The sequence below is a fragment of the Nelumbo lutea genome, chromosome 2 (genome assembly GCF_056320005.1).
Source record: "Nelumbo lutea isolate HS-2025 chromosome 2, American lotus-T2T, whole genome shotgun sequence".
In the NCBI taxonomy this organism is placed as follows: domain Eukaryota; kingdom Viridiplantae; phylum Streptophyta; class Magnoliopsida; order Proteales; family Nelumbonaceae; genus Nelumbo; species Nelumbo lutea.
The window spans coordinates 107,260,071-107,404,249 of record NC_142685.1 but is presented as its reverse complement, the minus strand read 5'-3'; the positions used below and the strand labels follow the sequence as shown (position 1 = coordinate 107,404,249).

Genomic DNA, 144,179 nt, shown 5'->3' with positions numbered 1-144,179 from the left:
TAATATTTTATTTTTTGTAAATAATAAATATGTTGCTATTTAATGTAAATTAAAATATTAATTAATAATTTATAAAAAACTTAAGATACATGTCATGTTCAAATTTACAATTTTTAAGTAGTCAAATAATTACTCTATTATTAATATTTCTGCTTACATAAATTTATTGACATTAAGAACAACTTTTTTTTATAGAAATTTGGATATGAGAAATCATTTATTCTATTATTTTATAAAATAATAACTTTCAGTAATATTTTTTCATCTTTAGTTGATGCTAAACATAAATATAATTTATTTGTTGGGATAACATTTGGGTTCGAATCATCCCACTACTAGGTTAGTTATTCTCATTGGGAAAGACGAGCACTCTTGTCACGTTGATGATGATTGGCGATAGAGAGTGTTCCTCCCATAACCGGTCAACTGAGCGGGCTTGGTCCTTTAGAGGAAAATAGTATGATAGTTTAAGATAATAGTTAAACAGTAAGGGTAGTGTTAATCAATTTGCTAAACGGTAAGCATAATTTAAGAAATTTACCCTTTGATATATAATAGTTGTAGTGGCTGAACTGAAAAAGCTAATTATGTTGTATTTTGGCAAATATAAGGAGGTTGTGGGTCTCCTTGATGGCTGAATCAATCCCTTTCCAATTTTTATCAAAATGACGCTTCTAGTGACTCCCTTTCATCATTTTGTTGCCAATCCTCCATTCTTAACAACATTGCCAACTTTTTGGGTCAAAACAGTGCTTCTAAAATCAATGCCCCTATATAAAAACTGAGATCATCATTGTGTTAATTTTTGAGAAACGAAATATTATGGAGGTGTTCCATAATATGGTTGATTTTGTTTTTAAAAATCAATTAAAAGCAACTGTTACATCAATAAAATTAGGGAGAATGACGGTTCAGCCCAAGGTCAGAATTTTTAAGCTCAAAGTATAGTTGAGATAAATACCAGCTCCGAATTGATGTCAATTTATGGGTGGGCATTGATGTATAGAATGAGGGTTTCTGGCATTTTGAATGTTTATAGATCTGCAGTGGAATTTAGAAATATGGCATTGGGCCTATCCATATTTTTCCAGTAAATTTATATGGTCTTTGCTGACGTAAAGGTCATTTATATTTTAAAAAACAAAATCAACGATATTGTAGAACACCACCTAACAAGTATGGCCATTTCAAAAAATGGCAATAAATAAACGGGACGGGAGACATGCCAAATACAACCTTAGCTCAGAAAAACGAAAAACAAAATAAAATAACAAATTAATACTAGAACTGGGTTTTGGGTAGTTCAAATTCAAATGTATGATTGGTAGAGCATGTGCATGATACTTCAATAATACGTCTTCTTTAATTACGGCTTAGCAGTTCACATGTTAGGCATATTCATTTGTTAACAAGGTTTTAAAAATTGATCTAGAATCGGAATCATTGGTTTTTAAGTTGATGGTTTAACCGTTCGGTTTGAATAGATTGTTCATTTCAATTAAAAATAATTAAAATAAGAAAGGTAAAAAATCATTGAATAGGTCAACGGTTTGACCACCCGGATCAATAGATTGTTGACCAATTCTATGGTTTTTAGCCAAAGACCAGGTTTGGGGTAAAATAGAACCAGTTGCTTGGATGATTCCTGGGCCAAACAGTCTGACCGTCCAAATTAACGGCAGTTTGAAAACACTGTTTCTTCACTCTCATCTGGCTCGTGGTCAGCCACATGCCATCTATTACTCAGCCTCAGTTTGGAAAGAGTACAAATATGTACAGAACAAATACATACAAAATAATAATATAATACAAGGTTTTGCATTCTATATTTGTATTTGTTCCCCTTCCAACTAAGCTTCAAGTGATATCAGCCATGCATTAAAACAAAACAAAACAAAATACATAATCAGTCTTATTTCTTAAAGCTACCAACGTCTACCCATGGTGGAAATCAAGCAGCAGCAGATCAAATGGCTGAGAGGGAACCCTCCATAACCCTAATCACCCAAATTGTAATAGAGCAACCAACCATTCTGCGAAAACCCACTGTGGGTGAATAATCCAATCCATAATTTTGAGAACTCTTCTTGACAACATTTTAGATTCTCACCCTCACTGATCCCTCTGTGTTCATGTGTTCATGTTCATCCCTAATTTATCCACCAAAATATAATTTTTGAAGCATTCTCCATTTCTTCCACATGTTCGATGATACGCAAATCTTGAAGTGGGACAAAACATAGCTGAATTTGAGCCATACACAAACTCAACCTCTGAATTTGGGTCTGCAGTCTGGGCTAAAGGTTGCCGATGCTATCCCTTTATCTGAATTTGAATATGATCCTGTTAAGGGTGGCCCAAATCTGATCCATTTATAATTGAAAACCTATATTGCATGAACTGCACCGTGAGGCGAAAAAAATTGAAATCAATGATAGGGTGACATGTCACAGTTGAATATTTAACGTTGTTAAAGTCTTTAATGGAAAAACACTGTGAAACATAAAATAATGAAAACCAAACAGACCGTACTACATCTTTAACATAATAATTAGTTGAAATTTTGATTTAACGTGCAATAAATATTTAAAATGTATTATAGCTAAACTCTCAATTCAATTCAATTTAAATGGATATATTTATATATGCTTAAATTTTAAAATCTACAATATTTAATATTTTGACTATTTCTCAGTTTAATTTATTAATGCTGATTGCAACCCCAGTTCCATTGAATCTGATTAACTCCAATGGAAAAAAAATTCGATTCAAATCCAAATATAAACAAATCAAGCTTGGATTTATCTTTATTAAGGCCGTGGTAGCGGTAGAATCTTCTCAGACACAGCAAAAAAGAGATCCGACCCAGTATGGTGGTGCCCGCTATGTTACTCCCCTCAGTCATATTTCATGAAGGTAAAGAGTTACCCACCATGGTTTTTAAAACCAAACCGGTCAGGGGTCTGATTATTGGTTTGAACGGTCCAACCATTTGACCCGAACAGCCAGTCCATTCTGATAAAAATTTAAAAATTAAAAAAAATAAAAATTTTGAAAAATGGTCAAAACTGTTCAAATGGTTTAAAGAGTTAATTGGCCAATTTAGCAGTTTGCTGACCAAAACCAATGATTTGGGGGGAAAAAACGGGTTTGGGGAAAATGGTGATTGGTTCTCGTTTTTCTGATCCAACCATGCAGTCCGGTCCAGCTTTAAAAACCATGTTCCCCACATATCAATGCAATAAAAGGATACAGAAGACCTCATATGGCTACTATCCAACATCAGTATATAATGTAGGACTATTTTGGATCATTTGGGTCCATGACAAATAGGGTATCCCAGTCTGAATGATACAGACACCACACTTTTTGCACCATAACTCTTCTATGCCAGGTCACCTTGTATGGCTTATTGTTTGTTTGAGTAAACTAGAAATCCTTGCACAAATTATCTTTTCTTGTTGAGCCATATCTTGTTTGTCCTTTAGGCCATACGCCCAGGTGTCAATACTATTTGAAAATCTGATTTTGAATTTGAAATTTTACATAATCGAACTAAATACAAATATGACCTAATTCGATTTAATAAATATCTAAATTTGATCAATTATTTATTTTTTATATATAATATATAAAATATTTTATATAATTTATATATGATAATTACATTATATAAATTATAAATAATATATTTATATAAATAAAATATTTATTAATTATCTAAAATAATTAATAGGTGAAATTCAAATATTGCCTTTAGGCCGTTTACGAAGAAAGTCCTTGAAGCAATTCATTCTCATAGAGTCATAGCATGTAAATAGGACGTAAGACTAATTTTGGGAAGAATTGCAAATACAGAATATGTACGGTGTCAAATTCAAAATCTTGGATTGCACTCTTCCCAAACTGAGCCAATGTCTTGACCGAGGTTTAAAATATCGCAACGTATGAGTGAAGCATAAGATAAAGCATTTGTTTTTTAACCCACTGAAACGCCCAAATATTAGGATTCAGAAAGAAAGCATTTTTAAACAATTATTAATACCCTTCCTACACATGGCCTGTTTTAAATCTTGAAACATGAAACAATTTGCAACCATAAGCATTGCCCCTTTGCATTGCACAATATACAATTTTTGTGTATGCACATGTCAATACTTTGAACCAACGTTTTTGAACCGCCGTTGATTTGGATGGTCGGACCGTTCAGCTCAGAAATCGTTCAGGCAGCCGGTTCCAGCCGGTTCCATTTTACCCTAACCCCGAAATCTGGTTAAAAACAGTTAAAAAAATTAACAAACTATTGACCCAAACGACCAAACCGTCAATCCATTCAACGACTTTTGACCATTTTTTATTTTTTTTTTAAATTTTGCTGTCAGAACGGGCCGTTCAATCGAACCAGAGACCCAAAAACTAGTGACTAATACAGTTCTGGATCAGTTTTTAAAACGTTGCTTTGAACCATGGTCTAGCATTGCAAATTCCACTACTTTTTCCAAGGTTTTTTAAAACCAAACCAGGGAACCGTTCCCATTGGTTTGTTCTGACAAAAAAATAAAAATAAAAGATAAAAAACAACAAAAAACCATTGTCTGAGTCGATGGTTCAACCGCCTAAATCAGCGGTTCATTGACCAAATTAACCATTTGTTGCCAAAAAAACGGTTTTGGGGCGAAACAGAACCAGCTAGGTAACCGGTTCCCAGTTTTCCAGTCCAGTCATCCGGCCTGGTCCAGTTTTGAAAACCATGACTTTTCTCTCTACATCCATCTTAGTGATGAAATGTAAAATGCTAAACAATTCTTCTCTACTTGGGGGTACGTTTGGTATCATAGCGTTTCTTTGCTGCTGAGACAATTCAACTAGCCACATCGGCATTTTTCTATGGAAACAAAGTGAACCATATTTGCTTTGGGGGAGGGGGGGTGATATTTGAATCAACATTTTGATGTTTCTTTGAAGAGGGGCATTGCACCAACACGCCTCTTATGCAGCACATTGAGAAACGAAAAAGTAAAAATACTTTTCTGACATGTCAAATTTCAATTGCAGCAAATATTAAACTCCAAAAACCCTTCAACTATGGGGATTTATTTAACACTTTACCGCCTGACCTATGAAAAGTTTCAAATATTCCTCAAACTTTCACATGTTAAGCAGTGTTAATGACAACAGCAAAATGACCATATTACCTTTAATGGGAATCGGAATCGGTATGGGCATTGGACAATACCGAGTCCTGTCTGAACCAAATAAACTATATGAATAGATCACTCCTGTTCTGATTCCGACCGTGCAAACCAGCTTTAGAGCATGTAGTATACTCATACAGACGTGAATATCTAGAAAAAAGACTTATTTGAGTTTTGTATGGGCATACATGCCATTCTAAAGCTGTCGAATTCATACATATGGTCTGCTTGGTTTGCAGTCAGAATCGGAATGAGAATGATCTATTTCAATAGTTTATTTGATTCAGACAGGAATCAGAATGGGAATTGAAATAAGCTGAAATAGTATTTTATTCCCAGAAAAAGTCATTCCTACAAATGAAGGAAATGCCATTCCACCAAGAATGGGAATGGGGTTTTTACTCACAGAAATGGGCATTCCTTCAAATGGAGGCAATGCCATTCCACCAAGAATGGAAATGAGGTTCCAATTCCACCCAACTAAACAGTTCAAATTGAAATGGTTCCAATCCAGATTTTCACACCCCTATTCTTGTAAACCAAACAAACCCTTAGTAAGTGAAAAATCTCATACAGATGTAGAAAAAACCCATTTAAAAGGGTAATTTGGGTATTTTGAATAACTTAAAAAGATCACATGATCCGCACATGACCGTTTTCCTGACAAAAGGCCTACAGAGGAGGTTATTTGATACACATGTAAACGTTTGAGAGGGGTATATGAAACTTTTCATAGTTTAGGTAGTAAAGTGACATACCCCTTAAGTGCCTAGTACCAAACATGGTGAAACGGTGTCATCTTCCTAATTCATAGTGAAATGCATTGATAGATGAACATCATGATATCAAAACACCATCTGGACTCTGGAGCTCATTCATATCAACAACACGCCAGAAACCTCATCAATCAATCAAATGATTTTGGATTTTCTATAAAGCTGAGCACAAAAGTAGGTACAGGATATTGGAGTCATTTCAGAAAAAGTGGCTTGTCTAGTGCCTCAACTTATTATAATGATATCTCTTTACCTTTTCCTGTATGTATATATGCATACATAGAATTCTAAGGAATCTGGGGTAGCACAACTCTTGTGGCCATTTTCATCAATGCATATGTGGAAAGGACAAAATACCTGGGACACTTTGAACGATAAGAATGCTTGGTATTCTGTCCTCCTTAACTGTATGCCCTGATAACTTGGATAGCAGTATGGCACCGCTTGAATTTCCATAGAACTCCCCATATATATAGTAGCTAAACCCTTAATATACTTTTTGAAAGTTTATACACTAAATCATTATTATCCACTATGTGAAGCAAAAGGATTGGAATTTCATAATCTGAAAAGGTAAAAAGAGGAAAATGTCATAATGCTAGAATTCAAAAAAGAAAAATGTTATTTTAACAATTTGTACTTTTTATACTTTTTTTTTTTGCTAAATGTATTGGAGTCCGATTCCCATGTCCAAATGTTCATGCAACATTGACTATACGGATAAACAAAGATAGTATATCATATGCTATTTACTTAAAGGGTAAAGACATTGTGTAGAGTCAAGACTAATAGTATTGAATTGGGTGGGAAAATTTGTTCTTGAGAAATCAGGATATATCTAATTGTAGGGTGCTGCCTTTTTGTGTAAGTTAATTAGATATATTACTTGTTTTTCTTTTTTTGATAAATTAGATATATTACTCTGTTAAACCACAGTAACCATAAGAAGGATAGCATAGAAGAATCATGTATACACAAAATAGAATTGAATGGTCTTATAGGTAACAAGTCAAAGAACAGGCTTGGAGAATACCTGGATGCTATAGCAGATATGAAGAGCAATAATATCAAAACCACATCAAGTCTAAACTAGCTTTGGCCTATGACTAACCTCCAAAAATTTGACCCAAATTTGAGGGTCAATCAGATTGTTAGAAAGCCATATCACTTGGAGGTCCAAAATGCGAGGAATGATGAGATGTTCCCTGCATAAATCTTATGTATGCAATGAATTAGAGGTCACTGATTTCTGAGAGCCTTCTGTTTTCTCAGCGGATGTGAAATTAACTGGAATAGATGGATGGTCTCTCACTGTCAAACTCAGCACGTCAGGCCTTGCGTAGTGTCCAACCACATCAAAGTCAAATTTTGCCCGTGTTATTTCTCCAAGATCTACATAACATTTGAAAAACAAATTGAGATTTCATTGATCAGAGCAATGTGGAACAGCATGGTACTTCAGTAGAAACAATCAATGCATGCCAGTTAGAAGAAAGATGCTCTCTCCACCACCCAATGAAGAGCATACCCAACTACCCAAGATGCATGGTTTCATGGTTATAAGTTACAATTTTCCAATGAAAGGATCATCTTTATCAGATAATCATCTACTATACATATACCTCCTCTACCATTTCACAAAATGTATTCCTAATGCAAAATGTTAAGATAATCTAGCAAAGAAGGGTTCAGCACAAGGAGATCTAATAAAAATTCAGATGTGGAAGCCCTAAAAACAATGAATATACCCATTTCTTGTTTCCTGACTCAAGAACTGCCCTAAATAACATGTTAAGGCTATTCTCATACGACAGTCAGATATGTGGAAGGGCTTCTTCTCCAAAGAACTAAATGCATTCAAAGTGGAGAGTTGGAACTTTAAAGGATGAGCACATGGAAAGTCTTCACAACCCAGTATGTCAAACAGTATGTTTAGGGAAAAATCTAATGTGGTCATTTATCAAAAAAAAATCCTCTGATGTGGACTAGAGGCCTTTTTTTGAAACTGAACTGGTACCATTGGTTTTTGAAAAACTGTGAACTGAAACAGAACCAAAACCAATTGGTTAACTGGTCCATTGGTTCAGTTTTGGTTCAATTTGGTTTTTCGGTACTGCAACAAGATTCTAATTATTTCTACAAATCGAAAGGAGGGTTAACATAACCATACCTAGATCAGCAGAGATGAGGGCCTCTCCATCATAATTTGGTCCTGCCAGAACCGCCCCTGATGGGGAAATAATGACACTGCCTCCAGCACACACAACAGAATCTGGGGATGGTTCTTCATCTATACTTCCAAAAACATATTCTGGTGGAGATGGGTAATCTTTTCTTCGGCAGAACTGGTTTGCAGATAGAACAAAGCATCCACCTTCAAGAGCAATGTGGGTCATGGATGCCTGCCATACATCCCTGGAATCAGCTGTAGGTGCACAATATATCTCGATGCCTAGAAAAATCAAGGACTTTGTAAGATTGATAAGGAGAAAATAGGTCTATGTTCTAGAATGGAATCAAAAAGGAAAAAAAATGAAATGGCCCATGAATACCGAAACACATGGAAAAGTTACAAGTCCCTTAATCTCAGAGCACATCAGGGTAGTTTGCGAATGCTTGACGGTCATCTATGGATGAACATCACAACTAGCACAGAACAGGACTATCTATTTATGTCATGGCATCAAAATGCTCAATTGCGTCTTTCCTGAATTCTACTAAGCACACTGCATATTTGTAGTACCTGTCAGATGGATCCCCAGTTGCATCCCAAATTGGCTAAAATCAAAAATCAAATGTTTTGGCTTTTTTTTTTCTATCTTATTTTGGGATACTTTGCTCCATATGTTCTTAGTATTGAAAAGAAGATGCCATCAGGTAATTTGAATCATCCGTTCAGTTTAAATTTTGGACAAAGAGATCTTCTGTATGAAAGCTATCGATGGTATATCGTAGGTTCCTAACAACCTTGCATGGGTATTCTAATGGAACAAGCAAGTCGACTAGGAGACATGAACAAAACCCTGTACTCCAAAAACATAATAAAGTCAAAAGCTTGGGTCTGGTGCTGCATGCTGGGGATCAAATGGCTGATCATCCTGTGAATATGCATCCTAGACCCAATCCAGTCCCTATAAGAAAGTAATCTAGCATCTTAAGGACAAGAAGATACGATGATCTCATAACAAGAACAAGTTGATGGAAAAACAGGTCTTGCCAAAAAAAAGGGAGTTGTTCAAAAGTAAAAGAAATTCCAACCCTTCGGATTTTTACCTTTACCATACAATGCTGTCCTTAATAGGGGCATTCTATTTTCCCAGCAAATAAGGGCACCGATCTTTCCAATTGGAGTCTCATACACTGGAATTGTGGATCCATCTCCAAAACCCCATATTATACGTTCCAAAGCTGTTGGCATGAGTTTCCGGTGTTTCCCGAGGTAATGTCCCTGTGAATCAAAAAACAGGACTGTGCAGTAGAGTGTGTACCCATCTCTCTCTATCACCCCCATCACTAAATAAACTTTATATTTCCCAGCCATCGCTGCCAATCGCTCAACTTCAGGACCTGCAGAAGAAGTGTACATTCAAGACATGTCCATGAATAATTCGTTAAATAATTCACGTTAGCATGGAATTTCACCAAATTTCTATACTTCATTCAAAGCATTTGTGATGTCCGATGAGTTAAACAACAAGTAATCAAGCACATCGATTGAAGGCTCCTGATGCTTCAGGAACTCATCTCTCCAATCCTGAGAAGAAGTGAAAGAAACATTACCAGGTACATCGATTGCAGCTGCATGATACTTCCGGAACTCCTCTCTGCCCTTGAATGTACGAGCACCAATGGTAACACCAAAGGTGGAGCCACGCGGATAACCGCCTATAAATGCTTCAGGAAACACAACTAATTGCGAACCCAAGCCAGCGGCCTCTACAATCAGCCTTTCTGCCTTGTCTGCTCACACAACAACAATAAGATATACATAAATTTCTTCATTCTTCTTTCCGACTCACGATTTTCTCATACGAATCTGCAACAGTTGTATACTAACACCGTAATCCAAATTCATTTTGGAAAAAGAAAGAAAGCGGAAGGAGTACCCAAGGTGGCGGGAGTGTCATAGAAGACGGTCGAGGCCTGAACGACGGTGGCTCGAACTGTTAGAGCAGAGGAATCCGAACCCATGTCGACTTCAGCGATGGTGGATGCATCGTTGACGGGAGAGGGAACTAAATCCATTGGCTTGTGTTATCCCTCGAGCTGCTTTTGTGGCTGATAAGAGGGGGATTTTTTTCTCTTCTTTGGCTTTTTTTTTTTTTTTTTTTTTTTTGGGGGGGGGGGGGGGGGGGCGTCGGTTGGCTGAGTTGAAGAGATGAGTGGAAGAAGCAAAACGACAAACACTTGTTGGTCCGAGCAACTACTAGTCTTCAAGTACTACTACCACTACTACTGGCCGTGTTTGTTCTTGAGACGGTCTTTGACGAAATCGTTACGAGACTTTATTCGAGCTTGCTGAGGGGCGATGTTGAGGAAGGAGAGACGAACACCGACGGCGAAGAGGGAGGCTGCAGCGGTGAAGCAGGCGATGGTCATTGCCAACTTCGTGGTCGTCGAAGGGAAGCACCAGACCATTGGTCACTCGATGATGCCGTCAAAAAAAATCACGGAGGGAGGATGACAGTGTCACAGTGACAGACCTTAATGGCCCACTTGGAAATTCGGATCCACTACAAACAACTGAAGGAGAAGTACTAAACAGTGAGCACACAATGTCAACGGGTTGTATTTGGTACGGGTTTTGAACGACCCGACCCATGGAATATCGAATGCTCACTCAATCCAACCAGCCCCACGAATAGTACCCGAAAACTGGAGCTATTTTTACACATTTGAAAGCAATTAGTCAATGGATCAGATTTGGACGAATAGTCCCAAGCCAAAACGACGATCCTAAAAGTGAATTAGAATCTGCTACTCACACCATCCTCACAGTCACATTCCCTCATGTATTGGAAATATCTCCACAGTCCCCTGAATAATAATATGCAAGTAAGGAAGATGCCCCTAAGGCTGCGTTAGGTTGCAATGCAAACGTTAATATATATACACTGTATATTTACCCTTTTTTCAGTTCATGAATGCAAATATGATTCATATTTTAAACCCGTTTACACTCATATTGTTTGTTTAAAATTGGTACAAAAGGTGGGTCCATCATTAAATGTTCATTCTCTAATACCTTAACTTTGGTAAAAAAATTAATTATCAAAAGAACACAAATTGTATCAAAAAAATAGGTATAGTAATGCTCTCTTTTGAGAGTACAAAAGTGTGTGAAAATACATTTTTGATCTGATAATCATTACTTTTTTACATATGAAACAAATGCTTACAAACACAAATCAGGGTACATAAATACCCTGATTCGACGTTTGTATTACAACAAACAAAGCCTAGTGTGTAGATGATACATGCCCTGAGGAGCACTCTGTGAGGAATAGATCTAGACACCTAAAATGTCATTGTAAATGGGCAAAATTATTCAAACACATTTTGTCAATTTTCCTCTAAGGTTATGTTTGGTTTGAAGGAAAAAATGGGAAAAGTAAGGAAAATGTAAAGAAACCTAAGGTTTGTAAAGGTTATCCTACATTTTCTTTCCTTTCCCTACTTTTTCCTTCAAACCAAAGACAGTATAAATGTAAAATCTCACGTGCAAGGTTGATTCTTCTCACAACAAAAAATTGTGCCCATGGTTCAATTCCAAGGCACTAGGTTTTTGGAACTAGAACCTACTGGGTCCGGATGTAGTAGGCACGTTAGGTAAGCACAATGAGTGAGCATGTAATAGCTGTGTGATACATGTCACAGTTAATGTATCTTTCATCCAAACGTTTTTGCTCGGTTAGACATAAATTATCCATTATTTTATTATCTTTGTCAAAATATTTAAAAATAAAAACAATGAAAAAGGAAAACCTAAACATGTCGAGAGTTGGTTTTAATTATTTTGACAAAAATAATAAAATAATGGATAATTTCTGTCTAACGGAACAAAAATATTTGATTGAAAGGCATTAACTGCAATATGTGTTACACAACTATTACGTGCCCACTCATTATACTTACCTAAAGTGCCTATTACATCTGGACCCGAACCTACACTCTCAAGATCGGCTTTAGTATCTGCCCATGGAATCTATTTTTTCTTTACCCTCCCCCTCCTCCCAAAAAGAACAAAGAGTGAGGCATTTGGCACTAGTTATTTCTTCTTCTTCTTTCCAATGTTTCTTTGCAACTTAAATGAGGAATACACAAAAATACCAAGACCACTCACTCATTGGGGAAGTTGTTGAAATACCAAGATGTTGATCTAAAAATGATGTTGGCGATGAATTCAAGTTCTCATGCTTTTCTTCGCATTTCATAGATGATAAAAAGGAAAAAACAAAATAATGAGGGGCCATATCCAATGCAAAAACAAATATGAACTAAGGCCGTATTTGTTGCCAATATATCGTTTTGTACTCATTTTTATAATGAGTACAAAAATTGATTCCAAGACTGAAATCTACATTTTTTTTTATATTAACCAATTATGAGTGCAAAGTTTGCATCCAAAAATTGATACAAACTTTGTATCAATTGTGAGTACAAACATGTCTTGAAAATTGTGATAACTAGGGCTGTTCATGAGGAGGGTTAAACCGACCTAACCGGTTTGACTTGAACTGATATGGTTGGTTTTTAAAGTATATCATTCAATTTCAGTTTATAAACATGCATAACCCGATTGGTCGGTTCAGTTTTGGTTTATGTATTTGTAAACCGAAAACAACCCGAACTGAACCGACTATAAGTTAAAAAAGGCAAAATATAATTGTTCAATTTTCAATGTTCAAAATTCTCACTTTTCCAATTTATCCTACTTTCTAGTTACGAAAAAAGGTTAGAATTTATATAAAAGTTGCACTTTCCAAATTTTCCTTCCTAATTTCGAAAAAAGAAGTCAATATTCATCCAAAAGCTATCGTTCATTCTTTTTGAGGGTTCAGCATTAATAACATGATGGAAAAGACCAAGAAACTCTTAAAAGTATAAGAAATAAAACAGTACAGTCTGAAATTTAAAGCTATTCAAATCATATTTGTGAATATTGCTTTCCATTCTTTTATCTCACTCTCAATCTTTCACTTTATCATCTCTGAATTTCTTCCTTAAAATTCATAGTTGCAGAGAAGTTAGTATTTTTAAGATGCAAAGATTTCAGTTACAAAAGTGGTAGCATATACCAGGTGAATGGTCATCTATTGGGAGATATTAGGGTTTTGCAAGTTCATGTGAGTTATTTGGTGTATTTGTTTGAGAAATATTATCATGCAAACATTGGTTGCATAATAAGTATTTTACCCATTTTTCCCTGAAATCCAGTTGTTGCATAATAATAATAAAATCAACTATTTTGTGTCTACGTTCTTGTAGAAGATCTCCCATGAAACTAGGAGAAACCCCAGAAAATAAATTTAGTGATTTGACTGTTTCAAGCATTGGTTGGACATATTTTATGAAAATATGCATTATTCGACCAGGAGAAAAAATGCCAAATGGTCATTGATGGAGCGCAATCCGGCCGGTCTTAGCTGTCAATGAACTCGCCTTTGGGCTGGAATGTCGGGGAGCCTGAAACGGGAAAGATGGGAGAACTCCGAGGGGAACCCGGTGGGATAGCTCCGAAGCTCAAGTCAGTAATCTCTCAAAGGCGAAGTGTAGACCAGATAGCGCAAAGTTCACATACCTTGTTTGTTGGGGGCAGGGGGCTTTTATAATCACTTCGCACACTTGCTCCGAGGCCCTTGTCAGGTCGGGTATGATTACCCTTGCGTTTGTAAATTCGGCTGTCGTCCTTTCTGTTGGGACGGAACCGTCACTGCCTAACTGTCTCTCCAACTAGAGATGGCGGTGTCAGGAGGCGGTGGCAGGTGGCCGTTTAGAGTGCGGCCGTCAGGCGTCAGATCCCAAGTCAGTCAGGTGCGGCGCCCTCGGGTAAAGACTTCCTCAGTGTCAGGCATAGTACAGTTTGTTTGGTTTTGGTGCCCTGAAGGTGATGTGGTGGAGTGGTGAGCGAGGCAAAGTCTTGAGTTCGGAGGTATGTATAGGGCAGGTCAGTTCGGCGAGGTGCATCCCGAATTGTTACAAGGTAGGCCAATTCGGCGAGGTGCATCCCGAATTGTTACAAGGCAGGCCAATTCGGCGAGGTGCATCCCGAGCTGTTACAAGGCAGGCCAGTTCGGTGAGGGGTATCCCGAGCTGTTACAAGGTAGGCCTGTTCGGCGAGGGGTATCCCGAGCTGTTACAAGGCAGGCCAGTTTAGATTACTTTCTGGTTTGGGGCAAAGGTGAGTTCGGGCCTCTAGTAGGGAGTTCGGACCGCTGGTTTCTCCCCTTGGTGCTTGCACCTTAGGCTTGCTTTTGTGCCGAGCTGTTGCCTTTGCCACGTGTCGCATAACTGTGAGGTCGGGCCAAATCTTCCTTCATCAATTGCCCCCCACTCCTCGTGCCAAGGGTCTTGCCCTGGTGCAGGGAGTTTTGCGAGGTGGTAGGTGGATTTGTCCCGTTCTTCGAATATTAACTGCGCGAGTTGCTTTTGCTAGGGTTTTTCGGTTTCAAGAAAGCGGGAAACGTGCCTACTGCTCATAAATGTTGACGGTCGTGATAGTGCGCGTTTAAATTTCAAAAATTTGTGCCGCTGGGACGTGACAACGGGTCATTTAAATTTGAAAAAAGCGCACCACTGTCGTTCTGAAGGGACGTGCGCTGGCGTTTTTTGTCAGTTGCAGAGAGACGTGCGGCGTGGTCAGTTTCAGAAAGACGTGCGCCAGCGCGACGTCGGTTTCAAAAGGCGTGCGCTAACGTTTTGCTCTTTTCGGAAAGACGTGCGCCAATCACGTCTCGACCTCAGGGGACGTGCGGTCAGCGCGAATGTGGGCTGTCGGATCATCTTTGATCTGCACGGTTGGTTCTTGGTTACTGTAACTATAAATAGTGGGGGACCCTAGTCGATTTGTCACTTCTGCGGTTTGCCTATTGAGCTCGCGTCCAACTTTTCAACTCGCGTCCAAGTTTTTCAGCTCGTGTCCAAGTTTTTTCAGCTCGCGTCTAGGCTGGTTACTTAGCCTCCAAGGTTTTTTTTGCTTGTTCCCATCTCCGGAGACTTCAAAACTTTCTTCCGGTGAGTACCTTCCTGAATCCACCTATTTTCCTCGATGTCTAGCTTTGATAGCTCAGACGACTCTTCAAGTAGGACTGATGTAGGTTCTACAAACCGAGTCATATCCCCTGACTGCCTTAGTGATCCCGAGGTGGAAATTTAGGATGACTATGAACCCGTAGGCCGAGCCACTTCGGGCAGTTTGGCGTCTACCTCTCGCCGATGTCGGATGCTAGATAGGTTTGGTCCCTCAACCATGATGCCCGAGGGGCTCCAATCTATACTCATGTCTTACAATCTGCCTGGGGGGTATACATATTTCATTCCCTCGGGTAGTTTTCCTTGGGAACACGGTCCTGACGAGATCGTGATTTTTCGAAAGCAGCTCGCCGTGGGGCTGCGATTGCCTTTCCACCCCCCTTTTAGTCAAAGTCATAAACCACTTTGGCATTACCATTGGCCAGCTTCACCCGAACTCTATTCGGAACCTAGTGGGGATAGTCCTCCTTTTCTGCGAGCAGAATTTCCCTTTAGACTTGGAGATATTCTCCTCCATCTTGATGCTTAAGAGACAAGCGGGTTCTCTTCTTGGGGGAAGGCGGGCGTATTACCTTTCTCCTTCCCCGGGCTTTAAGCTTCTGCACGATCTTCCTAATAAGGTCCCGGCATGGAAGCGGGACTACTTTGGCGTGCGAAGTGCGCAAGGATGGCCCTTTCAGACCGGGTGGGGTGAGGCTGCTCCTGATTCTGGTGTCACTCTCGACAAAGAGACGGTGAAGGGCTTCCGACAATGGGCATGACAAGGTTTAACGTGTCATGAGTACTTGACGGAGGCCAAGCTTATTGCGGTCAGCCTGAGTTCGGGTAGGTTTCTAGTTCTGCGATTTCTTGCTTGCTTTTTTCCTTCATTTTTTCTGATGTTGAACTCATTTCTACAGTTGTGATGGATGCGGAGAGAACTCGTGGGGGGCGTCTATTCCAGGGCATGAAGAGGAGGAAGCGGATCGCCAAGCAAACTCGTACCAAGCTACCCTCGGATGAGGAGCCTCAAGTTCCAAGCCACACGCCAGAGGATCTGTCGAGGGAGCTCGAGGTGACTCCGCCGATGAATGAAACTACCGGGGCGCCTTACGCTGAGACCACTCATACGGGTGCTCCTGCATACTCCAGTGCTCCTGCTCACTCTGGGTCTGCTCATACGCGAGCTGGGCCCTTGGGCTCGAGAGCTCAAGGGGAGTTCAGGAGCGTGTTGACGCCAAACTATGCTCTTCAGAAGAGTAGGAAGGCTACTTTCCCCGAGGAGATCGCACCGTGGACTGATCTTCCTTTGAATCAGGTCGCTTGCTGCGCCGTAACACACGCTATGGTTGTAAGTCAGATTTCTTCTGCCTTCATTTTCTATCGCTTTTGTTGTTGTTGCTCACTTGTTTCTTTTGGTAGGTGAATTCTTCAATTCACGCCTTAGCAGCCTAAGTGGAGAGGAGCTCGTGACAGGCGCAAGCTGCTGAGGCTGCCGCCCATGCTGCTGAAGAGGCTTTCCGTGCCGTCGAGGCGAATACCCGAGCCGCTGAGGCGGCCGCTTATGCTGCCGAAGAAGCTGCTCACGTCGCCATGGCCCGACAGGCGATGTCTCAGCGTGGTGCCGAGGCCATGGGGGTAGTCGTCAAACACATGGCGGATTTGAAGTTGGACTTGCAGCATCAAATCGAAAATCTTCAGGAGGACAACAGGGAGAAAACGCAGATTTTTTCCCAAGGTATTCAAGACGCCAAGAAGAAGGCTGTTGAAGACTATATTGGCTCTCCGCGTTTTGACGATTTGATGGTGGATTCTTACAGAAGGGTGTTCAAGCTGAGCCGGTGGATGATCTGGAACACGTACCCTGACCTCGATGTTAGTGCCATATCCACTTCGCGTATAACTCAGGAGATGGCCAATGCTGTCGATGGCGAGCCGGATTCTAAAGGAGAGCCAGGGCCTTCGGGTGTTGTTGAAGTGCCTTCTGATGGCGAAGAAGTAGCTCCGGGCATGTAAAGAGATTTTTTTTTTTTTGAAGTGCCTTTTGATGGCCAATGTACTCCTGTTTCTTGCAACATAATAGATAATCTTTCTGCCCAAGTATTCATGTTCCCGAACTGATTCTTTGTCGAACTGATAATATGCCATTGTTTCTTGTCCGGATTATTATACTTCCGCGACCTGTTTTGCCGCTAAGGCTTTTGAAGCGAATTGATTTTTTGTCGAGCTGATAATATGCCCGACTTTTTCTTGTCCGGGTTATTATACTTCTGCGACCTGTTTTGCCGCTAAGCCTTTTGAAGCGAACAATTTTTTTGTCGAGCTGATAATATGCCCGACTTTTCTTTGCTTGTTTACGCCGAGGTTCCTCTTGGCTCTGCATCGTGGCCCATAGGACCTTATAGTGATTTCGTCCACTTCGCTTGGTGGTTTATAGGTAGTATCGCCTTAAATTCATGATGTTCCACACTCGAAGTACTTGTTTGCCTTCTAAGGTTTCGAGCTTGTATGCCCCCCCGAGCGCTCTCTTTACTTTGTAGGGCCCTTCCCAGTTTGGTCCAAGTTTGCCTACGCCGGGTTCGGGCACCATAATCTTACAAAGGACCAGGACGCCGACTCGGAAGCTTCGTTGCTTTAATCTGGCATTCTAGTAGCGAGCTACCTGCTGCTGGTAGGCCGCTGTCCGGATGTGCGTGAGGTCCCTTACCTCGTCAAGTAAGTCAAGGTTGGTACGTAACTTCTCTCCGTTTGTTCGATCGTCATATGTTTCTCGTCACAATGTTTCAGTAAGCATAGGATAGTTCTGCTCATTACTTTCGTCTGACCATTTGCCTGCGGGTGCACGACTGATGTGAAGTTTTGCCGAATCCCCATGTCCTGACACCATTTTTGGAACTTGTTATCCTCGAACTGCTTGCCGTTGTCGGAAATTAGTACCCAAGGTAACCCGAAACGACATACTATGTTCTTCCAAAAGAAGTTCTGTATGTTTCGGGCCGTAACAGTTGCCAGATGTTCGGCTTCTATCCACTTCGTGAAGTAATCTACTGCAACAACTAGGAATTTTCTTCCACCTGTTGCTGGCGGGAATGGCCACAAGAGGTCGATGCCCCATTGTGCAAAGGGCCACGGGCTGGCGGGGTATTTGAGGTTGGAAGCAGGCTGATGGTGGATATTGGCGTGCTTCTAACACTTGTCGCATTTTCTGACAAGCTCGACAGCTTCTGCCCTCATCGTTGGCCAGTAATATCCTTGTCGAAGTGCTTTTTGGGCGAGTGCTCTGCCCCCAAGTGTCCGCCGCACAGGCCTTCATGAGTGTCGCGGAGTACAAACTCGGCTTCGGCAGGTTGCAGGCAACGTAAGTAGGGGAGTGTGTAGGACCGTCGGTATAACCGTTCATCTATTATGACGTATTTGGCTGCCTGGCGCTGCACCCTCTTGTCCGCATTGCGTTCTACAGGGAGGTTTCCATCTATCAAGAAGCTCGCGAGTGGGTCGATCCAGCTTGGCTCTGCTTCGAGGATGGGAGCGACCTCCTCTGCCCCCCCCCCCCCCCCCCCGAGCATACTAGGCCGAGATAAATCTTCTATGTACACGGTTCTCATGTTTTTGTGACTTGTGATGGCTAACCGGGATAGAGCATCAACCTCAGTGTTCTTTGACCTCAGGATTTGCCTGATAAAGTGTGACTGGAAGTTGAGCAGGGCCTCTTTTACTTTTGCCAAATATGCGATCATGGAGAGCTCGCGTGCTTCATACTCACCCGTAACTTGGTTGACCACGAGCTGGGAATCGTTGCAGATGACTAAGTGCTTTGCCTTTACCTTTTGCGCTAGGTTCAGCCTGGCTATCAGTGCTTCGTACTCTGCCTCGTTGTTGGATGCCACGAACTCGAAGCGTAGTGCGTATTCTAATTTTGTGCCGCCCGGGCCGCATAAGACTATTCCAGCCCCGCTGCCTTGCTTGTTCGAGGAACCATCCACGTGAAGGATCCAGGGCTCCTCATCCCAGTTCGCATTTCGCCTGACCAGGAGAGATGCTACACTAGCTGCTACTTCACGGGATTTAGACTTTATTGGCTCGGGAGCTCCGGGTTTGCCGAACTGGGGACCTCGGGCTCAACCTGTAGGGCTTCGTGGCTGAAAGTGCACTTGGCAATAAAATCTGCCAAAGCTTGGGCCTTAATTGCGATCCGTGGTTTGTACTAGAGATCGTACTCGCGGAGTTCAATGGCCCACTTCGTCAGCCTACCGGAGACCTCGGGCTTCAGCAAGACTTGTCTTAGGGGTTTGTCGGTTAAGACGACGACGGTGTGAGCTTGGAAGTATGGGCAGAGTTTCCGAGCTGATATCACCAGTGCGTAGGCAATTTTTTCTATCTGCGGGTACCTTGTTTCTGCTCCCTTCAAAATTTTACTAACATAATAGACGGGTCGCTGGACCCGATCTACTTGTTTTACTAATACCGAACTGACCACTTCATCGCTCGCCGAGAGGTACAATTCTAAGACCTCGCCCTCCTCGGGTCTGGCTAAGGTTGGTACGGTGGTGAGGTAAGTTTTTAGATCATCGAACGCGAGCTGGCAATCTCGGGTCCATTCGAACCCTTTGCCTTTGATTGCCTTGAAGAAAGGCAGGCAATGGTCTGTCGACTTGGACATGAAGCGGCTCAGAGCGGCTATGCGGTCGTTTAGGCTTTGAACTTCTTTTACTTTCCGAGGTGGTCTCATATCAAGGATGGCCTTTATTTTGTCTGGGCTGGCCTCAATACCGCGCCGGTTGACAATGTATCCTAGAAACTTACCCGAGGTGACACCGAAGAAACACTTGTTTGGGTTTAGTCTCATGTTATACTGACGCAGGATTTGGAAGATAGAATCCAAGTCTTTTATTAATTCTCACGAAAACTGTGTTTTGACGACCATGTCATCTACATAACATTCGATTTTTGTGCCAATCAAAGGCCAAAAAAGTTTATTTACAAGTCTTTGAAAGGTCGCACCAACATTCTTTAGCCCGAAGGGCATGACCTTGTAACAGTACAGGCCAAACTCGGTAATGAAGCTAGTTTTTTCTTGGTCAGACTGGTCCATCTTGATCTGGTTGTAGCCTGAGTAGGCGTCCAAGAAGCTTAGCAGCTCGTGCCCCGAGGTTGCGTCTACCAGGCGGTCAATTCGGGGCAAGGGAAGCAGTCTTTTGGGCAAGCTCGGTTCAGGTCGGTGTAGTCGACGCACATGCGCCACTTGCCGTTGGCTTTTTTCACCAGCACTGGGTTGGCTACCCAGCTCGGGTAATGAACTTCCCTTATGAAGTCCGCTGCGAGGTGATTTTTGACTTCTTCGTCGACCGCCCTCCAGCGCTCCGGAGCTAAGTTGCGTTTCTTCTGTCTAACGGGTCAGACTACAGGGTCAGTGTTAAGCTTGTGAGTTATAAGGCCAGGGTCAATACCAGGCATATCTGCCGTGGACCATGCAAAAGTATCTAAATTTTGGAGTAAGAAACTCACCAGTTCAGTTCGCAAAGGCTCGTTGATGAAGGCACCGATCTGTAGCCGAGGCTGAGACTGCGACTGTTTCCTCAGTGGGCAAAGCTCGTTCCTCGCCCTGCTCCGCAGGTCGCTCTAGTTCGAGATCGTCAGCTGCCTTGGTTTTCCCCTTTAAGGCGGTAACATAGCACTTGCGGGAATCAAGTTGGTCGCCCCGTGCTACCCCCACACCGAAGTCCGTGGGGAACTTCATTGCCAGGTAATAGGTGGAGACCACCGCACAGAGAATATGTGTAATTGGTCACCCTATTATGGCGTTGTATGGGGAGGGGGTCGCGACCACCAGGAAATCGTGGTTGAGTCTTACTATGCACGACCATGTGCCGACTTCCACAGGTATTGTTATTTTTCCCAAGGGCCTGACTTTCTCTCTGCTGAAGCCTACCAAAGGAGTGTGAGTGGGTTTCAAATCGCTTTTCTGCAACTGCAATTGGTCGAACGCCGATTTGAATAGGATGTCCGCCGAACTGCTTGAGTTCACCAGTACGCGCCGGACTTCGAAGTCGCTGATCCTTAGCTTTATGACGAGCGCGTCGTCGTGGGGGTAGTGGACACCTCGCGCGTCGTCTTCTGTAAAAAAGATCGGTTCTTCCTTCTTCGGCCTCTTGGGAGGGTTTTGCTCCTCTCGGGCTGCTTCGTGAACTGACGTCCTTACTGTCGCCGAAGTGCATCCTGCCACCACCGAACCGCCCACTATCACGTGGATGGTACCCCGGACTGGCCTTTCTTCTAGGGGAGATCGCTGCAAGGCTTCAGCCAGTTTGTTGCTCGGCTTGGGGACATCCTTCCCGTGTTCCCCTTGTCGACCTGCTTTATTACTATTGTCACAATGTACAAAATTTCTTAAGTACCCGCGACGGATGAGTCCTTTTATCTCGTCGCGGAGATTATTACATTGCTCGGTGCTATGACCGTGATCTTTATGAAAACTATAATATAAATTTTTGTTCCTCTCATTGGGGTTGCTCTTTAGGCGAGGTGGCCACTTTACGTAAGGGGCGTCCTTGATCGTCATCAGGATCTCGGTTCGCCTTGCATTCAATGGCGTGTAATCCGTCCAAACTACTAAGGGAGCTTGGGACGGCTAACTTGGCTTCGCCTCTCGGTTCTGGCCTCTTCTGTCGCTGGGGTTGGAGGGCTCGCCTTCTCTTTTTCTTTTTTTAACCCCACCTTCGTTTCTCTGGTTTATCTCTTCCTCTGTTCTCATAAACTTGTCTACGAGCTTGAGGAAGTCGGCCACGGTTGCTGGCTGGCTGGCCACCATGTGCCACTTGAACTCTTTGTGCTTCACCCCTCTTTTGGCGGCGGTGAGCTGTACCATGGGGTCTGACCGAGGGATCTACAAACATGCCTCATTGAACCGTTTGATGTAGCTCCGGATGGGTTCTCCCTCTCTTTGGATTACCCCGAAGATACTTTCCTCGGTTCTGGGACACCTTTTGCTGGTAACAAAGTGCGCAGTGAAGATCTGCATGAACTGGGGCCAGCTTCTTATTAACCCGGAAGCTAGGTTCCGGTACCAGGTGCGGACCACCCCTCTGAAGGTGGTGGTGAAGGCCACGCACATGCACGACTCGCTTGCCCTAGCAATGTGCATTTGCGACTGAAATGCGTCAACGTGGTCGTTGGGGTCAAAGGACCCATCATACTTGTCCTGAGAAGGGAGTTTGAAATCTCTAGGCAAGGGGACTGCCAAAAGTTTTGCTGAAATGGGGGAAGGAACTGAGAGAATGGGGACGGTTTTTACCTCGCTCGAGCTCGATTCTTCCTTGCCTCTGAGCTCGGGTAGCACGCGGGTAGCAGTTCGGTGACTTCGCCGGCGCCTTCTTTGAGTGGGCGTGGTGCTGGCACTGTTTGCCTCCGTGTTGCCGAGCTCGATGGGCCCGGAATGCTGGCCTGCTACTAAAGCGCTGAAGCGGTTCTCCGTGAGTGGGAACTCAGGCTTGGAGGGCCGAGGTGACTTTCGGCCCGAGGATGAGGCCTGACTATTAGGGGGTTTCTGTAGTCGGGAAGCCTCTCCTTGGTGAGGTCGGCCACTTTGAGGGGAGGCCTTGACCGGCTTTGAAACGGGGTGCCGGGGTGGAAGTAGTGGTTGGTTCAAGGGTAGCTGAGGGAACTATTGTTGATAATGGTGTTGGGAGAAGTGGTGCAACACCTGGTGTTGCTGGAGTTGGTGCTGCTGGAATTGCTGCATTTGGGCCTGCATTGCCCGCATGCATTGCATGAGGTCATCTAGCTGGTTTTGGCGGGCTGCTAGTGGGACAACAGTTGGTTCCGCGAAGTTCGCTTCGATGGGGGGTGGAAGGGGACAGTTTAGCGAGGGAGTGTTCAGAGGTGCCACCGCATGTGGCACATTCAGACTTGGGATCCCATCCACTGAAAGGGGGATGGTGAACTGCCCAATGCACACCGTCGGAACATGAAGTTGTTCTCCGGTAGTGGCTGTTTCGGTTCCACGTCCGGCACTGCTGGAGGAGGCCATTTCGGCGAGGTGCATCCCGAACTGTTACAAGGCAGGCCAGTTTGGCAAGGTGCATCCCGAGCTGTTACAAGGCAGGCCAGTTCGGCGAGGGGTATCCCAAGCTATTACAAGGTAGGCCAGTTCGGCGAGGGGTATCCCGAGCTGTTACAAGGCAGGCTAGTTCGGATTGCTTTCTGGTTTGGGGCAAAGGTGAGTTCGGGCCCCTAGTAGGGAGTTCGGACCGCTGGTTTCTCCCCTTGGTGCTTGCGCCTTAGGCTTGCTTTTGTGCCGAGCTGTTGCTTTTGCCACGTGCCGCATAACTGTGAGGTCAGTCCAAATCTTCCTTCATCAGTTACGGTTTCATTTCCCTCTGAATGATGATGGTTCGGTGATCTACCTTTATTTGATTTATAAGTTTATTTTACAATTTTTAAAGGTCAGGTTCCAAGATGGTAACAATCTGTGACTTGGTATTAACATTTATTCAACCCTCTAAGTCTCAAGTTTTTTAAGTTGATTGAATTTAAACCAACCAAACCGACAAACCTGACTGTTCAGATAATAGGTTGGTTTTATACTCCTTCAGTCGATTTTGATTGGCTGAAACTTCAATCCGAGCAGTTCAGTTTGATTGAAAAAATTATATGCAAACCGAACTAAACTGACCCATGTACAGCCTTAGTGATAACTATCATTATCGTCACACAAATGAATGCTTACCGAATGCTTGCAAAACTGAACCACACCGACATTTATACTGCAAACAAACGCAACTCAAGTAGCATATATTAGTTCCAAATTGGTAGAATTAAACATACCACAAACAAATTTTACCATTTATGGTTGTAAGTAGGCAACCTGAGATAAAAAAAAAAAAAAAAGGCTTGTATTTGTGAATCTTCAGGGTGGTCGGATCTTTAGGCTTAGTTTGGAAAGAATACAAATGCAAATGCATACAAAATATTATAAGGTTCTGTACTCTACATTTTTGCATTTGAACTTCTAAAACGTCTCCCGCCCTCCCACCAAGTCTAGTCTCTGGGAACGAATCAGAATGACATATCTCTCTCCGTCCTCATGCTTCGCTGTTGCTGTCTCACTTTCCTCTCTGTTGGAACGTCCAGAGTTTGGACTTAGATTGCTTTTGGAATGATCAACCTCTTTCTCGGTTTTTGGGTGATCGTCTTTTCATTCACCGCCAATACTTGACTCTTAATCCTGACTGTATTTTCATTTTCTCACCGTTTTTCTATGACATATTGCCAGCGACTTCATTGACATTATTCATGTATGCGGGTTAAGAAGATGAATTATCCGGTCTATCTCTGGAAACAAACACACACCACTCACGATGATCTTGCTTTGTTTCTTCTCCCATCGTCCCTCACTTCGCAATGTGATATTTGAGACGGTGTGGATTCAATTAAGTTATTGTTGCTCTGCTTCACGATCTTGCTTTGTATCGTCCCTCACTTCTCATCGTCTTTGTAAATTGCTCTGTATCTTCCCATCGTCCCTTACTTCCCAAGGTGATATTTGAGACATTGTATCGTGGGTTCAACAAAGTTGATGTTTCTGTGGACTGTGGGTGATTATTTGTGTTTAGTACTTTATACCATTGGTTTTTCGATTCCTAATACGATTTATACCGTTGCTGTTAAGATTTGAGCGTGGTGGTGTACCCTATGGTTTAATTAGCATTTCTGTTAGCATTGTTATCTTTATTGTGCTTTAGTGCTTTTAGTATCGTTGTTGTGCTTTTTGGGTACCAGTCTATAAGTTTCTTAGAATTTATTCCTTCCGTTCTACCCTTCTTTTGTTTAATTTGTTCCTTGCTTTACCCTTCGGTTTCTTAAATTAATTAGTTAATTCCAGTAAGGAAGAATTATGAAAAAATTTTACTTTAATTAATTGTTCCTTTTGAATCTTTATTTTCTTGAATTAATGCACATAAAAAATCATTGGTAGGGTAGGGGCATACACATGAACTTATCCTTTTTTTTTTGTTCTCCATTTTCTTTTGCACGAGAATTTTCTTTTATGCGGCAATGTTTAGCATGGTTTTCAAAACCGGACTGGACTGGACGGTTGGACCAAAAAACCAGGAATCGGTTAGGTATTGGTTCCATTTTCCTCCGAAACCGTTGATTTTGGTCAGAAAACCGCTGAACCAGCCAGTTAATCATTCGAACGGTTTTGATCGTTTTTCAATTTTTTAATTTTTTTTGTCAGAACGGGCTAGTCATTCGGGTTGAACGATCGGACCATTCAAACCGATAATTGAACCCCTGACCAGTCACCGATTCATTTTTAAAAACCATGATATTTAGTAACTACATTATATTATACTTTAACAATACTATGGGTGGTTCTCTCTTAAGCTCTGCAAAAACCAACAGCAGATGACTTGGAGATTAGAGAGTTTTGTATGAAGCTGGTTGCATATTTAATCAAATTTCATAGTTGCATCAAGTTGAATAAGGCATTTTGCAAGTTAGTTCTTCCTAGCTATCTTTAGAGCTCTTCTTTTTGCTTTTGAGCAGAACCGGAAGATGTTGGAGATTGGATCATACTCTCTATTACAACCAGTGCAATTGTTCGGAAATTTTATAGTATTCCTTGGAAATGTCTTTAATTATGTTTTGATGATATTTATCATTTTGCTTTATAACAGTCAACAAAGAGAGCTACAAATATTGTTGCTATAATGTGAATGCTCAAATCCACTAATCTCTCTCTCTGTAATCTCCATCTGTTTGTATATTGATATATTTTAAATTTGTTGAATATATTATATTTTCATTTTCATTTGTTTAAATCTCATCTCTTAAATATTGTTTTAAATTTTAAATCATACATGCCTGTGCGTAGGAATTAACAGATTTAACAAGCTTTATTAATAGTAATTAATATTAACAAAACTCGATTATTTAACACCGATATTAATAGTAAATTTAATACAAATAACATGAACTTGGGTACAAAATAGGAATGATTGTAATACCCAAATAGGAAAATATTATAGTGCTCCTTTTATTTTAATTCCTTAAACCCATTTTCCATGACCCATGTCGTGTAAACGGTGAGAAATTAATTATAACTTGGATAATTTAAATTCCTTTTAATGTTCAATCATTCTAATCATTCTATTATTTTAATCCAGCCTATACTATAGTGTTCCTTTGGGTTTTTCAAATCCTCTTATTTTAATACATGTTATTATTATTTCATTTCAGAGAGAGAGGGAGAGAAATAGTAATAATATAAATCAAATAATAGAAATAGGTTGAGGTTAAAAAATCCACTAAGCTTTCACTAAAAATAAATGTTAACAAAACTTAGTAAATATTAAAAATGTGTTTCAATTCCACTTAAAAATTAAACTTAACAAACGCTAATAAAAATAAGATATTTAAATATAAAAATAATAATTGATAGTTTTAAACTTTAACTTTTAATAATATTATTAGATAACTTATTAGTTGAAACCTTTATTGTGCATAATGAAATCATTAAAAATGATAAAAAAAATATGAAAATTTAAAATGAAGAACTCATTTTATTAACAATATTTTATTGCAAAAATTACTAAATAATAATGAAAAATACCAACAATTAATTAAAATAAGAAATTTAAATATAAAAATATTTTATTAGATAACTTTGTATTAATGCATTTTTAATTAATTAATACTTTTTATTAGTTGAGACCTTTATTGTACATAATAAACTCATTAAAAATGATAAAATAAATAAAAATTTTAAATGTAAAAGATGCTTTATTAACAGTATTTTATTGCAAAATTTCTCATATGCAAAAATTTAAAATTCCCCATCTTTGATGAGGAGTGGGGGTGCCTTGCCCCTAAATTCATTCGACAATGGGGAGTGGTTGTCGTGCCCTGTACCTACTTGACATTAGAGAAGGGGTAGGGATGGAGTAGAGTGTCTTGACTATGGGGCAGGAACAGGGATGGGTGCCCCGCCTTAAACCCACCCCGTTGAAATTAATAAAAATGATAATTTTTGTAATTATTTTTATTTATTTAAAGTTAATCAATTTTTTACTTAAAAATAATACAATTATTAAAATTACTACAAATTATTAATAAAACTAAATCTATTAAAAAATATTTATTCATATTAAATTAACAATAATTGTTTTTGTAAATCAACATTAAATGAAAAATACAATTATTAAAAATTTAAATATTAATAATAACTTTGAATACTTTTAAGTAATTAACATAATATTTTGATTATTAATTTAATATTAATTAATAGTAAATAAAATTATTAAATATTTCAGTTTGGGTCGATTTTCTGGTTTGGCCAGTCTGTTCAAAAGATTTAAACATAAAAGTTTAATTTAGTTTAAAAAATTATAGTACAATTATTAAAAATTAGATTTAAAAGTAGATTTATGATACAAAACATTTTAGACTAAGAAATATGGGAAATTTTCCTTTTTCATATTAAAAATTTTATTTAAAATATAAAATATTAATATATATCCATGGTTAGGTTGTTCGATTTTGGCCGGTTTACAAATGGCCAAAGTAAAACTGATCCAACTTGTTCTAATTGGGAAATTTTTTAACCAAAACCAACCTAAAATACTAGAAAACTAACCAATTTGGGTCGAGTTAATCGGGTTGGTTGGTTTTATTAGTTTGATAAATAAACCTAACTAAAATTAATTATTGTTATTTTTGTATTATAAAAATTTTATTAAAAGTAGTATATAAAATATGAACGATTATTAATTATTTAAAAAGTTGAAAATATAAAACAATTGTATACTCCTATGTGTTTCTATTAGGGTCATTTATTAGAGCACACATTTAGGGATGGCAATTTTCCCCATCCTCGACGGGGACCTGACCCTATGGGGCTAGGGGTGGGGATTCTTTAGGCAGGGCGGGGACGAGGATTAATAGGAACCCCTGGTCGAGGTCAGGTTGGGATCGGGGATGGGGATTGAGGTCCTCGCCCTACCCCGACCCCGATTATATATATATATATATATAATTTTATTTATATTAAATATACTATTATATTTTTTATATTATATATCAAAACATATTTAAAACATTATTTATAATTTAAATTTTTTATTATTTTATAAAATACTATTGTATGAAACATTTTGGGGGATTCAGGTCCCCACGGGGAACCCATCCCCATCGAGGATCGAGGATGGGTTAGTTTCAGAATCGGGGTCGAAGATAGGGAATATGATCCCCGCCTCGTTGCCATTCCTACACACCTTATGGTTTTACATATTTACTTAAATCTACCTTATAGTTTTTATTTTACTAAAACATTCCATATATTTTACAACTTGTTTACTTAATCAACATTTCATTAAGGAGTGCTTGTTTTGCCATTAGGCCCATGATTTTTTATTCTAAAAATACCCTTAACACTTTTTGTGTATAAAAAACAAAATTGACCAAATATAGCCAATAGAGTGGTTGCTTGTGTCTTATTAAGGGCAAAAAAGGTATTTTGTTTTTATTTTCTTTTGATTAAATTTATTTAAACGAACATTAGGGTCAACAATGTCATTTTCCACAATCATCTAATGAAAGATTGATTAAATCCATTGCAAATTATAAGTGGTGTTTTAGTAAAATGCTAACTATAGGGTAGATTTTAGTAAATCCATGAAACTATAAGGGGTATTTTATTATATAACCCTTTTTATTATTTAGCTTTCTCTTAATAAATCCTGTGCATCGCACGGGCCCCCACTAGTTTCTTTGTATTTGGCAATCTAGTTATCCAAGTCTTGAAGAGCTGTGAAACGTGTGTCGAACTTTTTTCAACCAGTCATAGATAATGAAATCAATTACAACATAGGAGTGACATCGTGCTATGTGTGTTTAAACCTAAGTGATGAAGGAATATTTGGCCCGACCTCGTAACCACTCAACACGTGGCAAAGGCGACAGCTCGACACAACAGCATGCCCAAGGCGCAAGCTCCGAAAGGAGGAACCAACGGTCTGAATTCCCTACAAGGAGCCCAAACTCTCCGTAAGGGGCCCAAGCTCTCCCTTGGACCTCGAGCCTTACGAACACAAAGGGCAACAACCCAAACTGGCCTGCCCCATGGCAGTTTGGGCCACACCTCTATCCAAACTCAAGACTTTACCTCGCACACCACTCTAGCACTTCGACTCCAGGACGCCAAACTGAACAACCACACCGTACCTGACACTGAAGGAGTCCGTATCTAGGGGCGGCACACTTGACTTGGGATTTGACGCTTGACAGCCACACTTCAACGGCCACCTGCCACCGCCACCTGCCACCGCCATCTCCAGTTACAGAGACGGCTCCAACAAAGAGAACAGTGGCGGTTCTGCCCCAACAGAGGTGATGACACACAAACTGGCAGAAGCACAGAGGTAATCATACCCGACCTAACAGAAGCTTAGGAGTGAGTGCGCGAAGTGGTTATAAAAGGCTCTCTACCCCCCAAGAACAAGGTATGAAAACTTTGTGCCATCTGGTACAACTGTTTGAATCGAACAAACAACCCATTCTAACAAAAAAAATGGCCAAACCATTGAATGGTTCAAACGGTTCAACAGCTTGGGTCAACGGTTTGCTGACCAAATCAATGGTTTTTGGAGAAATAACGGTTCTGGGTAAAACAAAACCGGTCACCTGACTAGTTCCCGATTTTTTTTATCCGACCATTTGGTCCGGTCTGATTTTGAAAACCATGGTTTAAACATAAAATGATGTGAATGCCCTTTTCACACGTGAAACATGAGCACACGTTTTTGTTTTTTTAAGAGCATTTTGTTGTGAGAATTGAAGGCATGAAAAAATCTCATCATTATATATATATATAAAACAAAGCGGTCAAGAAATTTTCTCCTGTTTTTGAATTTTTTGTTTTTTTATTCCATGTCATTTTTGAAACAACCAATGAGATGCACATTCCCAATCACCTAAATAATCTCCTCCTAAAATTTATCCTAAACTACCTCCCCCACTTTCTCGATAGTTATCTCTAATTCCTATTTATCTTTTAAATTATCTCTAACTCCTATTTATCTCCACAATTATCTCTAATTTAGTAGAGAGTTTCTCTCCTAAATTATCTCTAATTCCTATTTATCCACTCCCCTACTTTTTATCTATATCTATCTAAAGAAACTTTCAATTAAAAATTCTAAGAATTATTTAAATATTCTAACAAAATTATATAATAACTTTAAAATATTTATTAAAAACACAAAAAATATAATTTTATATTTTTACAAAATATATCACGAAATTATGTACTAGCAATTTAAATTATGTTTTTTCCAATTTATCAATTTAAATGCTTTTCAAATATTTAATAATATGTGATAGCTTTAAATAAATAAAATTTAAATAACAAAACAATTAAATATTTTTTAAATTATTTAAATAAATAAATATTTATCATAACTATATTTTAAATAGTTAAAATAACGAAATTATCTAATAAATAATTTTATATTTTTTACAAAATATATCACGAAATTATGTACTAACAATTTAAATTATGTTTTTCTAGATCATCAGTTTAAATTTTTTCAAACATTTAATAATATGTAATGGATTTAAATAAATAAAATTCAAATAACAAAAAAAATTAAATATTTTATAGATTATTTAAATATTTACATAACTAGATATTTATCTTAACTATATTTTGAATAGTTAAAATAACGAAATTATGTAATAAATTTAAAAAATTTCTTTAAAGCAGAAAAATAATTATAACATAATATTGAAATTAATAATAATTTAATATAATACAAAATTAATAACGAAATTATGTAATAATAGTATAAATTATGATTTTATGGATAATTAAATTACATAAATAACTAAAATTTTAAAATTTAAATATTTTACATATTATTTAAGTATTTAAATAGATGGGTATGTTAAGTAACTTAATATTTAACATAACTAGATTTTAAATAGTTTAAATAAAGAAATTATGTAATAAATTTAAAAAATTTTGGAAAAGTAGAAAATTTATTATAACATAATATTGAAATTAATAATAATTTAATATTTTTACATAATATTATAAATAACTAATTTCACTTATATCAAGTAATAATCCAAGAAAGTAACTTTAAAAAAACTTAATATTTATTAATAATAATTTTAAACTCTTAATCTGTATTTATTATATAATTATATATACTATAATTAATATTTATTGTATTTCATTAATTATTTATTGTTTTTGTCATAAATATATTTTCAATGATTATGTATAAATTTATTTCGTTTTGTTATTTAATAGAAAACTTTCAATAATCATTAGAGATTAAACTACTATTAGTGAAATTTTTTCATTTAATTTATTGTATTTTTTGTTGTAACTTATTGATTAATATTTATTAGAGATTAAACTATTATTTGAAATTATACTATTTATTGACTAAGTTCATATATTTTTAGTATTTATTGTATTTTTTCCATTATCAATATATTTTCAATAATTGTGTATTTTTGCTATAAATTTTCAGTAATTATTGGAGATTAAACTATTGTTATTCATGAGAGATGACGCTATTAATTTAGCTGAAATTATGAGTGTTCATGAGTTGGTTCGGTTCGGTTGTAGGTTATTTGGCTAACCAAATTGACCTGGTCAGGTTGGGGAGTTGGTCAGCTGAAACCGACAGACCTTTTGTAAAAGCCAATCCACTCATTGTATCGGTTTGGGTCGTTTTTTGGTTTAGTCAATCGATTCAAAAGATTTAAACTTAAAAATTTAATTTAATTTTTATAGTATTCACTCAAACCAGCGAACACAGTAGTGTTTCAGGGGAGATATTCAGCGTCTTTTCACACCCAAGACGGTCCATTGATGGCAAAAAATCCCTAGAATATGGTTTCCCCAAATTAAAATGTCCAAATGAGCATAAAACAGGGAGACTGACCGGTAAATCTCTGCCCATTTTATGCACGGTTTTGCACGTCGTCGGCTTGTTTTCATGTCGGAATAACACTGGCAGACATTATTCATGCCGGAAAACATTAATGGTTTTTCACTCGATTTTGGATTTTGGATGAGCTGTAAAACACTCCCCTGTTTCGGTTTTTGATGCTCCCATATTCTGTGAATGTCCAACCAAGCTCCGAGTCTTTGAAACTCCACTATCTGCTGCGACTCATTGAGTGCTCTAATTTGATACTCGATTAGTTTGGTAGGGGAAGAAAAGCTTTCACATAAACTGTTCTGGGTGCTCTGCCCCTGTTTCGGGCTCTTGGAACCTCTGTCCCATCCGGGTGGCATTCCCACATACGGCCTGGTCATTAGGACCAGTGAACTCCTAGCTATAGTTCTCTGCCCGCATGAAGCAACCGTCCAAGAAGATGCGGTCCCTGTTGTTGGGGAAACACTGGGGAAGGATGGTACGGGCCTCAACGTAGCACAATACACAGTCTAGCAGGGAAAGGTCCCATAGCATTGGGCAAGGCCGAAGTTAGCGTCAGGTCCTGAGCCCACGGCCGAGGTTCCGAAACCAGTAGTGCGCATTTGGTCTTCATCTCCATTTTCTTGAGAAAGAAGATGATGATCAGTGCATATGGGTTCTGTTTCATTTTCTTGAGAAAGAAGAGTGTCTTAAGGGTAATTTTGATATTTTAAAAAATATTAATTCGCACATGAGATCATATGATATAAATAAGTGACGGTCCATTAATGGAAGGCACTAGATTGTTGCAATTTTAAAGTTTGGGTACTAAATTGGCACTCGGCCTAAAGTACTGCGTACCTATCGGGAATTTTCCCTAATAATAATAATAATCATGATGATGATGATTTCAAAACTTATCATTATAATTTAATTTTTTTAAATATTACCCTTTATATTACTTATTATACACATCCAAATATTAAGTTTAAGAAAACTGGTTAAATCACTTAAGTGATTCAATGGTCAAGTGAGGCCATGGTTTTTGACCATGAGTGTTTTGTGATTTATTTCATGCCAAGTTAAGTTCCAAAGTAATTTCTCCAGGCTGTTTGGGTAGGATAAACCCATAAACCCTAAAATCGGCTTGGGTGGGGGTCAATTCCAAGAATTTGGAATCAGACTCTACCCTCAAACAGATTGGGTAGGGTTGGTTCAAGATCACTTTGAGATTGATTCCATTTGATTCTAGTAGAACCTACTCATTTTCTCAACCCTATTACATAATGGTAAATAATGATAAGGACATAGAGGTGACCAGTTCTAACCTAACTCAAAAGATTTGCCGAATAAACCAAGTGCTCAGCCCTAGCTATTCTCGTATTGTATCTTTCCAGCATAATAAATTTATCCATAAAGTCTGCACTTTATATGAATAAATAAGGAGGAAGGTGATGCAAAATTTGCATCAGTTTCAGAGATATTTTCATTTGCTTTGCCAATGAATGCAGATGAGACAAAAAGTGCAAACTTTTGCATCAGGCACGAGTGCAACTGTGCAAATCAAATGGATTCAAATCTGAACAGGGTGCAAATTTCTATCCGGTTCAGATTTGCATGACAAACAAACAGAACCTTGAGAAATAGAATAATAATTATCGAATATCACCTTTATTAGTGTATTAATTAATTGATTCTCACAAATTTGTCACAGTTTTACCTCAAAATAAATCACATTAAGGTTATAATTATTATGACATTTTATCTTTTTTCCTGGCAATTATATATTCAAATAATTTTTTAGTTTTTCCTGGCAATCATGGTGTTCAAATACTATGAAAACAAAATGAATGATTTAAATATCATGCAGCTTCCAGATGCCCCTTAAAGAAATTGTCATTTTCTTGTCATGTTTCTACTTTCTAGTAGCAAAAGGCATGCCCTTTTGTGTGTTAGAGATGGTTCCAAGGGTGGGTGAGAAAACTGAGAACAATCTCCAATTCCTTCACTTTTCTAGTCCCAAAATTGGGCACTGGAAACATGTGAGCAACCAACAAAATATTGAAAATAGAGAAGATAAGGAATATATAGGAAAGCTGTTGGTTAGTTATAGTTGAATCACCTTATTATAGACTTAAATATACCACTCCTATAGAGTAGATTTTGAGTCTCTACCTTTGATTTCTTTGTTTCTGCCATGGAAATTGGGAGAGAAGAAGAAGGTGAAGCCATGGCGTTGTCTCCCCCAACTGTGGGAATCATGCAGATAACTGGGAGCAGTGGCTTTAGTCATAACATGGAGTTCATGTCCCCATCACATTCAACAAACATTAACTCTGAGATAGAGATACAAGTTGAGTATTTGAGCACCACCAAGGATCGCCCACTTCCAATATATCTCAAGGTATTATTCCATTTTTATGTTCCAATTGCCTTGTTTTTCTTTTGGGTGGCTGATTAAGGCTCTGTTTGGATAAGGTTTTACTTTTGAGCTTTGGGCTGTAGAAAACAAAATTTTGGTAAGGATTACTTTTAAAAGCATTATAATGTAAAGCCAATATACTTCTATGTCCCAAACCACAAAGCTTGTTGGGGCTCTGAAAGCACAAATCCTAAAGCTTATGCAAATGCAACCTTAAGTCTGCAATTAACACAAAGTGCACCATGGAAAAAAAATGACACTTCAACCCATTTAACCACAAACTTCACTTCACCCTATCAAAGATGATACTATAAAACCTTCTCTTTTCCTGTTAATTCATTCTTACATGGCATCAAGGGCTGCATTTTGTGCCTAGCATGCAACGAAACCAATATGTGTTTAAACACTGTTTCAAGCATTATTTAGTTCATGTGTGGACGCATGCAACTACCCTTACCAAAAGATTAATAAACATGGGAATAACTGAGATTAGACCACAGTTCCCAGAAGCAAGCTTCAAGTGTGTGTGTACAAATACAATATAAATTTTATAGTACATAAGTATATTGTCACAGTACCAGTACTGCAAAAGAACCATAGGCTGTAAATGTTGCAAATGGAGAATGGAAATACTGCATTTTGTCTATGCAAGATTGACAGGTTCCGTCTACAGTAGTCATGTATTGCAACATGTAAAGCCCAAGTGTATAAGATACAGCCCTATGGTATTTTGGCCATACTGGTTTCAGGAAACATGTTTCTACATAGAATTGCTCTTATTTAAAATATGGTTTATATGAAGATATGTTTGTCTAATAAGGAATTTTCTTTTCCTTTTTTATTATTATGCAGTTTGAAGATGTGGAATATAAGGTAAAAGACAGGCACACTTCCTCCAGAAACCCAGTGAAGGCTATGATGTCTCAGTTGAACTTGGATCAAGAGAACTACAAGCACATTTTGAAGGGTGTAACAGGAAGCATAGGCCCTGGAGAAGTCCTTGCTTTGATGGGACCTTCAGGTAGCGGAAAGACAACATTACTCCAGATAATAGGAGGAAGATTGCATGAAAATGTTAAAGGGAGCATCACTTACAATGACATTCCATATAACCCGGCTCTTAAGAGGAGGTTAGCCAAATAAGAAATCTTCTCTCAGCTCAGGTCAATGATTTAATGTATTTTTCATGTGTATTAGTTTAATTCCAACCTTTGGGGTCTGTCCCAAATGAACTGATCCAGCTCAACTCTATCAGTTTAACTTAACCAATCACTGTACTATATATATATTCACCATAATCTTTTATATGAAGACTGTTTTTTTATATAATACTGGAGAACACTTGAATTTACAGGATCGGATTTGTAACCCAAGATGATGTTCTCTTCCCTCAATTAACAGTGGAAGAAACCTTGGTTTTTGCTGCATTTCTCAGACTTCCTAGCAACATGAGCCAACAACAGAAGTTTGCAAGAGTAGATATGATTGTGAAGGAACTAGGCCTTGAGAGGTTTGTATGAGGTTTCTAGTGCAATTAGATCTAAATTTCTCCATTGAAAATTTGTGATGAACACTCATGTTATAAGGTCTAAGATTAATTAGATGAAAATGAGGCTTGAATGTGTATGATGTGATTTACATGATTACAAGTTATAATGAGTAACTGTGATTGCCCTCTCTTTTTCATCATAGATGTCGCCATACAAGGATAGGAGGAGCATTTGTGAAAGGAATATCTGGAGGCGAAAGGAAAAGGACTAGCATTGGTTATGAAATTCTTGTGGATCCCTCATTGTTGTTGCTTGATGAACCCACTTCAGGCCTTGATTCCACCTCTGCAAATAAGCTTCTTCATATTCTTCAAGGAATTGCTAAGGTAACATTTTCTCTTTTATACTTCCTAGCACTGAAGCTTGCTAGAGAGGAGGATGACTATTCTAATGGTTGCACTCAATGGGTCCATAGGCAGGAAGGACAATTATCATTACAATTCATCAACCTTCAAGTAGAATGTTCCACATGTTCAACAAGATTTTGCTCATATCAGAGGGATGTCCTGTGTATTATGGGAAGGCTAGAGAATCCATGGAGTACTTCTCATCATTGAGGTTTGTACCTCAGATAGCCATGAACCCTGCAGAGTTCTTGTTAGACTTGGCAACTGGGCAAGTTAATGACATAAGTGTCCCAGAAGACTTGGTGATGCTTCAAGGAACTCCTGAATTTGAGAGAGACGTGGTTAAAGTAAGTTCAGTTTCTATAATATTTGGTTTTTCATTTCCATTTTATGAGTTACAACAGCAGTGACTAAAGGACATTAATGTTGCTTATCTTGTGATGAAATATCAATTTATCAGTATGTGCAATTGAAGTACAAAGTCTGGGTGGAACCTAAAGAAAAAGCAGAGAACCATGGCATGGTGAAGATACCACAACACCTTCAGTTATCTGTTCAAGTTAAGAAGGATTGGACCATGAGTTGGTGGGAGCAGTTCATGATATTATCAAGGAGAACATTTAGAGAGAGATACAGAGATTACTTTGACAAGCTAAGGTTTGTGCAGTCCCTTGGAGTTGCAGTCTTATTAGGCCTTCTGTGGTGGAAATCCAAAACTGGAACTGAAGCACAACTAAGAGATCAGGTATTGTTGTTCCAGGACTTCTTAGTCATCTGGTTTTGATGCTTTGGGGCAAGCCTACTGGCTGAAATTTGGACTTGTTTCTAACCACTACCATTTTAGTTTAACTGTACTTATCTGAGAAGTTTATGCCTTCATCTCAGGTTGGTCTGATGTTTTACATCTGCATTTTCTGGACATCATCGTCAATATTTGGAGCAGTGTATGTCTTCCCATTTGAGAAGCTATACTTGGTAAAAGAAAGGAAAGCAGACATGTATAGACTAAGTGTGTACTATGCATGTAGCACGCTGTGTGACATGGTGGTTCATATTTTGTATCCTACATTCTTCATGCTCATTTTATATTTCATGGCTGACTTCAAGAGAACGGTCCCTTGCTTCTTCATGACATTATTCTCAGTACTATTAATTGTAATAACAAGCCAAGTAAGTAGAGAACCTACAAATAATTTAACTGGGTCATCATCTGTCAAGTCAACAACTAATCTGATCTAATTCTGTAATTAGGGAGCAGGGGAACTCTTTGGTGCTGCTGTTTTAAGCATCAAAAGAGCTGGGATGATTGCCTCTTTGGTCCTAATGTTGTTTCTCCTCACTGGAGGTTACTATGTCCAGGTATTCAATCATACTTGTTTAAATATACCATTCTGCTTCTTATTAGGTCAGTTAAAAAATTCCATTATTACTGTTGTTTTCCATTTATTTCATCCATGGCCTTACAAAAACTTTGGACCTAACAATGAAAATTCATTTCTATCTTGGCCTACTGAAACCTTAAAGGTTAAAAAAAATCATCCCCCATTCTTAAATGCCTAAGGGCCAATTCCTTCCATGCTTTCTATTTTATTTGTTATTCTTTTTTGCAGCACATACCAGCATTTATGCAGTGGTTGAAGTATATATCCTTCATGTACTATGGTTTTCGTCTTCTATTAAAAGTGCAATACTCTGGAGACCAATTATATGAATGTGGAAACAAAGGTGGATGCCGAAGCTTACAGAGTTCACCCACATTTGATACAGTAAACTTGAATGGTGGCTTGAAAGAAGTCTGGGTTCTACTAGCAATGGCACTGGCTTATCGTTTATGTGCTTATGTTTGCCTTCGCAGAAGAATAAACATGTGTTATCTTTGACAGATTATTACATGAAACAGACTGATGTTTGAACTATTTGTGTGCCTTATTTGTATCAGCAACAGTAAATGAAAATTTCCTTAACAGAGAAATATAGAAAAACAATGTTCCAAATAAGGGAACAAATACAACAGCACCAGGCCCCCAAAACCAGAATTCCCTTGTTATCTTTCTTATTGTTTAACTGTTCAGATTTATTAAGAAATATATAAAGAATAGGTTTGATTACAAAGGAAAGTTTGCCTAGAACCTGTAAAGATACAGACCAGCACTGATGGCTAACCCAAAGTTCCAATTTTTACATTCCTGCAACTCCAACCCTTCTGCTCACTTCCTGCCTAGCTAATGCATGTCATGCTATTCATTGTTCTCAAAGTCCATGCGAAAAATACTCTTAATTCCCTAGCTAAACTTTCTACTTCCCACAATATATGTCTAACTGCCATGTCCCAATGTTGTCGTTTTTGAGCCAGCCAATTATCCCTTGCTAACCCTTCTGCACTGCTATTGGCCGCTTTTGGAGTCTATCAGAAGGAGTAGTTCAGGTTTACAGTCAAGGGGATAAGGTGCAAAAAAGGTCAGTTCTGTAAGGAGTTTCAGAAAAGACTACTATTTGTTTGCTTACAGGCTACCATATCTAGTATCTAGACTTGGCTTACTCATTGAAATGTCCAATGAAAGAAGCATGAGCTTAAAATGACACATCTTCTATGTGCTCCACAAATACGGTAAATCTTCCATCTCATAAGGTCTTTGTTTTCCTGTCATGCACTTCTTTATTGGAAGGTGGAACTTCCATTCGGGTTAAGGTGTCAGAAAACTATAGTTGAGAAGACCTTAAATTAATCAGCTTTTGTTTGAGGAAGACTTTAAGAGTTTTCCATGATGCACTTAGATATTTGTCTCCTAACCTGAACTGCACGTAATCACATAAGACTAAAACCTATAACCATAAACTAATTACATATTCAAATGTTGCAAAAATCTAAAGCCCATCTATACATTACCAGATCATCTATTCTTTAGAATCCAAACTAAATACAAGTCCTTTATCATAATTCCATTGGATCCATGTTGTCAATGGGTCAAAGAAGACCGGAATCATCCTCTTTCAAGGACTCCCACAGTCTCTAATCAGCATAATCTCTCTCTATTTCCTTCCTCTTCATCAGATCGTCTTCTCCTTCATCTTGGTGGTTTTCTTGGGTTCAAAACTCCTGCCAGTACCAAAAGTTACTTATTTCTTTTCTTTCTTTAATTTTGTGTTTGGTTTGATAAAAAATAAGAGAGAAACATAAAGTTGAAGGAAAGTTATTAAAGAATTTCACAAAAATTGTTAAGAACTTTCCCTCAACTTTCTGTTTCTGTCTAATTTTCTGTCAAACCAAGCATAGCCTAAGGGTGAATATTTCAGGAATTTCTTTGGGTTATTCTCTGAGCTGAAAGAACTGCTCTAATTAAAAGCATATAGAAGATCTTTGCATGAGTTCTGTGTTTAATTCAGATTATCTGAACGTGATGGCTGTGGAACCAATGATAACACCCCACAGCAGTCAAAAATTGCTTGGGGCCCACAGTGACAAGTTGAGTCGTTGTGGGCTCCATATGACTGATGTGGGGCATTATCATTGGTTCCACAGCCTGTTGAACAGCGATTGCGTTCAGCTAATGCTATCTCTTCTGTGTTATCATGATGGTAAAAATGTTCCATCGACAACCTATCCCGACTTTTCATGTTGACCATGATCAAGGACAGTGTTACTTTTCCTTTTTCTTAGAGTTATAAGTTATAAGCAATAATTGTTAACAAAATCACGCCTGCCTCAACTTTATCAAACTAAATTTTGATGGGTAATTCAGGGAACCAGGTAATTCAGGTATAGAGGGAGATCTAGAAAATGTGAGCAGAGATATGCTGGACCCATGGATCCATTGGCATTGGTGACTTGACTTGGGCAGGTAGAACTATTGACAATTCTACAAGGACTGAAACTAGTTAAAGCTCTAAATTTCAGGCACTTAAAAGTGGAAGGAGATTAAACCAGATTAAGAACTGAGTACAAGTTAAACTTTGGGTCCCAAGATCTGCTAACAGTTTGGCAGATGGGTTAGATAAGCAAAATAAGGAGAAACTAGAGCTCAGTTATATTGGGGTTTGATTTCCCAGGGTAGGAACTTGAGAGGGGTGGCTAGAAGGAGCTAGGGTAACCTAAGGGGTGCTAGGCAGAATGTATAGCATTCTTTTCATATATAATTGACAAAGTTTCAATTGTTATTGATCAAAAACATAACTGTTAATAATGGTTTTAAAGAGTAGAGAGCCCTGTAAGTTTGTTACACCACCTGTAAGTTTGGTAGTGGTAGCGAATTCTATTCTGGAAGCTTTCCCAATAATACAAAGTACAAACATGATCCAAGGACAACATACCATTACCAACAAATGGTAAAAATTTCAGTCTTACAGAGAATACAACTGACATTACCATGATCTGTGTTGCAATACCCAAGACTATTACTCTTCAAGATATCCTTGAACACTAAAACTCAATTTTAGCATACATAGCATCCCAGGATATTCCAAAACCCATGCCCTGAAATCCATTTATAACAGCATCCAATCATAATCCTTCTCCTGAAGTAGCTGATACTGTTTTTGTTACTGAATCTCATTCAAAAACCCATAACCATAATCTAAGTTACATATTCAAATGCTGAAGAGAAAAAAAAAGAACAAACTCAAAGCCAGCCAATATATTACCGAATACCAGTTTAAATATTATTTAAAAGCCAAACTAAACACTAGTCTTTATCATAACCCCATTGAATTCATATGCTAGAAACACAATAAGTATGGATTACAGGTAATTAAATACAACAAATTGAAGCATACGAGCTTTGGGAAAATTCTACGAAAACCTTTGTTGGGATTGCAGAGTTCGAGGCTGGAGGTTTGAATTTGATATGGGTGGACTGATTTCTGACAATACCATTAAGAACATGTTTCAAGAGAAAGAGCAGATAACTTCAAGAATGACCAATCAATAATAACCCGATTAATGCATCCAAACAGAAGGAAAAAGGAGATTCTTTTAAACAGAAATCCCCAACATCTTTACCAGCTTACATCCAGTAGAATCAATCTCAGTAATTAGTGTGGATGAGAGCCAGAGAGAGATGTGTGGCTGCAATTCACGGCGGGTAGAGTGTGGATGAGAGCCAGAGAGAGAAGTGTGACTGCAATTCACGGCAGGTAGAGTGTGGATAGAAAAAGTGAATAGGAAATCCGATTTGTTCAGAGCGGGGCGGAGTTCCATAAACGTGTGTGGATCCACAGTTAACGGTTCAAGCCGATTTACGCGGGTTAGGTTAAGGTGCTCTTTCTAAATCCTACGTCAAGGATGATTAGGAATGGATGGGTTCAATCAAATCCAACCCGTAAAACCTTACTCGTACTACAACCGGTTTACCCCCTCACAGAGGAGGGAAAGGGCAGGACGGGGAGGGGCAAGAATTTTTTTTAGTTTTTCCTTTGTTTTAGGGGTGCAAACGGATTGGATCATGATGATCCGGCCCTATCCAATTTTACCAAATTCGGATACCCCTTACTAGACTTTGACCGGTTAGAGTTCACAAAATAGGATCCATTTTGAAATATTGGATCGGATTGGGATCACCTTATCGAATCTGAAAAGATCTGATCCGGCATTTGTATATAATCAAATTTGATTCTTATCGAATATGAAAGATCATATTGGATTTATATCTGATTGGATTCAGATATGCCTCGATTCAAATTCGATCAGATCGATTTGCATCCTTACTCTGTTTTAGGGGTTACTTGGGACCATTTGGTTTAGTAATGTTGAGTTAGAACAAAAAAGCAGGAACACCTCCCACTTGCTTATGCATTGTGTTCTTTTTTGGGCTTTTTACATAAAAAAAAAAAAAATGATGAAGTATGGTTATTTGGCTATGTTTGATTTGAAGAAAAAAGTAGGGAAAGGAAAAAGTATGGTTACATTACGCTTGCCAGTTCGAAATACCGACTCGGAATTGATTGAGGCTGCAGGGGAGGTTTCAGACGCTTTTGATTTCTGGGTAGCAACAGCTTCCGTGGAATACTAGTAGGAGATTGGGAGAAATGAAACGACCTCAAATGGATCTCACCGTTCAGCAGAGGATGTAAACTCCGATGAACGCTGCAACGAACTCTAATGCATTTTTGGCCTAAGAACGATTAATAAGCAGGGGTTTCAGATGAGCTTTTATCACGGGTTGTCTATCTTCGAACTAAATGATGATCAAACGCTACTGGGTTGGCGACGTGAAAACTAGGAGTAGGGAGGCCAAAGTAGAGAATCTTCTTCGCCATTTCACTGCTGTGACGTGGAGGTTGAAGGCGATACAGTCATCCTCAGCCGGTTTCAGATCTGGACTTCTATTATAGTGATTCCCCTTCGCTTATTCTTCAGAGAGAGAGAGACTGAGAGAACGGTTTGGAAGAAGACTGTCGCTGCCAGAAGTTGCAGTGGCAACGGTTAGTTAACCAAAGTGGTCGTGAAAAATAGGGGAAGGGAGTAAGGAAGAGAGAGGGAATGAGAGGAATCGATGGGAAAGATGGGAGAGAGAGAGAGAGAGAGAGATTGGATGTGAAGGGGGTTGCCATCGTTGTTTAGTGTGAGAGGTAGAAGATGAATAGTGTTGAGAGAGATCAAATGGAGGGAGATGATGAACAGTGGCATGAAGGAGGTGAAGTTAATAAACGACAAGTTGATTTTTTTTCATGTTCACTGTTTTTGCAATATTTTTTAAAACATATATGATTTTGCTAATTCATCAAACTTTATTATTTTTTTTTTTTTGTAAAAGTCTTTTTTTTTTTCAAATTTGAAATGCATGCATAGTAGGTTAGGAAACTTATAGCAGATGAGCAAACCATTACTCCATAGGCATAAGGTGAATCGGGCCTAAAGCTCATAGAGGATTCAAACCATACCAATCTAGAAGATTGGTAGTGCAGAATAAATGATCCAATGTCATTGTAGCCGATTCACATATTATGTAGTTACAGAAATGAAGAATTTTATGGAGTTTACTTCTAGTGGGTAAAGCCTTTTGGAGCAACCTCCAAGTGAAGAGGAGCAATTTAGCACCGACATTCTTGAGGCTTCAGAATGGATTTTTCTTGATTTGAGTAGCGGTCAATCTTCTGGTTTGATCTGTGGTCGGTATTTCAATATCCTTTGGCACATTTGGCTTACCTGGAATGCCCTCATTTTTAATCATCAACACCAATACCCTGAAATCATTGTAGAAAATGCTTGTGTGGATTCGCAGTTGCATTTTGATGTTATTCATCACTCTCTAGTGGTATCTAATGAGATTCAATTCTTTGGCCCCAACTACAATGATCCATTGGATTCCAGCAACGAGAGGTAGTGTGAAAATCAATTTTGATGGTGCCACTGCTACTGATAAATCTGGCGTTAATATCATTATTCGGGATAATAATAGCTCATTTCTTTTTGCACGCGCTATTCCGATAGCACCTCAGCCTGCACTCTTCAGTGAAGCCTTAGCTATTTTGGAAAGCCTTCAATTTGCCTCTTCTCTTGGTATTTCTAATGCTATAATTGAAGGTGATGCACAACTTTTGATTAATCTCTTGTTGGAGGATACCCTTTCCCCTCCATGGAGTATCTACACTTTTCTTATGGATTGCAAGAGATTCCTATCCCACCTTCAAGACTACTCAATTACTCTTGCTCCCTGGATTTGTAATCGGGTTGCCCATAGACTCGCTAAACATGCTTTGTCTTGTTATTCAATGCACACTTAGTTTGTAGCACCTACTTTTTTTTATTCGTTCTTTGGAATTTGATGTAACTGAGTAATTGTTGAATGGATTAGCCTTCGGGCATTTTCAAAAAAAATAATAAAAATAAAACACATAAGGTGTGGGTCCCATGTGGGCCATGCATTCAGGATAATGATACATCCATTCGTGATAAATTGCATATCTGGCTATCCCTATGTGCATTATTTTGTTTCCAACCAATCTGGCACATCATAGAGTCTGGGTTAGTTGAACGCATATCGATGTTGAGCAAGTTGTGACTAATCAATCACACAAATTGGAATCAGCTCCTCACACCAACCTCACAAGCACATCTCACCATGCATTGGGAACATCTCCTGTGAATAATAACGTATAAGTACAGGAGATGTTCCCAATGCATGGTGGGATGTGCCTATGAGGTCGGTGTGAGGTGCCCTATGTGAGGAGCAGATCTGGTCTCCAATCACACAACTCCACATCGATATTACACGCTTCCCAGCATTCTCATGTGCATCCCCTTTAATAGTCACTCATGTGAGTCCAAATCTATTCCTTAAAGTGTGCTCCTCACACCGACCTCATTGCATGTCCTGGCCACACATTGGGAACATCTCTTGTAGTGATATTTATTATTTATGGGGAGATGTTCCCAATACATGGTGGGATGTGAGTTGTGTCTATGAGGCCAGTGTGAGGAGCTCTTTGAGGAGCATATCACAATTTCACTCATGGGACTACAAGTTTTATTTTCTTTTTTTCTTTTATGAAAATTTTATTTTCATCTGTTTTTTTAAGTCATAACCCTAGTCCCTCTCCTTTTCCCCTTTTCTCGATCCCTCCTAGTCGTTGTTCCTATTGGTTTGGTTAATTTTGTTGTTGTAGAAGAATGAACCATGGTGTTCAAATAGCTCAAAGCGATGTAAAAGCATCAAACATTTCATACTATGATTTAGGAAATTCCAAATCCAAACCTTAGTAGCGGATTCTCCTAGTTACACTGACCCTCACTACTAGGCTTGTAAACAAATCGAATTTAGGAAAATCCAAATCTGATCCAATTATTGAAAACTTGCATCCGAATCCGGTCATATTTGAAGACCTTGGATTTGAATTCAAATCCTAATAGATTCATATGAGGTTTGAATTTAATTTGACTCTTCTTTATTTTTTAAATACAAAAAATTAAAAAGTTAATTATTTTTCAACTTTTATATGTAATAAATTAATATAAACATAACATACTAAATTTATTATGTATTTAAATTCATATAATATAATATTTAAAAATATTTATTTATAATTTTATAAAATTTATATATTAAAATCAATAAATATTTATAATATAATTGAATTTGGATTTTAATAATATTGGATTAAGTCAAATCCAAATCTAATCTAATTATTAATCGATTGTAGATCTCAAAATCCAAATTCGATCTGATTACATAAATTCATCGTATCTCATACTTCCGAATATCATTGATAGGTCTACTCACTACCTAAGGGCAAGAATTGTTCAAAGAAGAATGATGTTTATAGCTTTTGTGTGATTGTTCTAAAACTAATCGTGGCAATTGAAGCCTTTTGCTCCAAGAAAGAGCAGCTCTTGACAATAATAGGCAAGCCACTATTGGATGACTTGAAAGGCTTATGGAAATGGTGGGTGGATCATAGCTTGTAGGCCATTTCAAAATAGAGAGGAGCCACGGTTTCCATGTTACAACTTCACTTTGCCTTTGCCAACTAATGATGGGTGTTTTGGCAACTCCCAATTCACTGGTAACTTGGATGCTGATCTGGAGGATTTCCTGCTAGAAGGCGGCTTGGATGTCGAACTGACTGATCTGAATTAGGAGGTTGTTTGGGTGTCGAGCTAGATTAATTGCCAAGCTATGTAGTTCCTTAGAGAGACCTATAAGGAAACAAAGCCAGAGTGCCCAAGTTACTTTTACCCGGCGTGGGCGTGGGCACTCCAATGCTTAAGTTAGTACTAAGTTGTGCGAGCTGAATGCTAATATGATATTAAGCTTGTGAGCAATAAATCGTACCTCCCCCTTGAGGTTGAAGGTGAGGCCTATATATAGGCATTGTTTGGCATAGGCTTCATGCATCGCATCCGAGATCTCTGGGAGGTTGTGCCTAACCAGTCCGATGTCCTTAGAGGTAGCCGTGCACGTAGACCAGTCTTCGCACCTTGTTCGGTTTCCTCTGGAATATTTGGTGCAGGGGCCAACTTCCGAAAAACCCAAGAGTGACGGGATATGGATGCAGAATTGGTCGGCGAGCATGTCTCGTAGGTTGCCACCTGGACCTCAACCAAGCCAACAAGCCTTCGAAGGAGGTCGCCCTTCACATCGAGGTCACTTTGGTTGGTGACAAGGTGCCATAGGTCGTCTCCTAAACGAGGTGTTGCTAGCCGCCCTGAGTTGTGGATGAGGTCACCAACTATGTTTCCACCAGGTCACAAGTCACCAGGTCAGCGGAAAAGGCAGGTTGCTAGGACGGCAGAAGAGGTAAGTCGCTAGGTTGGCAGAGGCAGGTCGTTAGCTGTGACTTCATTAGCTAAGGCAAGTCATCACATAGATGGTGTCTAAATGTCATCCATCTATTCCAAGATGCCATGTTCCATGACGTCACTAGAGGGCTAAATCCACCATCATCAATTGCCCCCACTCCCGCGCTGAGGTCAACTCGACGAAGGGAGTAGCTTGTTCCTCTGGCCTGGAGTGACTAGTTTGATGAGCTTATAGCCATAGATGTCAGTCCAATTTGCTCCTCAGGTCTAAGTATTGAATGCAGCCTAGCGCAGACCTCACCGTCTTGATTATAGGTGCACAAGAGTGAATTCATCTGCTCAAGGAGAGGCGAAACATGCACTTTGAGGACATATACCTTATTAGGGATGCAACCATCAAGGAGTTTTGCAATTCGCCCCAATACCTCAAGAGCGAAGTTCGCGATGCTATTCAAGAGGGGCTTCTAACTACATGACTGTCTTGTCAAGTAGCTCCACTCATGTAGGCTACAACACAATTTCTCTTGAGTTGGTTCTCGAAAGAGTAGCAAGTGAGGTCGATGCGGAGCCTAAAACCGAGGTGGTCGGTTGTGAAGAGATCGACCAAGTTTGCATGTCTGCCACGATACTGAAAGTGAACTAGTCTTCCCTTCCTTTGTTTCTTTTTCTCTTCTCCTTTTTTAGGGTTGGCAGTGAAATGCCAACGTCCTTTGAGATTGACTTAAGCATGTTGCCAAGCTAGATAAACGTGGGCCAGCCTTCTAAGATCGGTCTTCCTACTACCGTTGTATTTTTGGAGTAGACTAAGGGTGCCTTCGCTAAAAAGCAATATGGCTTTCCCTTAGAACTCAATTTGACCAAGTCGCCAAAGCGGATGATCATTCTGTAGTAGCTTTAGTAGCTTCAAATGTGGTTGCTTCTATGCCCTCAAATGGAATTGGCTTCCCCAGGTGGGTGCTTGTGAGACTAAGGCATACATGTATTGCACCTGCTCCTGGAACTACTGGCCGCCCACTCCTACTAGAGCTATGGGGGCTCATCTTGAGGGGGTGGCTCTGTTGTCTGCAGGTTGCCTACTTTCACGGGAACCACAAAGGGTTTGACCTATGAGGCCGGTTCCACATTCAGTTTGCTTCCAACTCTCACGAGAGCCATATCAAGCTCAATTAGTAGTGAGGCTTCACAGTTTGGGCTGGGAGACAATTTGGTCAAGATCGCTAAAGTTCGCCCAGGCTAGTCACTCATATTCTATCCTGCTTGTGGGTTTTGTTGATATGTATGTTGTTGTTGGCATTGGGCGGTAGGTTGATGCCACAACTACACTGGATCAGCCCTTGGGGACGCTGGTCATCTACTCCTACGAGAAGCCATAAGGAGCTCGACCTGTAGGGGTAGCTCTACTAATTGTAGGTTGCCGACTCGCACGGGAGCCTTGGAAGGCTCGACTTACAAAGGTGACCGCACAATTCGTTGGGCGCCGACTACTACTGGAGCCACGAAAGGCTCAACCTATAGGGGTGACCTCGCGAAATAGAGATGATGAGGCTTCATTCAAGCTAACTATTGTTGAGAATGAATATAGAATGAGATGAGGTCGAGAGGGCTGCTCCACAATCTGTTGGCCGTCAACTCCCGCGGGAACCACGAAGGGCTCGACCTGCAAGGACGGCCTCACTTCGAGGTGTCTACCGTCAGACTGTTGGTTGTTGAGGTCGCTTTGTTGTTGAATATCACAGAGGGGTTCTCGGGGTTCATCATGGATGCTCTTGATCCCCAGTAACTGATACTTCATTGTCGATGTTGGTGCTGCTCAAAAATGCCATTGAGTTGATAAAGGCAAAAATTAGAAGGTGAGAACTTAGTTTTTTGTTTCATTTCCCATAGACGACACCAATTGATTATGAGCTTTTTGGCAACTCCCAATTCGCTGGTAACTCGGATGCCAACCTAGAGGATTTCATGTTGGAAGATGGCTTGGATGCTAAATTGACTGGGCTGAATTAGGAGGTTGTTCAGGTGCCAAGCTAGATTGATTGTTGAGTTGTGTAGTTCTTTAGAGAGACCTGTAAGGAAACAACGCCAAAGTTCCCGGGTTGATTTTACTCGACGTGGGCACTCCGATGCTTAAGTTAGTATTGAGTTGTGTGAACTGAATGCTAATATGCTATTAAGCTTGTGAGCAATAAATCGTACCTCCCCCTTGAGGTTGAAGGTGAGGCCTATATATAGGCATTGTTTGGTGTGGGTTTCACGCGTCACATCCGAGATCTCCGAGAGGTCATGCCTAACTGGTTTGAAGTCCTCGGAGATAGCCATGCGTGTAGACCAGTCTTTACGCCTTGTTTGGTTTCCTCTGGAACATTTAGTGCGGGGGCCAACTTCCGAAAAACCCGAGAGTGATGGGATATGGATGCAGAATTGGTCGACAAACACATTTTGTAGGTCGCCACCTGGACTTCAACCAAGCCAACAATCCCTTGAAGGAGGTTGCTTCGTCACATCGAGGTCACTTCGGTTGGTGACAAGGTGCCGCATGTCGGCCCTAAATGAGGTGTTGCTAGTCGCCCTAAGTTGTGGACGAGGTCACCAACTATTTTCCACCAGGTCGGAGGTCGCCAGTTCAGCGGAAAAGGCAGGTCGCTAGGTTGGTAGAAGAGGCAGGTTGCTAGGTCGACGGAGGCAGGTCGCTAGCTGGGACTTCATTAGCTAAGGCAAGTCATCACATAGGTGGTGTTTGAATGTCATCCAGCTGTTTTGAGATGCCATGTGTCATGACGTCATTGGAGGGACAAATCTGCCCTCATCACCAACAACCAAACCTTAGGCCTTCTATAGTTAAGATATTGCATACAATGAGAGACAAGATGTCATCCTTCTCCTTTGTTGCCCTAGCCCTAGTTGCAAGGCTCAAGTAGACCACAACCTAATATCAAAGATGAACATTGTATATTCTTACATTTGCCACGCAAAGATGGTCTTCCCATTTTCAGATCCAACTCAAGTTGATCCATTGGTTTCAACTAATCCTCAGGAGAAAACCATTACTATACTAAGGAAGCAACTCATTTAGTTTAGTCTAGCACCATTGGTCAGGAATTTGATTTCTCCTAACGATAATGTGGCTTTGGTGACAGGCTGAAATGTTCCATCACCTTAGAAATGATTTTCAACCCGTCATTGGTTTTCATTTCAAAAACCCTATGTAACAAGGATAAGTCCATGAAGATCTTGTCAAGTTTAGTCATTGAGTTTTGTTAATGAGCCTCATGGTTTGTTTGGAGGTCTTTGGTTCTTGTGGTTAAACTCTTAAAAGTGTTGTTGTTCAAATTCATTTTGCTATTGCTAATGTAATTCTTGCTTCTATCTTATCTCTTCCACTTTACATTAATTACTTGGCACTTTCTGTATTATAGAGATTCCCGTAAAAAAGCAATAATAGGAAGTGTAGAATCAAATTTTTGCTATTAGCCAAGGTATCTCTACACCTTAGTGTTTGCATGTTAAACATATATTGTCTATAAGAAGTGATCACTATCTCATAGTGCTTTATCCTAATTTGTGTTGACATGGTATGCATTTGGTATAGCTTCCATTTATTAAATAAACATTTATACTTGATTTGTCTTCAAAATCAAGAAAAAGTGATTGATAAACATTTTCTGGTATTTGTTGACAACTAAACGCCACTAGGCACCATTAAACACTACATAAGCTAAACAATAAATAAACACTTTTGCGTTGGTTGAAACATTAAAATAAAGCTTCCCCCAACAGTTGGCTTGCACGTAAATCAAGACTTCCATTTATAAGACTGCAAAGTGTACAAAATAGCATGATGGGATAAGTGCCTACATGGTGATGACATTTTATCAAATAAACAAAAGCCATACCAAACACTGCCGTAATTGTAAAAGCCCACATTGATTTTGAGCCAATATGGCTACATATATGAATCAAAATACCCAAAGTTCATGGCTTCCCTTTGTCATAATTCTACTAGAAGCTTTATGTCAAAATGTAGTGATTGCCAAAACAATATTGCTGATTAGGGTACTAGTTGCCTCAGAAATTTTAGAACCAAAATTAGGGACTTAGAGTTTAAGCTCAATAAAGTGCCACTTGGTCATGACCAAAATGGCCAACTTAAAAAAAAAAATCCTTGTGGCATGAGTTTGAACATTTATGTGAGGCTTAATAAGTATTTTCTCATCAAGGTTTCAAGAGCTGATGAAATTCTCACAATTTATAGCAAAAGAATTGGGATAAAATTTTAAAAACCTACTTGGAACTAGAACCGCTTTGGCCTTTCCATATCATCGGTTTGATAATCTAGTTTGAATGAATGATCCGTTCCAAATTAAAAAATAAATAAAATGAAAAATTAGCCAAAATCATTGTTTGGGTCAATGGTTCGACTGCCTAGGTCAATGGATCGCTGACCAAGTCAACAGTTTTTTGCCAAATAACAAGTTAAGGGTGAAATGAAACCGGTTGCTTGGATGGTTTCTAAAACAAATAGTTTGACCATTCGAGTCAACGATGGTTCAAAAACATTGAGTTGGGATGCCATTGATCCAAAATTTGTTGATTTCATTAAGTGCATTTTTCAACACCTAGAGGAGATAAAAGATGTAAATGGCACAACTTTGGTTCTCATACCAAAGAAAGAGAATGTGGAGATAGTAAGCGATCTAAGGCCCATTGGTCTTATTAATATGCCATACAAAACTCTGATATAGGTAGATTCAATCTCTAGGCTTACCAAAGAAGTATGGGATGGATTAAAGGTTCAAAGCTCAAGATGAATGGGGATCAATGGCTTTGATACCAAATGGATAGATGTAGGTCAAATGAACGGATGTAGGATGGGATATAGCAATGTGGACAAGAATATGCATATTCATAAAATAGTAAAACAATATTTATATAAAAGAACAATAAAATAGTAAATTAAAGAATAACACTTCGATATAAAAACTTATAGAGCTTTAATAAGAAATATCACTGAAAGGATTACAAGGTTTACACTAAACACTCAAAAATTCTTATAACAAACATTACAAAGAAGAGAAGAAAACACTAACACTCAAAGAATCACTGGACTGTTGAACACTCAAGCAACTTCAACACACCTTCTTGCTGAGATTTGAGCCATATTTATATATAGATAGGCTGGTCTTCAGATAAGATCTAGCTTCTATAATTTAGATTCCTTCTTATCTTTAACTTTGTCTTATTAGATGAGTTGGCTTCTTGAAGATGCTTCTTTATCCTCAACAAATCTTCACTGTAGAGCATTATTGATGAATCTTTGTTGTTGAGGCTAGTGGCGAGTCATTTTATGAGAGAAAATGTTCTTTAATAGTAAGATTTTCAAATTATTGATACTTTAATGCGGATTGACAAACCACATGCTTTCGGTCTCGATGTCCTTAATGATTCCCATGCTTTTCTCTTTCATCTTTTCTGTGAATTGAAGGGACATTTCTTCGAGCTCAACGGAATCCATGTCGGGGAATTTATTATTGAGCTTTTCTTGATAAGACTCAAATAAGTCTTGAAAAACCTCATCTTCTTCTATTGGCTTTAGGGCTAATGTGAGATCAAATTTATCCCACCACTTTGATTTCAATGGTTCTGTCAATGAATGGAGGCATCCAAGACACATCCAAATGATAATTCCATTTCAGGATCCACGAGAGGCAATACGTTTTGAAGAATTCAAACTGTTTTACATGTTTGAATTCTAAGTAACTTCTTCTTCGCCCAAAATTTGAATATTTATCTAATAATTCTTTTTGAGGGAAGATGTCGTCTGATGCCCCTAGCGTGAGGATGCTCTTCTTTCCCGTTCCAGAGAGAAAAAATAACTAGAGAAACATTTTAGGTTTTGGGGTTAACAAGGGCAAAATCATGCCATTTTCAATTTTTTTTGGGGTATTTTCGACTTTGGACTCATTCTCTAAGCGTTATAAGAGCCGGCTCGCAAGCTTACAATTTCAAATATGAAAACAAGATTCATACCCATTTTCAAAAGCAACACCAAACGTGTCCGATGTTTGAAAAGCACGTTTTTCAGACATCGAACCTCTGAAAAGCATTATCAATTGCCCCCTAAGGCTTGAAGCAATTTCATGAAAGATAAAATTTCAGACATGGTAGTCATTTACAGATTTTGGATTTTTCTTGTTTGGGATTAGGGTGATAAATGTTTGATTTAATTTACAGATTTTGGATTCTTCTGTTTGGGATGAGGGTGATAAAGGTTTGATTTAAAATGTCACATAGCTTTCCATAGTGAAAAAAAAATATTTAACTCCATTACAAACAAAATCCCCTATAATATGCTAGATTTTTTTTTTTTTAATTCAAAGATTTTGGCATACTTCAATATTTATGCCTTAAACTACCTTAAGGCTTATGCCTCTCTGCCTTTGGCTATGTTTGGTTTGAAGGAAAAAGTAGGGTAAAAGGAAAGGAAAGGAAGGAAAACCTTCACAAATCTTGTATAGGTTTTCTTGCATTTCCCTTCATTTCCCTACTATTCCCTTCAAACCAAGCATAGCGTGATCAGTGTACTTTGGAACCAAATTAGCTTTCACGCAAAAAATCGAAAGCATGCTTATGTGAGTGGAAGCCATCGTAGGCAGAGCGTCTCAACTCTCAAAAGCGGCTCCATCAAGACAGGTCAATCACTTGGGCCTTCTAGATATTTTGGGAAAGTCATCATGTAAGCCTATTTATAGGGGTGTCAATTGGAGTGGATTTGGTCAGATGTGAATTGATTACAAATGGACTAAGTCCAATCTAATCCAATGAATATTTTGGACTGGTCCAACTCAATGTTTGAACGTCCAATTTTTTCAAATTTAATTTAATTTAGATTGATTTTAACTTAAACTGGTCCATTGATACCTATATTCTTATCTTCAATCCAGATATTGTCTCAATCCAACCCAATCCAATATAAATTCATTACGAATGGACCAGATCCAATCCAATCCAATTAAAATTCATTAAGTTTGGATGGGTCCAATTCAACATGTATTGTTGGTCAGTCCAATCCGTACAAATTGATTTTGGTTTGGATGGAGTCCAATCCAAAATCCAAAATGGGTCCAACTCAATGTAAATTCATTGAGTTGGATTGGATTGGATTGGACCAGATCCAATCTAATCCAATAAAAATTCATTAAGTCTGGACATGTCCAATTCAACATGTATTGTTGGTCAGTCCAATCCGTACAAATTGATTTTGGTTTGGATGGAGTCCAATCTAATCCAATGAATATTTTGGACTGGTCCAACTTAATGTTTGAACGTCCAATTTTTTCAAATTTATTTTAATTTAGATTGATTTTAACTTAAACTGGTCCATTGACACCTATATTCTTATCTTCAATCCAGATATTGTCTCAATCCAATCCAATCCAATAAAAATTCATTAAGTCTGGATGGGTCCAATTCAACATGTATTGTTGGTCAGTTCAATCCGTACAATTTGATTTTGGTTTGGATGGAGTCTAATCCAAAATCGGTCCATTGACACCCTACCTATTTCCAAATTTCCGGATTTTTACCCAACAGAGCTTCGTTGCTTCACAACCCACTGGACCCACTGGGGGGATTGTATCAGATCAAGATGCGCGTGATGGACCACTGACTTTCCCTGTTCCCCCTGCCCCGCCTCGTTGGTCTTTAACGGACTGGAGCCGGTTTTGGTTGGATTCGGACCAAAAGCATTAAAACGACCAGCTACCCACGGTCCACTTATAAAAGCTCTCGGCCACTGGATTTTCACCATTTGATTGTAGTCCTGTTCTTTTGATGTGGAGTAATCCAACGGTATCGGATAAATAATACGTAGTCTTCACTAGGACACCAAACACAGGAAAATTCTAAATTCAATGTAGCTCTCACTCTCTCTCAGTCGCTTCTGCTCCAGTGCTCCAAGCCCTCAAAAGACTACATCAGACCATCACTCCACCACATCGATGCGCCATTAGTACGGATTCGAAGTTCTTACTTGTTATTAATGTTGTTTGATTGAAGATACTTTGATCGTAGTTTCATAAGTGGAATTCATGGAATGAAGTTTCGAACTTCTCGAATTGTTGACAGTCTAAAGGGTGTATCTGCGGTTTGATCGGACAACATGGCGTGGGAGCTGCTACTCTGGTTAATCTCTTTCTTTGTCTCTATAGCCCTCCTCGCACTGGTCATTTACCAGGTATCTCCGACTCCTATAATCTAGTTGTCTTCTTCTATTTCTTCTTCTTCTGGTTAATTTACAGCTGCTTCTTCTCTAAGACTAATATTTCGCTTGTTCTGTATCTTCTGCAATTCGTCTTTTCATAAATTCACATAGAGACGCCCTTTTTTTATAAATTTAAAATTTAAAGCAATTTTTACACATGTTTTGCTCTGGTTGGATGATTGTTGTTGATTTTGCCTAGGATAGATGAAATGAAATATGCTATCGTAGTGAAAAAAAGGAAATGGAATATGTTAGGTATAAGTACTGATTGCTTCTCTTTTTAGCACTCTCTGATGAAAAGTTCGTGTATAACTTTGCTCTTGATTTTTAGTCTTCAGAGTAAATGTGGATTTTAGAGCCGAAGTAATTTGATTTCATAAAAATTATTGGGCCCAAATTCAATAAATCCTGACTGCGTGCTTTCTCTATATTGTTTATCATAAAAAACGAAGTATGGAGCCACCATCTGTGCTGAGATCCCCGGTCAGTTAGTTGTTGCAGTTGTACTGTTTAGATATCACCGAAGCTGGTGGCTATCTTCATATTTGCTCTGGTTATGATTATTCTGATTGCGCATGTGCTTCACGTTAAAAGTTGCAGACTAGGCTTTATGGTCGGAGAACTTCAGTTATTTATGTATTTGTGGTTATTGAGCTTTATCTATTTGATGTTTCATCATTCCATGCTGTTGCATTTTTATATATAACATAAAATAATTTGTTAACAAGCTGTCAACTAGCAATTCGGAACATCTGAAATGTTCTTCATACACATCTCATGAAAAAATGGAAAATATTTCATTTTCTACTAAACATTGAGTTGAGTGCATGTTTCTTCTGCTGATTTGCATTTTCTGATCCCAAATGCAGTTTTGTTACTACTGTAGTTAGTTAGGTTCTTTGAGAATCTTGTCAGCTGGCTATGTCTTTGATTTTGCTTTGACATTAATTGTTCAAGGTGAGCAAGAGATATCTCAATCTTATCTATTTTGTTACTTTGGTTCAATGATCCAAAATAAGAGAGATAATGTGGAAGGTGTCACCCATAGAAGTAGAGTAGGATTGGCAAAATGGAGGGTGCATCTTAAGCTTTATGTAGTAGAATGCCACTCAGGCTAGAAGGAAAATTTTATAAAATGGTTATTAGGTTTGTGATGTTATATGGAGGATAGTGTTGGGCGGTATGGTGAAAATGCAAACGTTGAGATGAAGAGTGGGAAAACTAGAAAAATATAGGATAAAAAATCAACTTATCCATAGGATCCCAGAAGATCATCTACAACACCAATAAGAAGTGGTTTGTTACAAGTTCAAGGGTCTAGAAGAGTTGAGGGAAGACCAAAAAAGACATGGGCGACGTAATTATAAATGATTTGAAGGTCCATAGTTTAACTTTGGATATGACACTGAACAGAGTGTAATGGTGGAACAAGATTCATGTAGTTAACCCCATATAGTTTGGACAGGGCTCAGCTGAGTTGATTTGATTAACTGTTCAAGGAGAAATATTTTTCATTTATCTATTACTTAATATTAATTATGCACCGTCTTGTTTTCCTTTGTTAAGGTACTTTCCCTTCTTTTAAAAGCTTGCTATTAAGTAGTAATGCTGCATTTGCATTGCATTCAGTAGTTGTTGACAATAAAACCATACTTAATCATTTGTAATAATTATTTATTTTGATTTTATGGTTTTGACCTCAATATATTTGAAAAGCATACTTATGGTTGGATTTCAGAATAAACTCATAAACAGTGTTGTCAAAGTCTTATGATTTATGATACAATTCACGTTTCGAATTATGAATCCCAAGGGTTTCAATTTGAATATCATGTGTGAATCCTAGTCTGCAAAAATCTTGCGGTTTTTGCTTGAATCCTACGATTTGATTCATAAATCTTATGATTTATACGATTGATGTAATTTAAATCAATTCAGCTAATAATTTTTTCGATCAAAAGGAAATATATTTTATTTTATTATGTTTGAATGACAGAGATTAGTACAATTTGGTGATGGGAGTGTCAGTCCCAACTTTCATCCCCAAAATAGTACAATTTTCAGTCCCAAGATACATAGAAGCCCGGAATAGTTGCTGCCTCAAAGCCCCTTGTTTGGCAAGGGAATTAATTAACCCATCTGCACTCCTTTTGACCCAATTGAATTCAGTCTCTATATCCTATGCAATCTTTTCAACATCCCTTATCACATGTTTGAAAGTCCAAGGAGTACGTCTGTTGTAACTTGACCGTGAAATGACTACTTTTGAGTCTCTTTCCACCTCAATTTGCCTAAATCTCAACTGCTTTTCCATCTGGAGACAATGTAGTAATGCCAGCAGTTCAGCCTTCAAGGAATTTCCCATCCCAATTGGCCCTGAAAACAATGCCAAAATCTTCCTTGCAGAATTTCTGATTACTCCTATTACTGACAAACCCAGATTGCCAAGGGATATCCCATCAAAGTTCAATTTGATTTTGTTGCCTTTTGGAGGTTTCCACTCCACTCTTATTTTTTTTACTCTCACAGATTATGCTACTTCAGTCCAAGCTCTTAGGATGTCAGTGACTGAGAAATCTTGGAAGCTGTCCAAAGTTTTTACCCAATGAGCTACCTTGAACTAATAATTAGTTCTCTGCTTTGTCATTTTGTTTTATTTATATTTAGTTTTGTCAAGGGCGACTTGTTTTAAGAACCTTATTAGAAGTTGATTTAGTTTTGTTATTTAAGACCATACATTGAGTTTGTTTTCCATCATATGTAGGATATAGAGCCATTGTATGTGGATTATTTGACTTTCAAGTCAAAGTTGATTTTGTCATCTTAGACTAATATTGCACAAGTAGTAAATTCTATTGTTTTAGGTACATATGTGGTAGGTATGAATTAAAAGAAGTAGAATCACTTCTCTATTTATGTTTTCCATTTAAGCACATCTATATTAATTTTTTTGGCAAGTTTTTAAAAATTAGAAATGATCTTATGATTTACGATACAATTACGATTTTCAAAACATTGCTCATAAAGTATGATCTTTCACACTATGGTTGTGTTATCAAGATCAATCGACTCTTATTGGTTTGTCCAAAAAATATTCAGAATATCTAAGAATGTAATATATGTATTGAAGGTTTTCAGCCCTAGGTTAAAGTGAGTGGTGGCTACTCTTTTCAGTCCTAACTTTGTATTTAAATGAGAGATTTCAAAATACAGGAAGGTACAAAGCTGCCCCCCATTAGTAGGTAGTACATAGCATAAGCCCAGGGTCATTAAACAGTATATAAGGAAGATATACCAAGAAAGAACATTATAGCCTAGCCCATATAACAGTAACTTATGGCCCACAACACTCCCCCTCAAATTGAGCATAGATATCTATCATGCTCAGCTTGCACAAACTTGAAAGAAGAAGAAGAAGAACTGTTTACTATATTACGGGTTTGAAGAGAAGAAAAGAGAGAGAGAGAGAGAGAAGAAGGAAGGGGTTCGGTAGTGAATGATTTGCCGCTCCATACACTCCTTTATTTATAGCTTTTAGGATCCTTACAAGAATAGGAAATAAACAAAAATTAGAAACAATAAGGCCAGCCTGCCCAACTTAACAGAAATTAGAAACTACTAAAAAGAAATTAGAAACTACTAATAAAAGAAATTAGAAACTACTAATAAAAGAAATTAGAAACAACTAGGTGTGGGTGTGAAACCACACACACTAGAGCCTGAGTGTGGGTATGGAACCCCACACTCGTGGCTAACCAATTATTTCTTCACTCCCCCTCAAGTTGGGAGTAGATATTTGTCATGCCCAACTTGCGTAGATCTGTCTCCAATTTGCCTTTTGTGACTGCTTTGGTTAAGAGATCAGCTAACTGCATGTCTGAGGCAATGTGAAGAAGGCATACTTCTTGAGATGCGACTTGCTCTCGGGTAAATTGTCTATCAACCTCGATATGCTTAGTCTTGTCATGCTGTATTGGGTTGTGGCAATATTAATTGCAGCTTGCAACTTGATTATCACAATACAACATCAGAGGCTTCTCATAATCAACCTCCAACTCATTAAGCAAGGATCTCAGCCATAACACTTCTGCAACACCATTGGCCATGGATCTGTATTCCGCTTCTGCACTGGAGTGAGCAACAACATTTTGTTTCTTGCTTCTCTACGAAACAAGATTTCCCCTCACAAATGCACAATATCCAGAGGTAGACCTCCTATCATCAACACATTCAGCCCAATCCGCATCTGTATACAATTCTATTTTCATATTACCATTATTATTGAAGAATATAATTCTCTCCGGACATCTCTTTAAGCCGGCAAGGATCCTTTCTACTGCAAGGAGATGGGTGGTCCTGAGAGAATGTATGTATTGACTGACAACACTGATGGCATAAGAAATATTTGGTTGGGTTAGATAGAGATAAAGAAGTTTCACAACCAGCCTTTGGTACATAGCCTTGTCCTCAAGGAGTTCTCCACTTTTTGCACTTATCTTATGGTTAAGCTCAATGGGAGTATCGGTAGGTTTCACTCTTAACTTACCAGTTTCTTCCAATAAGTCCAGAACATACTTCACTTGGTAGATGAAAATGCCATGCTTAGATTGAGCTACCTCAATTCCTAGGAAATAGTGTAACTTTCCTAGGTCTTTCACTTCAAATTCCTTGTAAAGGTGCTGTTTAAGGGTTTCAATTTCACTAATGTCACTTCCTGTTATCACAATGTCATCTACATAGACTACAAGTAGAGTCAGGGAATGACTTGTCTTCTTAAAGAAGAGAGTGTGATCTGATTGAGCCTATATGTATCTGAATTTGTCCAAAGCTAGTCTAAACCTATTAAATCAAGCTCTCGGGGATTGTTTCAGCCCGTACAAGGCCTTCTTCAAAAAGGCAAACTTTTTTTCCTGCTTCTATACTATAAAAACCAGGGGGTAATTCCATGTATATTTCCTCTTGCAAGTCTCAGTCGAGCAAGGCATTCTTAACATCCAGCTGAAATAGTGGCCATGTGAAGTTTGCAGCAATGGATAGAAAAATTTTGATAGTGTTCATTTTTGCAACAGGTGTAAAGGTTTTTTTATAGTCTATGCCATAAGTTTGTGTAAATCCCTTTGCAACCAATCTGGCCTTATACCTCTCTACAGTACCATCAACAGTATATTTCACAGTAAACACCCATCTACATCCAACAGGTTTCTTCCCTTCAGGCTGTTTAGCTAGTTCCCATGTGTTGTTCTTGACAACAGCATCCATCTCTACTTGCATCGTTTCCTTCCATTCAGGTATCAAAAGAGCTTCTTGCACTTTTCTGGGTATAGGAATAGCAGAAATAGATGCTAAGTAAGATCTGTAGGATTCTGAGAGATAATTATAGGAAAGGAACTTGGAGATGCAATGGGCAGTGGATGAGGTGCAACGACGCTTCCCTTTACGAATAGCAATTGGAAGATTAAGGTCATCTCTTGGTGAAGGCTGAACCTCTGTAACAGTGGGATCAATAGTGGGAGCAATAGTAGTGTTTGGGTTTGGAGTTGTAGAAGCTGTTGGAACTGGTTTGGATTGCTGTTGAGTATGAGAATCAACCTGCCTCCACCACTTTCTGTGATACATTCTCAACTCCCTGCATTTTTGACAACCTTCTTCGCAACTCCCCCCCTCAGTAACTGGGACAGGCAAAGGAACTCTTGGAGTTGAAACTGAAATCCCTTCTTTACTATTCTCCCCCTGAGGAGAAGCCTTATGATAGTAGGGCATATCCTCAAAGAAGGTGACATCCATGGACACAAAGCACTTCCTTGAAACTGGCTCATAACAGCAATATCCCTTTTGATTTTGTGTATACCCAAGGAAAATACACTTAGTGGCCTTGGGATCAAACTTGGAGCGATGAGGTCCAAGGATTTGAACAAAACAAGTACACCCAAAAGTTTTGAGGGGAATAGTGAATAAGTCCTTATCTGGATATAGAAGATTGAACAATGTTTGCATATTTAGGACCCGTAAAGGAACCCTATTAATGAGGTATATGGTTGTACGGATTGCATCTCCCTAGAAGCGTATGGGAACATTGGAGTTGAGCATAATGCTTCTAGCTACCTCTAAAATATGTTTGTTTTTTTCTCTCAGCAACCCCGTTTTGTTGAGGTGTGTGAGGATAGGTGCTCTGATGAATGATCCCATGATCAAGGAAATAGGAAGCCAAGGGTTTTGCAAAGCATTCCTTTGCATTATTAGATCTAAGAATCTTGATCTTGGTTTCAAATTGAGTTAGGATCATCTAATGGAAAGCTTGGGTCAAAGAGGGGACCTCATCTCGAGAGTACATAAGATAGACCTATGAAAAACGAGTATAGTCATAAACAAATAATAAGAAATAGCTATACCCCCCATGGTGGGAGTATGGTAGGGCCCCCAAACAACAGTATGCACAATCTCAAAAGGAAGGTTGCGTCTTTTATCACTTAAAGGATAAGATGATCTACTATGTTCTGCATGTTCACAACTTTCACATTTATCCCAGACACTTCTACTGACTCAAACAAGTTTGGAAAAAGACTTTTTAAAGATCCAAAAGATAAATGACCTAAGCGGTCGTGCCAAAGCATAATCTTACTACAAGACTGAGAAACAAACATTTTCCCTGCTTCACTCTACTCCTCCTATGAATGTTCCAACAGGTAGACTCCATTCATCTCACAGCCAATTCCAACCACTTTCTTCGTTTCCAGATCCTGAAAAATACATCAGTCAGGGAAAAAAGTTACCGAACAGTTTTGATTTTTAGTAATACTACTAACTGAAAGTAAGTTAGCACTAATCTTGGGAACATGCAAAGCTGAGGATAGGGTGATGGTATATGATAATTTGATGTCTCCCTTGCTAGAAATTAGTACAAGAGAGCCATCAACAATAGAAACTTTGTCTCTTCCAGAGGATAAACAATAGGTGTTAAATAAGATATGCTGGTCATATGATCTGAAGCATTTGAATATATTACCCAGGAAGGTCTAGTATTACCTGGGATAGAAGCATGACAAGTAGTAGCTCTTTTGCCTATATGAGCAAGGGTTGAAGTAGGCTGTTGAGCTGATGTAGGCTGAGCTGAATTACTAAATTCATTTTCTAGCTGAGTTAGAGCAGCTCAGATTACAGCTAGGGTATCTAGAGGAGCATCTCTTGTGCCTGATGAAGTTGTACTATTTAGTGTTAACCATACTAGCATTCCCTTTCTTATTTCTGAGCTTTGCTGAAACTAGATGAGGGTGCAACTTCCAACAGGTGTCCTTAGTATGTTTAGGTTTCTTGCAATGTTCACATTACTAAGTCCTTCTTAGCTTCATTCTTCTCCTTATCCCCCCCAGATTTAGGTCTAACTGCTATCAAGGCTAATTCAGAGGGTTGTTGCTGCAACATAACCTTTCTCCTAGTTTCTTCACTATGCACTAGGGAATAGGCTTGTGATGAAGTCACACTATCGCTTGTCAACAACTGTTGTCTCACAATGTCATATTTAGAGTTCAGACCAGCAAGGAACTCAAAAGCTCTGTTAGTTTCAACCTGCTTTCTATATGTTTGTGCATATTTTTGACTCTCCCACTCAATTGTTTCAAGATGATCAATTTCATGCCACAGAGATTTTAGGGTTGAAAAGTAAACAGAGACCTGTTTCTCTCCTTGCCTTAAATTTTTAACCTCACATTTTAGCTCATAAGCCCTAGCAACATTAAGAGGCTGAGAGTAGGTTTCCTTCATAACATCTCATATTTCCTTAGCTATTTTGGCCCACAAGTAGTTTTGGCTAATGTGTGGCTGCATAGAGTTGCACAGCCTTGTCATCGCCAAAAAATTCTCTTGGACCCACCTAGCATAAGTAGGGTCCTCCTTGGAGGGTTCCTTCACATCCCCTAGCAAGAAGTTCAACTTTCCTCTACCCCCAATAGTCATCATGGCTGATTGGGTCCATTCCAAGTAGTTTGATCCATCAAACTTAACAGTTGTAATCTGAAAGGTGTTTTCAGTCATGTTACCTGAACCACCAGTACCAAAAGCACCTTCCCCTTGGTTCTTGTACTCCATTCTAAGTTAAGAAGAGGCTTTAAACTACTGTGACAAGAAAAAGCTGAACTTCAAGGCTGATAACAGCCAACCTAGGACAATGATTTTGCAGTTAGATAACAGTCAACTACTGTCCTGGGATTGATATCAGTCCTGAGATTTTCTATCCGCACCTCTCTGAATGAATAACAAAGTCCTTTTGAGTATCAATCTCAAGAAAAGGTACGTACTTTATGAAGAAAAAAGCCTAGAAAACTGATTGCTACCTTCAGTCTTCAAACTTGATCAATCAATTACTGTCAGCACCTTGAATCTTGATCAAAGAACCAAGAAAAAGCTGATCGACACTTTTAATCTTGATCAAGAATCGATCTTGATCACTCAATTCCTGCCTGATTCTTCCTGATTACAAGAAGCTCTCTCCAATCTTAGGACAGCTGCTAAAGCCTTCTTGCAACCTCCAAGAATCAGCCGAAACAAGGATCTTTTTGAACTTTCAGCCCTAAACAATTCTCATGTGGTCGGCTGAATTAAATCCACATGTGAAACCCTAGATCTAAGGCTCTGATACCAACTTGAAAGAAGAAGAAGATCTGTTTACTATATTATAGGTTTGAAGAAAAAAAAGAAGGGGTTCGGTAATGAATGATCTGCCGCCCCATACACTCCTTTATTTATAGCTTTTAGGATCCTTACAAGAATAGGAAATAAACAAAAATTAGAAACAATAAGGTCAGCCTGCCTATAGAAATTAGAAACTAAAGAAATTAGAAATTACTAAAAGGAAATTAGAAACTACTAATAAAAGAAATTAGAAACAACTAGGTGTGGGTATGAAACCACACACACTAGAGCCTGAGTGTGGGTATGGAACCCCACACCCATGGCTAACCAACTATATCTTCACACAACAACTCCTTAAATCTGGCAACAGATAACCCTTTGGTGAAGATATTGGCTAACTGTTTCCCTGAAGGCATGTAAGGAATACATAGGTCTCCAGATGCACTATAGCCCTTTTGAGGTTTCTTTTCCTTCTCTAGGACTGCTGGCTGAAATTGAATGTGGGCATCAATCTTCATTTCTTTCCTTCTTATTTCTCCCTTTCTAACCAGATAATAAAACACATGCTGCAAAGTGGGCAACTCAACCCTTCTTAAGATTTGGTATCAGATGCCTTCATATAGTGGCAGATCGGCTAGAAACTTGAAGACTCTCTTCTTCAATCTGTTTATCACATCTCTCTTTATCCTTGTTACAGCCATCACCGATTAGATGATGGTCAAGTTCCTCCTAAAGGCCTTCCATAATAGCAAAGTACGCTGCCATAGACATGTCTGCTTGGTTTAGGGCTGAAATGTCTTTGGTTGACCTATTCACTCTTTTTCCCATAACTGTTAGAAAGTTTCTACCATATTTTAAAGGCAATAGAGTAATGCTGAACAGTTTCTAGCTATCTTAAGTAGTTAGGTGTCATGAAGGATAATAGCCATGACATAACAGTGGCATTCTCATGACACATGTGCAGTCTCCTTTTCTTTCAATTACTTGATTTTTCCATTTATATTTTCTAGCAGTCCACAACTAGTGATAAACAGCTTGGCTCCAATAGCCCATTCTTTGTAGTTATACTCATGGTTCAAAGTATCGATACGCCTCTGCGATACTTTGCACCATGCGGAAACATGTTTTCTTTTTATTTATTTTTTTTCAAAATTTGGTTTTTGGGTAGTTTAATACCCATATTTTTCATTAAAAAATAGTGGGATCCCGGAACACCTGTAAATAGGTGTATCGGGACCCAAAAGATACGATACGGGGCGCATCGTATCAATTTTTTGAACCTTGGTTGTACTCATCCAACTTGATACTTGTTATTTGCAGGCTGGAAGGACTAGGGTTCTCAACATTAGAGATAATCTCTGTAGGTCTAGGTCCTTTAGAAGTCATTTCGCTTGTGCTTGAAGACATTCTGAAGTTCTGTTCACTTAAAGATCTCTCAATGTGAAGAGAAAAAAGCTGTACTTTTCAGTCCAAATGTTGACAGAACACTCCAGCTCACAGTTAGTAAACAGTCTAAGAAATTCTTGAACGATGACTTCCCTCAGTCCAACCTGATTAAAGACTCTTGGACAGCAGCCCCTTCACTGTCCAACCTCAGGGAACTTACTTGAACTGTTTCACAGTTGAGCTTCTACTTTTAGACCCCGCAGTCCCCAGTAGTCATTTTGACTATTCACTTTAGTTCATGTACTAACAGTCCATAGCCAAACAGCTTAGGGTCTCCTTGGTTTATAACTCCAAGACAGAACCCTAGAGAGAAAAGAGAAACTCTAGTGAACTATGACCAGAGCTAGGGTTTCAGAGAAAGAAGAAAAAATGAGCAGAGAAGAGAGAAAAAAAGGAGAATAGGAAACAATGAAGACCTAGGGCAGATTTAATAGCTCTGATACCATGAAAGTTTTCAGCCCTACTATGTCCAGCCCTAATTGGTAAGACACAAATAAGTGGAGCAGAGGGACAAATGTACAAGAAAAGGCCACATCAGCCTTTAAGTAATGTAACCGAAAGCCAACCACTCAAACAAACTGGACAAGTGGAGAGGCTGATATAACAGAATTGTAACTGAGTGTTATAAATAAGGAAAGGAAGTCCAGAAGAGTTAGCATTGATTCTAGGAATTCAGTCTCTCTCTCTCTCTCTCTCTCTCTCTCTCTCTCTCTCTCTTTCCTACTGTCTTTTCTCTCTCGTTTCAGGAGGCAGGCTTCCTTGAGTTAGGCGGTTACCTAACAAGTTGGTATCAGAGCTGAGATGCTGAGCACAAGGTCGTCCTCGATGGAGAACAGAGTCGACAACATGGAAGGAGAAATGCAAAGATTATCGGCGGACATTAAAGAAATAAAAGAGAGCTTCGCGTCCTTGCTTGGGCGATTGGAACAGACACCCCCGGTTCCAAATCGGGGAAGGGCAAGAAGAACACAGTGACACCAGTCATCGAAGCAGATCAGGAACCACCAGAACGACAAGAATCAAGTTTCTCGTCTTCGCAGGGGGGGATCCCACGTCTTGGCTTCTGCGAACCGAAAGGTACTTCGATCACCACAATATGCCTGGACTTGATCGTGTTCCACTAGCTTCTACGCACTTGGAAGGAGAGGCGATTGTTTAGTACCAGTGGTATCGGCGACAACAGCCAAGAGCCACGTGGGCGGACTTCACCGATGCCTTAACTGTGAGATTTGGTGTCTCGGATTTTGAAAACTATGATTAAAGCCTCGCCAAGCTACGACAGACGGACTCCATCCAAGATTATCAGATGGCATTCGAGAGGTTAGCTGTGTGCGTGCAAGGGTGGCCAGAAAACTCACTGGTCGATAGTTTTGTCGGTGGACTAAAGGAAGAACTGCAGCTGGAGGTTAAAGCCATGCAACCCACCACCGTTCTTGATGCAGCAGCCTTAGCTCGACTCCATGAAGACAAACTCGATTTAGAAGGATTAATCGACCCCTGGGAGCTGCGGTCATACCAGGTATACCAAATCCGGAACCTGCTATCTTGGGTAAACCGGAGTCTAGACTAGGAGTGGCAATCACAAGTAAGGAAGCCAACTTCGGTTCAGGCCCACTCGGCCCAGCCAAGAGGTTAACCTGGGCCGAGATGCAAGCCCGACGAGAAAAGGGCCTTTGTTATGCGTGTGGAGACAAATTTGGGTCGGGCCATCGTTGCAAGATCCAACAAGTATTCTTCCTTCGGCTTGAAACCGAAAACGTAGAGGAGTCAATAGACATCGACGAGCCAGTGGACAAACAAGAATGGGAGCAATGGACAAAAGAATATCCAGAAGTATCCCTGCAAGCCTTGACCGGTCTTACCTCCTCTCAAACTATGAGAGTAACCGGACTGATACACGGGCGTCATGTATCAGTTCTTATAGACAGTGGCAACACCCTCAATTTCATTACTCAAACATTGGTCAGACAACTAGGGATTCCGGTCCAACCATATACAGCATTCCGGGTGCACATAGCTAATGGGAGCAATTTGGTGTGTGATAGTACATGCACAAGATTCAAACTGAAGATACAAGGACACAAATTCGAGGTAGATCTACATCCCTTGGAAATCAGTGGAGCAGATGTAGTTCTCGGAGTCCAATGGTTAAGGCAACTAAGGCCGGTGATATGTGACTGGGCCCGTCTCACAATGGACTTTCAAATGGGAAAATCACAGGTGCATATTCAAGGGCAGATGTCCAAGGATCCAGGGTCCATTAGCCTTGCCACCCTAAGAAAACAGGCAGCAGACCCAACCCACATCATTTTAATGTAGATAGACTCCCACGGGAACGGCCCAATTCTAACCCAAGGAAGTAACTCCAGCAGATCTGAAGAAGCCCACATACAACTACAACAGTTACTTCAGAAGTTTTTAGTGATTTTCCGAGAGCCTAAGGAACTACCACCGGAACGTGCCCATGATCATTACATTCCCTTGCTGCCCGGAATGGCACCCACGAATGTAAGGCCCTATCATTACCCCTATTTTCAGAAACTAGAGATTGAGAGACAGGTGCAAGATATGCTTGATAGAAAAATTATACAACCCAACCATAGCTCATTCTCCTCCCTGGTATTACTTGTGAAAAAGAGGGATGGGACATGGCGGTTTTGTATAGACATTAGGGCCTTGAACAACATTACTGTGAGAGATTGATTTCCCATACCGGTAATCGATGAACTATTAGATGAACTCAACTGGGCCACAATATTCTCCAAACTAGACCTGAGATCGGGATATCATCAAATTCAGGTCCATGAGGGTGACATCCACAAGACCGACTTTCGTACACATGATGGGCATTATGAGTTTTTGGTCATGCCGTTTGGGTTGACCAATGCGCCAGCTACGTTCCAAGCACTTATGAATGATATATTTTGACCCCATTTGCGCAAATTTATACCATTTTTTATTTTTATTTTTTATGATATACTTGTTTATAGCGCTACATGGGACGAACACCTAGTGCATCTACAAATCACTTTGGAACTACTAAGGACTCATAAACTCTTTGCAAAGGAGTCAAAGTGTGCATTTGGATAGACTCAAGTACACTACTTGGGGCATGTAGTAAAAAACGGCACTGTAGCGGCAGACCCAGAAAAGATCTCAAGCATGATAAATTGGCCGCAACCTCAAAATGTTAAGGAGTTATGGGCCTTCTTGGGTCTAACAGGGTACTATCGGCGATTCATCAGAGGGTATGGGCTGATTGCTGCCCCCTTGACAAGTTTACTCAGGAAGAATGGATTCTGCTGGACTAGGGAGGCCCAACAAGCCTTCGAGATGCTCAAAACAATTGTCCTGTCCCCACTGATGCTCGCACTTCCAGATTTCTCAAAGGACTTCATCATTGAATGTGATGCGTCAAGCCAGGGAATGGGTGTGGTTCTCATGCAAGAAGGAAGGTCACTAGCGTTTTTCAGCAAAGCATTGACAACACAAAAATGGGCTAAGTCAGTATATGAACGAGAACTGATAGCAATTGTTCTCACAGTCCAGTGCTGGCGACCCTACTTTCTAGGGAGGAGGTTCATCATATGAACTGACCACCATAGCCTGAAATTTCTGTTGGAGCAGTCAGTATTATCCCTGGAACAACAACGATGGATAGCCAAATTACTCGGCTATGATTATGTCATTGAATACAAGGCAGGGCACACTAACGAAGTGGCAGATGCACTGTCACGCCAACCACAACTATTTCCATTACTTCTCAAGGGCTCAACGTGTTCCTTCATGAATCAGTTAAGGGAGGAAGCCGAAAGACACCTACAACTGAGCAAGCTGCGTTCACAGGTCCAAGAGGACCCTACCAGCCACCCAGGGTACACAGTGGAGGATAACTTGCTGTTATATAAACGTCGTTTGGTTATACCACAGGATTCAGCCCATATTCAACAACTTCTTGAATTGTTCCACTCATCACTAGCAGGAGGACACTCGGGAATTTTGCGCACTTACAAGAGACTAGCCACCCAATTCCATTGGAAAGGCATGCGGAATTTGGTCCAAAAATTCATAGCCGAATGCATCATTTGCTAGAAAAATAAGGCTGATACCAGTGTCCAGCAGGTCTGCTACAACCACTTCCAATTCCTACACAAGTGTGGGCTGATATATTCATGGACTTCATAACGGGGCTCCCCCTTTCCTATGGCAAATCCGCCATTCTCGTAGTTGTTGATAGATTCACCAAATACTGCCACTTTCTCCCTCTCTCCCACCCCTTTACAGCTCCAATGGTGGCTGAGATTTTTACTAAGGAGGTGGCACGACTGCATGGTACCCCTAACTCCATTGTCTCAGACCGTGACCCAATTTTAATGAGTCATTTCTGGGCAAAACTTTTCGGGTTACAGGGAGTGAAACTCTTCAAGTCTACCAGCTACCATCCTCAAACAGATGGGCAAACTGAGGTGGTCAACCGGAGTTTGGAAACCTATCTAAGGTGCTATTGTAGGGGATAGGCCACGTCAGTGGCTCAAGTGTCTCCATTGGGCGGAATAGTGGTACAATACCACGTATCGCAATGCAGCAGGAATGACTCCATTCAGGCTCTATATGGACGGGACCCACCTACCCTACTTCCACATGAGAAAGGGTCTACAGCAGTAGCAGCAGTGGAAGACCAACTCCTCCAGCGGGATATGGTGTTACAAGAGCTCAAATTCCACCTCCGTCGAGCCCAACAATGGATGACAGACTCTTACAACAGAAAACATAGGCCCGTCCAGTACCAAGTTGGGGATCAAGTCTTCCTTAAACTACAACCATACAAGCAAGTTTCAGTAGCAGGCTGCGGGTGGAACAAACTGAGCCCAAGGTACTTCGGCCCATTTTGGATTGTGGAACGCATTGGGTCCGTGGCATACAAACTTGACCTTCCAGTGACGTCAAAATTGCACCCCGTATTTCATGTATCTCTATTAAAGAAATGGCCAAAAACGGGAGCAATAACAACAACCCTCCCATCATTCTCGGAAGATGGCCAAGTTCAAACTGAGCCTACTTAGATAACAGATTTCAGGTGGATACGCAAAGGGCATCACATCGAACCAGAGGCATTGGTGGTATGGTCAGGTCTCCCACTTGAAGATGCAACTTGGGAAGCTTACTTGGACTTACAGAATAGATTCCCACATCTTGACCTTGAGGGCAAGGTCTCTTTCAAGGGAGGAGGGACTGTTAAGACACAAATAAGTGGAACAGAGGGACAAGTGTACAAGAAAAGGCCACGTCAGCCTTTAAGTAATGTAACTGAAAGCCAACCACTCGAACAAACTACATGACAAACTTGACAAGTGGAGAGGCTGATATAATAAAGTTGTAACTGAGTGTTATAAATAAGGAAAGGAAGTCCAGAAGAGTCAGCATTGATTCTGGGAATTCAGTCTCTCCCTCTCTCTCTCACTCTCTTTTCTCTCTCGTTTCAGGAGGCAGGCTTCCTCAAAAAGCCCCGAGTTAGGCAGTTACCTAACACTAATTCCCCCAGTCCCATTAAGCATTATATACCAAGAAAGAACATTTTACTTATGGCCCACATTCCGCAGCATGTATGACGTTCTTTGATGGGTTTGTGTTATGACTTATGAATATGAGATGTTCCTTTCTTCCCAGCTTATGGTGTCTCTGGTGTGTGTAATCATGATTTGAAACACTGAAGTGGTGGAAAACATGAGAAATTGTAATACTTCCATTGGGTCTTACCAACATTTTTTATCCTATCCTAGTGAAAAGAGTTATAGGAGGAGATCCAAGGTACTTGGGGGAGGCCATGGTGTGTGGGAGGCAGTTCTAGACATCTAGTATCATCAAATTTTCTCATCAAAAGATAAGGGGAAGAGGGCAATTACCAGCATGGGAAATTCAACATTTGTTAAGGCATTCTTGTTAGTTTCTTATCAACAATTTCAAACGGTTCTAGTTTTGCTTGTTTTAAGCTAGACCATTTCTTGGTCTCTGATGACTGGGAAGGGCATTTTTGGTGGATCAGAATGGCCTGATTTTATTAAAGACAGACAGGACAACAGAGTGCAATGTTAGAGAGTCAAAAGAAAAAAAAAGCTAGCACATACAGTTGCTAGGACCATTTTGACATCCTATCAGATCTTGTATTGGTCCTTTTTGGACTATAGTGCTCTGACTTTGTCTTTTATTATATTTTCTCTTTCCATTTTGGGCTTGTCATTGTTTCACGTGAGGATCTTGGATATTCTGCCCCCATTTTTGTGTTGTAGTTAAATTTCCCATTATCAGTGAAAGGAACAAAGTTTCTTTTTCCTCTTAGTAGAAGCAAGCAGAATTTTTATTGGTTTAGTGCTTCACATCTTCCATTAAATACACTGTAACTTCATCATTCAATTATTTGGTGGTATATAAGTAAATAACTACTACCTATAAAAATATAAGTAAATAAAAACTGGAAAGTTTCTAAAGTAGATTGTTAATGCCTTGTTATAACGTTATTTATAAGAAGATTTATTTGTTATAATACTTTTAAATTTAAATCAGTAATATATAACGTGAAGACTTTATTTATCAAAGCTATTTGCTATTTATTAAATAATTTTATCTAAATTTAGTTAACTATGCTATTATGTGTATGAAAGAGTCTATATGGATGGGAAAGGCATAATTGAGAGGATAGAAGTTAAGAGTTCCAGTGCATGAGAGTGGCAGCAAGAGAATGTGGAATACGGTTCCTACAGTGGGTATTATATGTACATTTCTACCTTTATTCTTAATATCATTTGTAATTAGATCTCTTTCCTAACATCTATTGCAGGTGTTGATTAAAAATATCTACAGTAAGGTGAAGGTTTTAATTTTAATTACAAGGTTAATTTTAGAACAATGATATTTGAAAGTAAATATTTGTCTCATTTATGTGTAACTACAGTGGGCATTATATTGTAGTTAGGTTCCTTAGTTTGATAGTTTCTATTGTACATTTAGTCTTTTTAACTTTTATACTTAATACTTTCATAAGCAGTATGGTTTAGTTGCTATCAGCATTTAACCTTGCTTACTCTTCTCTGGAGTTCATATGCTGAGAAACTTGATCTCTTTTTGCTTCCTATATGTTGCATAATCTTTAATTCTTAAACTAACCATCTGAGAATGGAACCAAATTGTGATCATACTTGTTAGGGGTTTCTTGGAAGAAAAAGATCTTGTCATTTGATTTTTCTGTTCCCTAGTTCAATTTTGAACTTTCTGAACATTGTTAAAGAAAGTTCTTTAACTATATTTAATTTTTGCAAATGGGCAAGTTCACATTGTTGCTCCTCCAATTGACTGGTTTTAGAAATTGTGCAAATTTTTCTGCAGCTTATTTGCTTGTCAGATTTGGAATTTGATGCCTTGAACCCTTATGATACATCATCTCGGATTAATTTTGTGGTTATCCCAGAATTTGTGATGCAAGGAGCGCTATGTACCATTTTCCTCCTGACGTGGCACTGGTTCTTGTTCCTGATAACAGTGCCTGTGACTTTCTATCATGTAAGATTGTACGTATCATCTGTTGACCTATCTACTAACACATAGATTGCATTACAGGGCTGCTTTGAAAAAGATTTTAGCTCCCATTATTGAGAATATGCGTTGCAAATCTGTTTCTGACTCCTAGCTGCATGTCTTCAAAACTGCAGTCCCACTTAGGTGGTATTTGATAGGGGTAGCAATTAGGTAGGTTGGGTTTGGGTTGAGCTTCAACCCAACCCATATAACCCGCAAACCCATTAATGACCAGTCTAGTGCAAATTAAATGGGTTGGTTTCATCCCAAACCCAACCCACCCCAACCTATTAATTTGTTTTTTAATTCATTAAAACACAAAAAATACAGAAATTATATAATAATACAAAGAAAACAAAAAAGAGAAATTATAAAAAACACAGAATGCAAAAAGCTAACACAAATTATAGAAAAACATAACATAAATATTAACAAAAAATAATAAAATATAGGAAAAAAGTGCAGGAAAATATAACAGAAATTATAAAAACACAGAAAATGAAGATAAATAGCAGAAATTACAGAAAGAAAACACAGAAATTGTAGAAAAAGCTAACAAAAAAAACATGGAAGATGGAAAACGTAATAGAAATTGCAGAAAAAAATATAGAAATTATAAAAAAGCACAGTAAAGGAAAAAAAACTAACATAAGTTACAGAAAAGAAATGCATAGACTGCCCACCCACTCAACAAGCTTTGGAAAGAGAGAGGTTTTGATCTGAGACTTCCCATGGAGAGCGTGATTTTTGCTTTATTCAGATCTAAGAAAATCTTTCTTTCTCCACTGTCAAAAATTTCATTTATCTTGACCTTGGCTACTAGATCGATGGCTTTCTTTAAGCAATCACAGCAAGATTGTATTTATTGAAATCGTGCCTGATCAAGCCTGTTTTGTATAAGAAAGTGGTTGATTTGAATAAGTTGAGATCTGATGGAAATAGCAAATCAGTTGAGATCTGGCAGAGCTTCACCAGGTCTTTGCTGACCTTCACTTGGGTTGCTGAAGATCGTATTCCAACAGCATTTGAGAGGTCCAACCAGGCATTCCATAGATAGTAGCTTAGCTTCCATATTTGAAGCTTACTGGAATTTGACAAAAGAGTGACAGTGCTTAATTGAGAGACTTTTCTGCAGCTTCAAGCAGACCTTCTCTGGTAACGGATATTCAGGGGAGAGACCTTGGGCTTCTTTGATCAAAACTTTGATTTCTTTGGGTAGTTGAGATTGAGATTCATGGCTACTTAGCCTAAGCTCCAGCAAAAGTTTGAAGATCTTCCTTATCAGTGCTGAACTAAAACAAGAGGCTAATGGGTCACCCATTGGATAACCATGACCAAAACTACCCAAACCATTAAATTTTCCTTTATTGGGTAACCCAATCCTCTAATGACCCAGGATTAAATGGGTACAACCCAACCCGTCAATTAATGGTTGGTTTGGGCGGGTTAGTGGGTTGCGTTGAAAATTGCCACCCTAGTATTTGATAACATCTCTACTGGGCTCTGAGTGAAGTGTTCCGGTTCAAAAAGGGGTTTACATCATTTAGTAACTTTCTCCTCTTTAATGCTTAATGCTGAAAAGATTCCAATACTAGGGTAACTATTTTAGCCCTAAAATTTTTATTATGTACCACATACCCTGAATATGAGGGGATTTTTGAATTGAAACCTTTTCAGCATTTATCATTCAGTCCCTAGTTCAGTTTCTCCCTAGGGGAATGCACTACACAATGGGGGTAGCCCTCCCCTAAACTCTCAATCTCCCCAATCCTGATGAAAGTGGAATTTGATCCCAGGTCTCTGCTAAAACCAGCCAGAGACTTTCACTTTACCAGAAAGTCTCCTGCTATCTTCAAGTTCTTAGTTCAGCTGTTGTCAGATGCCACCTTAATGCTTTTCCTTTTAATTCCTTTTGTGCTTATTTATGCAACCTTGACTATTTTTTTTGATAGATAAAAATTCAATTGGTTTCATTAAAAAACAAATGATAAATAGTCCATTACAAGCATCCCAATATGAGGTGCGAGGAGCAGCCTCACTCATTAATACAGAAACATCATAAAGTTACAAGTGGGCCCAGTACAGTTGATCCTAGTTACTCCTTGTTTAGTTAGAGAATCAGCAAAAGCATTTGCCTCCCTCCCCACCCATTGTAACATCCATCTGCTGAGTTATCCATTTGAATTTCTTCATTTCATTTCTGTAAGCCCAAATCACTGAATCTGGGTTTTTTTAACCAACCCACCACCACCTTGGAGTTCCCTTCTATCACCAAATTTTCCAATCTTAACTCTCTTGCAATCTGTACGCCTTGTAGGGCTGCATACAATTCTGCCTTTAAGGAGTCTCCATTCCCCACTGGTCCTTAGAAGAGTGCTCTTAAATTTCCTTCCTTTGTCTCTGATGACCCCTCCAATTCCAGCTGGGCCTGGGTTGCCTTGGCTACTCCCATCGAAGTTTAGTTTCAGAAATCCTTCAATGGGAGGTGTTGAAGCCAACCTTGCCTTAACCTTCTGCACTGAGCTAGAAGCCACTAAAGGCCAATTCCTCCAAATATCATAAAATGTGAAATTTTTGAATAGTTCCAACGTTCATAGCCAGTGTATAACCCTAGTCATTACACACTCCATAATTTGTCGTTTGCTCCTTTCTTTCTCTTGGAAGATTCTGTCATTTCTCTCTTCCCACAAGGTCCACACAACTGCTGCTCTAGTGGGCGGCCGACTCATCAACATACTTAAAAAACATAAAAAAATATTAATAGGCCCATAAAGAGAAGGTCCATTATCAAATAAAACAACTAAGAAGCACTAATAACAAGACATTAATGGACTAGGGCCATTCAGCCCAGTCTCTCTACAGACTTTAGTCCAAAACCCATTAGGTAGAACTTCGACTGATTGAAGTACTTCATCAGGCTTCATGCCTGTGATTTTAACCTTTGCAGCTTGAAGATTATTAATAATATCAGAAGATTTTTTCAGATCTTGGGGAATAATTGCTAACACTGTTTCTAGAAAATCTAAAACAAATGAGGTCTGGTCCCCTCCTGCGGCTGGATGGAGGAAATTAAACTTTGATGGTAGCTGTATGGGAAATCCTGGCCCATCGGGTATTGGTGGGGTGATAAGGGAAGAGAATAGGAATATTTTAGCCATGCATTCCGGTCCTATTCAGCATGGTGATGTGGTGAGATCAGAACTGATGGCAGAAGTGTATGGTGTTGAAAAATTCAAAGAAATGGGATTAACAGGCTGATTATTGAAGGGGACTCAAAGATTGTTGTAAACTGGCTGAAAATGGGGGAAGGAGTAATATGGAAACTAAGAAATGAACTCAGGCACTTCAAACAGATATCCAAAGACATTTCGATACTAATTAGATGGGTTAGGAGATCAGCTAACAGTATAGCTGATGGACTAGCTAAACAAGGGATTCAAAGACAATCAATATTCTGGGCTGGTTTTTAATTAGTGTTTTTTTCTTTCGGGCATCTCCTTCTGCCCACTACTCCTTGTTGTATAAGCTTTTTTAATTTAATCAATTACTAAATTTTGAGTTGCTGATAAAAAAAAAAATCAGTCACTATAAGAATGCCACCTGACACTCTTGCGATCATTTGGGAAGAATATTTCTTCCAAACATTAAAACGGGGTCCAAGTCACTATAGCTAGAGAGGCTCTTTTTTCTGTGCTTCTTTTTTCAAAGTCTTATGTCAGTCCACAAGTCCTGCAACCTCCCCTTTTCCGGTTAATGAGGTTTGGCGCAGACCAATTCCTCCTAGGGTTGGTAGTTTTTGTTGGGAAGCCTATCTGGAAAGATTCAATACTAGTGATTTGCTTCAAAAGAAGAGGACCCAATACATGCTTATCCCCTCATTGATGTGTTCTATGCAAAGCAGATGGGGAGATTGGTTTTCACTTACTGGTGTCGTGCCAATTTGCAAAGCCAATTTGGGAATTGGCTTTTTCTCTCTTTGGGCGCAGGTGGAACCCTCCTTCAGATCTGTAGAGCCTTTTTTCTCCTTCTTTGTTCAGGTGGTGCGTGAAACGGGGAAGGACCATGTGGAGAGGACTGAGGTCTGCAGTATGCTGGTCGTTATGGGAGGAAAGAAATCTTAGAATCTTCTTGGATGAAGAGAGAGGGGCTGAAGAATTGAGGGCTGTACAATGGATGAAATCTCTAGAGCTATTCACAGACTACACAGTGGATGATATGTTGAGGAAGGGTGAAATTGCAAGCTGTGTGAAGTTCAAATCAGTTGTGAAGGTGTCTTGGACACCCCCACCTGCTGGGTTCCTAAAATTGAACTTCGATGGGAGTTGTACGGGGAATCCTGGACATTTAGGGATTAGGGGTGTTTTTAGGGATGAGAACGGGGTTATTTCAGCCATGTTCTCAGGTCCAATTGGAGTGGGGGATTCTCTTAGAGTTGAGATCTTGGCAGTTATTGAAGGAGTTCAGAAAGCTAAGGAGATGGACGTCAGAAAACTCATAATTGAAGGGGACTTGGAGGTGGTGATAGGGTGGCTGAGGAAAGACAACTGTGGATTATGGAAGTACGACAATGAGAGAAGGAAGTTCAAGTGGCTGGTGCTGGAAATGGAAATCAGGGTGAGTTGGGTTAAAAGATCAGCTAACTATATAGCTGATGGGCTAGCTAAACAGGGGATAGAAAGGGATGTAATGTTTTGGGCTAATCTGTAATTAAATTGTTTCTTTTTCCTTTTCTTTCTTTGTGGACTTAAGTTGCTTTTAGAAGATAAGAGTGTTTGTCTTCCTTGTTGTAACTATTCTTGTGATATTTTAATAAATTTGCTGAAGTTGTTATTGATAAAAAAAAAAGATTGTTAAAGAAAAGCCAAGATAAAGAGAGAAGAAAAGAGAAACTCCCAAGGGAAGATAGGGAAGAAAAAGAAATCTCACTAATACAGACATCCAGATTTTGTAAAAAAGATTGAGGAATGGTGGAATCAAGATATGAGGGGGGTGAAGTGGAAAGGGGTAAGGTTTCATAAGAATTTGAAAAGCTTGAGGGTGAACTTAAGAGAGTGGAATAGGGACCTTTTTGGGAGGATAGAGGAACAAAAATCCAATTTGATGACCCAAATAGAGGACCTGGATGAGAAGGAATCTCGATGAACCATGAATACTCAGGAAAGAGCATTAAGGTGGAGGTTGAAAAAGGAATTAGAGGAGGTTCTTTTGCGAGAAGAGATCTCTTGAAGGCAGAGATCTAGACATAAATGGATAAAGGAAGGTGATGGGAATACCAAATTTTTTTATGAGATGGCCAATGGAAGAAGAAGGAAAAACTTGGTGATTAAAATACTCATAAAAAAAAAACTTGGTGACTAAACTTGAAGTGGATGGTGTGGAGTTGGACTCTCAAGAGGAAATAGCCAATTGTTTTGTAGCACATTTCAAATCTATCTTAAGGAAACCTCTAGATAGTTAAGTGGAGTTGGCTAGTTTGGATTGGCCTACATTGTCTGAAGAGATTAAGTTGTGGTTGGAAAGGAGTTTTGAGGAGGAAATCTGACAAGTGGTTTTTTCAATGGATAGATCTAAGGCACCAGGGCCAGATGGCTTTATCATGGCTTTCTTTCAAGACTGTTGGAACATGATTAAAGGAGACTTGTTGGAAGTTTTCAAAGAATTTGAGGAACACCCTATCATTATCCATGGAGTAAATGCTACTTTCCTAGCCCTGGTCCCTAAGAAGAAAGAGGCCAAACATCCCAAAGATTTTAGGCCAATCAGCTTGGTGATAACCATCAATAAAACACTGGCAAATGTCTTATCTTTGAGGATAAAAAATGCTCTTCTCTGCATCATAAGTCAAGCTCAAGGTGCTTCTGTTCATGGTAGACAAATAGTTGACCAAATTTTAATAGAAAATGAAAGTTTGGAAGAGATGAGAAGATTGTGTGGGCAAGGTTTTGTTTGCAAATTGGATATTGAAAAAGCCAATGATTTAGTGGATTGGAGTTTTCTGCTAGAGGTGCTCAAAAAGTGTGGTTTTGGGTTGTTTGATGACTTGACATTACTTAGTTTTAGTAAATGGAGTAGTAAAGGACTTTTTTCAGCATGTAGGGGCTTGAGACAAGGTGATCCATTGTCCTCTTTCCTTTTCACATTGGTTGTTGATGTTTTTAGTAGACTTTTGTCAAAAGCAGTCAAGGTTGGATTGATAAGAGATGGAGATTAGGAATAAATAAAGTTTTGGTTACCCACCTTCAGTTTGCAGATGATATCATAATCTTTTGCGAGGGATGTGATTTGTTGAGGGGAAGGAATATGAGAAATCTAATAAGCCTCTTTGAGAATGTCAAACCTAAAAATAAATCTTGAGAAGAGTTGTGTGGTGGGTCTAAATGTAGAGGGAAGGGAGTTGGAGTCTTTTGCTGCCTGCTTAGAATGCCCTATTTCTGCTTGGCCCTTGACCTATCTAGGACTTCTCCTAGGTGCAAATCCAAAGGAAAGTAGGTTTTGGAACCTAGTGGTAGAGAAGTTTGAAAAAAGGCTAGTGACATGGAAAAAGAACTATATCTTTCTAGGGGGTAGAATAACTTTGATTAGGGCCACACTTGCAAACTTACCCATTTACTTTTTGTTTGTTTTTAGGATAGTTGTAGGGGAGCCAAGAAGATAGAAAAGTTGAGGGATTTTTTGTGGGACGAGGTGGTGCTAGTATCCATGGCTGTTGTGAAATCTGGTTGGGATGTCGGGGTATCCTGACGAGCCTCACTCACTACACTTTGGAAGGCTATTTTTAGTATCCTCCAAAATTTCTCAAGTTTATAAGGTATGATGTCTACAATGGTAATTCTGTGCTTTTTCGGGAAGATGTTTGGGTGGGCAACCAGCCCTTAAAAGACATCTATCCCTCCCTTTTTTTCTATTTCCCTATATAAAAAGGAGCCCGTTTAGAGGTTTCTTTCTCTCTCATTCTCCCATTGTCTCTTAACTGGGATTTTCGGTTTCGTAGAGAGTTGAGGGATGTGGAATCATTTTCTGCCTCTAAGCTCTTACTTTTACTTGATTCTATTTGTTTGGACCCTCCTAAACCAGATAGAAGAATTTGGTCTTTGACCTCGAGTGGCTCCTTCTCTTGTTCTTCCTTCTTTAGGTCCCTATGCTCTACTCCTTCCCCTTTGTTTTTCCAAATTAAAGAAGTCTGGTCAAGGCCAATTCCACCTAAAATTGCTGATTTTTGTTGCGGTGTATTGTGGTAAAATTAATACTATGGATAATGTACAAAAAAAGAGACCTTTTTCATGCTTGTCCCCCAATTGGTGCATTTTATGTAAAGTGCAGAATGAGGACTGTTGTCACTACTGATTTCTTGCTCTTTATAGTAAATATTTGGAATTGGGTTTTTATGCTTTTTGGGTACAGGTGGAACCTGTCTCCTAAAGTAAATCTGCTTTTTGATCCGTCTTTTTTTGGTTGGCCAACAAAGAGAGGGAAAGTAATGTTGAAATGTATTAGGGAAGTCCTCTTATGGACCATTTGGGAGGAAAGAAATGCTAGAATTTTCCAGGGGGAGAGAAGCATTGCTGAAATAAAGGATTGTATACTGACAAGGGTAATTCTTTGGCTAAAAATTACCGATCTCTTTGCAGATTACTCTAGTGATGACCTTCGAAGGAGTTGGGTAGCAGTGGCCTCCACCTCATCCAAGAAAAATAAAACACAAGAAAGTTGTTTACCCCCTCTAGAGGGAGTTGTAAAGTTGAACTTTGATGGGATCAGTCAAGGCAATTCAGGACCTTTGGGTATAGGAGGGATTTTGAGGAATAAGGATGGCAACATTCTGTCCTTATTCTTAGGTCAAGTGGGTTGTGGAGACTCTACAAGGGTTGAGATATTAGCTGTGGTACACACTCCTGATGTAGACCTCCTGTCATCTAAACATCCTTCACAGTCTGCATCTGTATAGGATTCTAGATTCAGATTGTCATGATTTGAGAAAAGAATGCCTCTGCCAGGGTGCTTTTTCAGATATACAAGTATTCTCTCAATAGTTTCCTAATGCTGAATCCGAGGTGCATGCATGTACTGACTCACAACATTGACAACATAAGAAATATTTGGTCGTGTCATACACAAATACAACAGTCGGCCCTCCATTCTTTGATATCTCCCCACATCCTTTACCAACTCACCATCCACACCATTAATTCTGTGATTTGGATCAATAGGAGTGTTTGCTGGTTTGGTCCCCAACTTCCCAGTCTCCCGTAGTAGATCAAGTACATACTTTCTTTGTGAAATGAAGATCCCATGCTTGGATCTTACAATTTCAATCCCCAAGAAGTATTTGAGCTCACCAAGATCTTTGATCTCAAAATCTTGTTGCAATGATTTTTTGAGATCATCAATCTCCTCCAGATCATTTCCTGTCACCACTATATCATCCGCATACACAATCAGAGTTGACACCAGAGCATCTCTCCTCTTCACAAGGAGGGTGTGATCAGACTTTGTTTGTGTGTATCCAAAACGGATGAGTGCCTCTTTAAACCTCTCAAACCAAGCCCTGGGTGACTGTTTCATTCCATACAGAGATTTTCTGAGTCTACACACCTTTCCTTTACCAACATTTTCATAAAAGCATGTTGGAATATCCATATATACTTCCTCCTATAAATCACCATTGAGGAAGGCATTTTTGACATCAAACTGGAACAAGGGCCATGAATAGGTGGCTGCAAGAGATAAAGGGATACAAACTGAACTCATCTTAGCTACTGGTGCAAAGGTTTCCAGATAATCAACAACATAGGTCTGAGTTTACCCTTTTGCTACCAACCTTGCCTTGTACCTCTCTATCTTGCCATCGGCCCTATACTGTGAATACCCATCTACATCCGACTGTCTCCTTGTCTGGGGGGAGATCAACTATTTCCCAAGTTTGGTTTTTAACCAAAGCATCCATATAATCTTGCATGGTCGTTTTCCACTCAGGTTTGGAGAGAGCCTCAGTAACATTCCTGGGTATAGACACAAAATCCAGGGAAGAAAAGAAAAGCACAATATGAGGGTGATAAGGCACTGTAGGAAAGATGGTGTGAAATGCAATGGGCTGTACACTTTCTCTTCCCCTTACGAAGTGCAATGGGAAGATCAAGGTCAGTGGGATCAACTGCAACAATGGTGTTAGGGACAGGAACTTTATCATCAGAAAACATAACAGGCTCAGGCTCAAAAGGAATACTTGGAACTGTATATGCCGAATCTGGAGTTTTAGAAGGATTGATAGAGAGTGGTGTGGGTTGGGGATGTGTGGAGTCAACTATCATCTATCGGTGCTGATATTTCTGTGAGGCTGCTATAGTGGCTCAGGTAATGAAATTGGAGGTGCAGGTGCTGGCTGAACTGATGGAGGCACCTAAGAAACAAGAAGAGGAACAGATTGTGAGTTCTCCTCCCCAAAACTCTCCCCTTGAGGAGAACCACACGAGAAGAAGGTGGATTCAAAGAAGGTAACATCCATAGTGACAAATTTGCTCTTCGACATTGGGTCATAACAACAAAACCTCTTTTGGTTCTGAGCATACCCAAGAAAAACACATTTCTTGGCCTTAGGATCCAATTTCTTGCGATGAGGGCCAAGAATGTGAACAAAGGAAACACAACCAAAAACCCTCAGAGGTATATGAAATATCTCCCCATCTGGAAAAAGAAGACTAAATGGCACCTTAAACACCAAAGTCCGTGAAGGAACATGTTTAATCAAATGCATGGTTGTAAGACTCCTTGCCACCTCCACATTGTGTTTGTTTTTCCTCTTATCCAATCTAAAAGCCTTAGTTCTCACTCCAAATTGTGTAATAACCATCTGGTGGAACTGTCGTACCAAGTTAGAAACCTCATCATGTGATCTCATCAAATATATCAAAGAATATCGTGTATAATCATCCACAAACAAGAGAAAGTAACAGAACCCTCCTATGGAAGGGAGATGATATGACCCCCATATATTAGTGTGAACAATATTAAAAGCAAAAGTATTTCTTTTATTACTTGGTTTAAAAGACTGTCTACAATGCTATCCTAACTGACAACTTTCACACTCCAAAGTAGATAACTGAACAGACTCAAACAACTTTAGGAAAAGACATTTCAAAGAACTAAAAGAAAGATGTCCCAAGTGATTGTGCCAAAGCATAATCTGGTTCACTGACTCTGATCCACTACTATTGTTGTTGTTAACATGATGGTCCTGATGTCTCGGAATCTCATCCATAAGGTAGACTCCATTCTCCTCACGACCACTCTCAATCATCTTCTTTGACTCCAGATCTTGCAAAACACAATTACCAAGAAGAAAGGTCACGAAATAATTCAATTTTTTTGTCAAAGAACTAATAGACAGTAGGTTGTATGAAGTCTAGGGACATGTAAAACAGAAGACAAAGTTATATCATTGGTCACTCCAATTGTCCCCTTCCCAGCAATGGGAATATGTGAACCATCTGTTAGCACACCTGATAGGAACTGAAAAGGGTAGGGGCATTAGTCATGTGCTCAGATGCTCCTGAGTCTATAATCCAGGGAGGTCCCTCCTTACCGGAAGTGGATGCAAGATTTGCAATTGCATATGAACTACCTATATGTAGACCGGTTCATGGGCCGGGCCGGACCGGGCTCGGCTCGGGCCGGGCTTTGACTCTTTATTAACAGAAAAATGTTAGGCCCGAGCCCGAGCCCGAGCTCGAGCCCGAAGCCCGACCTAATAAAAGAAATTTGAATTTTTCCCTATTCAAATAGACATTATCTATTTTAATTCAGAAGTTTTTTCCCCCTATTTAAATGAACAATGGGCCTACAAGTGAATCAACAACCTTCTCAAATCAAAAAATTTATTCAAATGGACATCACATTGGGTTTTTACTTAGGTTTAACTATAGGTCGGGTTGGGTTTACTTAGGTTTAACTATAGGTCGGGCCGGACCGGGCTATTTTGGCAAAGCCCGAGCCCGGCTCGAATTTTATGCGGGCCGGGCTTTTTGGCCCGAGGTTAAGCCCGCGGGCCAAAAAGCCTGTTCAAGCCCGTCCGGGGGTCGGGCCGGGCCGAACCGGGCCAGGCCGGCCCGTCGGGCCAACCGACCCATGAATAAGTCTACCTATATGTGCAAAGGAAGTGGTGTAGTTGGCTCTTGCATTTAGCTGTCCATTGGGAAGGTAGAGCTAGGTGAATCTTTCTTACTCATAAGCTGTCCAAACCTCTCTTATTCTGTTCTCACTGCTTCTACTGCAATGGATTTCCAATCAGTTTGGGAAAGAGGGGCCGAAGAGTCTTCTGTAGTGGCTACATTTGCATTTCCCTTCATGTCCCTTATCCGGGCAGGCGTAAGATTTGGATGAAGCTTCCAACAAGTGTCCCTGGTATGCTTAGGCTTCTTGCAATAATCACACACCAAGTCCTTATTTTCCCTTCTAGTCTCACTACTCCCCCTGTCTCCATTCGGCTTAGGTTTTGTTGTACCAACCATAGCCGACTGGTCAATCCCAGGTTGTCTTAGCATTACATTCTTCCTACCTTCCTCTCCGGAGACAAAGGCATAGGCTTGAGAGAGTGTCACACCCTCCCTAGAAAGAATATGCTGCCTAGCAATGTCAAATTTAGGGTTCAGCCCTGCCAAGAACTTAAAAACCCTAGTCTTCTCTACCAGTCTTTGATAGGTTGCTGCATCATTTACACTTTCCCATACCATAGTTTCTAAGTGATCTATTTCTTGCCATAGGGTTTTTAGCATGGAGAAATACACAACTAGAGGTTTTTCTCCCTGTTTCATACTTATCACCTGATTCCTTAACTGATAGGCTCTGGCATCATTTTGCTTCTAAGAGTAGGTTTCAGTCACTCCATCCCAAATCTCCTTAGCAGTATTAGCCCATAGGAAATTTTTTGCAATATGAGGTAACATAGAATTACACAGCCAGGGCATTACCATGTAATTCTCCTGCACCCATCGGGAAGAGTCTGTATCAGGTTTCTTCTCCTCCCTAGTGAGATACCCTAATTTTCCACGGGCACCAATAGCCATCTTAGCTGATTGTGCCCACTCTAAATAATTTGTACCATCAAGTTTTATTGTAGTAATGATCCCAGACCCAAAAATATCACTACTACCTCCAATATCCAGTCCCACAGTACAGGTAGATTTCATCTCGGTATTCCAACTTTCCATCTTACTTGAAACAGTTCAACACTAAGAAAAAAAAGATTGGAGACCTTCCAAAAACAATTTAATATTACACACAAAGAAACCAACCCTTATGAAAGAAGAAAACCCTATCTGGAGAGAAATCTCTCTCCTCCCCACGCCTCCCTATAGAGAGAAGAGTGAATCGATCACTCCAGGAGGCTTAGAAAATTCCAGAAACCAAACCACCCTCTTCAGAAAATCAAAAGAAAACTAACAATTTTTGGGTGCCCAAGATCAGATCAAAAACAAAGAGTCCAATTTTGGGACTCTTCTCCGTACTCTACTTCTGCCTGATTTTGTTGCCGAACAATAGATCACCTTCCTGATGACTAGATCCCACTAAAAAATCCAAGAACTGGGCAATCTATAGTAGATCGAATAGCCCTAGCTTGGCTCTGATACCAAGTAGAAATCTGCTGAAAAAAAAAAATGAAAGAAAAGTAGTTTCTTGAAGAGAGAAGGAAGAGAGGAGAAGAAGAGAAGAAGAGAAGAAGAGAAGTTGAAAAGGAAAGAGAGCAATAATCTGGTTGCCCCCTTCACTTATTATTTATACTAAAAATAATGGAGCAGTACAAAGACAACTATGCCCTTATAGGGTGGCAAAACATAAAACAGCATATATAAGACTCAAAAACATAATAAAATTTGGACTCACATAACTATTGTGGTCCCCACCTCCTATCTAACAACTGACATAAAACATATACTCAGGAAAACATCATAAAACTGATTAATCTTCAACACACATCAATATAGGAAGACCTAAATACTTCAAAACCAGTTGACAATTGAGCATCCCAGAACTTCCAGCACATAGATCTAACTCCCTCTCACTCATGTTGATGTCATTCGAGCAACTCTTTTCAAAATTGATTTGGTTATGCTTCAAGTTGACTTGGGAAAGAGTATATTCATATGTGTCACCCAATCTAGAGTTTTAGGTATTGAACAAAGCAAGGAGAAGCATACACAAAGGTGTGTATTCCAAATGAATGCCCCCACCTTCAAAGAACTCTATTTAATTAAGATGGGCGCAATATATGTACAATTACATAGATGCCCTTTATTATGAGGGCTAGGGCTGTTCATAAGACTGATCAAATTGACCAACTTGACCTGAGTTGGTTGGTTTTCTACTATTTTTGGTTGGCTTTGGTTCATGCATTATGCTAACCCAAGAGGTCGGTTCAGTTTCAGTTTGGCCATGTGCAAACAGACCAAAACTGACCTGACCCGACTATATATATATATATATATATTAATATTTATATTTTGTACTTTGTTGTTTTCTTTGAAATAAAATAATTTTATATTTTAAGTTTAATACTACCGCTGCAATTATTAATTAAATTTGTTGTTTTAAATTTTTATCCAATCAAACCATGCTTCCTAGTTTAACAAATTAGTTTCTAGGCTGTCTTTTGAACTGACCGACCAAACTGATAAACTGCCCCAAACTGATATATCCTGAGTTGGCTGGTTTTCACTAATGGTCAGTCGGTTTCGGGTTGCCAATTCCTCAATCCGACCAGGTTCAGTTAGCCAAACAGCCTGTAAATGAACGAAACTGACCCGTGAACACTTCTAATGAGGGCAGACCAAAGAGAAACACACACTGATTGCCTATATACAAGTAAGGATATTACAGTAGAACCCAAAAAATAAAAATATAACTATATGCAAGATTGGGACTGTCTACAATATTTTATTTTTGAGAAACTTGAAAATTAACATTTAAGCAGAAATCCTCCAAAGGAAGCATACATTTATGTGAAACTTCAGTTTTTCAAAATGTGAACACCATTAGTTTCTTAAATTGAATGCTTGAAACATCGTCTTACTATCCTACATATTATTCTTAATGCTTCAGGTATTTGAGACGGAAGCATCTTTTGGATGTCACTGAAATCTTCCGTTTAGTTAATGAAGAGAAGAAGTATCGAATGGTCAAGCTTGGTTTTTATCTGGTTCTATTCTTCATAGTCATATACAGGTCTGTCTTCCACATTGCTAGAATTGTTTTAATCCTCTTTCTGAGCATTAAATTCTGTTGGCTGAGCACTTGCATTGGTTCTTAATAGTTAATCTAAGTTAATTGCATGATTTTATTGTGGACTGATGGACCACATGCTTGTTCCATAATTAGTTTTCAATTCTCTCCTTTTATCTATGCTTGACACCCTTTGGCTATATATATATATAGATCAGGAATTAGCACCTTACATTTTGACAAGCTGAAAGATATCGTGACTTGGTTAACTTCTTAGATGGTGGGAAACTCTTATGTATCTGTTTGGCATGCTTAAAGTACTGAACTGGTCTTCAAAATATCTTATTGCAATAAAATATTTTCATGCAATCTTGCTACTAGTAGATATGGAAAAGTAGAGTTATTATTACACTGCCGGAGAAGATCCTACATCCTCCAGAAGGAAAAGTGGAACTTGTCTTTAAGATTTTTTTTGCTAGAAAACTTGTCTTTAGGATTTTCCTTATTAATAAATTCTCCTTAGGGTCTTATCTTTTGTGGGTTTCAGCATACACCCTTTAATTAGTGATTAACAGGATATTAGCAATGGGCTTGTAGCTGTCAGGAACAAAGTGATTAGGTATATGCTTGTATCAATTCTATTCATTCCTTAAACCAATCCCATTTGTTAATTGTGAAGACCATTTGCCTTTTGATCTCCCAGATGCTACTCGCAAAGTGTGCTTGGCATGCACTGAATGACCCCGACTGATATATTATATTTCATGCAAAGTTGGCATCTTGCATTTTGGAGACATTGCCTCATTTCACATTTTGTAGCATTTAGATGCTACTTGCAAAGTATGCTTGGCATGCACTGGTTGACCCCAACTGATATTATTATATTTCATGCAAAGTTGGCATCTTGCATTTTGGAGTTATTACCTTATTTCACATTTTGTAGCATTTAGGATAAAAAAATTCCAGGATCTCTAGATCACTATCATTCCAAGATTTTATGGTCATGCGATGAGGATTTCTTGTTGGACATTTGATTTTGACTTGTTGAGAGATATTATGTTTGAATTATGGTGAGAGATTAGTGTTTATTGCTCTGACCAGCTCTTGCTTTGGTGATTCAGTTATGTTGGCATATACAGTGGGTTCCAAGGTTTGTTAAGGGTTGATAGGGAAATAATGTTAAGTGGTCCTACTACATTGAGGCAGTAGGTAAGTCTTGATTTAACATTGATGCCTTGATGGGTGTAATGGGGTCCTAGTCTATTGAATGGCTAAGGGTGTATGTTTGTCTGTGTGTCTTCTAATGCTAATTGTATGTATTTGCTGTTGAACTTGTTATTGATGAAAGAAAGGTTCAGTCTGTTGGGGTTTTATGGATCTTAGTGTCATGAGGTGAGCGTGATAAAAGTTAGAATAGGGCAAGTATCTTGACAAGACACTCAAAAGAGATTCTTCTCCCTGCCAAGTCCATTATATATTTTTTGAAGATAAATAAAAATTCATTTTTTCTAGTGTGTAATCCAGAAAACTCCATACATGATCATAGACCTTTTCCAAACAACTTTGCAGTGAATCCCTTCCTTCCCAGTCTTCAACCTTGATTCAATGAGTTCATTAGCTAATAAAACTTCATCAAGTAGTTGCCTATTTGGAACAAAGGCCCCTTGGAAGGGAGAGATTATATGAACAAGAGCCTTCCTCATTCGATTGGCCAATAACCTTGCTAAAATTTTGTAGAAGTTGCCGATCAGGCTTATTGTCCGGTAATCTTTTAGTTATGAAGCATTCCTGACCTTTGGAATTAAAGAAATAAATGTAGAATTTATTCTGCATTCCAATGAGGCCTTCTTGTGAAACTCTTCTAGTGCCTTCATCACATCTTCCTTCATAAATCTCCAAGCCTTTTTGTAGAAAAGGATTGTGAAGCCATCATGGCTGGGGCCTTATCTCCTAAGCTCAGGACACCACAACACACATCTTCAAGAGTGAAAGGTTTCTCAAGTACTTTCTACTCCTTTGAAATAGTTGCAAAGTGACAGGTTTAAGAGTGAACCTAAGCAAAAGTGTGGTTGCAAGGGTTAATTTGGGTCAAGATGAGATAGACATATGGGTTGGGGAATTGGGATGTGTTGCATATGATTGGCCATTGAAATATTTTGGACTTCCTTTAGGTGTAAATCCTAGGGTGTTGAACTTTTGGGATCCAATAGTGGAAAAATTTGAGAAGAAATTGGCTACATGGAAGAGGAATTACATCTCATTGGAAGAAATTGGCTACATGGAAGAGCAAATCTCCCGATTTATTTCCTCTTGCTTTTTAGCATGCCTCAACCCATTATTAAAAGGTTAGAGAAGATTATGAGGGATTTTTTGTGGGAACCGGGGGAGGAGAAGGATCATCTAATTAGATGGGATATTGTGTACAGAGGGAAGAAGGGGTTTGGTGGATTGGGCTTGGGAAGGTTAAAAAGAATGTGGCTTTGCTAAGGAAATGGCTTTGGAGATTTCCATGGGAAATAAATAAATTATGGTTCAAAGTGGTGGTTAGTGTGATAGAACAAGAATTGGAAGAAATTGATATCTTTCAACTGAGAAAATAGTACATATATATACAGCCTTGTAGATACTAAAAAAGGAAGAAAATCATACAGCCTTGCAGATACTAAAAAGGAAGAAAATCATACAGCCTTGCAGATACTAAAAAGGAAGAAAATCATACAGCCTTGCAGATACTAAAAAGGAAGAAAATCAAAGAAAGAATAATTCCTATAATCAAGCTATTCCTAATTGGGCTAATACTACATATTTACAGCCTATAATTCCTATAATCAAGCTATTCAATCATGCCCAGCTTGTTACAAATATAAGAAACCCGAGCTCCATTAAGAGCTTTTGTAAAGATATCTCCTAACTGCTCTCCAATCTTCACATATGCTGTAGAGATCAAGTTTTGTTGAATTTTCTCACGAACGAAATGACAGTCTATCTCAATATGTTTAGTTCGTTCATGAAAAACTAGATTCGAAGCAATATGAATCGCAGCTTGATTATCGCACCATAGCTTCGCTGGAACTGAGACTTTAAGACCGACCTCAGTTAAGAGTTGAGAAACCCACATAACCTCACACGAAGCTTGTGCCATTGCTCTATACTTAGATTCTACACTAGATCGCGACACCACATTTTGCTTCTTACTCTTCCACCAAACCAGATTACCACCAACAAAAACACAATAGCCAGTAGTGGACCTTCGATCAATCTTGGAATTTGCCCAGTCCGCATCAGAAAAACACTCAATATTACTGTGACCATGATTCTGTACAGTATCCCCCGTCCAAGATTTCCTTTCAAGTAACACAAGATTTGTTCTAAGACTGCCCAATGATGCACTGTAGGAGAGGACCTAAATTGACTTACAATACTAACTGAGTAAGCAATGTTAGGACGAGTCTTGGAGTACTGCATGGTTTGACTCCTAGTTTCCCGGTTTTTGTTAACAGGTCCAAAACATACTTCCTCTGAGATAGGAAAATGCCTCTTTTACTCCTTGCCACCTCAATCCCCAAGAAGTATTTTAGGTGCCCCAAATCTTTAGTATTGAACTGGCTCTGCAAGAAGGATTTCAAGGATGAGATTCCCTTCGTGTCACTCCCAGTGATAACAATATCATCTACATATACAACAAGTAGAATGATGCCAAATGTGGACTGCTTATAAAAATCAACATGGTCAGATTTGCTCTTCCTTATCCCAAACCTCTCTACTGCCTGACTGAATTTTCCAAACCAAGCTCAAGGACTCTGTTTTAGTCCATACAACGATTTTCGAAGACGACAAACTTTCCCAGACTCCCCCTGAGCAATAAACCCAGGTGGTTGCTCCATACAAACCTCCTTCTGAAGAACTCCATGCAGGAAAGCATTTTTAATTACAAGCTGATAAAGTGGCCGATCATATGTAGCTGCCAGAGAAATAAATAATCGAACTGAAGTCAATTTTGTTACAGGGGAGAAAGTATCAGAATAGTCCACGCCATATGTCTGTGCATCGCCTTTGGCCACCAGGCAAGCCTTTAGGCGAGCCACTGATCCATCAGAATGAAATTTGACTGCAAAGACCCACTTGCATCCAATCGCGTTCCTACCAACAGGTAAATCGACCAGATCCCAAGTACCATTCTCAGTCAAGGCATTCATTTCCTCAAGCATGGCATCATGCCACCCAGGATGGGATAAGGCCTGGTGAACAGATTTGGGAATCCCTACAGAATTAAGAGAGGCAACAAACGAACAAGAAGTAGAGGACTAACGATCATAGGTAACATAAGAGGAAATTGGATAAGTACACTGACGTTTATCTTTTCGAAGAGCAATATGTAGATCAATATCACTGGGCATTGGATCCGATGACGAAGAAGAGACCGGTGTCGGACTTGTCACAGGAGGATTAGGTCGTCGAGAATAGACTTGAGTAATAGGTGGTTTTGGTTGAGAAGTGGTGGGGGTATTGGAGCAACACTAGCGTCTGGACTGGTGACATGATACACTAGTATATCATCATCCTCTTGTGGACACACAGGTGTAGATGGAGCGGTAAAGAAAGGAAGATGTTCATGGAATGTAACATCAGTTGACACAAGGTACCTATTTAAGAGGAGAAAAACACCTATACCCTTTTTGGAGACGAGAGTATCCCAGGAAGACACATTTTAATGACTTGGGGTCCAATTTGGAAACCTGCAGACAAACATCACGAACAAAACAAGAATATCCAAAGATACGAGGTTCAACAGGAAACACAGATTTATTAGGAAACAGAATCTTAAAAGGAATTTGATCATTTAGAACAGTGGAGGGCATGCGATTAATAAAAAAACACGCTGTAGAAACAACATCAGCCCAAAACTGTTTAGGAACGTGTGTTTGAAATAAAAGAGCCCTGGCAGTTTCAAGAAGATGTCTATTTTTTCTCTCAGCCACTCCATTTTGAGATGGAGTATCAACACAAGATGATTGATGGAGAATTCCATTATGAGCCATGTAAGTCTGAAAGGAATTAGAGAAATATTCTTTGGCATTATCACTTCGCAATGTTTGTACAGACACATCAAACTGGGTTTTTATTTCAGCACAAAAGGTTTTAAAATGTGAAAGCAACTCAGAACGAAATTTCATTAAATAAAGCCAAGTCATACGAGAAAAATCATCCACAAAGGTAACAAAATATCGAAATCCAGTCTTAGACATAATGGGACAAGGTCCCCAGACATCTGAATGTACTAACTCAAAAGCATGACTAGCCCTTTTATTAACTCGAGAAACAGACGATAGACGATGATGTTTTGCAAACTGACAAGACTCACAATCTAAAGAAGATACATCATGAAATTGAGGACATAACTTCTTTAACAAAGGTAAAGATGGATGCCCCAACCGACAATGAGCTTCAAAAGGAGATAAAGTACTGAAACAGACAATGATCAGGAAAGAATGAGATACAACAGTTAAGAGTACGAGTGAGTTTGCTAACAGATACCAAATTAAAAGAAAATTTTGGTAAACTCAATACGGATGACAATGAAATTGTTGGTCTAGGATTGATAGTGCCAGAACCAAGGGTAGAAGAAATAGAACCATCTGCTAAGGTGACTGAAGAAGGAAAAGTGTGTGATTGGAAAGTAGAAAGAGACTAGGATTATCTGTCATATGATCTGTTGCACCAGAATCAATGACCCACTGAGAGGAAGAAGAAAGAAGACATGTATTGGTTTTACTTGACTTAGCAAGGGCAGTGATGGACTGAGATGAGTTCTTTAATGCCTCTTGATATTGGGTAAATTTCGCATACTCATCTGCAGAAATTGTAATGGTCTGATCTGACGATGGATGAGGAGCATCACTCGTACTTACAACATGAGCTGACTGAGACCCAGAAGACTTCTGGTTTTTCTTTAGCAACTTTTGGCAAGTCCTTTTAGTGTGACCTGGTTCATGACAATAGTAGCAAACTACTCCCCCTGTGGCCTGAGTTCCAGCATTTCGACCACTATTACTGCCACCTCTGCTACTATTATGAGAATGAGACCGGACAGTTGATCCACTATTCTGACTGATAAATGCACTAGGTTGTTGTACAGGTGAGGTATGAGAACTAGTATCTGTACGAAGGACCCTAGTAAAGACCTATTTTAAAGAGGTAATCTCAGGATTAGACAGAATCTGTGACTTAGCACTATCAAATTGAGGATTAAGGCCAACCAGAAAACTCATAATAGCCATCTGTTCACGTTGAGTCTGCTGAACTTTGATATCAGTACTGAAAGGTAACAAGGTGTTCAAATTCCTCATAAGTGCATTTGAAATTCATGAAATAGGTCTAGAGAGACTGATCCTATTGTTCAGCTCGAGAGAATGTCTTGCAAACATAAAAAATACAGGAAATATTTTCTTTACCAGAGAATAGAAAATCCAAATATTCCATTAGTTCTTTTACAAACTCACAGTGAGAGACATGACCGACGTACTCATTCTCAATAGAATTACGTATTTGCAAAAACAATTGAGCGTCAACCCTTAGCCATTCAGTGCGAGTCTCATCAGTAGGAGGGTCCTTAGTCAGATGGTTGTCCTTAGAGATACTCCGTAAATACAAACGAACAGTCTTACTCCAGTCTAAATAATTAGTTCCGTTTAGTTTTTGTTCAGTGATTTTAGACGGAGTGGGGATAACACTAGGCATAGCCAAGTTCTTTTGTTCAACCACCATCATAAACACAAGAAAATAAGCTTTTAACAACCAGCAAAGCCAATAAAACACACTTAAATAGAATCGGCAGCAGATGCAACACCCAAACAACAAGAAATCACAACTGGCAGCACCGAAATATCAACTGTATAAGAAGAATAGAGAAGAAAGACTTTTCTGATGCGCAAACAAACACAACAGGAGTAACACCGAGGCTGAGGCGATCGTCAAAAAAGAGACCGGTGAAGGTGGGTAGGCCGATCTGGGGATTCCGCTTCCACTGGTAGGGGCGATGAGATGCAGATGTCACTTGGAGTGGGTGACCTAGAGATCACAGCTGCTGCTCACTTGGGCAACATATAGAATTCAAAGCTGCTCACTTGGGCAGCAAAGGGAAGAAAACCAGAAATTAATTTCAGACTGGAATTGGTGTCTCCAGCTTTGATACCATGTATAGAACAAGAATTGGAAGAAATTGATATATTTCAATTGAGAAAATAGTACATGTATATACAGCCTTGTAGATACTAAAAAAGGAAGAAAATCATACAGCCTTGCAGATACTAAAAAGGAAGAAAATCATACAGCCTTGTAGATACTAAAATAGGAAGAAAATCAAAGAAAGAATAATTCCTATAATCAAGCTATTCCTAATTGGGCTAATACTACATATTTACAACCTATAATTACAACCTATAATCTCGTAACAGTTAGTATTCATGGGCTCTCTGAGATTGGTTGGGATGCAAGTGTCTCAAGCAGTGCTTTTCCTTGGAAAGCAATTCATAAGGTTCTTCCGCTCTTAACCACATCAGGTATGATAACAAAGTTAAGTTTTGGGAAAACCTTTGGGTGGGTGAGAATCCTTTGAAGAATTCATACCCCTCACTATTTTCTCTTTCTTCTTTCAAAGGTAAACCAATTTGTGAATTCTTAATTCCATCTCTCTCGCTTTCGGGGTGTGGTTGGAATTTGGGTTTTCATAGATATGTGAGAGACTCAGAATTGGGCCGGGTTTCAAACCTCCTACAAATTCTGGACGGGGTTTTTCTTGACTCTAGTAAAGGAGACAGTTGGGTTTGGACTGGCCAGTCCTCTGGGCTTTGCAGTTCTTTTTTCATTGCTTTGTCTTCTTCAGCTCTCCCTTCAGTATCTGTCCGAGTTAAAGAAGTCTAGAGCCGTCCTATCCCCCCCAAAGTGAGTGCTTTTTTTTTGTAGGTTTTCTTCGTGCAATCAATACTTGTGACATATTACAAAGGAAGACCTAGCTGGTGCCTTTCTCCCAACTGGTGTATCTTGTGTAATTCTAATGGTGGAACTGCTTATCATCTTCTCATTTCTTGCCCTTTTGTCTGCTGTATTTGGGATAGATTTTTTCTGCTCTTAGGTTGCAAGCGGACTATTCCAAGCAGTCTGGACAAGCTCTTTGATTCATCTACTTTCAGGTGGCCAAAAAGGAGGAGGTTGCTTTGGAGGTGCACAAGGGCTGCAGTGATTTGGACGATTTGGGAGGATGGAAATCTAAGAATTTTCAAGGAAAAGAAAAGAAGAGTAGAAGCTGTGTTTGAAAGCATAATGATCAAAGTGGTGCACTGGGTAAAGACTATGAATGTGTTTTCTGAATTCACCTTTGATAATATTTTCAGAAATTGGGGGCTGGTTGCTGCTTCTTCTAGAGAATGGAGCCCACCTGAAGCTAATTTTCTCAAGTTGAACTTCGGTGGCAATAGTTTTGGCAATCCAGGCTCCTCTGGGATAGGGGGGTTGATAAGAAATGATGGGATAAATTCTGGGGATGTTCTAAGGACCAATAGGGGAAGGGGGTTCCACAAGAGCTGAGCTAAAGGCAGTAATGTTTGTGTTGCAAAAAGCCGTGGAGCTAGGAGTTCAGAAGCTGATACTTGAAGATGACTCCAATGTAATATTAAGCTGGTTGAAAAAAGAGGAAAAGAGTCCATGGTGTTTCAGAAAGAGATCAAAAAGTTTAGAAGACTGTCAGAAAATATGCAGATAATACTTCTCTGGAGTCTCAAGATCGGCTAACAGTCTTGCAGATCAATTAGCAAAACAAGGGGTTAAAAGAGAACAGTTGTTTTGGGCACAGTTGTAATCTTAAAAAGGCAAAGCCAATGTTTTTGTTTCTTTGTTTCAATTGTAGGTGGTATCTGAGGCTGAGGCTACTCGTATTCTGTAATCTCACACTTCTTTAATTAATAAAATCTCTTTCTGTTTTACTGATAAAAAAGGCTTTCAGTAGAAATTCTTGATGTGTTCTTTAGTGGTTTCTTTGTCTTCCACTTTTTGCCCATCCATCAGTAAGCTTCCAATCAAGTTCACCCTCTTCCTCGCATTTGCCATTTGGTGAAAAAATGCCGTGTTTTTGTCTCTAGCTTTCAGCCAGTTTATTGGTGCCCTTTGCCTACATTTTATTTCTTGGTATGCTTTCCTGTCATAGCCTTTTTGCTTCACCCTTATTTTGTCCTCCTGGATTTCAGAAATTTCCTCTTTTTTATCAATTTCTTCAGTCACCTTCAATGCCTTAGATTTTATTTTTTCTGCCCCTTTCAGTGCTTCTTCCATCCACTTCATCATTTCTTTTTTCAAAGCTCATAGCTTCTTTGCTAGAATATGAGGAGCTTGGTTCTTGCAACCACTGGTGCTCGAACCTGAAAGGCCATCGTGAGTGTCTCATCCTCTGTCCATGCAAAATGTTTGGCTTGTGATTAGATAAAGGTCTGTGCACTGCTTCTTGAAACAAACCCGTAAAATGCTCCAATCAGTCAAGTAAAACCAAGAATAAGTTTTACCAAGATAAAGGTCCGTGCATTGCTTCTGTTACCCAGTGATTGAGAGATTACTAAGAGACTTGCAAATTAGAAGAGAAATTACATCTTGGGGGGGGGGGGGTAGGATAACTCTAATTAAGTCAACGTTAGCCAATTTACTTGTGTATTTCCCATCTACCTTCTTCCTCTTGACCCCCTCCTCTTAAGGAGGCTTACACCTCCTTGTGTTTGGGAGGCTTATGCCTCATGTTCTGAACTATGCTTCACGGCTCTAGGTAGTGGAACGCTTTGCGTCACGCCTCTGTGTTTTAAAACATTGCTTGAGACATCCTGTCCCAAGCTATTTGTTGGAGACTGTCAAAAGAAACTAGTATTTTAATTTAATAATGTTTGTTTTGTTATTATACTTATAAAGTTAAGAATGTAAAAGTATCCAAGAGCACCGTGTAAAAAATATCTTGGTGATTAAGTGAGTCAACCCTCCCTGGGTGTCTTATTTCCTAGGTGTTACTCTCAATGTTAAGCTACCTTGGTATTACCTGATTGTCTAGGTAGTATTCCTAGACGTAGCCTCTATTTTATATGATAGTGGGCTATTCTTGTATCATTTGGTGTGGCAATAGCAAACATGATTTCATTGGGGGGTTTGGTTTTCCATTTGATTGATAGTAGCATGATTATGTTTTATTGAATGGTTGATCACAAGAAATTGTTGTAACTATATGAGCTAATGAAAAACCAAATCGCCCTGGCATGCACTTAGTGGTGGTTTGGTTTATCCTTTGATTTATAGCATGTCTAGGTTTTTTAGAGGCCACATAAAGTGTTATGATAATGTGAACTCATCGCTCCACATGTTAGGCCACCTTTGTGTTTCTTGATATTCCCAATAAGATGGTGGATCCTTGAGGTAGTCTCCATTTTATCATATGATAGCAGGTAGTTCATGTGTAACTTTTGCTAGTAACAACAATTAGGAAATTTCATCTTTCATTTGATTGATAGAATGTTTGTGTTTTATTGGAGGGTTGCAAAAAAAGTGTTGTGACCATGTGGACTAATTGAAACCAAATCACCTAGCCGTGCACTCACAAGGTGATTTGATTTTAAATTTGATTAGAAGCATGTTTTGACTTATTGGATGATCATAAGAAAGTGTTGGGACCACATGAACTCATCGAAGATCACCCAAGCATGCACTCAATGGGAGATTTGGTTTTTCTTTTGATTGATAGCATGTTAGTTTTATTGGAAAGTTACAAGAAAGTATTGTGACCATGTGATCACATCACATCACATGTTAAGCTACCTTGGCATTTCTTGATTGTCATAATGAGGTAGTAGACCTTAGAGGTAGTCTCTATTTTTTATATGTTAGTGGGTTATTTTTGTATCGTTGGGGTAGCAAAAAGGCATGCACCCATTGGGTAATTTGATTTTTCCTTTGATTGTTGGCATGTTTGTGTTTTATTGTAGGGTTTTTCTTTTGATTGATAGCATGCATGTGTTTCGTTGGAGGGTTGGATGAAAGTGTTGTGGTCATGTGAGCTCATTGTTCAACATGTTGGGCTACCCTAGACACAATCTCTATTTTCTCATATGTTAATGGATTTTTAGTGTGTCATTAAGGGTAGCAATTTCTGGATGCACTCATTGGATAATTTGGTTTTCGTGTGATTAATAGCATGTTTGTGTTTTATTAGAGTCACAAGTGTTGTGACCATGTGGACATTTTGAAACCAAATCATCCAAGCAAGCACTCAATGGATAATTTGGGTTTTTCAAGTGGTTGATAGCATGTTGTGTTTTTTGGAGGGTCAAAAGAAAGTGTTATGACCATGCAGACTCATTGCTCAACAGTTTTTTTTTTTTTTTGCAGATATACTCATTGCTTTACATGTTAAGCTATCTTTATATTTATTGATTGTCAAAGGGAGTGGACCCTAGAGGCAAGGTTTGAAATTTTGACATGATACACCTGATACATGGCGTGTTATATTGTATCTTGACTACATGATACTAGGAACGGTAGGAAAGGTGTTTCTTAATTTTTCCACTGTATTGCCTTGTATCGGTAGTGTATTGGTCGATACACTATGTATTTGTAAAAGGCAGAAATTGAAAAAAAAAAACAATAAAGGGGGAAGAAGGTTTCTTTCCCCCAAAATAAGCCTTCTTTCACCTCCAAACGAACTATAAAGCTCCAAATGCCATTCATGGAGTGTTAGATCTACAAAATAAATAAATAAATTAATAAATGCAAAAAATGCAAGAAACAAGTGTCAATCAACAAGGTTTTTGAAGATTTTTCAAGATCTGGAAAATATTACAAAAATAGGTAACATTTTTCAATTTCTCATAATATGTTATGATTTCTTGTGTGTGTGTGTGTGTTTGTGTTTTTTCTTTAGTGCTTGAGAATGCTTAAATCCATGTTGATCTACACTTCTTGTATTGAAAATCGTAGATTATTTGGGGTTATGAATAGATCTATGGAAGTTTTATGAAGAAATTTGGGAAAGATATAAAGTAACAAAAAAATTGAAAAATATATTCTTTTTTGATTTGTCCATAATGGCTGAATATGCTATAGATCTTATCTATCATATCCATAAATCAATTGAACTTCCTCAATATTTGTTTTTTATTTATATTTGTAATTTATGAAATTGAATAAATAAATATTAATTATTTATATTTTCTTGTGACCTGCCCATAAAGACTAGGTATGTTGTAGAGTGTAGATCTATGGATGATTTGTCATATCCATAGAGAAATTGAAATTTCTTCTTCAATAATAATTTTTTTTTATAATTTTAGGAATGAAAAATAAATAATTATTAATAATGTTTTTTGTGGTCTAATCATAAGGACTAAACATGTAGATATATGGATGATCTATCATACCCATATAGCAATTGAAATTTCTTCAATATTTATTTATTTATTTTTTGAGTTTTTGTATCATATAGGTTATTAATGAATACTATCATTCATGAAGGTATGGTCTATACTAATATATTCATGAAAAAAATGGAATAGAACAGAAATTTCATAAAATAGAGGGGCTGTGCCTCTATTGATTGGATAGAATTTTGAGTTCTTCCAGCTTATCAGTTCAAATTTTGAAGTTTTCAAGGGTTCAAAGCAGTATATATGTTGACTGAACCCTAAAAAAATGAGAAAAATAATAAAAAGAAACTAGTATTTTAAACTGAATAGTTTAGTTTAATAGTAAAAAGTTATGAATATAAAGTATCCAAGAGCATCATGTAAAAAATGTCTTGGCGATTAAGCAAGGTGACCCTCCCATGAGCACCTTATTGCCTTTACTACTATGAAATATGAATAGTTCCTTTTGGAATGATGCTAGCTTGACCAAGGAGCTGAAGAAAGTCATATTGGAGGATAGTATGGGAGCAGTGTTTTAAAAGGCGTGGGAGGCGTAATGCCTTGAGGCGTATGCTAGAGGCATTGACACCTCTAAGGCATACACCTTAGGAGCAAGAGGCGTATGCCTCAAACACTTTTTTCATGAGGCGTGCTAGAGGCGTATGCCTCATGCGCCTCATGCACACCTCATATAAAAAGACAAAAAAAAAAAAAAAAGAAAAGAAAAAGGAAAGGAAAGGAAAGGGAAGAGAAGAAAAGATAAGGGGAAAGAAAGTGTTATACATTGAGATTCAAGCAGATTTCTAAGGACTTGATGATCTAAATAAGGTGGGTAAGGAGATCTACAAACAGTTTGGCTAATGGTCTAGCAAAGCAAGGAACTCAAAGATAGTCTCTATTTTTTAATCTAATGAATCCATTTTGTGTTGCTGCTCAAAAAAAAAAAAAAAGAAAAGAAAGTGCTATGAATCTTTTTTTTTTTGATAAATGAGTAAAATTTTATTAAACCAGGAAATAAGAGTTACGTGCAGCCCAAAGAAAGGCAGGAGATGCGACCTTTCCTTTAAAGTTAGTTACAGAGTTATAAGTACAAAAGAAATTACACAGAAGCCCAAATTAAAGTATCCTGGAGAACCCCTTGTTTTGCAAGTGAATAAGCCATTGAGTTTGCTGATCTGCTTACCCATTGAACTCTGATTGTTATATTCCTTGTTAACCATTTAACCTTTTTGAGAAGATCTCTAAAACCCCAAATCACAGTGTCTGGATCCTTCAGCCAACCCACTATCACCTGGGAATCCCCTTCAATGATTAGATGCTCTATGCCTAGCTGATTTGCAAGTTGGATTCCTTGTACAACAGCAAGTAATTCGGCCCTTAATGAGTCTCCCACACCCGTAGGACCTGAGTACAAAGATATAATGTTACTATCTTTGTTTCTCAGAACTCCTCTTATGCCCGAAGGTCCTGGATTTCCTTAGCTACTCCCATCAAAGTTCAGCTTGATAAACTCCTCCCCTGGTGGCATCCATTCAACCCCACATCTGTCCTTCCTAGTAGAAAGCATTAGCCATTGCTAATAAGATTCTCCATAGGTCATCAAAAGAGTATGCATCAAAAAGCTTTAGAGTTTTCAGCCACTGAATTGCCCTTTTCAGAATACATTCTTTAACTTTCGAGAAGCTCCTTTCTTTTTCACAAAATATTTTGGTGTTCCTTTCTTCCCAAACTGTCCACAACTAAGCTGCTCTTGTGCATTTTCACATAATTCTCCCTCTATTTGTGTGCCATTCAAAAATAGACGGACTAAACAACAAGCTAGTATCAAATGAAAAGTTTCACTAAAAAGTGCTATGCATCTTCATTCTTCTTAATATAAAATATTTTAATTAAAAATAAAGAAAAATGAGATCCCCCTTCCTCCTCTTCATCCCCCTCTCTCAAGGAGGCTTACGCTTCCTGGTGTTCGGGAGGTTTATGCTTCTTACGTTCGGAACTATGCCTTACGCCTCTAGGTAGTGGAATCCCTTGCGTCACGCCTACATGTTTTAAAACATTGTATGTGAGCCCCCATATATTGAATCTAGATAATGCTATATTTTATTCTATTACTATTTTGGCAATTGTATACATCTTTTATGAACCTTTGAAGATATAACAATTGCACTTAAGAATGAGTTTGGGGGGGTTTTATATTTTAAACTTAACCCTAAGAAGAATTAGTGCATTGGGTTGGTCTCACAGAAGGGTGGTTGGGGGTTATTTGTTCCAACAAATGTTTAGAAAATTGGACTGAATCGGCCGGTCGGACTGGTTGAATTGTGACTGTTAGAGAATATCAACCTATTCAAGGACCTCACCTAATAGCTTAAGCTTTTAGGTTGAATGGTTCTTTGAGATGGTATCAGAGTAAGGCTATGGCGATCAAGTTTCTTCTTCAAGTTGCTGGATCTAGGCGTAACAGAGGATTGAATCTTAGTTGATCGAATCAAATCGCAACTAGTACAACCCTAATTTTTTTTTTCTTTTATTTCTTTCCTTGGTCATGTACCAAGAGGAAAACGAATGAATCTGAACCACTGAATGTCGGCAGACCCTTGTGAGGTTTATACCTCTTTTTGTTTGGGATCGTGTGGTCCTGTACCTGTGAAAAGGTGACTGTAGGTCATAGATGACCTGTTTTTCTCTGCTTGTTGGCTTGATTTCATGTGTAAGGATCTCTCTTAATGATCAATGCTTGTAGACCTTTTGGAAAACTGGTAGGTTGGGACTGTTATTTCCGTACATGTCTGAAAATCAGTTTTGTTATATATATATATATATATTTTTTTTTTTCTGGAAATTGGTGCTGTTCTTGTGCTCAGATTAAGTCCATAACTGAAGTGTGTGTGGACTTGGTCATTTGTTGTGTGTGGAGCTTTTTTTTTGATATAAGGAGGGATCCTAAGTTGAGAGTTTAGATAAAAAAATCTGTGTTGACCATGTCGTCTGAGAATTCTACTACTTTAGGGGTTTCAGGAAGTCAAAATGGAGTGAGTGGGGGAATGGATATGAGTTTCCCCATGGCTGTTATTCCCTTTGATGGTCTGAACTACCTTGAATGGTCTAGGGGAATAAAACTCTACATCATTGCTAGGGGGAAAATATGATACATCAATGGGAAAGTGAAGGAACCGATGAACGGAAGTGCTGAATATGATAGGTGGAACCAAGAAAATAGTATGGTGATGCCATGGCTCTTGGTTTCTATGCTGCAACAGGTAAGAAAGACATTTATGTGGGCTGAAACTGCTTGTGAAATATGGGAACAAGCAAAGTCCACCCATTCAGAGTAGAGACACTATGCCAAGATATACCAACTGCAAGCTGAATCCTCTACTTGCAAGCAGGGGTAGAGGAGTCTCTCGGTGTACTATTTAGATCTGACATCGATATGGAAAGAACTTGATCACTATCAGAATGTGAATTGGAAGTGTGATGAAAATGCAAAGCCATACAAGTCACTTGTATCTCAACAACGGGTATTTTCCTTTTCTTGAGGCTGAATCCTTCATATGAGTCCGTTAGGGTGTAGTTCTTGGGAAGTAAAGACTTGCCATCAGTTCAAGAGGTTTATACCTTAGTTCAGTCAGAAGAGAGTAGAAGTGTTATGAATTGTACATAGGGGGAGCCAGTTGCCCTAGCTGTTCGGGGAAGTTTAGATACTAATGTTGGAGGTGCTTTTAAGAAGGGTGACTCTCAGAAGAGAACAAATGATAAGAGTAAACTTTGGTGCATTCACTGTCAGAAGACAAGTCACACTAGCGATACATGTTGGAATCTCCATGGAAAACCTAAATGGGCATAGGATTTGGGTAAGAAGCCATCAACTGATCAGGGCAAGAAACCAAGTCAGCAGAATCAGAAAAAGTATAACTCAGCTAATATGGCATCTCAAGAGACTAGTCTCATGGTAACTCAGGAAAGGCATCCTATTTCTGACCCTAAGGAAGAGATTATTAACTCCTTTCATGACCATTTGGATGGTAGGACTCTTTGCTAGATGGATTCTAGTCCTACTCCTTCTTTCGCATCTACATCAGGTAACACTGCCACTGCCTTCCATGTGTTATCTCATACCTCTGATTCTCCTTGGGTAATTGATTCCGGAGCCTCAAACCACATGACTGATAAGTCAAATTTAATTTAGGCATACAACCTTCTCTTTGGGAGAGATAAGGTGAGACTAGCTGATGGTTCTTTCTCCACCATAGCCGGCCAAGGAACCTTATCTCTCCCACTCGGCCTTACCCTTTCTAATGTACTGTATGTTCCTAAATTACCTATAAATTTGTTTTCCATTAGTAGTATTACTCACTCCTTGAATTGTTCCGTTACTTTCTTTCCGTCTTCATGTGTGTTTCAGGATTTGGCCTCGGGGAAGACGATTGGTAGAGGAAGCATGGTGGGTGGTCTCTACATGTTGGAGAATAAAGCTGGTTTCGTGGCTACAGAGTCCTGAAGTTCGTCCAGTGAGAGTCAAGCCTATATATGACACAATCGTCTTGATCATCTTTCTTTCGAGTCATTAAAAGTTATGTTTCCAAAGTTGTTTGAGTCTTTGTCAGTGAGTCAATTGCAGTGTCAGACATATCAATTGAGTAAACATTGTAGAAGTTCTTTTCCTTTGAGAAATAAAAGATCTGAATTTCCATTTCATATTGTTTATTCTGATGTTTGGGGCCCTATTACTCTACCCACTGTAGTTGGATATAAGTACTTCATTACCTTGGTCGATGATTACTTTAGATACACTTGGGTTTACCCTATGCGATCTAGAGATGAAGTGCCTAAAATTGTGAAAGACTTTCAATGCATGGTGTTCACTTAGTTCCAAACTGAAATTCATATTTTTCTAGTCGAACAATGCAAAGGACTATTTCCATAGTGATCTCACGGAATTCTTTGCTTCAAGCGGATCGCTTCAACGAAGCTCTTGTGCTAGGATACCCCAACAAAATGGTGTTGTTGAAAGAAAAAACTGTCATCTTCTCGAAGTAGCTCGTGGCTTGTTAATCCATATGATTGTTGCGAAACACTTTTGGATGGATGTTGTTCTGTGTGCTATCTCGGTTACTAGAGTATAAGGCCCCACATCAACTTTTGTTTTCTACAACTTTGTTGTCCCCCATTCCAATGCATATTTTTGGGTGTCGTTGCTTTGTTCATAACTTGTCCCCTACTCGGGATAAACTTGATCCTCGTGCTATTCCTTGTGTTTTCCTTGGTTACCCTTTATCTCAAAAGGGGTATAGTTGCTATGATCCCACCTTTCGCAAGAAATATGTCTCCATCGACGTATCCTTTGAATCATCCTTTTTACTCTGTTTCTCCTCAAGGGGAGAGTAGGGTTGAGGAGAAACATGCTCAAACTCAACTACCTCCTCTACCTGATCCTCCATTCTCTGTCTTTCTTTGCCGCTACAAAAGCAGCAGAGTTCAAGAGCTGTGGAATCTGACACTATGCAACCAACATCATCAGCTTCATCGGAGGTAGATCCTTCTCATCATTCAGGTACACTTGCTCCTATTGATATGTTTGTTCCTCTCAATGTCGATTCCCCTGTCATTAATGATCACGATGTTCCTATTTCTAAGAGAAAGGGTGTTAAATCTTGTACCACTAATCATCTTATCTCTCACTTTGTCTTATGACCATATTTCACATTCATATTGTGCATTCCTCTCTTCTGTTGACAGTATCCTTATTCCAAAGAATGTGGCAAAAGCTTTATCCAAACCTGAATGGACATATGCAACGAAGGAAGAAATTGATGCATTACACAAAAATGGCACTTGGAAGTTGGTGGATCTTCCTGAAGGGTAGGAACCAGTGGGTTGCAAGTGGGTATTCACAGTGGAACACAAGGCTGATGGAACTGTTGAAAGGTACAAGGCCAGACTGGTGGCAAAAGGTTTTACACAGGTATATGGAGTGGACTATGTAGAGACTTTTGCTCTAGTAAATAAGATGAACACTATCAGGATTCTTCTTTCATTGGCAGCAAATCTTGACTGGGAACTTCACCAATTGGACATCAAAAGTGCTTTCTTGAATGGTGACTTAGAAGAGGAAGTGTACATGATCCAACCTCCAGGTTTTTGTGCCAAAGGCAGTGAATAGAAAGTGTGCAGGTTAAAAAAATCATTATATGGGTTGAAACAATCACCTCGGGCTTGGTTTAGTAAGTTCCACTTAGTAGTTCAACAGATGGGGTTCAAACAATGCCAGTCAGACCACATTCTATTTGTGAAGAAAGGTGAAGGGAAAATTGCAGCTCTAATTGTGTATGTGGATGACATAGTGATCACAGGAGATTAGGAGGCTGAAATACAAAGACTAAAAAAATTCTTAGCCACTCAATTTGAGGTGAAAGATCTAACCCCCTTGTGTTATTTCCTTGGAATTGAAGTTGCCTGCTCTCACAAGGGCATCTTTATTTCCCAATGGAAATATGTACTAGATCTTCTAGAAGATACAAGCAAGTTAGGGGTGAAACCAATTGACTCACCAATTGAACCTAACCATTAGCTGGGAGATAGTCAGGGAGAGTTCTTGAAAGATGCGCTGAAGTTTCAGAGACTTGTAGGGAGACTCTTGTATTTGTCTATGACCAGGCATGATATTGCTTATGCAGTGGGTGTCCTTAGTCAGTTCATGCACAATCCTAGGACAGGTCACTTTGAAGATGCAGAGAAGATCCTTAGATACCTCAAGAAGTTTCCTCGAGATGGTTTTCTGTTCCAGAAATGGACATTAAAAGGTGGAAGTATATATTGATGCTGATTGGGCAGGGGCAATTGATGACTGAAAGTCTACAGGTGGTTATTGTGCCTTTGTAGGAGGAAACCTAGTCACATGGAGAAGTAAAAAGCAAAGTGTGGTGGCTAGATCTAGTGCTGGAGCAAAATACAGAGCTATGTTTCATGGGGTTGCTGAAATTATGTGGATAAGAAATCTGTTAGGTGAACTGGGTTTTGTAATTAGCAACCCTATGTCACTCAATTGCGACAATAAAGTTGCTATCAACATTGCAACTAATCCAGTCCTCCATGATAGGACGAAACACAGTGAAATGGACAAGCATTTTATTAGAGAAAAACTTGTGAATGGAGAAGTGTGCACTCCATATGTCAGCTCAAAAGAACAACTTGCAGACATATTCACCAAAGGTCTTCATCATGTGTGGCATAATGATTTGTGTGACAAGTTGGGCATGACTGGCATTTATGCTCCAACTTGGGAGGGAATGTGGAAATAATTTATCTTATTTTGTTAGGGTCTGTTTGGTTGGTTAAAGCCTTTTTATTTATTTTTTGTTATTGTACTTCACTTACAGAAGGGGTACAAGGGTCTTTTCCCTTCTTATTTTTGTTGCCCTATATATTATAATAGAAGTTGGCGTCGCCAACACTGTTCTATTGCCTCTAATCTTTCTTCTTCCCTTCTTTCTTCTTCTTCTTCTTCTTCTTCTTCTTCTTCTCTTCTCTTCTCTTCTCTTCTCTTCTTCCTTATTTTTTCAATCGGATTTATTGCCAAGAGTGACCTAGGGCCTTGACTAGTTCGGTCACACACCAATAACCGTGTTTACTAAAAACTTGGTGAAAATCGATTGATTGGCCGGTTTAACTGGAAAATCGATGAACTAGTGTCGGTTTCATGAAATCGTCTCGACCATTAAATACTTGAAATTTTAAAATGAGTTTGAGAAGACTCGAACCCATAACCTCTTATGTTCATAGTTTGCTTAATTACCACTAGTCCACCTCTTCACTTATGCTATTTAATGACTCTTTATTGTATATATTACTTTGTTATGCATGTATTTTAAAGAAAATGTAAATTATGAAACTTGAACATTGGTCATTCGCTTTAAAAATTAAGGGATTTGTCATCCATCAACCATATTTATCTATACTATATATAAAAGTGCGAATATAGAGTGGAAAGTTTTTGGAATAAAATTACCCTTTATTTCTTTGTTTGAGAAAGAGTATAAAAGCCATTTTATTACAACTTTATAGCTACTAAAATGCCCATATTTGTCAATTTAGTCCATTTCTAATTGTCTTATGCTTAAGGTATTAACTTCCATTTTTTCTTATTAAAATCCTATATTTAAGTTATTTTTCACTAATAAATGCTACTAATCAGATCTATGTCAATATTTTTAACAATATAAACCCATATATTTTAAAATTAACTCAAAAACAAAACCATGCTTTATTCAAGTGGTGGCTGATTAATTCAACTATTCGAATCAAATTGATCAACTTATGAAGTGATAGTTAGATAATAAAATATTTAAAATAGAAATACATATAGAAAATTACAAAAATGTAGATAAATTTAGACACATTTATGATATTTTTGTTAATCAAAATAAATAAATAAGTGTAAAAAACAAGGATTATTTTTATTGATAACGAAAATGAAATACATAATTTAGAACTTACCAAAAATGAAATTATTTTACTGTTTGGCAAAGATAAATAGTTCAATTTTTGGGTTGAATCATAGTTGTCAAGGCGTCGCCTAGGCGACTAGGCGCTCTTGGCTGGGCGCCTTGCTCAAACGCCTTGACTTTTAGCAACTAGGTGCCCTTCTAGGCAACTAGGAGCCTGCCTAGGTGACAAAAATGACAAGGCGGGCGCCTTTTATGCCTTTTATAATATCATTTATATTGCTATATCTTATTAATGTATGTTTTAATACATTTTATTAAATGCTATATATATCAATTATATTTTGTTTTAATGTTTTTCTATTGAAATTTAAAAGATCAAAGGGTTTTGAGAAGAGAAAAAGAAAGATAGAAAAGAAAGAGGAAAGAAAGAATAGAATAATAAAGTTATTTTTTCTATTCTCTCTCTCTCTAATTAAATAAAACAGAAATTTCATCCTTGTTTTTTTCTATTTTACTTTCCATCTTGAATATTTATCATATAAAGTTGATAACCATCTTTAGCTGCTAATTAATATGAATTTTCTCTATTAAATGCTTATTATAGTAGTATTATTTTTGAAAATAATGAAATTAATATATGTAAAAGATTTTTATCTTTTAGATGTGATGATTTGCCACATTTTTAGCGGAAATTTAATGTTCTTAATAAAGAGAAATGCTATTTTTTCAATTAACATACATGTTGAATGGTATATAAAACTAGGAAACTAGCCATCTTGAATTGCCATGTGCACACTTACTAGTGTGTATTAAAAGTTGTAAAATATATGCCATGTCATCACAGTTCGACCTCCGGTTCAACCCCGGTTGAAGCTCTGACTCGTGAACCTCTCCTTTCTCCGGTTCTGTGCCCGGTTTGGTTTTCTGAACATTGGTTCCAACAAACTGAGGGGACAACTCCCTCACAGCAAGGGCAAGCAGGGGTTTTTTGAAGCCTGCCCTTTGAGGCCTCAATTATGCTAGCCTCCATGAAGGTAAACATTATCAAGAAAAAAGTATTTACAAAACCAATGATCAATGTACGCTGACCTGAGGGGCTACCTTGGAGTGGTTAAATCCGATACCAAATTTGACCTGTGTATGCCAATTCTAGGCGCAGTCTCAGCATCAGAATTTGCAGAAATGTGTAATGGGACATATTTTTGGCATTTCACTTGTGTAAGTGGCTGATCTTAGACAACCCACAATATTAGCCTGAGGCTTTATCATTACTCCAAGCAATGGTCCCTTGGGTCCATATCCAGCCCAACCCTCCCAAGAACCTAGAAAGCTTGGACCAACATTGGGTAATGTCCTTTTAGGCACTCATTTTAATGGAATGAAGTGCTTAATTTGGGAGAAGACCTGAATCTTTGATTTACTAAAGACTGCATGAATCCTTTGAAGTACAATTTCATTTATGAAAAGAGTAGGCCTGTCCAAAAGAAACCGACAAGGAAGCAAAGAAAACCAATAGGAAAAAAAGGTAAAGATGAAAGATTAAAGAATTTGTAGCATAGGTAGGGCTTAATGAAACAACCACAATGGTTACTTCTCAATATCCTCTCCAAAATTTCCTTGATTTTGAGGGTCATGTAACTTTAGCTATGATATCTACTCAAATGATTGGCTTAGGTTGCTGCATCTTTGGTCTAGTCTAGTATTTTATCCTTTCATTTCTTCATGCGCTCAAAGGAATACTATTAATAACAATTAGTCTTCTCTCTCTTTCTCGCTCTCTTCCACCCCCCTCAGAATGCTGAAAATGATTTGATCTTTTGCAGGCTTGTGGTGGTTGCTGTTACCTTACTTATTGATGAAGATGTGGATCTGCATGAATCTTACACATTTTGATTACCCATTGCCTGAAGGTGTACTGTCCATTAACGTAAGCTCTTTTACTTGATTGCACTGTCTACTATTGACAAGGCTCAATTATGAACCAAGAACCATCCAAGCTTCTTTAAATTGTTTAATGCATTCTTGCTTCCATTATCAAAGCATTCTATTGCTGTTTTACTTTGCTTTCAAGTTTTGAACTGCTTTTGGTGTAGCATGAAGTGATAGTATGGAGTGAAAGTCTGGCAATCTGAAAAATAGAATGGTTGTTAGAAAATGAGTTTGTTAGTTATTCTTGTCATCTAATTTTCATTATCAGGCTTCAGATCCCAAGAAATTTTGCTAATTTTTGTAATATATTAAAACCACATTGAAATTCAGTGATTTTCAATTTGTTGAATCATGTTGCTGGGTATTGTTGACAATTAATTGTGGACAGGCATATAAGTATGCCAATAGAGACAAAGAGGACCAACATCTTTGCTTTATTGGCAATGCAGTTGGACAGTTCTCTTTGGCATAGACCCAACGGAAGCATCCTATCTGAATAAGATGTAATTTTTTTACTATTTAGTCGTTACTAATAATAGTATTATCATTACTAATATGATTATTGTGGTGTTTACGTTGATAATTTCTTGAAGTGGGGTGTATTATTGTGCAGGGTTGCCTTTCTGTTTATCTTCTTCTTGGTCTCTAGAGATTTTTAGGCATTTTGACAAATTTGGAGATCTGTTAGTTTTCAACTTCTCATTGGTTGAATCACAGATTTAACAAGTGGACAAGCATCTGGATCAAACTAGAAAGTGGAGTAAATTGATTGGAGAAGTGTTCTTGTAGCATTGCATCGATGTACTTGTATGCAGAACTAGTTTCTTTTTTGTTTGGTAGAACTATAATGTCCTTTTCTTTTTCCTGTTTCATTTAATCCAATTGCTCTTGCTGCTTCCATTCATGTCTTTTGATTTACTTCCCCATTGAATTGAATGGAAAAACGGTTAAAGAGCATCAGTCGGCCGGATTTTGTTTTTGTTGTGCAATTTCCCTAGATTCTACTATGTCAGTTAGTTAAAAGTAAAACACATTTCATCTCCAAAGTGGAGGCTACTTCATAGAATTATTCTATAGAAACTTAATTTTAAACAACACCAGTATCGAGGAGCACCGGTATTAAGCGGTGTTTAGGAAACCAGACCAGACCGGCTGGTCGAACTGGTTGAACCATGACCCAGGACTTTGGCCGGTTTGGTCACACCCCAATAACTGTATTTGTTAAAAACCCAGTGAAAACTGGTCGAACAACCGGTTTAACAAGAAAACCAGTGAATTGGTCCCAGTTTCATGTAATCGCCTGGGCCCTTAAATAATTGAAATTTTAAAACGTATTTAACAACTCTTGAACCCATGACCTCTTGTTTTTATATATTGTTTAATTACAACTAGTCCACCTCTTTGTTTATATTGATTAATGACTTTTTGTTATACATACTACTTTGTTACGTACGTATTTTAAAGAAAATGTAAATTAAGAAACTTGCCATCCATTCACCATATATATATATATATATATACCAGGTCATCATTGGTGATGAACCTTTGACCTGTGAACCTCTCCCCTCTCTGGTTCTATCTTGGTGGCATCACATTTTTCACTGTCTCACTTGGTTAAATGCCTGAGGAAGCAGGGTAATAGTGCCTTTCTTTCCACTCAGGGCTTTTCGTGCTTATAGCCTTGAGATACCTTTGCCTCAAATTATCATATACATTCTGTGTTTGACATGGAAATGATTTCTAATTAAATATTTTCTTCCAACTAAACTTAGCCAGTGCTATGAATGCAATGAGGCAACTCATAGATAAGTTGATGTAGAGAACAAACATGCAATAAAACAATGATAGAACATCTATTTACTGTCTTTGTCTTGCAAAGATAGGAATGGAAGCCTGGCTGATAGGGAGTTACAGCCTTTGTTTCTTAAAGAAAGAGTGTGACCTTAATTTTTTTTTTTTAATTTGTCCCTTGTTTGTGGTAACTCTATATTGGCGCACCATTGATTGGAAGAACACTTTGAAAGAATTACTGTCTTCTTTTATCTTATGTCTTCTGTTTTATACACCATCAACCAACCATATGCCATCACAAATTTGCTCAACCTCGTCAAAGAAGATTTTCTAACACAAGATGGTGAAGACCAACTGACCAACAAGTGTGGACCCTTGACTCCAGTGGAACCTTCAAACCTTTTATTATAGCCCATTAACCCTCTCAAAATCCCATCCTATCCTATTAAAAGCCGTTTGGGAAGATCCTTTCACCTTATAAATTGAAGGCTTTTTGCTGGGAAGTTTCTCTCAAGATCATTTATATACGTGTGATGCTTCAAGGAGACCAAACTGGTTTCCATCCCCTCACGTTCGTTTCTTCTGTTTCAAATATGGGGAGAACATCAATTATCTATCACTTCTTCCCTTCTTGCTCCTTCATGATAAAGATTTGGATTGAACTGCCCCACGAGGAATACTTGATCTCTTTGCCCTGCAAAACTCTCCTTACAATTTCTGTTACTTGTTAAAAAAAATCCTTGAATCCTTCACAACCAAGAAGAGGCAAGCTTGTGTGTGTGTGTGTGTGTTTCTTTTTTGGAACACCAGAGCAGAAATTATGTGGAGCATTTGGAATAAGCGTAATGAAAGAATATTCAACAAAAAAGCTTGAGGTGCACATGCTCACAGATAACATAAAAGTTAAGATTGAGCAATTAGTTAATGACAAGAGAAGTATTCAAAGGAATCTGGATAGACTACATCCTTAGAGGCTGGGATGCAGTGTTAAGCTATGTGCCCTACAGACAATCATCACTAGCAACTTGGGAGAGTTCTGCCATAAATAATCTAAAACGTAAGTTTGATGGATACTACCATGGTAATCCAAGATCATCAAGAATATGTGGGACAATAAGAAATTCCGAGGCTGAAATTTTAGCACTGTTTCAAGGTCAGGCTGTGCAGCAGTCATGGTTCGTTTGATCTCATCATCTGAATGTTGTTAAAGTGTTACTTATAGGATATGGTGTGGTGGGGAGTGGGGGTTGAAATTATGAGTGGAAGGCAATCAGTTTCCAGTGATATTACCCCATGTCCAAGAGAGTGTTAATCCAGATTGAGTTTGTGGGGCAGGATCCGGGCTTCAATGTTGGGGGGGGGGGGGGTTTCTTTTTTTTGGTATTTGGTGATGCGCACCTTAAGGACATGGTTTTGAAAATTGGACCTAGGTGTGCAAATGATCCGATCCAATGCAAAGATTTGGTCAAATTCCATTCACTCCAGCTCGGATCTTGGTATCAGATTCGGATCACCCCTATTTGATCCGAGAAAATCCAATCTGATATATATGTTATTTATTTATTTATATTGCATTTTTGCAAATTTGTTATATTATTTATTTTTTTAAAAACAATATGATGAAAATAATTAAAAAAATACTTATATTTTTTGTTTTTATATATTTAAATTGGTATATTCTATTGTTCTTTTAATAATTTATGATTTTTTAAAGAAAACAAATCGGATCAGATCATATCAGAATATCTGACTTCTTGATTGGATTTGAATTCAGATCCATGTCTATCTGATCTGTAATTAACAGTGTTGGATTGGATTTGGATATACTTTGATTTGAATATGATTTGATCCGTTGCATTCCTAATTGGACCGGATTGGACGGTCTGACCAGTTGACTCAGGAACCATCCAAGCAACCGGTTCTGTTTCACCCTAAAACCGTTCATAAGCCAAAAACTGTTGACTTGGTCAGTGATCCTTGACTCAGGCAGTTGAACCGTCGGCCCAAACAATGGTTTTGGTCGTTTTTATTTTAATTATTTTTTATTTTTTATATTTTTTAAAATCAAAACGATCCATCTATTCGAACCGAACGGTCAGACCATTTGACCTGCAAACCGATGGCCAAAACGGTTCCATGTCCAGTCTAGTTTTTATAACCAGTTAACATACCAACTGAGCCACCTTCAGTTGGCTCTATTGGTTTATGATCTGACCCATATGATTCGATCTGATCTGATGATATTTAAACATTTACATTTATGCCTGTATTCATATAGAATTAATACGTATCTGTTTTATTTTTAATAAAGAAAGTTTAGGTCTCATAATTCATGATATACAATATCAAATTCATTTTTAGTTTTTCTCTAAATAACATATAATATTCTGGCCGTTTTTAATTTCATATGATCCATTTTTCATCCCTAATGCCATCTATCCAGTAGACTGAAATTTGGGCCAAGTGTTACCGTTTTTAGTTTTTTACCCTTAAGACTTTGTTTGGGAATAGTGCAAATGTTGGGCCAGTGAATATATGAACTTTGGTTCAGTTTTGCTTGTATTTGATAAAAATGCATTTATGTCTTGAAAATGACAATAAACATAAATTTCAAAGCTTGTTTGCAATCAAAATGAGAGCAAATTTTGCATCTAAAAAATGAATGAAGCTTTTGCACTCAAAGTTGGTCAATGTAAAAAAGGTGGATTCTAATCTTTGGATTCGTGCTTGTAGTTATCACAATTAAAAATCGTTTGGCAAGTGTATAAAATTATCAATACAAAACTAAACCAACTCTACGTTTAGTTTGTTTAGTGCAGTGAAGTAAAGCCTGAAGAAAAAAGTGAACCAAAATTTCCACTCTTCTCATTTGCATTTCCATGCATTTGTAGCAGTGTGAATGAATTCGCACTGCCCGGATCAGAGGTTTTCTGACTAAATTCAATGGTTTTTAGCAAAAATTCAGTTTTGGGGAAAAATGGAATCGGTCACCTGACTGGTTCCTAGTTTTACGATCTGACAGTCCAGTCCGGCCCGGTTTTAAAACCATAGTTGAAGCACAAGATTCAAATAAGTCCAGGGATCAAGTAAGCACATAGGATGATGAACACACTGAGTAAGCACTTAGAAAATTTTTTGACCCCTCTGCCTTAAAATATCACCAGTCTACCCTCGAAAAATATTAAAAATAACTTTTGGCACAATTGTCAGAATACTTATTGAGTTCTCATTGACCATGCTTACAATGCTTGCCTACTATATCCAGACTTCAACCCTCCCTTAAGGATGGTTATGGACGGGGCTGGGGCCGGGCTTAGACCCGGACTTGAAAATATTATATAATATGAATTTAATAATATAAATATTGAATTTGTAGGATGGGCTGGAAATGTTCACCCGTACCTGCCCTATGCACATGGGAGTTCTTTCACACCTATCATTTTTGGCCACACTAGGTCGTGGGCTGAATCATGAATGGTCTGGTTTGACTGTTCAAGTCACTCAACTATAAAATATAAATGTAAGAAAAAATTACATCAATGTAATAAACTTAAAATAACAAAAGTTATAGATTGGAGAGTAGAAGATTAAGGCTACATTTGGCATTTATTATTTTAAAGATTTATCTCCTTTTTACACTTAAAATGCCCATATTAACAGAGTTTTTAACTGCAGAAAAGAGATTAATCCTTAAAATAAAGAATGCCAAATGCAGTCTAAGACCTCCTTTGCATTTTCATGTAAATACTGAAACCTTTCTTTTTTTTTTTTTTTTTTCAAAATGGACTGAGACCTCCCTTATCAGATGCACTAAAGGTCATATATAATAGAGGAGTTAAAAAGTTTAATATACCCTTATGGGCTGAATTTTGAAATAGATTGGTTTCTAATCAAATTATAGAAAAGAAAAACAAACCCATCTTATAATTTTCAACATCACAACTATAAGAAACATTTTTTCAGAACACTATGGCCATTAAAACCAGCCTACAAAACAACTATTAACAAATATACTAAAAACTCAATTAAAAGACATGCTAATACTCCGCTCAACATCCAAATGCAAGAAACATCAACTTACCACATCACTTGATGAACGACGAGTTTCATTGATGAACTTCATGCCAATCTTCTTAGTGAGGGGAGGTCTTTGTCCAATTAAGTTAAACACAAGGGCAAAAGGTAAAGGGAATATAAAAGGGAAAAATTAGGTTTTAAAAATATTTCACCCACTCCTCATGATATCATGCAAACATCTTGACAAATTGCTAAAGGAGGGGAGATTTCAGTATTTACAAGAAATGTGAATGAATGTTTAAGTCTTTTACCCGTGTAGATTATTATGAGAGAGACAGCTGTCCAATGCATTCAAGTCTGACAAAATTTGTCTCTGTTATTTTTTTTTCTCTTGGCCTTATTGTGCTCCCTTCAATGCTTCAATTTTGTATTCCATCTCCATCCCCCCTACCCCACACACATACAAAATAGGCTTATATTTGTGCAACCTCTTCTCTAAGGATGCGATATTTGCTGATGTGGCAGTTGTTTTTGTTTTCAAAAATAAAATTAACCATGTTGTCCAACATCCCCTCTATGATCATCAGTTGATCATTATATTCACCAGCTTAGTATTATGGATGAATATCCTTCTCGAGTTCTACATGTATGATTGAGCCAGATACCTAAGCTTTAGAGCCTGCTTGAGAGGGCTTCTGCATTGATTGATGAGCTGCTTCACTGGAAAGTAGATTTTGAGGCTTTTGTAAGAGTAATTCTGGATTTCCGAATTTTTAACAAACACAACCTCATGGCATTCCGGGTTTAATTCTCAGCTCATTGAATGCCAAAAGCCACTGCATGAACTGCATGAAAGGTCTCTCAAACGGGCACTTAGTATTAACAACCCAATCCAGCTTAATAGTATTGAGGTTTAGATTAGAACCAGAATTCCAGTGCATGATTCGAACCACTGAAAGCCCCACTTGCAATAATTTTATATAGAGAGGTCTTCTCCCTCGTGAAGGGATCATATCTTTGCTCGTAATTTATTTGGAAAGGGACAATATAGGGTGATTGGGCTGGACGACTAAAGTTACCCAGCAAAACAAAATGGCTTTTTCAGCCTCATTCCCTCAGTGGCGTAGGATTAATTCTTTAACTCAACTTTCTAGCTATAGCCTTCGAGGGTGACTTGTGAAAAAGCTGCAAGGAGTGGGTGGAACTAACTTGCACGTTGCCACATGAGAAAGAGTTTGGCATTAATAGAGACATATGGGTTGGGTTTTCCTCATAGCTCTGTCACGAAGAAAAAGACACCTTGGGTGGTACCATTTTGGGTTACTAATTCAACTTTTCACACAGGAAATTGGATTTTTGGAAAATCACAGAATATTTTTAACGTGCGATTGGATGTTTGTATAAAAGTATCATATGCTTTGGGAGTAGTATACTTTGAGTTTACATCTCCACCCCACAAGGGGCCACCCCACAATGCCCCACAGCACATCGATCTCCACCGTGTATTGGAAACATCATTGGTTCTAATATTATCATCGAGAGATATTTGTTGGGGATGTGCTGTGGGGTATTATGGGGTAGCCCCTTGTGGGGCAGAGATATGAATTCGTACACTTTAAGGCTTTAACTTTCACTTGCAACAATGAGGTACCCCAATACTTGAGTCCAAATCTGTTAATTAACATTATGATGAGTGATAAATTTATCAAAATAATGGTTCATGATTTGAGTAGTTGAGAGAATTAGTATAATTGCAAAATGATGGAAATGGACATGATTAATATATAGATCATTGTGTTTTTTCAACGCCATGTTCATTCAACTTTGAGAAAGAAAATGGGCAAGGGAGGTTTAAGAGTTAGGGTTTTAGAGACTTAATAATGAAGAAGACAAAATGTTCTTATAAACCATGCAAATGATAGTTTTGGGATTTTTATATGTTTTAAGGCGCACATGACATCATATGCCCTAATGGTTAGGCAAAAAAATATTATTTTTTAGCTAATTTTAAGCCCCAAAAAATAATTAATTCACAAAATTTTCATAAATTGAAAAAAAAAAAAGAATTTTCAAACTACAAAGTCCATTAGAACTAATTCTTTGAAAGTATGCCAAATGCAGCCTTATGTTTTTAGATCCCTATTTTCAGTACTTTGTTACTCTAATACACCCTGAATCTTGTAATTTTATATTAACTATATACTAGTCACCTAAGTGTAGCTTTCAGCTTAATTTGTAAGCCAAAAAGAAAATAAAACTGTTTCTCTCAGCTATTTAATTATTGCTTCCCTTGTGGCTTTTGTCTCATTCCATCTAGTTTCCAGCTCATGGGGCTCCCACATGAGGAGTTTGCTGTCTTCGAGTGAACAAACCACCACGTTACCCTAATATGGTAATTAAGCTCAGAAGGTGTGTCGGGCGTTAGACTACCATAACTTCATACCTTGCCACCTGGCAACTTTCACTTGGCCGTTGATTCGTATGTTCATCTACAGCTCATCCCTGCGTGCAATGTTCCTGGAAGCTGCCTCTGAAAAAGGTCCCGTTGTTTATTGCTTGCCTTCAAATGTTCATTAAATCCATCACCATGAATGGTTTTACTGGAATGTTGTTATCTGGGGAAGGATTCCGCGGGAATTGTGGAAAATTTTGAAAATTCTTCAAAGTGTCTGTTTGGGAGGCTTTCACGCAGTGGCTTTTTGGCTTTGGGAGATGGGTTACATTTATATAATCTATAAGCAATGCTTGGTGATAAACAAGAAATGCCTAAATTAGCTGTGTTTCAGCCAAAATGACTTTCCCATTAAGCTTCCTGTGGTTTCTTTAAAGCTTCAGCCCTCCCAAATGGGCTTAACCTCATGGAATGCACCTCACAGCACATCCCACCGTGTATTGAAAATATCTCCCCTAAAAAAATACCTACAAGCATGGAAGATTATCCCGATCGATGTACAGCTGAGATGTGTTGTGAAATTGTATGAAAAACACTTTGTGAGGAACAGATCCGGACCTGACCTAGGGCCCTGGTGTTTGGATAGAGATTGGAGATGGGACCTAGACATCTCATGGGTGACAATGACATGCATGTTGAATTGTTGATTATGTACATGTTGACCATGTGAATATGGTTTTCTTGAATGTGGTTCGGGGAACAAGAAAAAGTAAGAGTGTAAGGCTCAAGTGGGTCCAGTTCCAACTTTGAACCGGTTTAGATTTATTGGGAGTTTACATCAGCTCCCCCGAGAATGCGCCCCAAAAATGTCCTACATGCACATATCAGCATGCATTGAGAACATCGTCCATATTTATCATTGGGAGATGCTCTCAATACACAGTTGGGATGTGCTGTGAAACATTTTTGAGACGCATTGTGTGGGAGGCAGATTTGAACTCATTTATTGGAACCCAGTTAATAAGAGGTTGAGTTCTGAACATTCTATTCAAGATACGCTATCATCACCATCATCATGATCTAATCCTTACCCAATTATATGGGGTTGGCTACATAAATTCTATTTTGTTACTGTGTTTGATAAAAGGGCAAATGCTGAACCAAAATAGAATTTGTGCTTTGTTTCGATTTCATATGATAATAATATGTTTTTTGTTCTACTGAAAATGACAATAAATTCATTTTTTCCTAGACATATTTGCATTTAAAATGGGAACAAACCTAAGCATTCAAAGATGCATGCATAGGAAGGGAAGATGTATATATTCTTTATCTTTCCTTTGATTTTGAATAATAAGATTCACTCAAAGTTCAGGGGGCTAAATGTCACTGCCCCCAAATGAGAATCTGAATCTCCTGCCCATGAACATAGGATCCTGGTAGGTAAATGTTTATCCTAAATCTTAATCAACATTATTTAGTTATTACACATTCATGATTAAAAACACTACAATAACAAAAAGATGCAATAATAGAAACCAAACGATAAAATAAAATAAAATAAAATAAAAAAGGGTACAATAATTTAAAGATGCATGTTCTAATGTCATAACATGATATTTAGGTGTCGTTTGGCAAATCTTTTTAGAAAATTTTTTTAACAACGGAAATGGGTCAGAAGATGTAACAAGCTTTTGGGTATTGTTTTTAATGATTTAGACCATTTGATAAGTATCCTAGTCTATCATGATCTATAAAGCTATTAAATGAAAGATTTTAAGTGTAGAAATATAGATTTGGAGCTTCTAGATTTATGGTCATTTTGGGTTTTCATGAACTTTGTTCTTTCTGCCTTTTTGTCTTTTATTGCCAAACAGACCAAATTTTGATCTTCCAAACTATGAAAAATCTAAAAAACCACACGAAAAGACTTTCAAACACCTTTATTCGTCCAGTCAACGAATCAGGTTTGATATGAATTTGCCTCAATCTAATCCGATTGAATGGAGAGGGGATAGCAAACCCGCCCCACCCCATTCCACTTTATATATGGTACTTCCATACTCAATCGACACTATATGAATTAATATTTGAAAGCTGTAATGTCAAGGGATCGGATTCAGCAGAAATCCACCCCAACTCGAAACCCGATTCAGATGGATCCAACACTAACCATATAGGGTCCATCCATGCGGATTTACCACCTAACCCGACCCACCAACATCTTCATTTACCTTTTTGATAATGATTTGCGTGGAAGAGGAGATTGAGGTACAAACATGCTCTCCGTCGTATATACAAAAGAAAAGTCAGTTTGGAGCTTTCTGTTTAGCTGAATTAGGTTAGAAAACTACAGTCAAGGTCACCCGTTTAATATTTGAATATGATAGTATAAAGCCATGGAAAAGAAAACACAAATGAAAGAAAGAAAACATGGTAGCAGAATTTGAGAAAACCTTATAGGACTCTTCATGCCTGTGTGAATTAGCATGTCACATCCTCTCGACAGCCCAGGCTGTCAAATGTGGACAGCCAAAGCTTTTCCCAGAATTTTCTTGTGAATCCAAATAAAACATGAAAACATAACCAATTTAAATAGAATATAATTGAAATTCTTCAAATCAGGCAACCCAATTTAAAAGCTCTAGTGGTAGCAGATGATGCAAATTCACAGCCTCAAACTGTCCACTTTCATAAATTTGTTCATTACTTTCATCACACCACTCATATGGAACACTGTACTGCCATTTCAGGTGGGTGGGTCCCCAATTAAGTAGGTCTCAATTAGGTAGGTCCATAGATAGTATTCCACTTTGATAGTGTGAGATAGATTTATAAGATAAAGAAGAAAATGAAAAGAAGGGAAATTGTATGTCTAGACAATTCAACATGTGTTCTTGAAGTCAATGAATGAATTATAACTTATACCAGACTTTCATCGCATTTTCTGAAGTGGGAGTAGGTCATTAAATGTTGTTGCAAAGCCTAGAAAACTTTTGATTCCTCAACCTAGTTTATTGAAGGTATAAAAATGGGATAAATTATCTATCAAAAAGAAAGAAATGGAATAAGTGCCTGCTTGGCTAGTCTTTTTTAAAAGATTCATTGTAAATTTTGACAGTTAAAAGATCCAGTGAGATTTTGCAAATACATCATGAAAGATCAAAGACTGTGTGGTTGAAATATCTTTCATAGATTTTCGAGAAGATCATAAAAGTTGGAAGACTGTTTGCTAATGTGATGAAAATATGTGTTATGTATATATGAATGTTTAAATGTGCATTTTATAGTTATGAGCCCCACATGCAAGTTCACATATGCATATCCTCCACTATGGTCTATAAATATTTTTCAAGGTGGGCCCCTCATATACCATTGGTAGACATGTATATGAGGTTCATGTGTGGATGTGTATGTTTGGCCCACATACATTTTCCAAGGTGGTCCCCACATACTGTTGGTGGACATGTATGTGAGATTCATGTGTGGACATGTATGTGGGGCTCACATACATTTTCCAAGGTGGTTCTCGGGGTGAGCATTCAGTAAAAAATTGAACCAAATAAATCAAAATTTTTAAAATTGAATTAGAAATATGAAAACCGAAACAAAACCGAATTAAAGGAAAACCGAAATAACCAAAATCGAAATTTTTTATTCAGCTTTTGATTAAAACCGAATTTCAAAAATATATATACTATATTATATATTTTACATATCATAACATATAATATATAAATAAATATTATGAAATAAAATTTTATTATATTATATGTTAATATATATATATATATATAAATATTATATATTAAATATAATATGTTATATATTATATATTGGATATTACATGCTATATAGAAAAGTTTGGTTAATTTGGTTTTTACAATTAACCAAATTTCTAATTCTAGAAATCACAACTGAAACCAAAATATTTAAAAAACAAAAAACCGAATTGAATTAACCAAAAACCGAAATAACCAAACCGAAAAAGTCAAAACCGAAATTTTCAGTTCAATTTTTTATTTTAATTGAATAATGCTCACCCCTATTGATCCCCACATAATATGTAACTTGGGCCCCACATACCATTGGTGGGTCCCACTTACACATTGAAATAATTATTTGTCAAAAGATAAATCGTTTTCTCCCCAAGCATGTGCGTTGTGCCACACATTTGAAGAAGATGTGGAGCGCTAAAAGATTGTAAAGCCTTCATTTGAAGCTTTCTGGAAAAAAAAAAAAAAAAAAAGCACAAACTCGGATTGCTCGCATCTTTTATGGACCAGAGCTTTTTTCCAATAGATTTTTCCATTGCCAAACGAGAAAAACCTAGAATTTAGGCTTCGAGACTTTTAATCAGCTCAAAACCCGTGCGAAGAGGCTTGTCAAACTCGGCCTCACTTAAAATCCCTTTCCAAAGATTTCCATTTACAAATCCACACATTTAGCTTAGTGTCAGTCATGCAAAGTGGATGAGACCCAACTGCAGTACTGCACATCAGCACATGCTTGCTTCCCTAATTTTCTCTGTGGTCTCCAAGCTTCAATATCTTGTTTGGACAAGAAAGCGATTGGACTTTCTTAACACGGATAACCTGCTTTAACTTGTGGAAAACCTTAAGCAGGATATTATATAATGTTTTATGTTTTTGGATACTTAAAAGGGTTAATGACTCATGGACAGTCAATAGGAATGAAGATCTAATGAAAGAACAAAACCTCTGCTTTATATTATTCAAATGGTCATATATAAAGCTTTTTAATTAAATCAAACTGGACTGTAACTAAGACTTTCCCCTTTAATATAAAGAATTCTGAATTTTGACTAGAGTGAGACCCTTATGAAATTGATTATGATTTTGTTTCGTGTGAGCTACACCTTGGCTTTTATGTAGTGCAAGGTATGCATTTGGATAAAAACTATCATAATGGGTTTCTATTGATTCCTCCACATAAGATATTTTTATGAATTTGCACTGTTGTTAAGATAGTATAATAACTATCAATATTATATTTGATTAATATTTAAATTGACATAAAAATGGTATAGAGATGGATAGGATTGGAGTAGTCGATACATGATCAACCCAGAGGGTCCCTTGTTTAATGGGTTCTTTGAATTTATTATGAAGTTATCATATCTTCACTTGGATAAACAAGAAATATTGTTCAGAGAAAATTCTAATTTTTTTTCTTAATTATATAAATTATTTAAGATTTAAAATTTCGATATATCATATTACATTGACAAGCTTCCAAACTTTGAGATTTTGACCATCAAAGTGTATCCATATTTTCAACTTAATAATAATTTTCTACAAATCAATTTTCCAGCAAACAGTTACATCTTTTAAATACCAAATATCAATCTAACATACATTTTAAGTTTTGACAAAAATGGTGCTGGCTTGTTACTTAGAATCCTCCAGAAATTAATGGCATTAGGTACCCGAGATCCGGGAACTAGTTATGACAACAAGGCTATGACACGACAGTCATATCAGAGATTCAGAGAAATCACAGATACGATCACGAAATGAAATTAATTATCTTTAGTTAAGTGAATAAGTTATTAATAGCTAAGAGACTAAGACAGTGCTTCGATGGAATTTCTTGACTTTGCTTATTTCCTCTTCATCTCTCTTTTTTGACTTGCCTGATTGCTTCATCTTAAAGTGTGATTTATGTTGTGGTTGATAATGGTAATTATATTATTAATGAGCTTTGAAGTTGTGTATAATATGTTTATATTTCTGTGGGCCCAGAAACCCATTAAACTGACTTGGCATCCCGAAGGTAACCCTATGAAACTATCTCAACTACCATCAAAAGACCCAATACATTGGCTCAGTTTGAAAGGAGTACAAATGCAAATACAAAACCTTAGCACTATTTTGTATATATTTGCATTTGTATTCTTCCAAACTCAGCCTTTGGAGACTGAAGATAGCCTTCCAATGACTGACTGACAGCCCATTTGGCTTCTCTGGATTTCTCACCAAACATAACTTATAGACTGTTCATGTAGGATTCACCTTTGAAAGTCAGAAGTTATTGCTCTTCAGCCCTTCTAAATGGGTACATAATTAATGGCTGAAGTGGCTGAACTGAATGATTTATTACCTTATCTTTGGTGATAAGATAGTTGTAGAACAAAATATTTAGGGGTATAATAGACAGCCTAACATGATATTAAGCCAAAATAAGCCATTCAGTTTTCTTCATTTTAACTATTACCAAACAGGCCTTAGACTTCTTATCCCTTTTATTGGGCCCGCTAACCTTATAATATTTCCCACCTATTTGGAAGTGTTACCACCGAAGTGTAGAGAAATCTTATTTGAAAAAGTTTTTCAAAATAATATATTAGCTTGTCTTTGGGTAGTAAAGATATAAAAAGAATTTTTTCTTTTTCTTTTTCTTTGTTTTCTTCTTTTTGTAGTTTCAGCCTTGAACCCAAAACTTTAGTTTCGAAATTCAGGTTAATCAACAGAAATGACCGAAATTTCAGATCTATGTTTCCTCTTAGGCAGTCAGATGTTGCATTGTTAGGGCCCTCAAGGAACCAATACCCTAAAGTGGGGCTGTCAAGAGGAGGTTAAAGTGATAAAGACAGCCTTTTTAAGTCTTAACAATTTAAGGGTATCACATCAGAACCTTTTATTATGAGATGAAGGTAGGCTAATTGGCTAATTGAATACAAACCCACTATGGTTAGGGAAATTAGGGCAATAGAAGCAGCCCTTGACAGTACGGGTGTCAATTGGGCTGGATTTGGTCCAATCCGATCCGGTTCAATGTGAATTCATTACAAATGGACCAGGTTCAATCCAATCCAATGAATGTTTTGGACCATTTTGGATTGGTCCAATTCAATGTTTGGATCATTCAATATTCAAATTCATTTTAATTTAGATTGGTTTCAATCTAAATCCGGTCTATTGACACCTATATTAATTCTTATCTTATATTAATGGATCAGATATTGGCTTAATCCAATCCAATCCAATATAAATTTATTATGGACGAACCAGGTCTAGTCCAACCTAATAAATATTTTGGACTGGATTGGTCCAATCCAATATGTCTTATTGGTCCATCCAATCCGCCCAAATTGATTAATCGGTCCATTGACACCCTTATTTGACTGATTATCAAACCCTTCAGTCTACAGGATATGAAAAATTGGCACTTTGATGAGATGATTGTACAAGAGGGGATGAACAACAGTTAAAGCTCTAAAGTCTAAATAAATAAATCCCTTTCCAAAGGATTCCTCCCCCCTTAGTCCTGTGATTTATCAGGCAAATTGAGTAATCTTTCCATTGTGATAGCCTCACCATCCGGGAGGCTTTCATTCTTAAGCCTTCTCAAGAATGATATCACTTTCAACCTCTACTTCAGAAATACCATTATTGAGGCAGAGAGACAAACCATCATGAAGAGCCAAGCATTAAACCTCTATTTGACTATTAGTTGAAAATCACTTATAATTAGCATAACAGATACCCTTTATTTACTGTTTTTATAAAAGAAAATACTGTTAATTGTATTTATTTTTCTTTGTTAGACATGTATTTCATTTATCAAAGAAAAAGCATTTTCCCAAGTCAAGAATCGTCAAGTCTATAAATTAACAGATACAAATGTAAGTAATATATTGCAAGGTTCAAAATTTAGTCACGTATCAGTGTATCAATTGATACATATCATATCGGACCCCTCCAATATACTCCTACATAAGGTGTTTCGGGTACCACGTATTTCAAGGGGTAGATGGGCTTTAAACCAACCCCCTGAACAAGTTTCAAAGAAAAACATAAAAAAAAAAGAAGAAGAAGAAGAAGAGCGAGCCAAGATACAGTCCAATATGCCCTTATTGACGTATCGGGCTGTATCGATATTTTGAACCTTGATATGTTGTCAAAATAATTCATTTCTAAAGAAATAATAAAAATTATTAAAAATTTCATCCTAACTATAAAATTGGTTTATTCGACTGAGTAGAATTGCTCAAATTTGGATGAGTCATCTTGATTTCTAGCTAGTTATAGAAGAACAAGTCCCCTAGCTGTAAAATTGAGTGTGCATGTATAATTCCCATCTTGCCCATGGTTTAAATGTCGTTGAAATTTCATGAAGATTTTTTTTTTCTTTTGGTTTGGTGAGTGAAATTAAATTAAACAACTCTTAGATCGAAAAGAATTTAAATGAAAATTAGTTTCAAAATTCAATGCATTCTTATAAAAACTTCAACCCAATTTGTAAATAGTTTATAAAATTTAGAAAAAGAAACAAAATGTACATAACTTTAAGTTAAATAGGGTATGTATAGAAGAAATAATATAACCACATTAGTTTTTAATGTTTGTTCACGTGTGTGTAATGAATTTAAATTTAATTGCAATATTTGGAATTAAAATGCCGATATTTCATACAACTAAAATCCATAATTTCATGGTAAGAGGGTTTAATTTGTAATGCAAAATTTAGGGGAAACTATTGAATTTCATTGACCCCATAAAAATAAAAGCTTGGCTTCCTAACTTGGTAAGCTATTGATGTTTGTCTTAACCTCACCTTCTAAAACATTATATATGGCATAAACTAAAGTTGTCTTTGGGTCAAGGTTCAAAGTATTGACACGAATTGGCCTATATTGGCCGATACATATTGTTTTGGGATCCTTCCGATATGTCCCTATAGTGAGTGTATCAAGGGTCTAATCAGTTCAGGGGATGGAGGAGATCTAAACCGGGCCCCCTTGAATTGGTTTTAGAATAAAAAAAGAAACTAAAAATATAATATCAATTCATCCGATACGTCTACATCGGCATATCAGACATATCGATATTTTGACGCTTGCTTCGGGTAAACATAAGGATTTATGCTTTATCCTAATTTAGGGCCCATTTGGGAGAATTGTAGATTGAGTTGCTTTTATTGAATTGCTTTGAAAAAGCCACTAAAAGAAGCTTTAGTGAAAAGCCATTTTTTGGTTGGTTGAAACGCAACGTCTTCTTGCTTTCCAAGGTAGGTCCCATATAGACAGCCTATAAGTTACATATGGTGAAAAATCTGAAGAGCTCAAATCAGAGCAAAGATTAATTGAACGCAATGGATGTTCAGCGGGCTGTGGATTCCACGTCAGTAACAAAATACATGAGAACCGCACGGGTCCCATATGGGCCAAAAGCTGGTTTATGAGATATTTTTTTGGCTTTAAATTGTTATATTTTCGAAAAGCAATTCTGACCAAACACTAAAACACATTTTAGTTAGGCTGAATTTGAAAGGAGTGCAAATGTAAATATGTAAAGTGTAAAATCTTATATTTTATATTATTTTGTATGTATTTAAACTGTACATATTTACTTTCCAAACTGAGCCTTAATTTTTATTTCTCACAGCCCAAATTCAAAAAGTGTTATCCAAACAACACAAACACCATCAAACCAAAGATTTCATATCAACGGTCAAGGTTATTTCCCTCAAATATTCCCAACAAGTGCAATTCTAGTTGACAACGACTCCAAGCAATTCTTGAAAATTTCGCGCGTTAGCCCTGCTGTGAGTGAGAAGATACTACAAGGCACAAAGGTTACCAATGTGTCTCGCGTAAATTACGAACTAATAAGGGGCATAATCGTCAAGAAGGACATATAAAAAGGACGCAGGCAGCAGGCTCTCATAATCCAGAGCCTCCGACGTGGTGGATAACGTCAACCGTCACAAAGAGAAAGAGTACGAGAGAGAGAGATGGGTGTCGTCCTCTTTATCTCAGTCCTCCTTCTGGCCGTTACTTCTTCCGTTAATTCCTGCTCGCCGTCGGACCGAGCAGCTCTTCTCGCCTTCAAAGCTGCACTGAAAGAGCCTTACTTGGGCATCTTCAACTCATGGACGGGCAATGACTGCTGCAACAACTGGTACGGCGTCCACTGCGACCCAACCGACGGCCGAGTCGCTGATCTAACCCTACGAGGCGAGTCAGAAGACCCCATCTTCGAGCAAGCCGGGAGGTCCGGTTACATGACCGGAACCATCTCTCCGGCCATATGCAATCTCGATCGCCTCACCACCCTCATTATCGCCGACTGGAAAGGAATCAGTGGTGAGATTCCCGCGTGTATCACTTCCATTCCTTACCTCCGAATCCTCGATCTCATTGGCAACAAGCTCACCGGAAAGATTCCTTCTGATATCGGAAAGCTCCAGCACCTCACTGTCTTGAACGTTGCCGATAATCTCATCACGGGTACAATCCCACCGTCGCTAGTGAACCTCGCCGGACTAATGCATCTCGACCTCCGAAACAACCGTATCACCGGTCAGATTCCTAGCGACTTCGGCAAGCTTCAAATGCTCAGCAGAGCTCTTCTGAGCCGTAACAAGCTCTACGGCCCCATCCCGAGTTCGATCTCTACAATTTACCGACTCGCCGACTTAGATCTGTCCATGAACCAGATCTCCGGCACCATTCCCGAATCTCTCGGCAAAATGCGGGTCCTATCGACCCTGAATCTAGACGGCAACAAAATATCCGGCCAGATTCCGACTAGCCTGTTGAGCGGTTCCGGTTTAAATATACTGAACTTGAGCCGAAACTCGATTGAAGGAGACATACCGGACGTTTTCGGCTCGAAAACGTACTTCACGGCGCTCGACCTGTCGTACAACAACTTGAGAGGTCTGATACCGAAGTCAATAATCTCCGTGGCTTACATCGGCCACCTGGATCTCAGCTACAACCACCTATGTGGCCAGATTCCGGTGGGTTCTCCGTTCAACCATCTCGAAGCTTCGTCGTTCATCAACAACGATTGCCTCTGCGGCTCTCCTCTTCAAACCTGCTAAGTGTTTCGGCCGAAATACGGATTCGGAAGTATCGGTATCGGTCTGAAGCTGCCTCTCTCTGTATTATGTTTAATCTATAGTAAATTTGTAATGGATTTTTAAATTATGCCGTGATCTGGAAAACGACAAAACCAAAGAGGGTCTGCCCTGCACGTGAGAAACAGACTCAAAGACATTAATCAGTTTATAATGAATAGTTTTTATAGTTGTCTTTTCTTTGTAATTTTTTTATTATTCAGGAATATTGTTGGAAACGAATGAAACGTCAAGGGTCTTCGTTGTAGTTTTACTTACACGAGTCGTCTTTGTACTGTTTGTTTACTAAAGTGGGGATTTTTCTATAAAAAGAAAGATTAAGAGGGGCTTTTTTTTTTCAATAAAAAAAAAAAAAAGATTGCAAACAGTGGCCATGTGGTAAAATAATAAGTTTGAAAATGGGTTAGGGTCCGTTTGGTTTGTGGGATAGAGGTTGGGTGAAATGAGATATCAATTCCCATTCCTTCCTGGCAAAATGGCCATTTCAGCACAATCTCATTTCAATTGATAAATAATTAAGAGTCTATTTGATACTGTGACTGCTCAATTAATAAACATTTTGTATCAAATTTATCTTGGAAAAAAAAAGAGAAAATAGTTGATAAACGATTTTTGATGTTATTTGACATCTAGGAATCATAGATGTCATTAAGTGTCATATAAGCTGAACAGTAAATAAATAGCTTTGATGTTAGGGAAATATTAAAATAAAGCTTATTCTAATGGATGACTTTCATACAAACCAAGATAAACATTTATTTAATAAATATTTTATCAAACAATATCTTAAAATAAATGACTATGTGACAATGAACTGGTATCATTTTACAAATAAATGGCAATGAAAAATGGGTGATTCTGATTTCGATTTCAGAATTCAATTCCAATTCCTATTATGATCACAAACCAAATGGACCTTCAAAAAAGGCTTGTTTTAAGAAGAGAGAAGCTATTCTGTTCGATCTTAACCGTGCAAGGCTTCAATCAAAAGTGAGTGGGTAGTACCCAAATAGATTTTTCGGATGGCTTTGTGTCAACTGTCAAGCCAGACAATCTCAATCACAAGGTAGATTTTTCAGAGTCGGATCTGGACAACCCGGAACCATCAAAAGATGTTTACCAAGAAAAAAAAAACCATCAAAAGAAGGAAAAAAAAGGAAAGGAAAAAACATAAAACCTTTTCATCTGATTGCCCACATCTTACCATGTGTTTACTGTATAAAATGAATTCACATCTGCACCCCACAGGGGGGTGCCCCACAATGTCTAATAGCGCATCGCTGCCATGTGTTGGGAACATCTCCGAATGATAATATCAGACCCAATGATGTGATCATCAGAAGATATTCTTAATACAAGGCGGGGATGCGCTGTGGGAGATTGTGAGAACCCCGTAGTGGGGCGCAGATCTGAACTCGTACAAAAATATCAATTCATTCGCTCCCTGGGAGATGGGGAAATAGTTCAGTGCTCAGTTTGGGTCAAACGACGTCAAAGATATTATCACAAGTTCGACCGATCTCAAAGAAGATTCGGGTCTACTGTTGCTAGCTACTAAATATTGCTACAATCATTTAGCATCGAATTACAATATGCCACGTCAGCCTAATGGTGGGCCTTATGTTCACAAGGTTGGTCTAATATTACAGCCTCGTTGGGAAACATACATAAATGTAGGGGTGGTGCAACTCTCACGGGTTGAGTCGGGTTTAGGGTTATTCCATGCCCAATCCTAAGGCTTGTTGGAAAAATGGGGTCACTATAACTTTGGAGGAGAAGCTATGAGGTGCATCTGAAGACACTGTTTTTACAACGTTATTTGCCCCCACTCAGTGAAAGAGAGAGAGAGAGAGAGAGAGAGAGAGAGAGAGAGAGAGAAAGTGGATTTTGAAAATGTGTGTTTTTGAAATCTGATTCATGCTCCTTAAGTAGTTTATGAAGAGATATGAAGAAAATGTAGGTACTGGTGCAGAGAAGGCACCTTGAACAGTCACAAATTCAAACATTGTTAATGACTGTTAACTTTGAATTGTGTCTCTTGATCACACCCGATTGAATCGTGACTATTGATCTCATTAATAATGATCAACGGTCAGCATCGCACCAAAACCAAAGCCGCGCGCACACGCATGCACGCACATTGCGCAGTATCAAACCCCCATACTCTCCTCTACTATTTCTAAGGAGTGTAAATCAGCTCCTACTAAAATATTGAAAGCAAAGCTTATAATTTTCCAATGTGGGACAAGTTCAAAACTGGGTTTTGAAAGAGAAAAGCTAATTTTTCAATCAAGTGTGTAGGTGCAATTTCTCATGTAATTGACCAATCAAACCCATTGGATTTAATCTCTTATGAGATTAAAATCCAACAAACTCTATTTAATTTGTAGGATGGGATGTTCTCTAGTTTGTTTAAAGGGAAATAGAAGGATTAGATGAAAAAAATGTGGGATGACAGATTTCAAAATGATGGAATTGGGGCTGCACCAAAACAGTGTGACCTCGGTGGAAAAATTGAGAAACCACTATTACTTCCCCTTCCCCGTTCAAACCCAGAAGCAGAGTAGCGGTGGCGGCACCCCCTCTCAGCCACTCCCTTCCTCCCTCTCTCCTCTCTTCTTCTCTTTCTTCTTTCGTGTTTTGTTTTTCGCAACACTGTTCATCGTCTTCCCGACAACGAACACAGGAAATACCAACGATAGTGACCGGAGAATACCAGCGGTAATGACCGAAGCACCCCACAACGACGGTGACCATAGCATTGTTCATCGTCTTCGCAACACTATTACATCTTCACTTTCCGCTGACGAACTACTATTTGTCTTCCTCTTGGTGAAACAGAGCACCCCATAGCGGCTATTCGTCTCCAATCATCCTCTGTCACAGAGAAAGTGCGAAGAAGGGGGGGACCACTGAACAGTGGCCAATTAAGCACAAGCAGAGGGGGGACTATCAGTGCCGGAGGATATCTTTAGAGCTTCAGTCATGGAATTCTCTGTCTATCCCTCCATCTTCCTCTTCTCTGTTCTCCCCTGTAACAGTGTTTTGCTATTACTTTCCCATATATAAAACCAAACAATGGAAAGGTAAACTTTTACACTTTCCCATCCCATCCCATCTTTTCCCATCCCACCAAAATTTTCCCCCAAGCCAAACGGGACCTAAAGCTATGTTTCATTTGAAGGAAAATGCAGGGAAAGAGAGGGAAACCTATATAACCTTTCCTGTCTTTCCCTTCCTTTCCCTATCTTTTCCTTCAAACCAAACATTGGCTAAAGGCTCAATTTGGAAGGAGTACAAAAACAAATATGTAGAGTGCAAAACCTTTTATTTTATATTATTTTGTATATAATTATACCACACATATTTGTATTTGTACTCCTTTCAAACTGAGTCAAAGGTGCAAACCTCATTATCGGGTCTTGCACAACACAAAAGGTTAAGATTAAATTTATTAATTTAGAACCCAACATAATTTGGGTTAGCTTTAGGGTTAAGCTTGGTTAGTCGAGTTGGGCAGATTTTTTTAAGCCCATTTAGGCAAAATTCATTAAGGAGAACTTAGAAAAATATCCGATGCAATACAATCATCAAGAAACTCAGGGCATATCGATCAGGTATGCAACTTATGAATTTTTAAGTCATACTTAGTAAGAATATGACTAGCCTTGTTAGCACTCTAGCGAATAAATTTCGTTGAATCGTAGTGGAAATAATGAAGAAGAGATTTACAATTGGCAATCAATTGTTGAATTTTAGATGAAGTAGAGATAGAGTTCTCCAATAGAGCCTGAATAACAACCCTGGTGTCACCCTCAAAAACCACCAAATAGATACCCAAATCTAAATAAAATTTTAAACCTTCCAAAAGGCCCCAAGTTTCCACTTCCAAAGTTGACATCGAGGGGAGTCGAAGAGCTCTAGCATAACAGAAGCCCCCAAAACAATCACGAATTATAAATCCTACACCTGATGTATGAAAATTCAAGGCACCATCAAAGTTTAGCTTAAAAAAACCCTCTAGAGGGGGTCTAGTCCAACGGGCACTTGCATGGTTCATGCCAACAGAGGGGGACTGACTCACACCAAGCATTTGGATTCTATATGTTGGAAATATGGGCTCATGAAAACTTGGAGGAGAAGCTCTGAGGCATGTCTAAAGACACTATCTTTAGAACGTTATTTTCCCCCACTCAGATTTATTGAGTTTGTTGTTGGGTTACAGGAAAATTTGTTCCCAAGATACAACAGAGCCTTGGGCAAAAGTCTACAACCAGCAAAGTTGAAGATTCTTTGAAGAAACCTTTTGTGAGATAGTAGCAGATCAAACAGAGAAAGACAAGAGCGATTTTTGAAAAGCTTGTGTGTGCATTTGCTTGATTCATGCTCCTTAAATAATTCTTGAAGAATCATGGAATAGAGGAAGGTGCTAGTTCAGAAAAGGCTCATTGAACAGTCACAATTTCAAACATTGTAAATGTTAAAAAGGTAGTTAACAATTAATGATCGTTAATTTTGAATAGTGCCTCTTGATCACACCTAATCAAATTGTGACCATTGAAACATCAATAGCAGCCTCGCACCAAAAGTCAAAGCCACCATTCGTGAGCAAAGTGCGCCTCTAAAGTGCCTCATTGCACTGCACATGTGCGCGCATTGCGCAGTAGCAAGTCTCCATACTCTTCTGTTTATTTCTAAAGAGTGTAAATAAACTTCTATTTAAAAACTCAAAACAAGTTTTGTAATTTTCCAATGTGGGACAAGTTGAAAACTAGATTTTAGTAAGAGAAAAAATTATTTTCCAAGACATGTCTACATGTGTTTTTTTTTATGTAATTAATCAATCAAACTTCATTGGATCTAATCTCTAATGAGATTAAAATCCAACACTATAACTGATCTCAGAAATTTAAGCTTCCGCACTATCAACCACCTTAGGGATCTCATAACAGAGACTTTCAATTGATACCTTGCATCTTGCCTTCCACATATGCCAAAGAAAGATAGCACTTCTAGCCAAAACAAAAACCACATAAGAAAATATCATCAACCTTATTCCATTCCCCTAAGCATTGAGTCACCGAGAAATTATCGTCACTAACCCAAAACCCTAGAGACAATGAAAACCAGATAGCCCTCGCCCAATTACATTGGAAGAAGAGGTGGGTAAGGGATTCCTCCTTAATCTTGCACATCAGACAAATACTGTTAATCATCCTTGATCTTTTGGCAAAGAGAGCCTTTACTAGAATCATTTTATGAATACATCTCCAAATGAACAGATGAATACGAGGGGGGACATTTTTCATTCTCCAAAAATCCTTCCAAGTAACTTCATTAAAAGCTACATGGGATTCGAATGATTAGCCCTCCTACAATTTAAAAAAGGAGTATGCATTAGCAAAAGTGAGGTTGCCATGACTAGAGAGTCATCACAAGTTTCAGCCCTTTCAAGAAGAGTGATGTTAAGGATTTTGGTCCCGACCTCTTCCCCAAAGGAGTTAAAAACCACCCACTCCTTTCAAAGGAGTTAGGTAGATTGGTTAGGTTTGAAATAATTAATGTATATATTTTTATATAATCATCTTTTATTGAACTTTATGACCTAATTTAAGAGTAGAATTAATTAAAAATATATACAAATTCCATTTATAAATGTACATATATATACTTTATACATATGCACATGTAAATATAATTAAAAATAAATATTTTTATGGGAAAATTCCCGATTAGTACCTTGTACTTTGGCATAGTATCACTTTGGTCCCCAAACTTTAAAACACGACAATTCAGTACCCGAACTTTCAAATGTGCCAATCCAATACTTACTGTTAACCAATCGTTAAGTGGCATTTGAAAAGACACATATGCCCCTCAAGTGTCATCTAATTTTCTTTATCAACCATACAAGCATTGATAAAATATGAACAATCTCAAATCCTTGACTCTTCTATTCAAGAAAGTTGGGATCACATGTCAATGGGCATTCTGGTGACCCCAACTTTCTTGAATAGAACTGGGAAGGATTTTGGATTGTTCATCTTTTGTCAATGTTTGGATGTTTGATAAAAAAAAATAGATGACACTTAAAGGGCATTTGTGTCTTTTCAAATGCCACTTAATGATTGATTAAACGGTTAGTTAACAATAGGTACTGGATTGGCATAGTTTGAAGTTCGAGGGAGCAAAGTAGCATTTGGCCCAAAGTATAAGGTACTAATCAGGAATTTTTCCCTATTGCATATATATGCACTTTTTGTTGGGTTGAGCCTAGAATGGGTCAGGCTAGGCTTAGGCTATCTAAGGCATCAATCCAAGTCCAACCCAAGTTTAGATCAAGCCTAACTTGTTAGCCCCTGGCCCACCCTATAGCCCCAAAACTAAGGCCCAACCAATGCAAATGCTCAAGTTGGTTGGATTCGCCCAAGTTGCACCCCAAGATAAATCATGTTCTTTTTACACCAACCACTTTTCTAGGTAAGTTGTTTGGTTTTCCTTTGTTACCACTTTTACCCTTAGTTTTTGTGTGTTGGTAGGGAACATTTTAGTCATGCAATGGTTTAGGGAAAATCCCTGAATAGTAACCTAAACTTTGGGGGTTGTGTCAAGTTAGTCCTTGAATTATCAAACATGTCTCTATAGTACCCTAAACTTTCATTTTGTGTTTAGCAGGTCCCTACCATTAGTTGATCATTAACGACCATGTGGAATGACCAAATTTCCCTTCATATTTCGAGAAAGAGAGAGATTTTTAGAAAAAAGATAGTACTGCCCTCATCTAAAAAAGGGTTTATGCATCAGAGGGACACACTGTTCACTCAAAATGTTGGCTTTGTTATGAGGTTGCAATGGTCGCCACTAGTGTTCGAAAGTTTCCTCCTAGAATCCATTCCAATTGAAAGCCGCATCTTCCTCCCTTTTCCTCAACAATGCTAGCCTAAGCCCAACACCACTGTGGCTAGGGCAACCTGCAAAGCATTGCAAATTTGCAACTAGTGATTGTTTTTAAAAAGCCGAGGAAGGGTCTTGATTTGCTTTGGCCAATGATTCTTGTTCGAATTTTTTCCAATAACTCAATTGAATCCGCTACTCAAGGTATTGTTCACCAATCGGCCAAATCCTTTAGGGAGCCTCGTCGTCGAAAAATCTGGGTTGGTTTGGACAATCTACCAAAGAGAGGACAGAGACCAATACATGGGCGGAGAGTGGAGGGGGCTATGGGTGTCCTCCACATGGTGATTGACTCCAATTTCAATGGTTTGTGACCTGTGATGAGAACATAATCATTCAAACTTAGCAAAAATCTGATCTCCAATCAATGTTCCTAGAATCCATTATAAACTACACTGATTCAATTTACTCTTTTAATTTAATTTTTTTTTTGTTAATGAATGGATAAGTAGTGCTTCCCCTCTCTATGTTGGGTCCTTTGTATCTTTTGACTTTTGATGAACTTTGGATGATAGAAATTGTGGAGTTGAAGCCTATTGCAGAAAATGATAATTGATGAGGGGTAATTTAGTCATCTAATGACATCATGACATGTGGTATTATAGGACAATTGGGTGACACCTCGACACCATGTAAATAGACTACTTCGGAAACTTCGCAACCGCATCAGTAACTTTGGCACCACCTCAATAGGCTAAAGTACGAATAACTAGGTAGGACTAGAGGTTGATGTAAGCGGTGACCTACTACCACCAGACTGCTCTAGCCCTGGTTAATGACCTATCTGACATGCCAAGCGACCTCCCCCTTAAGTGGTCAATCACCTTCGAATTCCCTAGGATCATGATGCCACATTGGAAGAGATAGTTATCACCCCATCCATTTCAAATGAGATTGGATAGACATTAGTTATTTACACGAAATCCACCACCAGGCATGGAACCACCTCTAAACCAAATGGGTTGGAGATCTCAAACATGTTAAGGCTCATGGCAACTTGCCTATATAAGGGCCTCACCTCCAACCTCATGAGATACATGCTATTTAGCATTCAAACTCTCTAGCTCTCTCTCTCTTGCTTTCTAGCTCTCAAAAACTCCAACTCGCTTACTTAAGCATTGGAGTGCCCACACTAAGTAAAAGTAGCATGATTACTCTAATCTTCTCTCTTTCTTTGAAGCTCGACCAAGCAACCTACATAGTTTGACATCCAAGTTGTCCTCCAACAAAGAGCTACCAGATAGCACACCATCAAGAATCATGTTGATGATTGTGTCAGCATTATCTTATTCTATTTATACACTTAGATTCAATCTAGGAAACCACCTGCAAAAATTCTTAAGTGACTTCTCTTTCTTGAGTGACAAGACCCTTTGTTTTTAGCCACTTGGGACTTCTTTACAATGCCATTAGAGCTTGGATCTGAAGACATGTTCGAGGTCTTCATTGAATTCTCTTCTCATCCAAATCAATACCGATTTGGATCTCCATATTCAGCTATTCATCGGAATCTCGAGCCTCAAAACTAATGTCCAAGACAGGAAGCCCTAAATAAAATTAGGGCTTTTTCACTCAATCCACCTCCATAGCAGATATTCACTTGAACAAAGCCAATTGGAGCAAGAAATTAACCTCACTCAAATAAAATCACCAGCCGGGGGAGATTAACTCTGCAACGCTATTAGAGATTCAACAAAGAAATATACGCCAATTTTGGCATTTTCATTGACTGGAGCTCTTCATTCAAAGGCTACATATCACAATGGTGGACGGGGGAGTCTGAACAGGGGATCATGGTGGACTATGGAGCTTCAATTGTGGCTCACGATAGACGATGGAGCCTAAACGGAGAGCTTCAATAATGGCTGGTTGGACGGAGAGCTTGAAGATGAAAGCTCATTGACAAAGATATTAAAGATGGGAGATCGTTAACAGAGAGCTTGATCGATGTCTGGTTTCCCCTTTCCTTCTTCCCTTCCATTCTTTTAACACTAAGATGAAATGGGCAAAATGGTCACAAAAATATCAGAAAGGATAATTTTTCCATTTAAAAATAAAAGTATACACACTTGATGTCACATGATAGTATTGATTGACGGTCAACTAATGGCAGGGACCTGCTAGACACAAATTGAAAGTTTAGAATACTACAAAGACATGTTTGAAAGTTCGGGGATCGACTAAACACAACCCCAAAGGTTCAAGGTAATCTTCAGAAATTTTCCCTTTTTAAGTAACTTCTTCTTCCATACGAAAGTGAATAAACCACTTATGAGTAACACCTTTAAGAAAGTGACTAAAAAGTTTACAAAAGAAATGTATTTTTAAGGACTTTATAATTTTTATAAAAAAATGAATTAACTTTTTCATTGACCAACTTTTCCCGAAAAAAAAATGGAGTTAATGTCTTGCTCTATCAGATATTTCATATACATTGGAGGTGAAAGCAAATGGGATTAATGTCTTGAAAGCTAACACTTAGACAAGTCATAAATTGTAAGAGATTGAGAAATAGTTTTGTCGATGGACTTGTCTGAGCATGATTAGAAGGCGTTGATATCTGAAAACTACCGATGAGAGCCCCATTTCGGGGGGATGTGGATCGGTGAGATCCCGTTTTGTTATTTGTTTTTTGAATGGTTGTGATCTTCGAGTCGTCCTTGTCGTTGATTCCAAAATGATGAGTTGGCATTTTTGTTGTAAGATGTTTGGACTCGGTGTGCAGCATGTTACAGGGATTGCCTCATCAGTATCAGTGGGACCCACCCGCCTGTGACTTGTGTGTGATGGTGAATTGGTGATTTTCGTGAGCACATGGACTTGGGCCTTATTAAATGAATTCGGGCCCCATTTAGACTTATTTAGGTCTAGGGTTCATGTGGTAGAGCCCATGGTTTCAAGCTACAAACTTGCAAGTAACGATCACCCATCGAGTCGAAGTAAATCTCTGTTTGGATCGACGGACTTTGGGGAGTCAACTTGTCCACGGCCCACCCTTATTTGGCATGGCTCTGCTATTTGGTTTTTGCTGATTTTGGTAACATAATGGATTCGGGTATATTAGATAGGGAGTATTTAGAGCTGGGAAAGCTGTCTGATTGTCCGAATTCGGATTCAATGATCTGAATTCGATCAGTTTATATATATGGATCCAATCCAATCTCATCTTAAGTAATTTCAATTCATATGGTTAATGAAATACAATATTGAAGTTATTTTTTATTCATTTATTATTTATATATGAAGGTGGGGTTTGGCGCAGCGGTTGGATTGTTCCATTTGGCACAATGTATCTGTATGTATAGGTGTAAGGCTGCGTACATCTGTCCCTCCCCTGACTCTACATTGGTGGGAGTTTCATGCACTGAATTGCCTTTTTTTTTATTATTATATAACATTTTGATAGATTTCAGTGTAATTTATTTATTTTCTTGCAATATGAATTCCATTGGAATTCGAATATAAATACAAAGGATAACTTCAAAATTCGAATATAAATAAAACAAATTTCAATTAATCTATTTGCATCCTAACAATTTTTGTCTGCACTTTGCAGCCTTAGGAGGCATTATGGCTGTGTTGGTTTGAAAAAATGTAGGAAAAGGAAAGAAAAGGTTTGTACAGGTTTTTCTATTTTTTTCTTACCAAACACAGCCTAATTAAGGGTTGAGTCAGCCTTAGTTGGGTTTTGGTTAATGTTTGTTAGACGGATTGGATTGAATTTGATATCGCCATTTTGTTTAGTTGGGGCAAAGGCGTATTTGGATAACTTCAGGTCAAGTTCTGGCTAAGCCAAACCATGCTGAATCCGAACCCAAAACCCAAAAAACCTGTTGACAATCCTAGGAACCAAATTGTGGTTCACGATGCCAGGCTTGGGTTATTTAGGCGGGGTATCCCATGCATGGTTTTCAAAACCAGACCGGATCGAAAAATGGGAAACTGATTAGGTGATCAGTTCTGTTTTATTCTACGTCGATTTGGTCAGCAAATATCTGACCCGGATGGTCAAACCTTTCAACAGTTTGACTGTTGTTTTTTTTTTTTTGTTAGAATAGGCTGTCCATTCGATTTAAATGATCGGAGTTTTAAAAACTTTAATCCAATTTAAACATTTTTGAAAAAACATTCAAATAGAGATTTGATTTGCTCCTCACAGTACATACAACTATGCATTGAGAATATCTCCGGTACATATATTTTGTCATTTATGGGAGCGATGTGCTGTGAAGACAAACCTGGATTCATTCAAGTAGAATCCATATAGACTCTGGTTTCTCAGTGCATTTGAAAGGGCTTTCACGCAACGGTTTCTGGTATTGCAACTTTGCAAGGTAGGCCTCACGCGAAAAGCCCTTAAGCCAAGTTTGGTGAAAAACCTGAAAAGCCAAAAAGATACTTACATGAATTGAGAAATTGACTTTCTAGTTAAATTATTCTGAATAATTTCTCCAAATTGATTCATTCTGGATAATTTCTCAAAAGTGGTTCAATAAATGCAGTTCATTCAATACTGAAGCCCTTCCAAACAAGCTCTTAATAGTAATAATGAAATGATTGCAAGAAAACAACCACCTTATCGAGAATTGGGATCTACTACCCATATGCTACCAACAATACACTACAGTTGTAGATATTCATGATGTGTAGAGTAACACATCTGGACTCCAACCACATTAGAATGGAGGGAGGGGTTTGGGCTCTTATTATTTGCCACCTGTCCCATTTTAAAAAATTAGGACCCACCATTACATGTGCCCAAACCAAACTTGTTCATCCAGGCCAAATATCAGATCAAGGAGATGAATTTTAACCAACATGATAATACATATGGATACTCTCTAAAGCTATTCTTGAACTTGAAGTAAAGCATTTCTCCATCTTCCAATCAAATGCACTAGAATTGAGGGATATAATCATCAACCCTGTGCTGAATTTTGGCCCACGTGATCTAGTGGATAGGAATCATGTGATGGTGGGCCCTCGTGCCCGAATCATAGTAGTGACAAGTTATGGGCGTCACAAACCACTGACTTTATAGGGCAAAGGACTATTTCTTTCTTCACGAGTAAACTTGCCTCAAAATTAAAACCCCGTTCACATCTCCCACATAATAAATGGAGACATCAAGCTAACAAGGTGGTGGTGGTGGGCCGTCGGTCTCGGCCCACTAAATTTGCACCAACACAACTTGGAATGACCCCGTATTAAGTACGCAACCATTAATCTGAATTATTTCAATTTTAAATTATTTATATTAGATATTTAGGTTAAGTTTTTTATTTGATTTAAAAGATTTATCATGTTTTATCTAGAGAATAATCCCGTATTAAGGGGCAACTATAGTATCATTTAATTTGAATTTACTATTTAATTATAAAAAGTTAATTTAGAAAAATTAACATGGTCTTATATTTTTGTAATTGACAATCTATTCTCCTACTTTATTTGAAAATCACTATTATTTTATGTTGTTCTTAATATGATTTAAGAGATTAAGCGAGGTCTTATTTATAAACAGTAACCAACTTTAACTGGTATTTACAATTTATTTGATAAATTTATTTTTAAAAGCTAAATTAGGTTACGCTTACAAAAAAAGTTAAAGATAATTTACAATTAATAAACTATTTCATCTAAAAGAATGCAACTCACACCATTTGTATTAATTCTTTAATAATTTTAATGAATTTTATTTATTTTTATTTTTTTCCAATTTTCAATATTTTTAATTAAATTAACTGTTTAATCGTTATTTTTGAGATTGTTGTATTTGAATAGAATTCAGTTACTATCATAATATTTGAAATGATCACCTTTTAACATGTACAAATTTTTAGAAGAGGAATTATCACATTTTTTAAAATAAGAGTTTAACCTCTTCTAAAATTCTATCTATTGAAATTTTACAATGCAACGTATCTTTCTAAGTCTTCATCACCACCTCAATGGACGGTGACGATAAATGGGCCCATATCTAATGGATTGTGTTTATTTTAGTGGGAAGGATTATGTTGAAGATGTATGCATTATGGACTGACATTGACGGTTGTTGGGCATGAGGCCCACGACCCCCTTGGATAAAAGAAAGTGGCCCACTTCACTGACAGGCGCATTAAACTCCTTGCATCGAATAGCAACTGAAACAGTTGTTTGGCTAAGTTACGCCCATTGTACGTATATCATTAGTACTGACGCGTTTTCATACGAGTCAGCGGAGTTCCTTTTATACGCCACTGTGACGTCTAACCAACCAAGATTTATGATCTTCCGAGTCCTGAGATTGTCGAGGCAGAGGCTCATAAATGGGCATGGGGCCCATTAATATTTCATCGTGTGGCCCATCTCACCTTTCAGGCTTCGGGCCATTATGGGTTCTCTAAAACATAGTTTTTAAACAGCATGATGCGACGCAATCTGTCTGTTTCTAATTGGAGATGATTTGGCTTCCAGTAGACGACGGAGTTGGCACATATGCAAAGAGAGAATCAGAGAATCCAGGGATGCTTATCCAGTGAGGTTTCTTCGATGGTTAAGTCAGTAATGTGCGAGCTGAAGGTAATTTAGAAAGCTAGAAATCTATTAAGTAGTGATTGCGCATACCTTTGCCCCCCAAGGGGTGGGGTCTTTATATACTAGAGTCCTCGCGGGTTTTCTGGAACGGTTTCGGAATTCTTGCCGTGATGAGGCCCATTACCGAATTAACAGGAGATAACGTCGCTAGCTGATAAGGTATATCGCTGTCGTCCAAATCGGTCAGAGGAGATAAGGCTAGCTGTTACGAGGCGTGATCCCGTAAAACATGGAATCTGGTGGCGAGACCTTCAGGGTTATCATGTGGAGGTCGATCAATATTACTCGAACTAATTCCCCTTGAGTCTGACCCGTTACGAATGCCGAGATGCCTAGTAACCGAGGTGATCTTGATGCAATCGTGCCCTGAAATGAACTTGTCTCGAAGTGGATTTGCTTCCGAGGTGGGCCTACCCTGAGGTGGTTCGGTTATCCGAGCTTTGTCCGTCGTAGACTTGGGTACATCGGGATGAGCTGTCATCCTGTTATTTAGGTTGTGTCCACGTGTCCTATTACTAGGTCGGGCCAAATCACCCTACATCAATTCCCCCCCACTCCCCGGGCCAGGGGTCCTGACCCGGTGAGGGAAGTTCATGACGAGCCAAGTGGGTTTGGTCCGAGGACCGGGCAGCTAGTCAGATGACTCAGGAGTCGGACTTGTTCGGCCACCCAGCTCAACCAGAAAAACACAGGTCGTGTCTGGCTTACGCGCGGACGTTACACGAATTATAAACTCCATGGACATCAAAAAACGCGCTAAACTGAATTTACCCTCGGGGGTCGCGTAGCCGGTTTTCTTAAGAGACATTGGATTGCTTCGATCTCGGTCATTAGTTCTTGGACATAGCGGCTATAAATAGGAGGGTCTGTGTCTCATTTTTTCCACCACAAATTCTGCAATTAAGCTCTCCTGAGGTCGCATCGGAGTCTTCCAGCCCAGTTTTCTTTCCGTTTCCCACTTCCTTCTACGTTTTCGGTGAGTCTCCCTTCCTTAGCTTTTTCCTATTTTCCGATTATGTCGAGTTCTAGCATAGATAGGCTGATAGATGGCGTTAGAGAGGTGGAGGGTGTCGTTGTTCCTGCTGGGGAAGTCATCCCACAGCAAAGTGCCTCCCTTCTTCGGTCTTTAGAGGGAACCTCTGACCCTGAGGTTGAGCCATCTCGGCTCAGGGAGACCGAATCCCAAGAAGAGGGTCCATCGTCCAGGTCAGGGGTCCCGACTTCTTCTCGAGGTTGGAACCTTGATGACTTCGGGCCTTCTAAACTATCTTCCGATAGACTAATGTACTTAGTGTCCCACTATCGTCTCCCCGATAGTTTAGTCTTTAGCCTACCACTAGGTCAGTACCCTTGGGCTCATGATCACAATGAGCTCGCCGTTTTTGAGGAGTAGCTCGCGGCAGGGCTGCGCTTTCCACTCCACCCTTTCCTGATAGAGGTAATTAAGTTCTACAACATTACCATTGACCAGCTTCATCCAAACTTTATTCGGAATATTGTTGGTACTATTTCTTTGTTCCACTCCTACGGCCGACCTCTAACCCTGGATGTCTTCAGCTCGATCTGCGCAATCAAGCGTAACTCAGCCTGTCTGCGTGGGGATGTCAGACAAATTTATTATATCTCTCCCAAGCCCGGATTCAAAATATTGCACGACTGCCCGAACAAGGTTCCAGCCTGGAAAAGATGATACTTCATCGGTCGCAACCCGGAAGGGTGGTCTTTCCTGTCCCACTGGAGGGTGGCTACTCAGGACCCCGGGGTGTGCTTGAACGGGGAGACCAGGGCGGTGATCAATTCATGGAGAGACCTCGAGCTTGAGATGAAAAACTTCTTGGCCGAGGATGTGTTGGTGCGAGCTGGTTTGAGCCCTCCTGGTAGGTTTTCTTTCGAATACTTGCTTAAAACACTCCTTAAGTTTTTTGACTAACAGTTTGTTTTTTTTGCAATTACAATGCCAGAGGTTG

General features: G+C 38.5%; 4 protein-coding genes and 1 long non-coding RNA gene across 11 annotated transcripts; 3 read left to right on the top strand and 2 right to left on the bottom strand.

Moving 5' to 3' along the window:
- Positions 1-6,091: 6,091 nt before the first annotated feature.
- On the bottom strand, positions 6,092-10,680 carry LOC148872579 (bifunctional nitrilase/nitrile hydratase NIT4B-like). 2 transcript variants are annotated; one of them, XR_016107402.1, is made up of 6 exons: positions 10,078-10,655; positions 9,752-9,931; positions 9,245-9,538; positions 8,142-8,423; positions 7,083-7,363; positions 6,092-6,536 (listed from the first exon to the last, which is right to left on the bottom strand). XR_016107402.1 is itself a non-coding variant. In XM_088970659.1 (5 exons), the coding sequence occupies exons 1-5, from the start codon at positions 10,214-10,216 to the stop codon at positions 7,188-7,190; spliced, it is 1,071 nt and encodes a 356-aa protein (XP_088826785.1). In that variant the 5' UTR covers positions 10,217-10,680; the 3' UTR covers positions 6,908-7,187. The 2 variants fall into 2 exon arrangements, 1 of the variants encoding a protein (XP_088826785.1); XM_088970659.1 differs by lacking the exon at positions 6,092-6,536 and having other exon boundaries at positions 6,908-7,363; positions 10,078-10,680.
- Positions 10,681-34,032: 23,352 nt separating this feature from the next.
- ABCG26 (ABC-2 type transporter family protein) lies at positions 34,033-38,442 on the top strand. The gene is made up of 9 exons (XM_088968663.1): positions 34,033-34,540; positions 35,411-35,688; positions 35,913-36,068; positions 36,251-36,434; positions 36,524-36,802; positions 36,916-37,200; positions 37,341-37,625; positions 37,707-37,814; positions 38,066-38,442. The coding sequence occupies exons 1-9, from the start codon at positions 34,334-34,336 to the stop codon at positions 38,333-38,335; spliced, it is 2,052 nt and encodes a 683-aa protein (XP_088824789.1). The 5' UTR covers positions 34,033-34,333; the 3' UTR covers positions 38,336-38,442.
- LOC148872577 (uncharacterized) lies at positions 36,138-41,662 on the bottom strand. The gene is made up of 2 exons (XR_016106990.1): positions 41,452-41,662; positions 36,138-36,776 (listed from the first exon to the last, which is right to left on the bottom strand). It is a non-coding gene; the product is annotated as an uncharacterized LOC148872577 (long non-coding RNA).
- A 12,898-nt stretch (positions 41,663-54,560) lies between these two features.
- Positions 54,561-110,641, top strand: LOC148872576 (Cornichon family protein). Of its 6 annotated transcripts, XR_016107452.1 has the most exons (7): positions 54,588-54,694; positions 54,811-54,919; positions 72,398-72,579; positions 86,678-86,800; positions 98,207-98,281; positions 109,490-109,593; positions 110,209-110,641. XR_016107452.1 is itself a non-coding variant. In XM_088970915.1 (6 exons), exons 2-5 carry the CDS (start codon positions 54,845-54,847, stop codon positions 109,557-109,559), a joined length of 450 nt encoding a protein of 149 aa, XP_088827041.1. In that variant the 5' UTR covers positions 54,577-54,694; positions 54,811-54,844; the 3' UTR covers positions 109,560-109,593; positions 110,209-110,641. The 6 variants fall into 6 exon arrangements, 4 of the variants coding, with proteins under 4 accessions (XP_088827040.1, XP_088827039.1, XP_088827041.1 ...); XM_088970915.1 differs by lacking the exon at positions 98,207-98,281 and having other exon boundaries at positions 54,577-54,694; XM_088970916.1 differs by lacking the exon at positions 98,207-98,281 and having other exon boundaries at positions 54,579-54,694; positions 110,313-110,641.
- A 16,475-nt stretch (positions 110,642-127,116) lies between these two features.
- LOC148872575 (uncharacterized) lies at positions 127,117-128,912 on the top strand. The gene has a single exon (XM_088969413.1). It carries the CDS (start codon positions 127,555-127,557, stop codon positions 128,647-128,649), a length of 1,095 nt encoding a protein of 364 aa, XP_088825539.1. The 5' UTR covers positions 127,117-127,554; the 3' UTR covers positions 128,650-128,912.
- Positions 128,913-144,179: the final 15,267 nt, after the last annotated feature.

What these genes read in the sequence shown, in the direction of transcription:
- ABCG26 (XM_088968663.1), top strand. Translation starts at nt 34,334, where the DNA reads ATGGAAATTGGGAGAGAAGAAGAAGGTGAAGCCATGGCGTTGTCTCCC. An exon ending in TAATTGTAATAACAAGCCAA is followed by an intron (nt 37,626 to 37,706) that starts GTAAGTAGAGAA and finishes TTCTGTAATTAG; the next exon opens with GGAGCAGGGGAACTCTTTGG. An exon ending in CTGGAGGTTACTATGTCCAG is followed by an intron (nt 37,815 to 38,065) that starts GTATTCAATCAT and finishes TCTTTTTTGCAG; the next exon opens with CACATACCAGCATTTATGCA.
- LOC148872575 (XM_088969413.1), top strand. Translation starts at nt 127,555, where the DNA reads ATGGGTGTCGTCCTCTTTATCTCAGTCCTCCTTCTGGCCGTTACTTCT.
- LOC148872579 (XM_088970659.1), bottom strand. Translation starts at nt 10,216, where the DNA reads ATGGATTTAGTTCCCTCTCCCGTCAACGATGCATCCACCATCGCTGAA. An exon ending in GACAGCATTGTATGGTAAAG is followed by an intron (nt 8,424 to 9,244) that starts GTAAAAATCCGA and finishes TGATTTTTCTAG; the next exon opens with GCATCGAGATATATTGTGCA. An exon ending in CCTCATCTCTGCTGATCTAG is followed by an intron (nt 7,364 to 8,141) that starts GTATGGTTATGT and finishes AATGTTATGTAG; the next exon opens with ATCTTGGAGAAATAACACGG.
- LOC148872576 (XM_088970914.1), top strand. Translation starts at nt 54,845, where the DNA reads ATGGCGTGGGAGCTGCTACTCTGGTTAATCTCTTTCTTTGTCTCTATA. An exon ending in TCGCACTGGTCATTTACCAG is followed by an intron (nt 54,920 to 72,397) that starts GTATCTCCGACT and finishes ATTTTTCTGCAG; the next exon opens with CTTATTTGCTTGTCAGATTT. An exon ending in TTCTTCATAGTCATATACAG is followed by an intron (nt 86,801 to 109,489) that starts GTCTGTCTTCCA and finishes GATCTTTTGCAG; the next exon opens with GCTTGTGGTGGTTGCTGTTA.